The sequence below is a fragment of the Aphidius gifuensis genome, linkage group LG4 (assembly GCF_014905175.1).
Source record: "Aphidius gifuensis isolate YNYX2018 linkage group LG4, ASM1490517v1, whole genome shotgun sequence".
NCBI lineage: Eukaryota > Metazoa > Arthropoda > Insecta > Hymenoptera > Braconidae > Aphidius > Aphidius gifuensis.
The window spans coordinates 13,936,176-14,038,042 of NC_057791.1; the positions used below are offsets into that span (position 1 = coordinate 13,936,176).

Sequence of the window (101,867 nt, forward strand, 5' to 3'; positions counted from 1 at the left end):
CACCAAGTAACTGGATGAGCCTAGAACACGAAATACGAATTTTCGTTGAATTGTTTTTATTTCCTATTGAGAAGCACTAGATCTTTCAAAGGAGCTACTTTTGAGCCTAATACAAAGTCTCTATTGTCGATTTTACGATCATTCTGTGTATCGAAAATACGTTAGTGCAGTTGTTTGACAGATGTGAGATTTTCTCTAATTCTTGACAAATAATGTTTTAAAAAATATGTTATAATAGTACCAAAGAGAAACTTGAGTTTATGGTTTTATTTGTTACGTGATTTTTACTCAAAAAATCTATGCATGAGTTGACCATGTGTGGGAATATTCGAGTTTGTAAAAAGCTATTAAAAAGTACATAAATTAAATCGTTGTTTAAAATATTTTAGAAAAAATATAAACCAAAATTGTTAGTCATATGTTATTTGAAATTGTATGATCTCGTGATCTAGCCATAAAAAACAGAGTAATGTTTAAAACTTATCAACTTATTGTATTTTGTTTAAAAAATAAAAAGAATAAAAATCTGGTCAGTCAGCTCATATTGTTTTTCACATAATCATTATTGTTGTTTGTTTTCATTTGTAAACCATATGCAATGTCATTTTGTAATTTATTCCAAGATAAATAAATAGTAAAAATGTTGTAATTGTTTTCAATGTTCATAGTTACTTGTATTTGTGACGAAATTGTTGTAGTTTTGTTGAGACATGTGTTGCCCTTGAGCTCAGGTAGATTGCAACCCTCAGTCATCTTGAAATTCGGCCAGCCATCTGGATCTTCACACAGCCAAGACGGCCCATGTTGCCATGTTGTTGTTTTGATGTGTATTTCTAGTAGTAGACCTCTTGAAATTAGGTCAGCTGTTTTGTCAAGTGTATGTACATGACACCATTGTGTAGAATTTGTTTTTTCTTGTATTTTGGCAATTCTATTTGCCTTGAATGTTTTCATAACACTTAGCTTCTTTTTTAGCCAGTGTATGACAATTGTAGTGTTTGACCAAAAATATGTGTCATCTATTGTTGTGTGTATTGCTTTAATTGTCGATGTGTAAAGCGAAGCAAATTTTGTCATTTTGTCAAATGTAATTGTTCTACTTGTGTAAACCATTGTGTTTGTGGTAGATTTCCAGTACATATCAAGTGTTTTTCTTGCACTGGAGACATTTAGTTGTGATTGTGCATACTTTTTAGCCTCTGAAAGGCTTTCTAAGAGTCTAGGCTCATTGGATCTCCATTGGTGTATGTTTAACATACCTTGTTGTAATGAAGGAGTTAATTCCTTTGTCTTGATAATACCAGACGTATTATTCTGTAAAATATGTTGATATTTTCTTGTATGTACTAAAAAATTGTCTGAGTATTTCTTCGTCACCAGTATGTATGTACTGGTGTAGTCTAAATCGAAGTGATAATAAAAAAATATCAATTTGTATTGTTGGGCCAACATGTAGTAATTCATTGAGTGAGTGCCCCTTGGAACTTGTGGTTAAGCCGTCGTACACGACTCGTACTTTTGTTGTTTGGCTTTCTTTTTTTATTACCGTATGATGTGGTAAATAAAAACCATCTTCTTGTAGTTGTTCTTTTAGTACTTTAGACCTGTGACTTAGGTATAAGCACTCCTTACTCGTGTTGTATTGCATTTTTAGTTCTGCATTGTAACTTTCTTTTCATCGAATTAAGCCCTGTAATTGCTGTAATTCGTGTCTCTCCAAATTGATCGACAGTTTGTTTAAATGGTAAGGTGACGACAGATCGACCTTCTTTTTTGTTTGTAACATGTTGTAGAAAGTATTCTTCACATGCTTGTTCATCTACGGTGAGATGACTTGTTTGTAATTTGTCTTTAATTTCCCCGAATTTAGGTAAATTAAATTGTGTGTCTGATGTCAGGTGACAAGACACTTGCTTCGTGGATTTGTTTGTAGGTGCACTACCTCCGATGACCCATCCTAATTTTGTCTTTTGTAAAAATAAATCAGGGCCACCGTTCTTGGATAGATCTATCTGCCCTCGAGAGAACAGAGACATTGTAACACCTGCCCCTAATAAAATATCGACTGGTGCAGGCTTATGAAAATTAGGATCTGCTAATTTCATTGTTGTAGGAATATTAATATTCTTTTTGTTAATTTCTTGGTCAGGAACATTTTCAGATATCTGTGGAAACGTGAGAAATTTAAGTGTTCTTTCATATTTTGTGTTACATGATTGTATTGTAGTAGTTACAACATGCTTTGAGACTGTTGATGCTGTATTCAACGCGCCTATTGATATTAAACATTTATTTTCTAATTTTAATTTGTTTGCCATACCTTCTGTCATAAAATTAGCAGTTGAACATGTATCAAGTAGACATTGACTTAATATTTTTTTCTCCGTCTGTATTGAGTACGTTGATCAATGCTGAGACGACTAAGACACTTGTTGTTGAGTTGACGACAAGTGCTACAACGTCCTGTAGGTATGCTGCTATATTTGTAGTCAAAGTTGTTTGTTTACATCTGTTTCTGGAACAGATGTTGTGTTAACAGGTCAGACTCAGGGGTCGTTGGCTGATGCAACAGTATATGGTGCCTCTTCGCGGGTGGCACCCTGTAGACTTGCAGTCTGTGACCCCGTGACCTTTTACAAGGCAATTTATACACAGTGAGGCCTTTCTTACGGAATTGTATATTTCTTCATAATTTTGTGATTTGAAAATATCACATTTGTAAATTGTATGATTGTCAGAGCATATTGGACAAGGACGGGATGTAGTCGTTGCCAATGATACTCCACCCTTTTAACAGGTTTTTTTCACTCTTTGTCACTTCACTTTGTTTTTCTTCATGTACACTAAAATCTGCACAATTAGCACGTTGTTCTAAAAAATTTAATAAGTCAGTGTATTTTGGTATTTCACGGGAATTAATTGTTACTTCCCATTGCCAAATTGTATTTTGATTAATTTTTGATAAAATTAAATCAGTCAATGGAATGTCTCATGCATGTACAGGAACCTTGAGATTTTGTAATGCTTTTGTATGTTGTCTAAATGTATCAACTAGTTCACCAAAACCAACTGGTGTATCCTTTTTTAAATGAGGATAGTCTCGTAATGTTGTCCAGTGTCGACGAGTGATCTAAAGCTGGTCCTGGAGTGTGGATAACTGACTCTGGATAAATTTTCCGGAGTATTTATATGAATTGGGACCTAGGGACGCTTTGTTTTTGGGGAGAGGAAAGCGTCGTTTTCGTGTGCAAAAGAGGGTACACTAGGTCCCATGGGTCGTAGGTCGTAAATTTTACATTTTATTACTTTTCTGAGTGTTCGTCGTTTCTATTTTTTCAAGATATCCCTTTTTTTTATATTTCCTTTCAGTCTGTCTTATATTTCTTTTTATTATTTCAGTCTGTCGTTTTTTTGTGTTATCGTCTAAGGGTCTGACTCTACTTTTATTGCTTTTCTTAGAATTTTAACTTTTCTCTAATTTCTATGCACTATCTGTATATTTTTTTATTATGTACTTTTTTTATTTCAGTCATGTGTCTCGTCTCTAGTTTTATGGTTTTTCTTGGAATATCTTTCTATGTCTAATGCGTTTTAGGTTTTTATTGCTTTACAGTTTTTTATATTTATATTATTTAGTTATTTTAATCTTTTATTGGCCTCATTCTATTCTTATCTAATTTAAATATTGCTGCATCCTGTTGGATGTAACACCCCCACCCTTGAGAATCGAGCTAGGGAGTGTAGTGAACACAGTGAGATTTTGTATTTGTACGTCATTGTCTTATGTTACTAATTCTTAATTCTAACAAACGTTATGTTTTGATACAATTGAAATCTTATAATCTAGTTCCTGAGAGAAAAAAAAAAATTTTTATTTTGTCAAGGTTCTAGTCCTTGTTTTAATCAAAAGAAAAGAAAATTATTTGAGTCAAAATTATTGTTTCTGCTTCTTGAAGAGAGAAGTTTCTTTCTAAAAGTAAAATTATCTTTTGATTGGTTCTTGAAGAAGAAGTCTTTGTTCTAGAAGAAAATATTATTCTAAAATGAAATTATTATTTTGTTACTTCTTGAAGAAGTTTTATTCTAAAAGAAATTATTATTTTAAAACAAAATTATTATTTTTATTACTTCTTGAAGAGAAGTTCTTGTTCTAAAGAAAAATGTCTTAAATTAAAATTATTATTTTAACTACTTTGTTGTATTCAGTTGGTTCTGTTTGTTTTAACTTATCTTTAGCTAATATATTATTGGTGATTCACATGGATGGTTGAGGTAGTAGAACGCTTTCGCTGCTGCTGCTCGTTTCGCTTCGGCCTTGTTTTTGCCTTTCCCTTCGAAGTACCGTGTCCATGATGTGGGAAGTGTGTATTCTACTCTTATTATGAACTCTGGTTCGTGATCCGTGCCTATCTTTCCTATCATTTCGTATGTCGGTCGTACTTCATGTTTCGTTAGTTGTTCTTGTAGTGCTGATATTGGGTTTTTGCTTGTCTCTTGTATATATTCCCTTATCTTTTCTTCTCTGTCCTTTTCTAGTTGCTCGTATGTTTCTCTGTCTCCTCGGAATGATGCAGTTTCTGAAATATTTGACTCGTCATCCGGGCCATAGTATAAGGTTGGACTTGGTGTCCAGCATGGGCTGTATGGTGGATAGTCTATGTGTCCTTCTTCTGTGGATTCTCGGTCTTCCTCGTCAGTTAAATCAATCATTATTGGTTCTAAGGATTGCTCTGTGCTGCTGCTGTAGGGTTGTTTATTCTCGATGTATTGTTTATTTCTGCTTTTCTTGTCCCAAATTTCGGTTGTTGTGTCCGCCTTTTCGGTTTCTGTCTGCTCCGTTATGACTCGGAATGCATTGATTCTTTGCCTTAACTCGTTCTCTAGCTCGACTCTGCACGTTCTCTGTGCCTCTTCTTTACTTCTTTTTGTTCTTTTTACTAGGATACCTCCGAGTGACAATGTACCGGTTAAGTGTGGAAGAGCAACTCATCATACTTCATAACACCAAGAACACACATATTAGTAAAAGAAGCAGAGCGAGTCCCATGTAACTTGCCACTACCACAAATGTTCTTTTACAACAACGCATGGTACAAGATGGCACCAAAACCAACACCATCATATACACCACAAAACTTGAAACCGATGACAAAAGAAACATGGAACTACATTGGACCACACGATTTAGCCGAAACAGGGATATATACAAAGGAAGACCTAAACAAGATGAGGGAAAGAATAATGTTCCCGATCGAAAAAGCAGTAATTCTAGACGACATGGCAGCGAAAGCAGCAGAAAGGAGTATAGCCACGTACACAATCCAGGTAGGTTTTTGAAAAAAAAACCAGAAACTTAGAAAAAATAACGAAGTTCCCCCGCCGGGAATCGAACCCGGGTCTTTTGCTTTCCGGGCAAACGCCTTGACCACTAGACCACAGGGCTTCTTATTTTTTCTAAGTTTCATCAAGTTAACTCCGACGTCCTTCTATGCGTCAATTCATTTTTTGAGTTTTATTGTATCTATGCGTCAATTCATTTTTTGAGTTTATCCTGAGTATAGCCACGTACACAGACTAGGACTTGTGGAAAATCAAAACACAACGAACACAACACCAAGAGGAGGCTATCTTGGTTGAACAAAATCAACACAGCCAACACATCCTGCCGACGACAGACCTTCCCTATCCCACATAATATCAAGAAATAAATACACTTTGAAGTCTCTCACTGAAAACCGTTCAGAAAGGGACATCAAAGGAGATAATTTCCACTAGAAACAATATTTAATTTTACTTTTAGAAAAATTTTAAAGGACAGAGAAGAAAAGATAAGGGAATATATACAAGAGACAAGCAAAAACCCGATATCAGCACTACAAGAACAACTAACGAAACATGAAACACGACCGACGTATGAAATGATAGATAAGATAGGTACAGAACACAAACCAGAGTTCATAATGAGAGTAGAATACACACTTTCTACACAATGGACACGGTGCTTCAGCGGAAGAGGCAAAAACAAGGCCGAAGCGAAACGAGCAGCAGCAGCGAAAGCGTTTTTCTACCTCAACAATCCATGTGAATCGGAAATAATATACTAGCTAAAGATAAGTTAAAACAGACAGAACCAACTGAATACAACAAAGTAGTTAAAATAATAATTTTAATTTAAGACATTTTTCTTTAGAACAAGAACTTCTCTTCAAGAAGTAATAAAAATAATAATTTTGTTTTAAAATAATAATTTCTTTTTAGAATAAAAACTTCTCTTCAAGAAGTAACAAAATAATAATTTCATTTTAGAATAATATTTTCTTCTAGAACAAAGACTTCTCTTCAAGAACCAATCAAAAGATAATTTTACTTTAGAAAGAAACTTCTCTTCAAGAAGCAGAAACAATAATTTTGACTCAAATAATTTTCTTTTCTTTTGATTAAAACAAGGACTAGAACCTTGACAAAATAAAAATTTTTTTTTTTCTCTCAGGAACTAGATTATAAGATTTCAATTGTATCAAAACATAACGTTTGTTAGAATTAAGAATTAGTAACATAAGACAATGACGTACAAATACAAAATCTCACTGTGTTCACTACACTCCCTAGCTCGATTCTCAAGGGTGGGGGTGTTACATCCAACAGGATGCAGCAATATTTAAATTAGATAAGAATAGAATGAGGCCAATAAAAGATTAAAATAACTAAATAATATAAATATAAAAAACTGTAAAGCAATAAAAACCTAAAACGCATTAGACATAGAAAGATATTCCAAGAAAAACCATAAAACTAGAGACGAGACACATGACTGAAATAAAAAAAGTACATAATAAAAAAATATACAGATAGTGCATAGAAATTAGAGAAAAGTTAAAATTCTAAGAAAAGCAATAAAAGTAGAGTCAGACCCTTAGACGATAACACAAAAAAACGACAGACTGAAATAATAAAAAGAAATATAAGACAGACTGAAAGGAAATATAAAAAAAAGGGATATCTTGAAAAAATAGAAACGACGAACACTCAGAAAAGTAATAAAATGTAAAATTTACGACCTACGACCCATGGGACCTAGTGTACCCTCTTTTGCACACGAAAACGACGCTTTCCTCTCCCCAAAAACAAAGTGTCCCTAGGTCCCAATTCATATAAATACTCCGGAAAATCTATCCAGAGTCAGTTATCCACACTCCAGGACCAGCTTTAGATCACTCGTCGACACTGGACAACATTACGAGACTATCCTCATTTAAAAAAGGATACACCAGTTGGACTTGGTGAACTAGTTGATACATTTAGACAACATACAAAAGCATTACAAAATCTCAAGGTTCCTGTACATGCATGAGACATTCCATTGACTGATTTAATTTTATCAAAAATTAATCAAAATACAATTTGGCAATGGGAAGTAACAATTAATTCCCGTGAAATACCAAAATACACTGACTTATTAAATTTTTTAGAACAACGTGCTAATTGTGCAGATTTTAGTGTACATGAAGAAAAACAAAGTGAAGTGACAAAGAGTGAAAAAACTCAAGTTAAAAAGGGTGGAGTATCATTGGCAACGACTACATCCCGTCCTTGTCCAATATGCTCTGACAATCATACAATTTACAAATGTGATATTTTCAAATCACAAAATTATGAAGAAATATACAATTCCGTAAGAAAGGCCTCACTGTGTATAAATTGCCTTGTAAAAGGTCACGGGGTCACAGACTGCAAGTCTACAGGGTGTCACACTCGCGAAAAGAGGCACCATACACTGTTGCATCAGCCAACGACCCCTGAGTCTGACCAAGCCAACACAACATCTGTTCCAGAAACAGATGTAAACAAACAACTTTGACTACAACATAGCAGCATACCTACAGGACGTGCTGTAGCACTTGTCGTCAACTCAACAACAAGTGTCTTAGTCGTCTCAGCATTGATCAACGTACTCAATACAGACGGAGAAAAAAATATTAAGTCAATGTCTACTTGATACATGTTCAACTGCTAATTTTATGACAGAAGGTATGGCAAACAAATTAAAATTAGAAAAAGGTAAATGTTTAATATCAATAGGCGCGTTGAATACAGCATCAACAGTCTCAAAGCATGTTGTAACTACTACAATACAATCATGTAACACAAAATATGAAAGAACACTTAAATTTCTCACGGTTCCACGGATATCTGAAAATGTTCCTGACCAAAAAATTAACAAAAAGAATATTAATATTCCTACAACAATGAAATTAGCAGATCCTAATTTTCATAAGCCTGCAAGTCGATATTTTATTAGGGGCAGGTGTTACAATGTCTCTGTTCTCTCGAGGGCAGATAGATCTATCCAAGAACGGTGGCCCTGATTTATTTTTACAAAAGACAAAATTAGGATGGGTCATCGGAGGTAGTGCACCTACAAACAAATCCACGAAGCAAGTGTCTTGTCACCTGACATCAGACACACAATTTAATTTACCTAAACTCGGGGAAATTAAAGACAAATTACAAACAAGTCATCTCACCGTAGATGAACAAGCATGTGAAGAATACTTTCTACAACATGTTACAAACAAAAAAGAAGGTCGATCTGTCATCACCTTACCATTTAAACAAACTGTCGATCAATTTGGAGAGACACGAATTACAGCAATTACAGGGCTTAATTCGATGAAAAGAAAGTTACAAAACAATGCAGAACTAAAAATGCAATACAACACAGTACTTCAAGAGTGCTTATACCTAAGTCACAGGTCTAAAGTACTAAAAGAACAACTACAAGAAGATGGTTTTTATTTACCACATCATACGGTAATAAAAAAAGAAAGCCAAACAACAAAAGTACGAGTCGTGTACGACGGCTTAACCACAAGTTCCAAGGGGCACTCACTCAATGAATTACTACATGTTGGCCCAACAATACAAATTGATATTTTTTTATTATCACTTCGATTTAGACTACACCAGTACATACATACTGGTGACATTGAGAAATTACTCAGACAATTTTTAGTACATTTACAAGAAAGAAAATATCAACATATTTTACAGAATAATACGTCTGGTATTATCAAGACAAAGGAATTAACTCCTTCATTACAACAAGGTATGTTAAACATACACCAATGGAGATCCAATGAGCCTAGACTCTTAGAAAGCCTTTCAGAGGCTAAAAAGTATGCACAATCACAACTAAATGTCTCCAGTGCAAGAAAAACACTTGATATGTACTGGAAATCTACCACAAACACAATGGTTTACACAAGTAGAACAATTACATTTGACAAAATGACAAAATTTGCTTCGCTTTACACATCGACAATTAAAGCAATACACACAACAATAGATGACACATATTTTTGGTCAAACACTACAATTGTCATACACTGGCTAAAAAAGAAGCTAAGTGTTATGAAAACATTCAAGGCAAATAGAATTGCCAAAATACAAGAAAAAACAAATTCTACACAATGGTGTCATGTACATACACTTGACAAAACAGCTGACCTAATTTCAAGAGGTCTACTACTAGAAATACACATCAAAACAACAACATGGCAACATGGGCCGTCTTGGCTGTGTGAAGATCCAGATGGCTGGCCGAATTTCAAGATGACTGAGGGTTGCAATCTACCTGAGCTCAAGGTCAACACATGTCTCAACAAAACTACAACAATTTCGTCACAAATACAAGTAACTATTAACATTGAAAACAATTACAACATTTTTACTATTTATTTATCTTGGAATAAATTACAAAATGACATTGCATATGGTTTACAAATGAAAACAAACAACAATAATGATTATGTGAAAAACAATATGAGCTGACTGACCAGATTTTTATTCTTTTTATTTTTTAAACAAAATACAATAAGTTGATAAGTTTTAAACATTACTCTGTTTTTTATGGCTAGATCACGAGATCATACAATTTCAAATAACATATGACTAACAATTTTGGTTTATATTTTTTCTAAAATATTTTAAACAACGATTTAATTTATGTACTTTTTAATAGCTTTTTACAAACTCGAATATTCCCACACATGGTCAACTCATGCATAGATTTTTTGAGTAAAAATCACGTAACAAATAAAACCATAAACTCAAGTTTCTCTTTGGTACTATTATATATTTTTAAAACATTATTTGTCAAGAATTAGAAAATCTCACATCTGTCAAACAACTGCACTAACAATTTTCGATACAGAATGATCGTAAAATCGACAATAGAGACTTTGTATTAGGCTCAAAAGTAGCTCCTTTGAAAGATCTAGTGCTTCTCAATAGGAAATAAAAACAATTCAACGAAAATTCGTATTTCGTGTTCTAGGCTCATCCAGTTACTTGGTGTTTCATTTCGAACAAATCACTTGATGCATATATGAGTGTTGCAGCAAAAGTTGAGGATTTGTTTGAGCAGGCTATTGTTGTAAATACAACATGGAATACAGAAATGCAAGAAGCATTCAGAAGAAACTTTGCTGAAGTCAGAGGAACATTTTACTCATATACAAAGGTAAAATTTGATTTTAGTTTGATTTTGTAGCTCGTGTTCACATAAAATTAATAATTGTTAAAAATTTTTTTTAGACAATATGTGACAAGTTTATTGAAGCCAAAATTGATGAAGATGATGAAAATATTATTATCATTTCAAAATTAGTTTCTCTGGCATTTTTACCACCAGTGGAAATGAACAGACATTTTTATGAAATTGTTGAACGGATGGCTTACGATGATCGTGTTATCTTTTGGCCATTCAGTATGAATTCAGTCTGTTGGAGCAGGGTTGAGTGTTGATGTAAACGGTGTTGGGAATAATTTCATAGACGTTCAACAAAATTTATCAAGACTATATTATAATAGTTTTCAAAGAATCGAAAATATTACTTTAATGAATCATTTGAAAATTATTACTAAAGCAACCGATTGCGTTCTTGGATATATTGACGTAGACAGATTTCGTCCACCTTCAGAATGGTCACTATTAATGGCATCAAACATTCATTTGCCAACGATTCATCGAATTTATGAATCTGTTCAAAGATGATATTTCTTGGCTTGAAGCTTTACGCTCTTTCAGCTTTCAATTGAATATGTACATTCGAAATATTTTGGTGTTCCATGATCCAAATCCTATTGGATATCGCATTGTTGATGAAATTTATGGACCACGTCTGATGAACAGAGATGAAATTATTTACATTGATGATGATGAATTATTACAACAAGAAAATTTTAATGTTCGTCGTCCACGAGGAAATCCAGCAAGACGTGGAATTCAAAACGATGTGGTTCCAAATAGAGAAAGGGTTGCTGCTAATGATATTTATGATCCAAATTACATTGCTGCTGTCATACGTCAAGGACCTTTTATTGATATTAACAATGGTGCTAACAATGTTCTTCAAGGTGATGCTGGTGATCGTGGACCAGATGATGGTGATCAAGATATCATTCAAGAAGCACCTATCATTGATAACAACAACAATGCTAACGTTGAAAATCAATTAAATGTTGAAGCTGGTGCTAATAATGTTCCTGGTGACCATGAAACGGATCATGATGTCGAAATTGTTCACGAAGCACCTATCATTAATAACGACAACAACGCTGCTATTGGAATTCGGGGTGAGGTTATTACGCACCCGGCCAATACTAAAAACCTTATAGAATTTAATAATGGTGCCCGAGTGACGTTTTGGTACCAATATGGTGGACCGCGCCCCTCTACCATTTCTGGCTCTGAGACAATCTAACAGGCTACGATCACGGTAGTTTCAAGAGATAGTCTTGGCTGTGTAACAATGGCTGAAGATTAGCTAGATTACCATCAAGCAAACCATTACAACCAAACGAAGACTTACCTACATACAATAAATTTTAATTTTAAATATTTTTATCTATATTCAATAAAAACAAAGCGTAGAGCCAGTGTAAGTGCTTGTGAAATAAATCAACACTCGACTCACCACTGTCTTAACTACGATCAACAATCAATTACAATCAATCTCCCAGTATGGAAGCGCAATTTATCATATTTCTTAACACCTAGAACATATACATTAGTAAAAGAAGCAGAACGAGGTCCATGTAACTCGCCATTGCCACAAATGTTTTAGTATAACAACGCATGGTACAAAATGGCGTCAAAGCCAACACTATCATACCCACCACAGAATCTGAGACCAATGGTAAAAGAAACATGGAGTTATATTGGACCACATGACTTAGCAGAGACAGGAATATACACGAAAGAAGATTTAAATAAAATGAGAGAAAGAATAATGTTCCCAATTGAGAAAGCAGTAATCCTAGATGATATGCAAAGCAGCAAACAGAAACACAGCAAGTCACGAGAGAACATTCTTAAATATATTTGGAAAGATGAATTGAACAATTGGTAGACAACTTCTGGATGAAAAATGGTCGCAATTCACATTATTCAAACATCAGCGCCGGTAATAGGGATAATACAAGTTATCAAAATGGTAGCAGACACAATTTACATGGATATACTAAAAAAATTTATGGATGGTCGATACACATGATAGCAACTATGGGACAGCATGGCCACAGAATACACGAGCAAAAAGAACACAGAAGACATACAGAACAGACACTAAAAGAATTAGAAGAAAACGAAGATGAAGAGACAGTAGAACTACAACCCCAAATCTACCCAACCGTACCACCACATCCAGAATACAGCCACATACACAGACTTGGACACGTTGAAAACCAAAACGCAACAAACACAACACCAAGAGGAGGCTATCTTGGTTAAACAAAAATAACACGACCAACATTCCCACTGACGACAAACCCTTCCCATCCTGGATATACTATCGAATAAATAAATACACTTTGACGTTTCTCACTGAAACTCGTCCAGGAAGGAACATCAAAGGAGATAACTCTTACTAGAAGCAATATTTAATTTTACTTTTCGGAAAATTTAAAAAAACACACACACACACACACACACACACACACACACACACACACACACACACATACATACATACACATAATTACACAAAAAAAAAAAAAATATATAAGCTACGAAGAAGACTCAGTGAAGTACGAGATGAAGATAGAAGAGAGCTACGAGCCAACAATAGACAACCAAATAACTGGAATTATGTCGCTCAGAGGCATTCTAGTACGAAACACAAAGAAAAACAGAGAAGAAGCACAAAGAACATGCAGAGTAGAACTGGAAAACGAGTTGAGACAGAGAATCAACGCCTTCCGAGTCATAACAGAACAGAAAGAAAGCGGAAAAGCAGATACAACAACCGAGATATGGGACGGAAAGAGCAGAGTAGAGATGACGAGAAACAACCAACACACCGAGAAGAAGCGGAACGAGAAACAACTCGACAACAACAACACAACACAGACGCTAGAACCAACGGTGATCGACTTGAACGACGAAGAAGACCAACGCATGGACTCGTCATACAGCCCATACTGAAGCAAAAAGAACAGCGGCAGAAAAAGCGTTCTACTACCTCAATCGCCGAGGCAAATACGAAACATTAGACTAATTGAAGTTAAGTTAAAGAAAACAAAAAGACAACCTTTTACACACAAGATAAAAACTTCTCTTCAAGTAATTTAAGATAATAACTTCGATAATATTTTCCTTTAAAATAAAAACTTCTCTTCAAGAAGTCTAGGATAACAATTTTGATTCATATAACATTCTCTTTTATAATGAAAACTTCTCTTTAAGAAGTTTAGGATAATAATTTTGATTTATATTACATTTTCTTTTAGAATGAAAACTTCTCTTCAAGAAGTTTAGGATAATAATTTTGATTTTTATAACATTTTCTTTCAGAATGAAAACTTCTCTTCAAGAAGTTTAAGATAATAATTTTGATTTCAGAAATCATTGTAATCGAATCAACCAACTTAAGTCATTTAATATTGTAACATTTAATATTGTATTGTTTAATATTGTAAAAAACACACCTTTTTTCAAACTTCTTTTTCAGAAGTTAAGAAAATTACATTTATAAAGTTTTACTTGTATTAAAACATAATTTTTGTTAGAAATAGCTAGATGAAATATAATAATAATCATTATAATAAGTGGGAATTAATCGCTAAAATGACGTCAGCTATGATTTTTACGATACCACTACAGTAATATATGCTGCGGATTTCTCTCCGTGTAAAATTAAGTCACAGCATATTCTAACTGTGTTCGCTACACTTCCCAGCTTGATTCTTAAGGGTGGGTGTGTTACATCCAGCAAGATACATGGACATAATATACATAGAGAAGAGAAACACGAAAAAGAGACAGGCAGAAACCCTGCAGTCTCGAAGCTACAAGAGTTCTGGGTAAAACATCAAGAGTAACCGCTGTTCAAAGAAATAAAAAGATCTAGCCCGTCCGACAAACCGTGCTCCACTATCATGGTAACATTAAAGTTCGGAGGCCACATACAACCGATGCAGCGAAGAAGGCTCTAATCAACATCAAGCAAATACAAAAGAAGAAAGCCACAAGAATCAACAGCTATTAATAATTTAGAAAGTAGGTAGGATAGTTTGAAATGGGTACTGTAGAATAGAATAAAAACTTAACCTTCTGCTCAAGAAGTTAAGGACAGTTTTCTTTTATTTTTCTTTTAGTATAAGCATAAATTTTTTTTTATATAGAATTATAATTAGTAACATAAGTCAACATATAACCACCATACTTGAGATTTGAAGAGAAGTAGACAATTTTATTTTTTTTTTTTTAGACTTAAACGCAATAGTATTCTTATTATCTAGTAGAATTTCTTCAGAGTAAAACACAAATATTTCTTATAATAATTAAAATTAATAATGTTAAGCAAAACGCAATCTCACTGTATTCGTTGCACTTCCCAGTTCATTTCTTAAGGGTGAGGGTGCTACATCCAGCAGGATGCATATGTGCCATTAGAATAACGATAGTAAAACAAGATAAGAATTAAGAGTTACGAAAGACAGAATGACATTAGACAGAAAGCAATACACAAAAAGACAGAACATTAGATTTCTCACACATTTCTCCGGAAAGCAATAAAATTATACTCAGACCCCAAAAATACGACAGATGATAATAAAGAAAAACGACAGATAGACGCGACAGTAAAGCATTGAAATAATATGGAATTTAGGGAAACACTTTGAGCACTTCGAGACACAAGATCGACAGGAAGCTTGAAAAAAGAAAGATTTACTTCTTCTTGACACTCTAAACAGCGAATTAAATAGTAAAAAAAGAACTTAGAATATTTTTTGACTTAGACTTAATTAAGTAATTGTCTTAGAAAATTTCAATTCAAGTAATTCAATCAAATATTCCAAGTTTAAAACTTCTGGATTTTATAAGTAATTAATTATATTATTTTATTATCCAATTACTAAATTCAATAATAATTTAATCGTACAAATATTTTATCTATTTGATAAAATATCTATTTACAAGTCAATCTCAATTATCGATTAAAATTACGGCGAAAATAAGTGTGTGAAATTAGTGATTCAACAATCCACGAAATCAACACTACTTCGATCAACCAAAACTTCATTGTAAATCTTCAACCTACATCAACCAAGCGAACGACTAGAGAACAAATTATCAATTGAGAAAAATTTGTAATCAAGAGAAATCATCAATTTCAAGTAACTTAAACTTTGGAACAATTACACATTTCAATTACACATTAACAATTACACCACGACTCTTCATAGAGGTTTAACTGGAAAATTAGAGAGAATTTCTTCCTCTTTTCTTTTCTATTTTCTTAATATTAAAGTTCAATAAAACATTAATTTTAGAATGACTTTTATGAAGTAGAATAAGATTTAACCTTTTTCTCAAGAAAATTTAAGAGAGAGACAATTTTCTTTTAATACTTTAGACATAAATCATAATAGGATAATAAGCGCAATTTTTTTATATAGAATCAAGATTAATAACATAAGTAACATAATATGTAATCTCATTGTATTCGTTAAGATAGACATTTTATAAGATAAGTAAATGAGTAAGATAGGTAAACGATAGGAATTTAAAATAAAGAAAGACAGAAAAACAAAAAGACAAGACGACTGACACATAACAAACTTTAGATGAAAAGCAATAAAATTCAGAAAACCCATGAGAAAATTAAACAGCAGATGCTTCAACAACTTCCACAAAAAGTAATAAAAATTATACATCGACTCAAAAACGACTGACGTTAACCAGAAAAAATGACAGAAAGACGGGACGCAAAAAGTAATAAAAGAAAATCAAACTTAGAGAAACAAGTAACATTTATAGTGCAATTCAAAGTCTAATTATAAATTAAAAATTTGAAGTTCAAGTGCGTGAACAAGAAAATTAACACTCTGTACATCAGCACTAGTTCCAATCAACAACGATTAAACTGTAACAACATTAAACAAAAGTAAATCAACTGTGCGATTGGAAGAACCATTAATCATTATCTATAAAAATCAATCGTAACAAGAATCAACAACTGTAATGCAGTTTAAATTATTGTAATATTATTATAAGACAAACGACATTCACGACGCCACTTGACGTATTTATAAACTCAACATCATTACCTTACCTTATTTTCCCATCATACCCAACGAGCATAAATTTGCATAAAATAAAGTCTGTAACTCATAATAGCATACAAAAACCACAGTTAGCTAGCGAAAAGTAGCAAAGTAAGAAAAAACATTAATTCGATAAAAACACAACAAGTTTAGAATTAAGAAACACAAATAATAAAAGGTATTTTAGTATTAATAATTTTTCATCAAAATGTAATTAGTTTAAGTTTAAAGTAAATAAAAAAAAACAAAAAAAAAAAAAAGAAAAACAGTCAATAAAAAAGAATTTTTTTGAATTATTAATATTCTACATTCCTCTCTTTCACCTTCTCTATCACGCCTCCGATCCTTTACCAGCAGTCCCACCCCCTCCCCCAGTTGCCATTCACTCCGTTTCGATTGAGTCACATCTTGGTAGGGCCTTCAGTATGAAATCCAAAAAACTGTCGAATTACATATTGCTAGTGTTTGTACTCTTCTCAGTTCTCTTCAGTTCTTTCTATAATCTTCAATATTTATAGCATACTATTGCCAGATAGCCTCATGCTTAAAATATAGATATACATATATCAATTCTGAGCATGAGGCTATCTGGCTAAACATACAAAATTTTAAATATAAACTAAAATCATAATAAATCATTTAAAAAATCCAGTTCAAAGTCGTTTAGTATTTAATGCAATAATAACAATAATAAATTAATATTTTTTGAATCCAGCTTTTTGTTTATGCAGTTAACTGAGCTAGATGCTTTTTATTGTCTATCCTTGTAGTTTTCTCAGCTGTAGATGTTTCTCTAATTATTGACTATAAGTAAAAAAGTATATAGTTTTTTCGTATCTAGATGTCGTGAAATTATATAATTATATAATCATATAAGATAATATGTATTTATTTATTTACCATAATACTTTCCAAGACTCTTGAAAGTGCATGAAAGCCCACTTGGACATACTTCTCCGATTTTTCTCCACCTTTTTTCCAACTCTTTACGGAAACGTCCTGTGGCGGAGAAACGATTCCGTGAGATTACGACTTTGACATCTTGACTCACAACACGTTTAACTGAATGCGCGTGATATTGACAACAATGAAGACCAAGTTTTGAATTAAAAAAAATAATTGAAACCATATAACAAGAATCATTAACTATCAGTACAACATGGAACAGCTAAAACGTTATTATAAATAATACAATAAAACAACGAAAAAAAAATTAAATATATATCTATTATATTTCACAGCGTTATTAGCGACAATACAGAATTTTACAGTAAGTTTAAGGCAAAAAAATATTTATATAAAGGGTTAATACATCAATTGTATTAGAAAAAATATTATAAAAACAAACAGCTGCATATTTTTTTTTTTTTTGTCATATAAAAGAGTTGGAATTATGTCTTTTTTAATATTTTTATTAATCAAGTCTTTCGATCGACTTTTTTAATTTATTTATTCAACTATATTAATCATTTTTTTTTTTTTATTCAACTATTTTAATAAACTTAATTTAAGTTTTTCAAAATTTTCAATGTTAACACAATGTTACATAATAAAAGCAAAAGAAACAAAAATCATATTATTTGTGCTATGTGAATGTAAAATCTAAATTTGATTTTTTTTTTTTTTAACTATTTATAACGAGTTGTTTATTTTATTTTCTTTTACTTTTTACCAGCAGTTATGAGAATTTTTTAATTTCATAATTTTTAACAACCAGTAAAATTTTGTCACTTGAATTGTATCTTTATTTTTTTAATTATTATATTTACTCCATTGTTTTTTTTTTTTTCTTGTGACAAGAGAAAACGACCAATAAATATTTACAATATATTCTCCTGTCAACGTGTAATTTTTAACATTTTCATATCCTTTTTTTAATTAAATTGAGCATCTGCTCAATCATTATAACTTTTTCATTTCGAAAAAATAAAAACACAAGTGGGAAATAAAAATGGATTACAATATGCTGGTTGCACATCAAAGAAATAATTAATTCAAAGTAAAAAATATTACATTATTTTTTTATTATCTATAAACACTCATATATACTATAAACTCCTGGAAATTTCAGGATTATCAATCGTATTATTCTTTTTGTTTTATTTCATCTAATCATTAGTTTTTGTTTATAAAAAAAAAAACAATCGATAACCTATTTTGACAAAATTATATAAGTTTAATCTGTTTTTTTTTTCCTTCCTTGTTTGTCAATTATTATTTAACATATTAAAGTTTTATTCAACAATAAAAATTAGAAAAAAAAAATATGAATCTATCAAAACATTGAGTGACTACCCGAATTCAAATAATTGATGTTATATTATTTTTTACCCCGAACCGGTAGTACTTTTTGAATTGACAGATAAATAACATTTTTTAATTATTTTTATATATTTTTCTTTTTAACTAGATTATACTTCAATCGAGCTTCAAGTGAGTCGTTTTCTCACTTATTTATTAATCGTATTTATAGATTTCCTATCGTTTTTTTTGTTTCATTTTTTATTGTTAAGAGTTTTTTTATTTTTTATTATGAACTAATTAAATGGCATCCAAATTTTATATATGCAAAATTCAATTGCATATTTTAATAAAACTTCTTATGTCCAAGCATTTGTTATTAATTGTTAAATTATTTATTTATTATTTTTATGAACACGTCTCTTAATATTCGACCTTTATTAATTGTTAAAAAACAATTTATTTATTTAGTTTGTTTTTTTTTTTTTCATATTTTTTGATTTTTTTAGAAATACTTATATAAAGCAATGCTACGCAGTAACATTTAACCTTATTAGGATTATTTTATTTCTAATATTAATTAAATTATAAGAAAAAAAAAATTGACTTAAGTATGACTGATTTATTCTGATAATATAATTGTAACATAAATTATCTCTTATGTTATATCAGCATTTTTTTAATTGTTATTCTTTTTTTTTTTATTTTTCTATAAATTATAGAAAATTCTTTTCAACATTGAAAAGATTTTTTCTTTTTTATTTTTACATGTTTTAATAGTCTTTGAATTAGTTATTTTAGGTTTTTAATTTAATTAATTTTTTTAATTTTTATCTAAGTTAGTTTTATTGGAGATTTATGACTCAAATTAAAGTCTAAAAGGCGCTCTGTGTTCAATTGGAGTTGGTTTTCCTTTTCTTGCTGAGAATGATGAATTTGCAACTGATGTGTCAGAAGCTCCTGATGGTTTTCTCGTTAATTTTGTGCCTGATGGTAGTGGTGTTGCTGAACCACTGGACGGTGTTCTTGTTCTAGAGAATAAAGTCAAAAAAGCATTATTCAAGAACTATAATAAGTTTTTTTTATTATCAACAAAATACAACACAAACATAGAAAGTTTAAAGATAAAAAAAAATTAAACACAAGTGGAGAACAATGCTAGTTACCTAGCATGATTTGTAGGTGGTATGGTGTTAGTTGCTGAACTGGTACAAACCGAGCTGCCCCTAAGCATCATACAATTTTAGTACATTTCAAAGTAGAAAAAAAATATACTATGATCATCTCACTCACACAAAAATCACATGATTAAATATCCTGAACAAAATCATTCGTGTAAGAAATAATACTTGCTCAACATTTTGCAGTTTTGTATATTTTATTATGTCTACTATATGTCTATCAAACTCTAATTACACACAGTTCTACAGTAGTGTACATCGTACACTGTTTTCTTAAAAGCTGTACTCTAATTTCTACAGTCTTGTCTTTACAGTAACTACTATTTCGAAACCGAATACGGTGTTTTTATAAATCACCGAAATTTACCCTTTAACTTTTCAATCATCATGTTACTAAGCTTGTATAATTTCAATTAAAAACACTCGATGTTTTTGTTACTACAGGATACATGCAACAAGTTATTTTTATTTGTGGGGATATTATTTTAAAAGATTATCTAATTCCGAAGTAACTTGACTAAAAATTTGTATTCAGAGTATTTAATCATGTTTATTTTTTTGATTATCACTTTAAATAAATTACAAGAATTTAGTTTTATTGAAAATTGTTTTACATGCAAAATCACACACACAAACAAACAAAAATTGAAAAATAAATATGAAAGAGGATGCAAGAGCATACCCAGTGGAATCAGTTGAAATTGTTGAGTGGTTACTTTGTGTGGAATGAGTTGAAAAATTACTTGTTGTTGATTGAGGGGATTTAATGTCCAGTCCAACATAAACAGGTATCCGGGAACGACTTAATCCATAATTCCATTGAAAATTAATTTATTAGAAAGAAAGAGAAAGAAACCCATGTGTTAGTTAATATCATATCAGAAAAAATTAGTTGTAGTATTAATAAAATTTGTTATTTTTTATTTTTATTAATAGCATTCCAACCCTTTTTTATTATTAGTTCATAGATTAATTTTTTCATTTATTATATTATTCCAAAATAATATTATTTTGGTTTTTTTTTTTATTTTTTAGTTTTATTTACCTATTTGGTGTCCCGACACCTGACAGAGTAGGAATGCTCGATGTTCTAAACATCATACCAATCCTAAAAAATGTTATGTCTCTATTTATTACATTTCAATAACAGCATTATTATTTTTTATAATTTTTATTAATTTTTTTCAAAGAAGCTTTTATATTTAATTTTATAATTTTTATATACATTGAAAAAAAAAATAAATATTCACTTTTTTTTTTTCTTTTTAAAAATGTTAATTTTTAAATTTACATTGTATTTAAATTAAAAAAAAAAAGAAACTACTTATTAATTTTATGCAGTTAAAAATAGAAAAAATCTCAAAAATAATGCTTATTAGTTAATGTTTTCTGGCAGAAAAAAAAATTTGCAATTATTATTGTTATTTAGGGCAATGTGTAATGATAAAAGCTCACCTTGTTGGAGCCCCACCAGCAGGACTGATAAGACCAGTTGGTGTTCGAGGTCGTGATGTTGATGAGCCATTAACTGGTGTTCCTATTTTTCGACCGGAAACACTATTATGTCGACTCGATGTTGGTGTATTACCAGTAGTTCCCACAGTTCGTCGTGGAATTCGACTTGGAGTGCCTGATTCATCTGATAAAACAAACATTATTATTAACCAAATTGTATTTTCAATTGAATATCTATTTAAGAAAATTCAAGTGGTACTTGAAAAAAAAAAAAAACAGGAATCTCTCGTAATATTATTTACGCACGTCGACTCATTAATCTCATAAATAGTAAATCAGATTATCTTGATAATTTTACCTCTATATTTATAGTTTATTCAATAATAATTACATAAAAATAATGTTAACTTTTAATAAATTTATTTGCAGTTTACCTGTACTGTCTAATGATTGAGTTGATCCATATCGGCTTGGTGGCTTACTACCTTGTCTCGATGCCGGTCTACTGGTTGGTCTACTTGCTGGTCGTGAAGCTGGTCTTGATGCTGGTCTACTTGATGGACGACTACCACCTAGACAAAATTATAAATATTTATTTATGTAATTTTAAATGCAATATTTATTTCATCTAATTTTAAAGATTGTTTTTTGTTCATTTACCTGGAGTCATGCCGCTTCTATATGGTGTGCTAGTTTTTCTTGTTGATAATCTGAATGAACTTTCATTATCACTGAGGCTATCAGGTGTTCCAACACTCAATGATGATCTTGATGCTCGTGTATGTGTATGTGTCATTGGTTGACTTCTTATACTTTTTTCACGTACCTAAATAAATTTTCAATAAAAAAAATTTTAAAAACACAAATTCATCAAATAAATTATAAGTCAATTTCGATTTTTGACTATAATTATTTAATTACATTACTACGAGGATTTTTTTTTATTCTGAAATTGTGTTTAATTAATATAATGTGTGTATATTTTTTTAAAAAACTATTTATCATGCATTATTTCTATATACGTACCTATAATTTTGAATAGTGAATAAATTACTCTCACGTAATAATTTAATTATGATAAATTTATACATTACTAATTAAAATATTAATTGTATATTTTTAATCATGATAATTATGTATATTATAATAAATTTATCATAATTAAATATTTGAATGATTTATCTAGGGAATGCATGCAAACTTACCAGGTGTAGTTGGGAAAGATAAAGTAGCTTATAGCAATTCAAAGTATCTCCAATCAATGCAACTATCTTAGCGTCAATAGAGGAAATTTAATCATAATGATCTACCGATAAATATCCTTAAATGTATCGAGCTTTCATAACTTTATCATTAGAATAAAAATACATTAAAAGAATTTCAATCTCAATACATTTTAAATTGTTTTATGTATTAAATTACAACCAAGATAATCATGCTTTTAATTTATCAAAAACTGGAGTAAATATCTAGGCGTATTAGAGAATAAATGAAATAATAATCACACAGTTCAAGGAAAGAAAAAAAAAGAAAACAATAATTAAAAATCAAACAAAAAATATAAAATAAAATAAAAATAATTATGATTTTTCATATTAATTTATCGCGATAATTATTTTCTTTTTTCCATTGTAATTTTGATCTATCAACAATCTGAAAATCACACACAAAATTTCAAATGCACCAAACTAAATTCATACAATTTTAACACCACAGGCATTTCAATAATAATAATAGTAAACAAACTGTCAATTCAAAAAAAAAATAAAATAGATAATAGTAAATAAAAATAAATGCAAAGTATAATGTAAAAAAAAATAAGACAAGCTGAGCAAATCAATCAAGAGATAAATATTGTTATTTACCCAGTGATAAGAGGGGGCGTGCATATGAAGAGGATACGAGCACGGAAGTTCCTCCTTTTGCCTCAAACTCTCAAATATCGGCATCAGCTGGTTCATAAACTCCTCCGCTATACCATAAATCAAATTAAATCGTACTAAAATTGTTTTTTTTTTTCTTTCTAATTTTGCAAAAAATTTATCTCTTCATTATTTAAATAAAATAATAAAACCTATGCTGTCCTATCATAATTCATAACATAATTTAACGCTCGGTATTATCGAAAAATAAATTATTTTTTTTACCAATATAATGACGAATAAATAAATAATTAAATGATAAAATATATATTTTAAATAATTAAAATATCACATCTCCTGAGGTTTAAAAAATTTTCTGACGTTTAAAAATGTTGTCTGCCCATTCACACTGTGAAAATTTCGTTGATTTAAAAAAAAAACAAATCCTTCTCCTTATCATCAACTACATCCAAACTACTCCAAAAATAAAATAAAAATAAACAAAATAAATGATAAAAATTAAAAATATAACAAAACCATGATTATCTTAAAATAAAACCAATGAAATTCATTTAAAGAAGACAAAGACAAGCATGCCCATTCACAACACCATTTACCTCATTCACAATAATAAAATAATAATATATAATTAAAATTTTTAAATATAATATAAATAAAAATTCCATGCCCCATCATGCAAGTAGATAAAAATAAATAATATAGAATATTATTTACTCGTGGTTGCATTTCAATTGTTACCTACCAATTTTGTTGAGAGCAAGAGAGTAGCTCTTTTGGACCAATTTAAATGTGCCTGTGATAATTATGTGTTGATGCAAAGTGTGTGCAAGTGTGTGATAATAAATAATACGTGTAAATTAAATTTAAAAAAAAAAAAAAAAAAAAAAACTGTGCATCCCACTATCGTGGAATTAATTTTACAAAACGTGCAAAAGATAAAAAGAATTTTAGCCATAGAAATTATTGAGAATTGTTTTTTTTTTTCCACGAAATTGGGACGTTGATTTTTTTTTTTTTTTTTTTTAATCTTTTATTTGTTAATGTAATGGAGCCTTTTTTTTAGGGTGGTGACATGATATGTTACCTTCATAATTGGACCAGTAGAAGACAACTGTGAGCGTTGAAGTGTCGAATTTGGACTTGGTTTTGATCTGAATGCTGTCATTGTTTGGCTGACACCATCTGCCAATATGAATTGTTCTCGCAGCTCGATATTCGTTCTTCCCTTGGCTATAGTGTATTAGCGTGCACGCAATTAGTTAATAGGGCCCAAAAAAAAATTTTGTATTTTTGTAAAATTATTAAAAATAATAATAAATAAAGTAACATGAAAATTGTATATGGCACAGCAACGATCAGTCGAAAAACAAGTTACAAAGACAAATTAAAAAAAAAATAAATAAATATTTTAAAACAAAAAAAATTCGTGTGTATTTGTAAATTGAAAAAAAAAAAAATGTTAAGTTCAAATCATGCGTGAATATTTTTGGAGTGGTTGAAAATAAAAATGTGTTTTTTTAAAAAAAAAAAAAAAGGGTGACGATGGTGTGTTGTGTAATGAAAAAAAAAAAAAAAACACTGTGATTAGAATAAATAAAATAAATAATAAAAAATAGTGTAAATTTTGTTAAAATACTGTCTTCCAAATAAATATTAAGTTTCACTTGAAAAAGTATATTAAAAAAATTAAATATAATAAAATTTAAACATGAAATTCCAACACCATGCCAAATAATGAAATTGGCTAAATTGAAAATAACTTGTTGAATAATTTCATCAAATTATTAAATTAAACTAATACATAAAATTACCCTTAACCATACAATTAAGAACGATAAATAAATATTTTTGTTATTGTAATAATTTAATAAATTATTTGGTTGAAAAAAAAAAAAATGATTAAAAATTAAAATATATTAATTTGGCTATAACAATAAACGATTAACTTAAAATAACAAAAATGATAATTTAAAATAAATGAAATGAAAATTGCAAATATCATGCGACATCAATGAATGATATCTAAACTCTGTCTGATTAATATATAAATATAATTATTCAATTTGAGTAATATTAATCAACAGAGTGCAGATATTATCACATATATTTATTAATGATCGTGCAATGAGGCCTCACCGAGCGGACACCAACCCTCGTGTTGTTCCGGCTTGTTAGGGTCCGGTATTGGCATTAAAAAAACTTGAGGAATATATTTAGTTTTTAGTTATTTTCCTTTTTTAATTAATACTTTTTTTATCACACAAAGTTTTTTTAAAAAAACATGCACACCACGTTGAATTATTATTGTTATTTTTCTTTTAATTAATATTATTATATAAATGTCCCTGATATGTTAGAATTTTTTATTTTTCATAAATTTCATAAAATTGAAAATATAGAAAAATATTAGTTAATAAACTACTAATCAAGCAAAGCAAAATAGCGAATATATATACCTCTTTTTCACACTATAGATATTATTTCTTTTTTTTTTAATTAATTATTATATTATGAGCAAAATGATTCATTCAATTTTCTTAGTTACCTCAGGAGTTGAGATCATACACACAAAAAAAAAACGTCTAAATTATTAAGACAATTTTTTTTTAAAGAATATTAATTCACATTATTGATTATTCATAATTATTGGATATTAATAAACATTTATAGCACCGTGCATATTAATCACTGTTTATATTATTTAATAATACTAATTTTCATATTTTTTTTTATTAATTAATTATAAAATATTGTTATCGATACGCTTTTGCTATCGCTGTGTTAGCAATGCGTGAAATGAATATGATAATTTATGAAGTGTTATTTAAAATAATTCATTTTTTTTAAGTTAAATAAATTATAAATGAATATGATAAATTATAAATTAATTACAATTAAATTATAATTAATTTGCCTGATTAAAAGGGGGAAAAAAATACTTGATTATCTATGAGTTTTTAATTATTTACAAAATGGCACATTATTAATAATTTCCCTAAGCTTTTTTTTTGTATTATTTATTAATAATTTATATATTTTAATAATTGGATAATTTAAAAATAGAAACTTACCGCGACAAGGATCATTTTTAACAAGGAATTCATCAAGTGCAACCCAGCCACCTCCAACACGAACCATCACTGTTGATCTGAGTATACGAACAAGTCGTAATTTTTGACTATCACCGAACTGAAAATTTTATAAAAATAAATTAATCATTTTATTTTTAAAAATATTATTAGATAATTATTGTTTTTAAAACATACCCTGTATTTTCCTTCACCAACTTGGAATACACGGAATTTTTGTCGACAAGTACAAAGCATAACAAGTCGTTTAACTTCATCATGAATTTTATCAGTATCATGATATGTTTTACGTTCTTCCCAATCAGGTCTAAGTGCAGCGATAAATTCTTTCCAATCAATAAGACCTTCACCATGACGATCGAATAAATCAGCAACAGCATTCATTTCAAGTCTTGATGTATCAAATTTAGTATTCATAATTCCTTGAATAAAATCTTCTCTTGGTATCAAACCATCATTATTTTTATCCATTTTTCTAAACAAATCAGTTAATCTTGATTTTTTATGATTCATAAATTTGAGGAAACGTTTACGCCATTCTTCCCAGCTAAAGTTCTTTACACGATCAAGTTCATCAATGTAATTTAATTTATCTTGAAGACGACGTTGACGTTCCCATGCCATCATCCAAACATTGCGCCAACGATCCCATAATAATTTAACACGTGGATTACGGAATTCTGGTTCGACTCCCTTACTGCTTTAGTTATAAATAATATTTGAAAAAAAAAAAACACAAAATTTAATATTTAACATGGAAATCATAGCATAATAAAATAAAAAATAATTAAAAAGGAGGAGAATTCACTTGCAGCATATATCAAGCCAAAAAGATAAAACAAATTTTTTTTTTTTTTTTTTCATAAAATATGCAGACTAATCCAAAACCTTTGTTGTTAATCACTTGGCTTATATGATAATTTAGCAATTTCATTTATTTATTTATTGTTGTAAATAAAGGGTAAATAAAATAAAAATAAAAAAATAGTAAATTAGGATAACGAACCTTCCTTTGGGTGGGAAACGAGGACCAATATGTGGCATTGATGGATCTGGTGTTCTCTCACGACCTGGACTGGCTCGGCTAAACAAGAACATGCGTCAAATCACTCATAACACTCTCTACTAAATATCATTTTGTTTGTTTATTTGTATTTTTTTTTTAAATTAATTGCATAGAGCAATTAAACTGTTGTCAAAATGCAATTTAATAGATTTTTATTGTACTTAATTTTAGAAATTCATTATAAATAATCAGTATGATAAAATTAATATTGATAAATTTAATAACAACGATAAAATGAATTTAATGAAAAAAAATAAATAAAATTGATTAATTAAATTATGAGAATAGAGTATCGGACAACATGATAATGTTTTTTTAAAAATAAAAAAAAATGTATTTGTCATACCTTCCACGTCGGGATTGTAGAAGATCTCGACTGCCCTTGAAGCTAAACAATCACAAAAAGCAAAACAAAAATATGAATGATATGGAAACATAAACATCATGAAAATATATGAATGATTTTTTTTTTTTATATTAAACTAAAAAAAAAGAAAAAAAAAATTGAATTTTTGAATGAGAAAAATTGATAAAAATGAGGTGAAATTTATTCAAGACAAATAGAAAAACACACACAAACCTTTGTTTGCGAAGAGGTTGTTCATCATGATCACTGTCTTGATAGAGACCATCCTTACTGTTCATTTAGACAATGAATAATAATATGCAACATGCAACAACGAACACAATTGAGTTACAACACAAAAAAACACAATAAAATGATAGAAATTGAAAGATGAAAAAATAAAATGATAAACACAAATAAATGGCAAGCAGTACAAACAAGATGAAAGCTCATAAATTATTTTATATAAAAAAAAAATAAATAAAAAATGATAATGATCATAATAAAATAAATAAAATAATAGAATAGTTGATTGAGAATGAAAGAAAAAGAAGAAAAAATTTTTTAAAAATACTTACACTTGATTGAGACTTGGTTTTGATCTTGACATTTTTCTGGTGTCTTTAATTGGTTTAATTTGTCTTGCTTTACAAACACTGTCTACCTCAACTTGTCGTCGACTAGTATTTTCCATAAATTCTCGATGATCAGCAATTAATATTTCCAATGTTGGTCTATCATCTGGTAATGATTCAGATTCAAGAGTTATCAAAGTATTAGTTAAACCTTCAAGCCAAGCTAAAAGTTCTTCTAATAAATTATCAAGATCTTGAAGTCCCTGCATATGACTTTCTAATCTTTGATTTCGTTGATGTGCCCATGTTGCAACTTCATCCCATCTTGATTGTATAATTGTTATCCAATGTTTAATAACAGCAGCACCATCTGGATGTGCTTTACCAAGAATAACATGTGCAAGTTCTAATGTACGATCTTTTTCAATTTCTTTTTGTTTTAATTCACGTAAGAATTTTTCATGTTCAATTAATTGATTTCTACTTTCTTGTTCATCTTCTGGTAATTGTCCAGCAAATCTGAGTTTCATTTCAGCATCGCTGAGCCATTCAAGAAGTACATGAACAGATTTATGAAGACGTTCAGCATCTTTTAATGCTTCATCAAGACGTATTGATTTATTTGATGATAAATGATTAACAGTATTCCATAACGTATTAACTTCTGATAATTGTGAACGTATTGTTGATGCATCTTCAATTGTTGCTTTTGATTCAAGTTCACGACCAGTACGTGTTACTGATTCCATTTGTGTTGCACGTGAATCTAAATCTTTTTCAAATGTTTTATGTTGATCAACAAGATTCATAACAGTATCAAGATCACCATGTAATGGTCCAGTATTTGATAAATGTTTTTCAGTTTTTTGTAACCAATCTAATAATGCTTGTATTGCATCTTTAAATTGTCCAGAAAATAATAATGCTTCTTCAAGTTTTCTTTGTCTATCAACACTTTTACTACAAACAGATGTCCATTTATTTTTTAATTCACTTAATAATTCTTTTAATGCTGGTTCATCTGTTTTTGGTGCTTTATCTTTAAGTATTTTACCAGATTTCATTGTATTATCATATGTACTTTGTTTAACACCAAGTGATTTTTGTATTTCACGATGTTTATGTAAACGTGATTTAATTTTTTCTGGATCATTACCACCAACACCCTCAGCTGACATATCATCAAGTGTTTTTTCAGTTTCATCTAACCAATTCATAAGTACTGACCATGAATCATGGAATTCACGTGCTTCTTTATAGCCATGATCAAGTGCTCTTGTACGATCAGCTGATTTTGATACAACTCTTTCCCATCTATGTTGTACACTTACTAATAAATTTTTAATAAGTATAACATCTTGTTTTTGTGAAAAATATTTTAACTGTGTTCCTTTTTTATCGAGATTTAAATTTGTTTCACGATGTACACTAACATCTTTTTGGAATATTTTATGTTCTTCAATTTGTCCAAGTATTGTTTCCATAACACGTGATACTGGTTTTAAATTTGATAATGTTTTTTCAGCATTTGTTAACCAATTAACAAATGCTTGTAATGCATCATGAAATTCAGTTGCTTCTCTCAATGCAATTTCTAATTTAATTTTTTTATCACTTGCACGTGCAATAACACTGTCCCATCTTTGTTTTAATGTTTTAAGATTATGTGCCAATGTATTACCAGTTGTTGCATTTGCACGTTTTAAATATTCTTGTCCTTGTTGTAATACAGTTTCAACTTTTGGACGATTCATTTCAACTTCATTATAAATTTCCATAAATCTTTCTAATTGTTCTGATGCTGTTTCTGGTAAACCACCAACTGGTCTTGATGCAACAATCATATTATCTACATCAGCAAGCCATGATAATAAATCTTGTATTTCAGCAGTAAATGATTGTGCTTCACGTAATGCATCTTCAAGTTCACGTTGACGATCAGCAGCTCTTTGTAATAAATCACGCCAACGATGATTTAATGTACCAAGTTTATCAGCTGTTGTTGAAGCCTCAGCAGTACCTTTACCATCTTCAATTAATTGTCTTCCTGCATCATTCAATGTATCAACACTTGTTTGATGTGCTTGAATATCATTTACAGTTACTTTTAGTTTTGCCAATTCAATTTCAATGAGTTGTGGATTACCAGCAACTGGTTTAAGCTCATCAAGTGTTCTATCTGTATTATTAATCCATACAAGTAATTCATCAAGAGCATGCTGAAATTGTCCAAGACGAAGAAGTGCATTTTCAAGAAGGCGTTGACGTTCAACAACACCACGAAGAAGTCCATCCCAACGACGGTTTACTGCACTAAGTGGCTCTTTTATTGCTGATGCTTGTTCAGATGATGTTCTTTCTGTTAATTCTGCAGCTTGTCTATATTTTAGATAAAAAAAAACATTGTGTTAGATTGCTTTGAATTGAGTAAGAATAAAAGCACTCTATTAAATTCGATATTTACTGATGGATTTTCTGTAAGTGGGAATTTTGGAAAACAAATTTACCATTTAAATAAAAAAAAAATTAAAAAACCAATTAATATTATTATGTCAATATAACAACAAATTAAAAATAGCAATTAATTTTTTTTAAATTGTTTTATAAATTAAATAACTTCTGCAACTCGAAATAATAATGAAAAAATACTCAAAAAACGTTTTTAAATAACAAAAATAATTTTGCATTATAAAAAAAAAATATTTAAGCCATGCGCTCTAACTACTGCAACATTTTGACTTGCCTTGTCAGAGTCCTATTTGATCGGGTACCGAGGGACAAGAAAAAAAAAATATTAAATATTATCGTGGGCAATTTTTTTGTTTTTTTTTGTTTTTTTCTAAAAAATTTAATTAAAAATTAAAGTTAAAAAATAAAAAGAAAACAAGTTATATACCTGTTTAATGCTTCAACTTGAACCATGTAAGGATCAACTTCAGCTTTAAAATCAGCAAGATCACGAATTTGTTTTTTCACTTCAGCAATATCACTACCAAGTGGTCCCATTGTTGAAAATTTATCTTCAGCTTCTTTGAGGAATTCAATAAGTTTTTGTAATGTATCATGGAAGTCCATAGCTTTTTCCATTGCATCAATTAAATTTTCTTCACGTCTTGCATATAAAGCAGTTATATTGTCCCATGCTTGATCAAGATCTTCAATATGTTTACGTACTTCTGGTTTATCTGGTTCACCACAAAGTCCCATAAGTTCATGTCCAGAAGCACGTACTTGTTCAACATCTGGTTTTGTTTGATCAATTTCTTGACGTATTTCTTGTAATGCAACTTGTTGTTGTTGTATTGCTGTTGGTTGAACAGCTGGTGGTGCTTGTCCTGCAAGTGCATCTTGTAATTCTCTTAATGTTGACATAACACCATTTAATTCTGACCAGAATTTTTCAGCAACTGATAATGTATCATCCAATGTATTGCTACGATCAGTTGTTGCTTTTTGTACATCAGCCCATAATTTATTAAGTTTTTCTAATTTACGTTTAATATCTTTAACTGCTGGATCTTGACGATTACCAGCTTTATTAATAACATCATCAGCAGCTTTTTTAACAGCAGCATATGCTTCATTACGTTGTGCAAGATCATCAGCAAGTGCTGCATTTTCTTCCATTTGATCACGTAAACGTGGTGGATGTGCTGATATTGGTTCTGAGCTATTAACTTGATCAGCAGTTGATGATAATGCACGTAACATACCCTCTAATTTATCAGAAAATTGTGATGATTCTTGTAATGCTTGTTCAAGTGTTTGTTGACGTGCACGTAATTCAGCACCGAGAAGACGCGGAACGAGAAACAACCCGACAACAACAACACAACACAGACGCTAGAGCCAACAGTGATCGACTTGAACGACGAAGAAGACCAACGCATGGACTCGTCATACAGCCCATACTGAAGCAAAAAGAGCAGCGGCAGAAAAAGCGTTCTACTACCTCAATCGCCGAGGCAAATATGAAACATTAGACTAATTGAAGTTAAGTTAAAGAAAACAAAAAGACAACCTTTTACACACAAGATAAAAACTTCTCTTCAAGTTCACGAAGATGTTCAGCCAATGGTAGTGCTTGTTCTAATGCACCTAATCTATCTGATGATAATGTAGATACAATTTCCATTGTTTCACGTAAATCTTCCATTTTATCTCTTATTGTTGCTGTATCTTCATGTTGTGTATTTTCACGTATAACTTTTTTAGCTGTTGATATAACATCACGTACACGACCTTTTTGACTTGATATATCATCATTTAATGCTTTATGTTCTTTAAGTTGTACACGTATTATTTCTGGTTCACTACTTGGTGGTTCAGCTTCACGTAATTGATTATCAACTTCTCTAAACCAATCTAATAAATCATCAATATCACCAATAACTTCAAGTGATCTTTGTTTACTTAATTGTATTCTTTCAGCTTTACGTTGTATTTGTTCAGCAATTGCATCAAAACGACGATTATCACGTGTTACAAGACCTTCAATTGTTGATGAACCTTCACCAGGTGATATTTGACATAATTGTGGTCCAACAGTATTTATTTTATCAAGAATTGGACGATATTCTGATATTTCCATTTCTAAACGTATTATTTCTTCTTCACGTGGTTCAGCTGATTGTAATGCACTTTCAGCACCTTGCATCCAATCCATTAATCTATTATGATTGTCATGAAATTGTTGAACAAGTGGTAATGCTTCTTGTGCATGTTTTAATAAATCTGAACCACGTGTTACAAGATCATTAAATCTACGTTGTAATGAATCAAGTTTATCTTTTAATTGTAATGCTTCATCACTTGATATATGTTTCATTAATTCTAAACCTGAATCAGTTGTACTATCAATTTCTGTTTGACGTGATGATACTTCTTCTGTTAAATCAGCAAGATCTTCCATTTGTTGAAGTAATTTTTCTGTATGTACAGCAAGTATACGATATTTTGATAAACGTTTTTCCATATTTTCCATCCATGCTTGAAGATCTTGATATGTTAAAACAAGATGACGTAAACCTTGTCTTGATCTTTGTAATAAATTACCAAGTAATTCTGAACGTTCAACAAGTGAACCATAACGATCAGCAACATCTTGAAGTTTATCTGCTAATAATAAAGCTTCATCTTCACCAACTAAACTCATTAATTTACTAGCAACATCAGTAAGTTCACTGAAATATGGTTTTTTTGATAATATATCCTCATGAAGTTCATCATGTTCAGTAACACGTTGTTGAATTTTTTCTTCATCTGTTGGTACAAGTTCCATATCTTTAACTTTTTTTTCTGTTTTATCAAGCCAGCTTGCTAATGGCATTAATTTTTCTTGAAATTCTTTAGCAACTGTCATTGCTTGTTCAAGTGCATCCATACGTTCAGCAGCACCTTCAGTTAAACATTCAAATCTATCAATTAAATCTTTTAATTGTTTTTCAATACCTTTACGTTCTTTTGGATCAGCACCAGCAGCAACTTCTTGTCCCATTGTATATAATGATGACATTGAATTTTGACGATCTGATAACATTTTCTTTAAAAATTTTTGTTCTTGTAATTGTGCTTTAACAACTTTATAATCAGATGATGGTGATTTTTGATTAGCAACCATTTCTTCAGTATCTGATAGCCATTTTTCAAGACCATCAAGTGCTTCTTGAAATTTGCCTGATTGTAATAAACCATAATCAAGACGACGTAAACGTTCATTCAAACGATCTTTTAAATCATTCCATTTTTCATTCATTTTGTCAAGATCTTTTTCAATTCCACTTGTATTAACATCTCTACCAGCACTTTGTACAAGTCCCTGACCAAGAATATTACAATCATCAACAGCATGTGATATTGGCTCAATTCTACTGGCTTTTAATGATCTAAAATCTTCTTGTTGTGCTTTTATTGAATCAACTTCTGATCCAACTGCTTTAAATTTACGTACTTGTTCATTAACATCAGTAATATCATCAAGAATATCAGCATGCATATGATAAAATTCTTGTAATTTATTAAGTGCAATTGAAAGTTCATCTTCACGATTACGTGAACGTTCATCAAGTTTACCTAATTGTCGTTTTAAACCATCAACTTGATCACGTGTTGCAACAGCATCAGCAGCAAAACCACTGTCAACTAAATTTTCACATGAATTAACAAGATCAGTTACTTCATCACATGCACGATTTATTTTATTTATTAGCTTTGTACATTCTTCAATTTGTGAACGTACTGTTTTAATATCACGTCCAGGTGCTTTCATAGCATCAAGTTCATTTTCAAGTGTTGAAAGATCATAAATAAGTGTTTTAATATGATCATTAAATTGTGCAACTGCTGTTGCTGCACTTTGTAAATTATTACAACGATCATCAAGTTTACCAACTAAATCATTTATACGATCAGTTAAATTTTCAATTTCATCTTGAAGATGAGTTGCATCAGCACCTTGTTCACGTGCATTATTAACAAGATCATTTGCTTGTTGTTTAACTGATTGTAATGGTTTTTTCAATGATAAAGTTTCTTCTCTTAAATTTTTAATTCTATCAAGAAGTTTTGGATCTTTTGATGCACCTCCAAGAGCATCATGTGAAGCAAGTTTATCTTCACATCTTTGTAAACCATGCTGTAAATCTCTTAAATTTTCATTAAAATCAGAAAGATGACGTGCAGTATCCTCAAGTGATTGAGTACGTGCTAATAAATCATTATTTAATTTATCCCATCTTGTTTTCATTGCACTTAATTCATTTTTAACAACTTCTTTATCAATGTCACATGCGCTGAGGAATGTTTCACCAAGTGATTTATTATTTTCAAATTCACCAGATCTTTTCCATACTTCATTTCTGAATGATGATAATTCTTTTAATTGTTTTTCAATATCTTTACGTTTAAATGATGCTGGTTTTAAACTTTCAAGTTTATCCTCAGCTTGACGTAACCATGGTAAAAATAAATCTTGTGCACGATAATATTTTTTACAATGTTCAGCACAAGTTTGTAATTTAGTATGTCTATCAAGTGTATCTTTCTTTAAACGATCCCATTGTGATTGCATTTTATCTAAATCACGTTGTAATCCACGATTTTCAGTTTTTTGTGAACGTGATAATATATCTCTACCTTTATTTAAAAGCATTATAACTTCATGTTCTTTACTCATTACATTACGATAAATTGGCTCATGATGATCAAGCTGTTGTTGTAGAATTTCTCTATCAGCTGATACTAATAATTTTTCTGACATATTACCAAGTTCATCAGAAAGCCAACCAAGTGTTTTACTACATGATGCTTCAAATTGTCGTCCATCACGTAAACTTCCTTCAATTTCAGCTTTTCGATGATCTAATTTTTTTTGTAAATTATTATATAATTTTCCAACTGCTGAAAGTTTACCCTGTATTTCAGATCTTGATGCAGCATCACTCAATACATCACATAATTGAGCACCAGCTGCTTCAGCATCAGCTAATAGTGGTCTTTGTCCTTCTAATTGACGTTCAAGATTTTCAATTTTACGGAGTTGTTCTTCTGGATCTTTATCAAGTGGTAAATCATCCAAATTATCTGATATTCCTTGTAATGCATCACGTAAACGATTAAGACTTGCATCAAATTCACGACTAGTATCAACTGCATCACCAAGACTTTGTGCACGTTCATCAAGACGTGATACTTGATCAGACCATCTTTGTAATATATTATTTAATTTTGTTTTTATTTTTTGTCCATCAATTGAATCAGCTGGTAAACGAACAAGTACACTATCGCCAACTTGTACTAAATGATCAAGTTGTGGTTTTTGAGTTCTAAATTCTTCACGTAATACTTGTACTTGTTGTACTTGACTTGCAACCATTCTTGGATCAGATGAAATTGGACCAAGTGCACCCAACATTCTTTCTTTTGCACCAAGCCAAGAATTAATACTTTCATAACCATCATGAAATTCTTTAATATCTTCTAAAAATTTAACACGATCTTTACATTTATCAGATATTGATTTCCATCTTGATGCAACATCCTCAAGTTCATCACCAAGTCTATCAGCACCATCAGCATCTTTTTTACGTTTAACAATATCACGTACTTGAGTTTTTGTACTGTCAAGAAGTGATTGTTTTTCATACATTTCTTCAACAATTATTTTTATTAATTTAACAGTTTTATCTGCTTCTTCTTTTGTTGCTGGAATAGCATCTTTTGGCAATTGTCGTTCAATCTAAGTAAACAAACATAAAAAATATATATAAAAATCGGGGAAAAAAAAACCTCATCATTATATAAGAATTATTAGTATTTATTACCTTGTCTAAAAATTGTGATAGTGTTTTTAGATTTTCTTGTAATTTTCTCACTTCTTCTTTGACAATATCAAGTTCTGTTTGACGATCAGTAATACGAACACCTAGTAAACCATATCGATTATTTATTTCTGATAATTGTTGTTGTACAGGTGATAATTCCTCAAGATGAAAACCATCCTGGCTTGATCTACGGCTACTGAATCCACTGCTACCACCTGGAGATACCGGACTTTGAACAGCGTACGACTTAGTTGGGGAAGGTGAACGACCGTCTTGTGACATTCGGCGGACTACATAAATAATTTAAAAATAAAAATAATAAATTAACTACTAAACTAATGATAAATGTGCAATGTAAATAAAAAATTGAAAATAAAAAAAAACATGTTATGTATTGATGAGAAAATAAAATAAAAATATCTTATAATTTTTCTAATAGCCAGAGGAATTTAGGAATTTATGTGGAAAAAAAATTATATAGGTATATATTTGTACATACGTGGACTAGTTATGTTATTTCTTTTTGTTGGACTGGTACTTCCACGACGTCTTGGTGGACTTTCTCCACGTTCTTTCATTAAACTATCATAAACAATTCCCAAATCATTAACTTTATCAATGGTATTACCATAATCACGATATTCTTTTTGAATTGGTTTTAACTCATCAGCTTGTATTTTTAATTTATCAAGATCAATGGCAACTGGTTGTAATCTTAATACACGATTTTCTGTACGATTTAACCAATCTAATACTTGATCACGTAATTTTTCATATGCAATTAATTGTTCAGCACGTGATTTACTTAATCTTTGTTTTTCATCTAAAAGATTATTTAAATCTCTCCATTGTGTTTCAATGGCTTTTATTTTATCTCTAATTGGACCAGCATCTGTTATATCTTTTTTACCAACTAAATTTTTACCATTACGTATAAGATCTTCATAATTACCAGTTTGATCTTCACGTTTATCAATTAATTGTGACATTTTTGTTTCATATTCAGATGCATTTAATTTATTTAATTCACGTGAATCTAATAATTCCATAATATGTGAATACCAATTATCAAATTTAGATGTTTCAATGATAAATTCATGTAGTAATTGTAATATTTCATCTAAAAATTCACCACGACGTAATGATTTATCCATTAATTTTTCATATCTACTTTTGACATCTTTTAATTTACTTTCAATACGTTTAGCAACTCTTGCATTACTTGAATTTATTAAAAGATCTTGTGCACTTGTTGTTATTGTTTCAAGACTTGGTCTATGACTATCTAAATCTGATTGTAACATACGTTGTTCTCTTTGTTGTTCTTCAAGACGATCTTTATGAAGACTTGCTGGTCGTTGCATATTTTTAAATTGACTTTCAACATTATTTAACCATGTTATTAAACCATCCAATGCATCTTGAACACCTTGACTTTGTACTAATGCTGTATCAAGTTCTTGACATTTTTCAGCAAGTGCAATTAATAACTGACGATATTTATCTTCAAGTTCTTTAACTGGTTCTTCAAGTTGATTTGTTTCATTTGGTGTTAATTGTCCATCTAATGATCTTAATAATGCTTCAACACTTGATTTAGCATTATCAATAAGACGTGCATTTGCTAAAAATTCATTATTCAATGATTTTGCTTTACTCAATTGTTCTTCAACAAGTTTTGGCTCAGCAGCAATTGGCTCAGCAATAATTCTATGTACTCTTGGTTCAACTTCTTTAAGCCATAAACGTGCTTTTTCCAAAGAATCATTGTAATCCCGTTGTCTACCACCAACACCTGATAATCTATCTGATAAATTAGTTGCACGTGATAATAAATCTTTATATTGTGCTGTGACAATTGTCACTTCATTTCTAACTGGTGAATCTTGACTTGCTGTTGGTTCTTTATGTGGTAAACGTGCTGGTAAAGTTGTACGGAAATCATTTAATACCTGTAAATATTCACGACTTTCATCGACAAATTTTTGTGCTGCCATTGTTATAAAACGTAAATCAGCTTGATGAGCAATAACATCACTTATAAAATCACGAGTTGTATCTGTACTTGAATTTAATTTATTTAAATCAGATAATGAACGTTCTTTTTCTTCAAGAATTCTTCTTGATTTATCAAGCCAATTTGAAAATGATATTATTTCATTTTTAAATTTCGATAATTCATCACGTGCACCACCAAGACGTTTTAAAAGACGATCAGTACGATCAGATGCACGATCATAACGATTTTTTAATGATCTACTATTTTTTTCTAAGCTTGAAACTTCATCACTTGACAATACATCACTTCCTGTTATAACAACTTGACGTACTTGATCTAAACACGATGACACTGGACGATTATGTGATTCAATATCTTCTTTAATTTGCTGTAAAATTTATAATAAAATAATTATTATTTTAAATATAAATACAAAATAATATCAACTAATTAAATAACTCAATTATCGAAGCTTACTTTCATAACATTTATTTGATTTCTAAGATCTTCAATATCTTCTTGAACAACATCTTGAGCAGCAAGATTATCCTCAACACCAGATATCCATTGAAGTAACTTGGTTAGAGATTCGTCACACAGCTTGTATTTTTCTTGAACTGCTTGCTACAATTGTCGATAAAAAAAAAAACAAAGAAAAAGAAAACAATAAAATTTATTAATATCAACGTCAATGCAAATTAAAATGAGTGTTAGTGTTAAATTAAATGAAACCGTCGTCTCACCAACGCCGGTATAATACTTTTTTTTAATAATAAATATTTTGTATTGCTCGTTTTTAAATTAAATAAAAAACGATAATCATGAGCCTATGGTATATTCCATACATGCAAACACAAACATACACAAACATAACATACATTAAAATAAATTAAAATTTAAACAAAATCAAGTAATAAAAAACAGTATTTTTTTTTTCTTTTTGAAAGTTTTAACTTATCTGCAAGATCATAATTTTTGACGTATGTGTACGTTTTTTCTTTTATCATCATAATTAAAAGCGAAAACATAATTATTATGCAGCAGTAAGTTAATGTCTAGCCAAGTAACTTTGGCAAGATAATACAAATAAATTAAAACTCCCAATAAACAAACAAATAAAAATATAAATAGTAAAAAAAATGATGTTGATGATTTAATGACAAGATAAATATGATATTTTTAAATAATAAAAGAAATTAAAATATCATCATCATAGTTTAAAAAAATAACGATTAAAACACCTGTAAAAAACAAATAAACAAAATAGTTTTAAAAAAAATTAAGTAAACACTATTAATAGCAAAAAAAACATGAAAAAAAAAAAAATATTCAAATAACACTCATATTAACATAAAAATAAAAATTATCTTCTCAAGGATTGCTAATTAATAACAGGCTCATAAAATAGTTTGAAAAAAATTGAAATAAATTTTTTTTTTTTTTTATGATAATTTGACCAATGAAAATTGAATTTGATTATTTATGTTTATGACTAACTTGGCCTTCAGTATTATTATCTCAATCCTCAACAAGTAATTTTTTTAAAATTAATATTTATATACTATTAATAAAAGGAAAAAAAAAAAGAAAATAAAAATTTGATTAATCTTGAAATAGAATAAAGAAAAAAAAAATAAAACAATTTTGAAACAATGAATAATAATAATTTAATCTTAATATATAAAAGGCCGAATTAGTGATGCTGATGCGATAAAACGATATCTATTGATCACTGAATAAAATGATATCGGTTTTAAGCGATTTTTCATATATTGTTTTGTTGTTATGGTACATGAAAGTATGATGCACCAGTTGGTTTTTTTTTTGTTTTCTTTGTCAATTAACCAACTACCCACATGTAAACAAAATTAAATAAACAATTTTTTTTTTCGTTATGTTAGTATATCATGTGACTGATGATAGAGTCTCAATATTCCCATTGTTAAAAATGATTAAAAGCAGTAATATAGAAATAATATTTTATACAATAAATAAACATATATGAAAAAAAAAGCTAACATTCAATTATTTCATCAAAATAATTTTTAAGAATATTGTTGATTATATTATTATAAAAAAATGAATAAAAATGGTCGAACGACATTCAATTAAAACGAATATTTTCATCGTCAATAAATCCATGCAAAGCAAGCTCCGCAATGGATCAAATGAAATAAATTAGCGACAAAATAAAACAACCCTTTTTTGCTATTGTATAAGGGTAAATATGATAATAAAAAAAAACATAAAATTTTGAAGCAAAAAAAATTGTATAACCTTAACCAAAATGGTATACAACAAAAATAAGCAAATTGTATTTTGTATTTTTTGTATTTTTTTTTTTTGTTTTAAAAAGATGATGACAATATATTTTGGGACTTACCCTCGCTTCGGCTGCGAGTATATAACCTCTATCCAGGGCCTTAATGAAGTCAAGATATTTGTCATCTGGATCATTGAGTAATTTACCAGCAACTGGATCAATGATATTATGATTAATTGCTTCAAGTAAACTGCTTATATTACCAGTTAAAGGATCTTTAATAATAGTCGTTGAGGGATCAACTAAACCTGATTCTAATACATCATTTAGAGTTAATAATTTTCTATCCAATATTGTTGTTACAATAAATGGATCATTAAAACCACCAGTTATTGGATTATAAATACCAAATTCAATTGTTTCAATAAATGTTAATCCATATTTTTGTGTTATTAATAAACCATTATTAATGGCTTTTGATAATGTATATAACTTTGATGTTTCAGTATCTAAAACATTACCTTTTTCACCATCCATTATACCTTTTCTAAATGCTTCATGTAATTTAACTAATTTTTTATTTTTAATATCTTTTATAAGTGCTGAATCAGGATCAATAATACCATAATTAACAGCATCTTTTAAATTTATATTTTCATTTGTTAATGGATCAGTTAAAATTGCTGTATCAATATTTAAGTTACCATTTTCAATAGCAATTTCAAAGCTCAATGGTTTATTTAAATATATATTTATATCTTCAAATTTAATACATTGTTGTATTATTTTACCTGTTTGTGGTTCAATAATACCTCTTTTTTTTGTATCAATAATATTATCATCAATGATGCTATTTAATATTACAAATATACCAGTTCTTGGATCTTTTATAAATGATGTTTTTGGATTAATTAATTCATATTGAATTGCTTCTTCAATACTACACTCTCTGATACTTTTATTATTTTTAATAATTGGTGTTAATTGTAATTCAAAATTAGTTTTTTTGTCATTTTTTAAACTCAATGGTTTATCAATATTAACAAGTAAACCTCTTTCTAATGCAATATCAATATTATAAGCACGTTTTGTTTTACAATCAAGTACACGACATTTTTCAACATTAATTGTACCATCATTAATACCATCTTGTATTGATTTAATATGTCCAGTTGTTGCATCTTTTAATGCAGTTGTATCAGGATCAAGAAGACCAGAATTAAATGATTCAACAATATTATAATATTCATTTGTCATTGGATCAATAAATTTACCACAATCACTACGATAAAGACCTGTTTTTGTAGCTTCTTCAATTGATAATGGCAATGAAGAAGGAACAATAAAACCTTTTTCTTTAGCTTCATATAAATTAATAATATTATTTGTTTCAATATCTTTATATGTACCATTTGTATCATCAATAATACCAATATTAATTGCATCAGATAATAATATATAATTATTAGTTTTTGTATTTTTAATAATTGAAATAAGTGGATTAATCATTTCTACATTACATGCATCAGTTAATGTTAATTTTTTATTTGTTGATGGATGAATAAATTGTCCTGATGTAATATCATACATGCCCATATTAATTGCATCATACAAACTAAAACCAAGACTTTCAATATCAATTATTAAACCTAATTGTAATGCCATTGATAATGGAATAAAACAATGTGCACCAGGTTCTTTAAACATACCCGATCGTCTATCAATAATACCAGCTCGACATGTTTCAGCTAGTGATAATAATATTTCACCTCTTTTATCCCAATAACATATTAATTTTGGGCTTATAATACATATACGCATTGCTTCATGTAATGTTATTGATCTACCAGAACTTGGATCAATAATTTTACCACTTTTATCATCATATAAACCTTGATGTATTGCACGTTGAATTGATATTGCTGCTTTATTATCAATAATTAAACCAATTTCATATGCTTGATTAAATGTTATTTCTGTATTATTATTTTTATTATTAATATCTTTAACTTTACCAGTTTTACCATCAATAATACCAATTTTAATTGCTTCAACTAATGATATTTTTTTACTATAACCAATAGTTGAATTTTTAACTGTTACTGAATCAGCATCAATAATATTACGTTCAATTGCTTGTAATAATGTTAAATATGATCCAGTTTTTGGATCTAAAAATAAACTTGTTTTTTTATCAAATATACCTTTTAATAATGCTTCACTAAAACTCATTGGTCTTCTTGCTTCTAATAATACACCCTCTTCAAATGCTTCTTGAAAATCAATTGATTGTCCTTTTTCAGTTATTATTTTACCAGTTTTTGGATTAATAATTTTTTCTTTAATTGCATTATTAAATGTCATTAAATCACCTTTTGAATTTTTAACAACTGCTGATGTTGGATCAATAACACCTTCTTTAATAGCACGATCAGTTGGTAACCATTCACGTGTTTCAAGACTTGTAAAATGACCACTTTTTGGATCATAAAAACCTTTAAATACAGCATCAGGTAATGATATTTTACGTTTTGCTGGTACAACAAGACCACGATCCATTGCATCAATCAATGATAATGCTGTACCAGTTGATGGATCTAATGCTGTACCATTATTTGAATCAATAAGACCAAATTTAATAGCATCTGATAATGTTATAACTTCACCAGTACGTGGATCTTTTATTGATGGACTATCATGACGTATTAAACCTTTTATAATTGCTTTATCAAGTGTTAATCTTTCACCATCAATGACAAATGTACCTGTTGATGAATTATAACTTTGATGAGCAAGTGCTTCTTGTAATGTCCATGGTTTTAATATACTCAATATATAACCTTTTTCTAATGCAATATCTAATGTCATTGTATGAGGAAATAATAATAAACCATTATGTAAATCAATTAAATTAATTTTTTCAGCTTCTTTTAATGATATTACTTTATCATTTTTTTCATTTTTAATTTTTATTGTTTTACCATCAACAAAACCAATTGATAATGCATTTTTAACTGTCATATCATCACCATTTATTGGATTTAATATTAAACCAGTTTTTGGTGAATAATAACCTTGTATTATAACATCAATTAATGAAGGTAAAAATGTTGTTGTTATTATTAATTTTTTTTCAAGTGCAATATCAAGTGGCAATAATTCACCACTTTTACTATCATGAAATTTGCCATTTTCATTTATTATTATATTTGCTGTAAGTGCATCATCAAGTGATAAATATGTACCTGATTTTGTATCTTGACATTCTGTTATAAATGCATCAATTAAACCACGATGTACACCTTCTTCAATACTAATCATTTGTTTTGACCATGGATCTTTTATTTTACCAGTTTCAATATTATAATAACCTTTATTTATAATTGCTTCAAGTGATATTGGTTTACGTAAACTTGGTAATATTAAACCATCATTAAAAGCATCTTCCATGTTAATTTCATTTTTTGTTTCAATATTAATAATAACACCACGATTTAAATCAATAATTCCAGTATCAATAGCTTCACATAATGGAATAATTTCATCATTTATTGGATTTCTAATACTAACTGAATCAGCATCAATTAATCCACTTTTAATTGAATCAACAAATGTCAATATTTTATCTGTATTTTGATCGACAAATTCACCATTTGTTGGATTACAAATTCCAATTTCAACTGCTTCTTGTAGTGTATATATTAAATTAACATCTTCTTCATCATCAGCTAAATTTCTTTGTACAATAAAATCAAGTTTTACTGCTTCTAAAAATGGTATTTTTTTACCACTTTTTGGATCAACCATATAGCCAAGATTTCTATCAACTAATGGACGATTAATTGCTTCACGAAGTGTAACATATTCATCATTTTTATTTGTTAAATCTTTAACCCATACATTATCAGGATCAAATATTTCATATGACAATACTAAATCATGAAAACCAATTGTATTATCAGTATATGGATTTAAAAATTTTTCTGTATTAATATTGTAAACACCTTGTTCAGCAAGATATTCAGCAGTTAAATTACGATTAATATCAATTTGAAATCTTGTTTGTTGTTCAAGAATTTTTATACTATTTTTATTTAAAACAATAATTAAATCATTACCAGATATTTCATTATTATCAAGTGCATCTTGTACATTTGATGATAATTCTACATTATCATCAATAAGCATTTTACATGTACTTGGTTCAATTAAATTTGAATTTATTGCTTCATCAATTGTTGTTTCAATTGGATATACTATTTTTTCATTATTAATTTTTGTATTCACGGATTTTTGTATATTTTCAGTAATTTGATTAATTGGACTGGCTTCTCTGACTGGTGACATTGTTGGTTTTCTATCAAATACTTTTTTATTTTTAATTGAATCAACAATAACTTTACCAGCAATAACTGGTGCAGCAACAACAGCTAAAAGTCCTAATTTTGCTGCATCAGACAAAGACATTGAACTGCCATTATCATTTTTAATTTTTCCAGTTTTTGGATTTAATAATCCTTGTTCAATTGCTTGTTTTGTTGTTATTGGTGCTGATGTTTTAACATCATAAACAACTGAATCTGGCTCAATTAAACCAGCATCAATAGCCTCAATTAAATCATAAGATTTATTTGTATTTGGATCAAGAAATTTTTCTGTTTTTTCATCATAAATTTGATCAACTGCTTCAAGTACTGTCATACTATTTTTATTGTTAATTATATTTGTTTTTTCTGATGATTTAATTGTACTTGATGTATCAAGAATACCATCTTCAATTGCTTTTGATATAGTCATAATATCACCTGTATTTGGATCAGTAAATGTACCAGCATTCATATCAATAAATCCTTTTTCAACAGCATCACTAAATAAAATTTTAATATCTCTTGTTGTAAATTGTTCTTTTGTTTCAGATTCATCTTTAACAATTCCTTGTTTTTGTGCATCTTCCATTGTTATTATTTCACCAGTTTTTATATTTTCAACTTGATTTGCATTTATTAAACTATAACCTGGTAATAATTGTACTGTTTTTGTTGTAATTGTATGATATGATGTTATTGTTTCAGTAACAGCAGTCATTTGATTATCAATATTTGGCTTATCTGTTAATATTAATAATCCACTTTCAAATGCTTCTGTTATTGGAATTTTTTTATGAGTTATTGGATCAATAAATGTTGCAGTATTTGTATCAATAAGATTAGCCTCAATGGCTTTTGTTACTTCAATTGTATCAGGTGCTGTTGGATAAGGTTGTGACATTAAAAAATTATTTTTAATTGCTTCATCAAGATCAATTTGTTGTCCTGTTAATGGATGAATAATTTGTTTATTTGGTGTATCAATTAAACCACGTTTTAAAGCAACTGAAAATGTCATACCAACTGGTGGTAATGACAATGGATTTTTACTGTCAATTGTATCATCAAATATATTTTCTTCTGTTGCTTCAACAAGATTTAAATTACCTTTTGATGTTTGTACAATTGATTTATCTGCATCAATAATATCATTTTTAACAGCATAATCAATTGTTATAATTTCTGATGTATCACTTATTATTTTTGATTGTGGATCAACAATTTCACAAACAATTGCCTGATTTAATGATAAAAGTTCACCAGTATCTGGATGTACAATTTTACCATCACGATCTAAAAGACCTTGATTATAAAGACCAGGAACTGAAAGACTCTTTGCAAGTGGTACAATAATATTTGAACTATCTGGATCAATAATTTTACGATCCAAAGCTTCTTCAATTGTAATAATGTCACCAGTTTGTGGATCAATAATTTTTCCTTTATTTAAATCCATATTTTTTGTTACTTCATTATTTTTAACAATTGATGATAATATATCAGCTGTTTCTTCATCCATTAAGCCACTATCAACAGCTTCTTTTGGTGTGACAATTTTTTTTCTCATTTTTTGTAATATTATTGGTTTTCCTTCTTGCTCAGGACTATGAAGCAATGAACTTGCTTTACCAATTGTTACTTTATATTTTGGCTCAGTTGTAACACGTTCACGAGTTTTATCAGCAGCACTAACTGTTTTTATATCACTCATTTCATCATCATTATCAAATGATAATTTTTTAGATTGACAAAAATTTACTGTAACACTTGGTTCACTTTTTATTATTGTTTTAGTAATTTTTTCATTTAAAATTTCTTCATCATCATCAATAGATTTTTCTTTATTTATATTTTTTGAATTTTCATCAATAAATACAGTTGAAGTATTAATTTCCGAATGACTCATGGGTTTGTCATTTGATTTAACAAGATTATTTTCAATTTTTTGAGGTTTTTCATCACTATTTTTAGAATCTTTTTTCATAACTTTTTGTACAGCATCAACAGCCACAGCAGCAGCAATTAATGGACTACCAATAACTGCAATTAATCCAAATTTAGCTGCATCTTTAAGTGAAATTTTACTTCCAGTATCATCAACATAAACACCTGTTTTTGGATTTAATATTTGACAATCAATTGCATGTTTTAGTGTTATTTCACTACCAGTTTGTGGATCTTTTACAATAACTGCTTCTGGTTTTAATATTCCTTCATCAAGAGCTTTTAATATATTTGATGATTTACCACTTTCAGTTGAAATAACCAATGCAGTTTCAGGATCATATATAATACCTGGTGTAACTTGTACAGGATCTAAAATAACTTGCTCACTAGATACCGTATTATTATTTTTTGATAAATTATCAATATCCATACTTTCATGATGATCATTAGAATCAAAATTATTAGTTTCAATTAATTTTTCATTATCAATATCCATATTTAATTCTTTTAAAATAACTAAACCTTTATCAATTGCTTGTTTCATTGTTATTTTATAAGGATGTGTATAATGTCCAGTTGAATCTAATATATCTTTTTCTAAACCTCTTAATAATGAAATTTTTCTACCATTATTTGGATCAATAACTAAAGCTGAAAATGGATTAATAATTTCAAGTTTAACACATTCTTCAAATGATACAAGTCTATCAGTACCAGGAATTATAAATAAACCACTTATTGGATCAAATATATTTTTATTAATTGCATCATAAAGCATCCAACCATCTGATGGAATGTCTGATGATAAATTATTTTCATTATCAATAAATTTTTCACATATTTCAGATATATTATTTGATGTATCATCATTAAAATTAAGAACAACAGTACTAATGTGTTTATCAATTTTATGATTATTATTTTTCATTGGTGATGGTGTTCTTGAATCATTTGAAGATACATCGGGAGAAGAAGATATTGAAATACTACTTATACTGGCACCATTATTGTTATTGTTAATGTTATTATTATAACTACTATTATTAACTATATTATTATTATCATTGTTATTACTATTATTATTACGAATTGGCGAATGAATTTCATGACTGATTACTGTTGTTTTAGTACCAACAGCACGAGGAGGTGATGCTGATCTTTTTGGCAGTATTTTATCAATATTATTAATATTATCAATATCATCAATATCATCATTAACCCTAGCATAAAGTGTACTTTCAAAAATCATTTGTTTTGATGGAGAATCACGAGTTATCTTTGGAAATGATTGTAATTCATTATTAATATCATCAGGATTGCTAATCAATCCTTGGCTAATTGCATTATTAATTGATAATTTATCACCATTTTTTGGATTAATATATTCATTTGTTAATTCATTAATTAATCCATGATTTAATGCATCATTGTATGTCATTTCATAATCTCTAGTTACAGTCTCACCTGTTTCAGTCACAGTAATATAACGTTTTATTGTCTTTGTTACAGTTTGTGTTGTTACAGTTATATTAAGAAGACTTGCTAATAACGCAGCACCATCAGGTGTTATTAAACCACGTTTTATTGCATCTTCTAATGGTACAATTTTTTTATTACGTGGATCAAGTAATTGTCCTGTTTTTGGATCTAATAATTCATATAATACTGATTCAATAACATTTAATTCACGATTATTATCAGTAACACCAATACCACGATTTAACATTTCCATAACTTCTGGACGAACATAATCATTTATAATTTTATCATTAAATTTTATTGTTTTACCAGTTTTAACATCAATAACATATGAACCACCAGATATTGGACTAATTAAACCTTTTAAAATTGCTGTATTTAAACTAATATAATCACCAGTTATTGGATCTTTAAAACCATCAATATCAAATATTGATTTTTGTGCTGTTGATGTTATTAAACCACGATCAACAGCTTCTGGTATTGTTAATTCTTGATTTTTTTCATTATCACGATAATGTCCATTTGTTGTTATAATACCAATTGTTAAAGCATCAGAGAGTGTTAATAATTCACCATTTTTTGTATCTGTTATTGATTTAATATTATTATCATCTAAAATACCAATGCTTGTTGCTTCAAGTATACTTAATTTTTTTTTATGTGATGGACTTGTTATTTTTCCAGTATCATCAATTAAATCATAATCAACACAATCTTTTAATGTCATTGGTTTTATAATTAATTGACGTCTTTTAGCTTCTTTAAAATTTAATTTTTCCATTGTTAATTCATTTATATAACGACCATTTTTTGGATTTATAATTGATTTTTTAATAGCATCATTTATTGTAATTTTATTATCATTTTTTAAATCAACAATTTCACGTATATCAGAATCAATAATACCATGTAATATAGCATCATCAATATTATAATAATTACCAGTATTTCTATCAATAATAAAACCTCTTTCATCAACTAAATTTTGTGATATTGCATCAGCTAATGATAATGCACCACGTTTAATTTTAACTGTTGTATTAATACGAGTAATATAACCACGTTTATATGCATCTTCAATTGTTATTTTTTCATTATTATCAATTATAAATTGACCACTTTCAGGATCAAGTAAACCACGTTTAATCGCATCGACAACACTAACACCTGAAGATATACACGTTACCTTAACACGATCATCACCACGTTCAGCATCATATAATTCACGTTGTATTGCTTCAATAAGTGATAAACGTCTACCATTTTCAATAACACCACATGGACCAAGTAAATTATTTGCAAGTTCAGTATCAATTAATTTTAATTTAATTGCTTCTTCAATACTAACTGTATTTTTACCATCAATTGATGTTATTATTTTACCATTTCTAACATCAAGTATACGTAAACTAATTGCTTCACCAACAGTTAATATTTTACCACTTATTGGATGTACAATACCACGTGATTCAATAATATTATTTGTATTAATATTATCAGAACAATGTGTACGTTTTAGACTTTTAATTTCACTAAATTGTACACTACTTTTTGTTGTTGTTGATGATGATGTTATTGAATTTTTTTGTTGATAATTATTAATACCATCTGTTATTGTTATTCCATTATTATCACCATTTATTGATTGTATTAAATCATTATGATTATTTTCATGGGGACGTTTAAGAGGTGATGATTCACGTGATGATACAACTTGTTGATATTCACTTGATTTTGTTGATTCATGATGTTCCGATGAGTACCTGCATCAAGGTGGAATAATGTTTTTTTCGTTTCGTTTTTTTTTTTAAAGAACACACACGCAAACAGCTAGGATTGTTTTTTTTTTTTTTTTGGTGGGTATTACTTACTGCGATTGGGTGTAGTGAGTAGTTGTTGAGCTGTATCGTTCTTCGTTGGTTGTACTTTCATAGATGTTAAACTCGGTACGAAATGTACGAAGTGGTCGTTGCTCTTGTAGAGCACGCTGAAACAGCAACGACAGAAGATACGTTACTGTTAACATTTTCTATTTTCTTTTCATTGTCCAACAATTTAATTCTGTTTTATTTTATTTCTTCTTTCATTATTATTGTCAAAAAAAATAATAAATCGATTGATTTTGTTTTTTTAAATTTAATTAACTAGATAAATAAATATTCAATTGTTTAACGAATTTTCAAAGTATTAAAGGTACAAATTAACTATGAGAAAATGAACCTTGAACTGTTTTAATAAATAAATGGTTCTATTATATCGTTTGTATCATTGCCAATAAATTTAATTGTGTATGTGTGTATGTATCACAGAGTTTACAAGTGTCTTGATCTCAATGTATGATTAAAAAATTAAATCTGACGTGATTTAATTAATTCAGTAACACACTTAAAATAATATTACTTAAATTAAAACCACGCAGAATATTATCTGACATAAAATTAATAAATTTTGAAATATTAAAAAAAAATAAACTACTTGTAATGTGAATGAGCGCGAGATTAAGACTGAAGAATCTTCTGCACAGTAATATTTCAATAAATTTATAAATAAAAATTAATGAAAAAAATATACTTTTTTGTGTTGATAAATTATAAATAGAATAGTATAGATAGTAATAGTTAATGTTTAAAAATAAATATTTCCAAGTGCAAATGAGTTCAAGATCAGGCTCTCGAATAATTTGATTTTTTGTTTTTCAATTTTTATTTTTAGTCTGTGTCAGTTTGTCAGTCTTTGAACATTTAAAAAATAGAATAAAACAGTGTGTAATTCATTTGTTTATGTTGAAGAAAATATTGACAATATATTTAAATAATTTTTGATTAAGGATGACATCATGCGATGACTACTTACAATATGCAAGCAGTTTTATTTTTTTTATAAATAGTTGCATAACAACAACTTGTAGGAATGAGCTATTTAAAACTTATTTGCATATATTTGAGCAAAAACTAAAATCTAATAAAACAGGTAAATACTCAAATGAGATATTTTTAAATTAATTTTAAATATCAGATATATTACAAATTGAATATAAGAAAAAAAAAAATAACACAAAATTTAATTGGCATTGTCATTGACATTTTTGGTAATTTATTTCTACTTTGCAAATTTATGCTGACCTCGAGACACGATTGATTGTCCGGAATAAAATCAAAACATAAAAAAAATTTAAAAAATAATCAATAATTTTAAACTTGTTATTATATTTAAAATATAAAACATTCTTTTTGAGTCAAATGAAGGTCAAGAACCGCTGATAAGACTGTAGTTACACGTGGTTTATTTCTGCAATTGATATGCAACAAGGAAAAAAAAAAAAAAAAACACTACGTTGAGCACGAATCATCGAAAATTTATATATTTTCTTTTCAACTAGATATAGTCTTAATGACTCACTTTCTTTTAAAGCTTGTATTATTACTTATTGATAAAAAATAAAAATATTAAATAATGAGTAAAAAAAAAAAAAACAGGAATTTATAACTCTTATCAATTTGATAATAATAAAAAAATATTATATAAATAATTTACCTGACGAATAACACGTCGTTCCGGCAACATTGCAGTAAATTTTTTCACTCATTTACTCAATGTTTTGATTAACCAAAATACTCAACTTAAAAGTTGTACATAAATATCAATTTTTTAAATTAAAAATTTGCCACGTTAACTGTATTTCAATAAAAAACTTCTATCAAATAATATAATAATAATTTTTGAATATATAAGATATGATCCAATGACAAATCTTTGTATGAGCATAATCTCAATATTTTAATTTTTTTTATCAAACGTTCACAATGTGTGTGAGTGTGCCAATAAATGAAATAAGTAAAATTGAAAAAAATAATAACCGTGGTCAAGGAGACAATTTAAAAAACGCCTCAAGCATTCAATTAAATAATAATTTATAAAATTTAAAAATTTAAAAAAATGGTGTTGACGATACAAAGTCGCTCGAGAGACTGAAGTTAAATTATTGATCGCGTGATCAACACGACTTTTCGAAAGATACTTGGGAAAAAAAAAAAAAGTTTAAAACATTTATTTAACTTCTTAATGAAACTAAAAATATTATAACACATATCATAAAGTAGACTACCCAAAAAAAAAAATATATATGCTTCAAGATCTTATCATTAGAAAAAATAAATTAAAAAAAAAAAACCTCTATGATAATAACATCGAGGGGATTTCCATGCCAATCGATACGTCATTTTTAACGATATATTAATTGATACACGAGATTAGAAATTATAAATAGCACAACAGCAGCAAAAAAGTTTGATATTTTATTTTTATTATTTTTAATTAAAAAATTATGCGAAAGTAGATTTGTTTTTGTACTATATTGAGTGATAAAATCAATGGGCAAATTTACTGGATCTGACATCAGAGAGAACTTGAACATTAACTTGTCCATGAATATTTATTTATGAAATGAGGTTGATAAAAATAATAAATAAAATAAAAAAAAAAACAAAGTCTGCAACCCACACAAATTTTTAATGTATGACTGAAACAAAGTGGATACCAATAGACATGTTTTCTATTTGCTCTAAAAATGCCTTGAGCAATGAGAATAAATATCATTTTATTGATAAGCATTGTTCATAACACACATAACTCTCATCATATCTAATACATATTATTATTAAAGTTCGAGTTGGATAGAAAGTTCTACGACTTATTTTTTTTTATAATCATTAATTATATTTAATAATATGCGTAGTATATTTTTGATGAATTTTTTAAGTATAAATTTTTTTTTATTTATTTCTTTTTTCACTAATGACAGGTGTTTTATTTAAAGAATAATAATATAAATGACACACTTTAACAGCGTGATCATTTGAATAATTCTTGAAGATATTAGCGAAAATAGAAAAAAAAAAAAAATATAATAATTATTATTCAATTGAAAAATAAAAAAATGAATAATAATAAAAAAAAAAAAAACGTCAGCCAGACCGTTAAAAGATATTACGTCATGACAAGTTTAGAAATTCAACGTGATGTCATTCATGTTGTATTGCCATTTCAATGGCATTGAGGAGATTCAACTGTTTACGTAAAAAATTTTCCTAATTTATAGTAAAAATAAAATTTTCAAATAATCATAATGAATATGAATTTTTTTTTGTCGATTTATATTTACATTTTTTTTTGCTTTTTCTACTTGATTCAAGGCTAGGAATGATTCACTCGTAAAATATTTGGACATGACTTAAATTTGATTTTAAATTAATTGAAATTATGGAATTTTTTTTGCAATTAAAATCTAAGATTATATATGAAATCATGGAATCTTTGAAATTAGTCATTTTGTCTTCTTGTAAATCTCTGATGGACTACAAGGTCTTGAAAAGCTTAATGAACAATTGATCAATTTTAATTTTTAATTTTTTGTCCACCTGGAATCCGAGAGTAAATCATTCCTCAGCCTGGAGCCTTGTACCACCCACTTAAAATAAATTTATATTATTTTTTTTTTAGATTATACTAATATCAAATATATACAAATACAATTTTAAGAACCCCGAAAAGATACTTTGAACCTCAACAATGACTATGTGCAAATTTACAAACCACTTTTTGTGTTATAAAAAAAAAGTGGATGAACGAAAGATGCTTAAAATCATGATGGTAGTAGTTAACACTTAATAACTACATAGAAGTGAAATAGCATGTGATAAAATATTATATTTCCAAGAGAATAATTATTGTTAACGAGGAGCTTAACTAAAAACCACTACATTTTTACCCGGTTTATATTATGTATATACATATAAACTAAACTAATTTGTGTATGCTGGAAATTAAAAATTGTAGTGTAAACATTTTTTACATGATATAATAAATACATGCCATTATTCAGCATTGTCAATAAAACTTATTGTAAAACATAAATAGTAACTAAAATATCATAATAATAAAAATTTAGAATAGAGAAAAACATAGTAAAACAATTTTTAAAATATTTATATATTATATAAGAATAAATAAAACTTACTTGGAGTTCTAAATCATCTGGATATTGTTGTACACGTTCACGACATAGATTGACTAGTGTTGAATATTTCTTGTTGAGATTATCAAGATCATGGGCAACGTTGTCAACAGTTGTTATTGATTCTCTACGTTGACGTTTAATTGATGCATCCAATGATGGACAAATCTCTTCAAGTTGTTCCTTGAATGCCCTCAGTCTCTGCTCGTATATCTATAGTCCGGTTAGTCCAGTTATTGTTAGTACAATTAGAATTTTAAATATATATTTACAAAAATATCTACAGTTTTTTTTTTCTTTGCCAATTTAACTACATGAATCAGATGAAATTGAATTTAAAAAAAAAAAAAAAACATCAATAAAATTGCTTTCATGAAAATCAGTGTGGTAAAAATGGAGTTAATTAATTTAATGAGTTATATTTTTAATTTTGAAAATTTCATGATAAGTTCTGTTATAATTTACATAAATTTCTTTTTTTAATAGAACAAGAGTTTTTTTTTTTATTCTACCACGCTGAATTTTATTTTCTTTATAAATGATATGATTTTTTCTATTTAGTTTTAAAAGAATTTTTAAAATGTAAAGCTATAATGATAAACCATTTATTCCATCACCTCACCCAAGCACCATTCGATCATGCTACTCATTTTTAATTTCTATGTAATTTATTTTAGATTTTTTTTTTTACTATATAATAGTGATAAATGTTAAAGACATAAGCATAAGTTATTAGACAGAAAAGTAATATTTAAAAATAGAAAAATAAAACGAACCTATTTTTGATGAGTATAAAAAAAAAAAATAAATATAAATAAACATATACATAATAATTATTAATAGAAAAAAAAAAAAAAAAATTAATAAATATAAAATCATAATTGTAGAGTAGAAAATCGCATGACCATTTTTGTAGAAGTCGATACGTATATTGCAACGATTACATATTTCAATCGTTGTATTTGCTGAAAGGAAGGCGGCATTTAAAGAATAATTTACCAATGACGATGATAAAAAAAAATAATAAATGATACATGAATGAATATGTACAGTGTAAAACTACTTAATAAACAAATCTAAATAATTATAATAAATCTAGCATTCACGCAACAATACATTCATTTCCATAGGCTTATAGGCTATTTAAATATTGCTGGCAAAATAAAATATATATGTATAATTGATAATGACAATTTAATTATTTTTACCTTGCCCTCACGAATAAGTCTGCCACCAGTGACATTCACGGCTTCCATTGCTGGTACACGATCACAAACACGATTCAACAGGTTCTTGAAAAAAAAAAAAATATATATATATAAATTAATTAATTAATAAATTAAATGTCATGTTTATATTTATAGAAAATAATTTTTTTTTCTTACCTTTGTTGCTTCTAATTCAAGTGTCATATTTTGTACTGGTGATACAGTTTCAAGTTTATTAAAACTTTCATCAACGAAATCAACTTCACACTGATATGAATTATGATATTTTTGTGATAATGTATATGCTGTTTCAGCACTTCTCAAACGATCAGCTAATTGTCCACATATATTTGTCCATCTTGCATTTAAACGATTAACTTCAGCATCAAGACGATCCATATCACCATGTGGACCACGATGTTGTGGTCTTGATTTTTCAACTAATTTTCTAGCATTATGTGCATCATCATTTAATTGATCAATTGATACTTGTTGTTGTCCAATAGCATTTTGTAATATCATTAAATCTTCTAATATAATTTGTAAACTTTTAACATCTGCTGGTAATTCTGTATATGATGCAAGTTTAATTTCAAATTCTGATATTGCTGATGTATTTTCTTCAAGACCAGATAATACAATTTCAATACATTTTAATCTTTCAATATATAAACTACTGAGATTCCATATATGATTCCATTTACTCATAACATTATCAAGTTTATTTCTCATTGCTGGTGTTTTTAATGTTATACTACGGAATATTGATTGTACTTGTTCATAATCACTAACAAGTTCTTTTAATTTATCTTCAAAATCTTTATGTTCAAGTACTAAATGTTCAAGACTATCAAGATCTCTTGGTAATGGTGATGCAATACGTACATTTAATATTCTTTCAGCTTCATCAAGTGATTGTTGTAATGCTGATACTTGATCATTAAATATACGTCCAGCATTTTTAGATTCTTCTTCGGCACGTGCACGTTTTTCAAAATCATCAAATAAACGATTAACATCATCAATTTCACGTTTTAATCTACGTAATTGTGGATCTGCTGGATCACCTTCAGATAATAATTTTTTAGCATCTTCATTTAATGCTTTTCTAATTGCTGTACGTTGATCTTGTCCCATTGCTAAAAATTGTGGTAAATCCCAACCTTTAACAACTTTAATTGTTGCAAATATCATATTTTGACGTAAACGTAATTGTTTACGTTGCCAAAGACCAATTGAACGATCATATTGACGACGTAATCTTTCACAACTGTCAATTGCATCTTTATCTGGTGGTTGTAATGAAAAACAAACACCAGGTACTGGTGATTCAATACCTTGTGAATTTTTAACACGCCATTTAACACGTCCAGAATTATCATATAGTGTACATTGTTCATTTTTTTCAATTGATATATTAACTTGTTTATATTCACATATACATGTTACTTGTAATGGTCTTGTAACTGGTTGTCTTCTTTGTTTCATTGGTACAATTAATTTTGATTGTTCAACAAGACGTTGTACATTATCACTATAACTATTAAATTCTTCACGTAATTCTTGCATACCTTTCAATAAACGTTCACCCTCATCAAGTGAAAAATCTGATTGTGAATATATTGTATTTAATATTTCATCACGTTTTATTATCCATTGTTCTGATTGTTGTATTTCTTTGAAAAATTGTTGACTTTCAGTTGCATGACGTAAATGTACTTCAAGACAAAGTGTTAATTGTAATAACCATGCCCATTGACTTTGCATTGCTGACATATATGCTTCAATTGTTTTTGCACCAGGATGATGTTGAAGTACCAATGCACCACCACGTTCTTGTACTGCTGAGAATTGAAACTCACGTTTTTCCAAATCACTCATGAGTGTCTATAAAATTAAAAAGAAAAGAAATTAAAAATATATCTTTATTAATCTTATAATCTTAATTTGAGCAAAGAAAATTGTTATAAAAATTTTAAACTATTTTACAAATGTAAATTTAAGAAAAAATTGTGCTCAAAACTTTTTCAATATATTTTTTACCTCAACTCCTGAACCATAAGTTTGCTTGAAACAACAACAACAACAGTTTTTTTTATTTATTTAAAAAAAAAAAAGAAGAAAAATCTTGAAATGTCAATATGTCAATACATACTAGTAAAATATTTAAATTAGTATGATAAATATAAAATAAATAAATAAATATAAATTGTCTTACCTCATAGTACTGCTCAATACTTTGAACATTAAGATTCTTGTCACTCCAATCACGTGTTACTTCAGTATCTTCTTTAGTATTGAGCCAAACAAGTTCTCCAGTTGCTGATTGAATAAAATCATGTAATGTATCAAGATCAGATAAACGTTTATTTGATATTGTCAATAATTCAGAATAAATTTTTTGTAATGTAGTAAGATGTTGACTATAAAGTTGTAATTCTTCACCATGAAAATTATTTTTAGCACTAATACATTTATCAATTTTACTATGAAATTGATCAATATTTTTATGTTCACGTTGATGTATATCATATTCATTTTTAACACTTGGTAAATCAGATCCATAATCACCATCTTGTAATTGTTTAATTTTATTTTTACACCAATCAATGCAATCATGTAAATTACGAAAATGTGGATTTGTATCAACTAAACGTGTTTCATGCACAGTTGTACGATGTTTTGTGACAACACGTTCTTCAACGGGAAATGATACTGCTGAAAGTGGTATTTCAAGACGATTGTGCAAAAGTGAACGCAATGCAACCCAACGATGATGTAATTTTTGTACACTAAAAACATATAAATAATTGAAATTTGAATCTTTTATTTATTGTTTCACTTCAATTAATTAATTTATACCATATAGATATACTTATCAAATTACAAAATAAAAATAAAAAACAAATATTTACCGTTTGTGTAATTCAGCAGCTTGACTGTATTTACCCTCAGTAAGTGTATGAACATCTGTAAATATATTTTGTATTGAAATTTCTGTATTTCTAATGTCCTGTTCAAGTAAATCAACAGTATGTTTAGCTTCAAGTGGATGAAGACGATCAAGACGACGTGCTTCATCTTCAACACGTCTTTCAAGTTCTTCAAGACGATTATCTGTTGATTTCATTTCACGATGTACCTTTTCAGCAAGTCTTTGTAAACGTTCCAAACTGAAAATACAATATTAATAATTATTTATCTTTTATATTCAATTAAATGTTAATTTAAATGATTTTTATTTTACCGTTTTATTTCATCAAGTACTGCTTGTTCTCTTTCTTGATGTAACATCATAAGACGATTCCAATTTTTATCAATAATTTCATATTGTAATTCTTGTTCAATATCAACTTCACCCATTGATTCAAAATATTTTTGTAAATCACGATATATATGAGCAAGACGTTGTTTATCACGATATCTAGCAGGTACTTCTTCATTTTTGAATTTTGAATTATCAGATGCAAGTTTTTTCATTTCAATAAGAGTTGGTGGAAATGCACGTTCTTGCATTATAACAATTTTTTCACGTATCCAAAGATGTAATGATGTTGCAAGTTCACAATATTCAGTTGAACGACGTTGTGCATCTGCATCATAGAGTGGATGAATTGGTGGTGGTTGTGGAAATACATCGTAGAGTGATGATATATACGTTATCAATGATTTCTCGTCCGGTTCGGGGGTATCGACATCTGTAACAACAATAATTATTATTAAAATTTACTTTAATTATATTTAATATCAGTAGAAAATTATTTTTAAATTATTCATTAACTTTTTAATGACATTATAAAATATTATTTTTATAGGTAACACGATGATATAATGGGCAGGTGCAATTATACATTAAGTCACGGTATGTAGGTACAGACGGAAGTGGGTGTCTTGAGTACCGTGACCAAAAAGAAATGTGTGTGCCACATAGATGGATGAATGAGCCATTGAAATATCCAACTAATATCATGTTTTTTCTTTTATCTTGGTTTAAAAATAAAAGGGAAAAAAAAAACCATAAGATTTCATTTAAAATTATTCGTTAAAAAGTTTAAAAATTTTTAGTATTTTAAATTAATAAATAAAAAGAATAAATAGTAATTGAGTTGATTGTTGAAATAATAATTCATTGTCGTAAAAATAAAAATGTAAATTAAGGTTGAGTATTAAAAGAAAAAAAAAAAAAACAAAATATAAATAATAAATGATAATATCTGATTTTTATTATTGGAATATTTTCTTGTGAATGGTTATGAAGAAGGTATTGTTGTCGTATTATAACTTGACTCTTTTAACCTTCTCCGATTCTGGCTCGTGGTACCGAGACAAGATCAAACGATTAAAGAACCCTGACCGGTGTTGTTTACCTCGAGGGTTTTATATTAAAAATAAAAAAAAAATCATCAATTCAGAAAGTAAGTTGAGTTTTAAGGTACCACACGACTGAGTATCATGGTCGAAATATCCTGAGGACAAATATTTCAAAACCAAATGATTTCAACGAATAATGTCTCAAGAAAAAAATGAAAATATCCTGTGGGGCGTATTGGCATCAAAACATTAGGTCATTTTAATTAAAATTAATCATTATAAAAATTATACACGCATGGTAACATATAAACATAATGATTTAATGACAATTTCAAATGTGTCCAAAATTATGACAACAGTATATATACGATAAATAAATAAATATTGCAATATTTAACAATTTATTTATTTATTTTTTAAATTTACTCTTATCATATATCTTGGATACATTCAAAATTAATTTATTTAAAAATAAATAAATTAATCATCGTATTGTAATGACTCAATGTTATTATTTTTTCAAATTTAATTTTGTCAATATTTAAGTTTTAAATATTGTATGAAATGTTTATTTTTTTTTATTTAATTTTTTTAATTTATTATTATATATTATTAATAAGATAATTATTATATATCTTTGATGAATCCGTTATTTATTTATTTTATACTCTCGAGTCGATATTATTGTTGTAGGATATTTCTTAGGCAAATTATTTTATTATTTAAAATATTTATACAGTACCTTCGGGGTCGAGAAGCCTTGTAACGCCATATTCTCTCTCTGCGACATAAAAAACTTGATGAAGACGTTCACGTGCTTGATAAGAACGAGCACTTCTCCAATCAATTAAATCTGGACGATTACGATGTAATATTGCACTAAATGCAAGTCCATCTCTCCATGAGCCAGTAAAATCTGATACACGGACACCAGGATAACGTGATGTTGTTCGTCTTGCCCATTGCAATAATGCCTCGCGTGCTGTTACATTTGGTTCCTGTCCAACTACTATATCTGATATCTAGAATTTTAATAAATACAAATTTTAAAACTTGATCATTTACCAAAATAAAAAAATAAAGAGAAAAAAAAATAAATTAATAAAAAAATTAATATATAAATTAATATTAATAAATTAATATTTTATTTGTTTAAATAAAAAATAAATAAAACAAATTCAATTGATAAATAAATAAGCAAATTAAGCATTGACATTGTTAAAATTTATAATAAAAATATAAAATAATAATTCGCCTTTCGATCAAATTAAATAATATTATTTTTTTTAAATAAAAAATATAATATATTGTTTATCTATATTGATCTAAATTTAAAATGATTTCTTTTATGATATTTCATGCAGTGTAAAATAAGGAAATCAAGACAACATCATCACCAGGAAGCAACTTGCAAATTAAATGATAGATCATTTAACCTGACCTATCACGATCATTTGTACTATTATTCTTCATAAAAATAAAAACTAAGGAACAAGAATAAATATACATAAATTTACTTAACAATTGTTTAGAGAGTTGTATATAAATAAATAATATTTAAATACTTAAAAGAAATTATTTCATAAATATATATTTTTTTAACTGTTAGATTATTGTTTTATTTAAAAAAAAAAAAATAGTAAAAACGTATATATTTGTATTTATTTTAAATAAAAATTTCATTCATCTAACGGTTTTGTTTTATTATTGATCAAAGAAGGTTGTATATATTGCTCTAAGGTTTGTTTTGTAGAAAAATAAAAAAAATAAAAAATTAAAATCAGCGTGCAATCTCATTTCCGTCTTGTGGATTGACATAATAGCTCATAATTATTTTATTATTTTTTTTATTTTTATCCTACCATCCTACAATAATGCTCAAAGAATTTGTAATCATATAATTTTTTTATTTTTATTTTTTATTCAACTTAATTTGCAATAAAACTTGGAGTACAATTCATTCATTGTTATTTATTTTTATCGTCATTACCATATTTTTTTTTCAACACTAATGACACGGGTCTATTTAAAAAAAAATACACAATTAAAAAATACAATTTTATTATTTTTAAAATCGAAAAAAAAAAAACAATTTAAATAAGTTATTTTATTTATTTTTTATCAAGTCATAATACGATGATAACAGATAAAAAAATAATAACAAATAGTTAAAATAAAACACATCTATTAATTAAATATAATTGAAATAAATATTATTATTAATTATTGAGTAAATTGTTTGACATTTGCAATATAATATTTACTATTAAAAATAATAAATAAATTAATCAGAGTGTCATATGAAAAAGTAGGACAACAAATCATTTTGTTGATGATGATTAACTTGAACAAATGTCATCATTATAATTACATTGAATCAACGACAGTTTAAGATCACTTGAATGTCAATCTACATGTCAGTGTTTAAAGAAAGTGGCCGCACAAAGTGACCCATAATAATGTTGATTGAAAAAATAATTTTTAAAGAATAATAAATAATCTACAGAAAAGAGTTTCACCATACGGATTTTATGGTTGGGCCATGGAACGTTATGATCGTTCATTTGTCTCCTTATGGGGCAAGATTGTCAGGTAACAACACTGCCATAAGAGTCTCTTTATGAGCTCATGACGTCAAGGTATGTATGTGGCAATAAAAAAATATAAGAGAAATATACATTAAACGAGTAAGTGAGTGGATGAGTACCACACCAATTTCAACCAAGCAATTTTATTACACCTAAATAAATTCACATGCCAAAAAAAAATCATAATAATAAATAAATAAAATGAAAGTAATATATATGATATCGATCAAGCAAGATTAATAATACTACATCAAGAAATAAAAAAAAAATAAATTATTTTAATAATAAAAAAAAAAAAATTATATGAATTTATATCTTAATCTTCATGTTGAATTATTTTTAATATACTTTTTTTAAAAAAAACTTATTTATCTTTCAAGGAAAATAAAAATTAATTAAGGAAAAGAAATAAAAAAAAAAATGTAAGTTAAGTTATGGTATTTAATTACAAAAGTGGGTTAATTGGCGTAGAAGATGATTTAATTAGGTTAACCACAAGTATCAATGTTTAATGAAAAAGATATTTTAAAAAATTGACAACTCGTTTGAAGAGTGCGATTCACCCGATTAAATTACGGATAATTTATCAACGAAAATCATCGTTTAAATATTTAAAAAAAATAAAAATAAAACGTTATTAAATAATCAATTAATGTTGATATAATAATGAATGAGTCATGAATTAATTTGATACAAGAGAAATTTGAAAATGTATTATGAAAATAAAACGAGGGCCTTGTGATAAAATAAAAAAAAAAAAAAATGAGTGGGATGATATTGAGAGGTAATAACTGAGTAAATTTGACATTGATATAAAAAAAAAAAAAAATTGATCGAGTGTGTGGGTGGCGGTTTGATAATACCCACGTAAGTTTACAATTGTTTTTCTATTTTTTAAAAATTAAAATAAGTTATTTAAAATAGATCTGATAGTTTCTGTGCATAGTAAAAATATAAGAATGAAAACAATTGTATCACCTTGTCCTGAATGCGTGTAAATTAATTGTGATGTTATTGAAAAATAAATAAAAACATTAAAACAAATGGTAATAAAAAATGTATTTATAAAGATGATACTGAATAAATGATAATATCAATGAAAACATCACTCGTTTACAACATAATCGAGTAAGTGTATTTATAATCACACATAAAGTGAGTCTTGATCTTGTGGGTATAGAAAGTGTGCTCATGGAATCAGAGAACCAAACAACCAACATATAAATATTTTTTATTTATGTTTAAATGAATAAAAAGTAAAATTTTCTTATTAAAAAATCAAAAAAAAAGTGTGTGTGGTAAAACAGAAATAGGATATTTATTTTTTCATTAAAATATTTAATATATCCAATTGCTTTTAATACTCAATATATACCATCATCAAAAGCTTTCGCTCAAGTGAAAATGAATATATGGAAAAAAATAAAAAAACTGGTTTTTTATTCAACTTTTATATAAAATTCATTTTCATTTTTATCTATTTCTATATTCTAAATTGAATAAATTTTTGTTAATTTATTAAAAAAATTATTGATTTCATATATTTTTTTGTAAAATTGAAATCTTACCCTAACACTTTTTGTTTTTGGTGAACTTTGAGTTGAACCCTGAACAACTTTACTGTATTGTTCAGCTTGAATGGATTTTATTTGTCCATCTTCAGCAACACTTTTTTCTTCACCACGTGTTAATGTTGTTGTTTTTCTAACAATTCGCGTAACAATTCTTCGAGTACCATTTTCACCGCTTTTCGAGGTCTTTGTCGATTCAATCGACGAGCCTATTTTCAATAATTTTAATTCATTGATGAATTCAAAGAAAGAAAAAAAAATAAAAATTTAGTCAATGAATATCCAAATGACCTTTACTATAATTCATTCATTACATATTTATTTTTAAATTTTACGATAAATCATAATACATACGAGATCCAGACAAATTATAATTCATTATAATTGATTTAAAAAAAAAAAAAAAAAATCTTTATATTATTATAAAGAGAGGGAGGAAAAAAGGGACATAAAAAATTTAAACAAATGCTAATTGGGTTGTCAATCAATATCAGTGACAAGAAAGACAAACTCATTCCTTCTACTTAATATTTATCATTTCTGTGTCTGACCATATAAAGACGTGTGTCGCGTGGGCAAGATCAAGGTCGAACACGAAATCATCAGCTGTTTCCTATTTTGTCACAGAAAATATAATGAATTTTATAAATTAAAAATTACTGATCTATTTAAATTTGTTATTTATTTTTTTATTTTTCATAATTTGAATTAAATAATGGACATGACAATTTATATTTTTCGCAAATTGACGTTTCAAGTTGATCTAGAATATCCTTTATCATGAAAAACATAGTGATTTATTTTATTTTTTTCTTAATTAGATTATTTATTTAATTTTTTTAATTTGAATTTTAGGAAGGTCGTTTTATTTGTAAAATCATTGCTTAAGTTTGACTTGTTTTCTAATGACTAAAAATTACTAAAACTAGTTGGAATTTTTTTTAAATTAAAATCTTAGATCATGAGGAGTCATACGAAATCATAAGGAGTCATGAAATCTTTTATTTGAATGTGAAGTTTATTTAAATTTAAATAAAAATTCTAAAATATTTTTCGAAATGTCATTAAAATCATGAAATCATTTGAGATTGTTTTTGACTTGAAATGATTTATAATTTAAAGCCTTTTTTTTTCAATATTAAAAGCTGAGTAAATATTTTTTCGAAATTTTATTTTGCTTGGATCTCGCTGTTATGACTGTAGTTCAAAGTAAAAATCATTTGGATATTTATTTTCAAATTTAATTTTTCACCTAGAACTTCGGTTGATAGTCGACGTTTTGTATAAATTGCTTGCAAATCCGTTCCGCTAGGATTTGAAGCCGCAACATTGTCACGGTCGTCTTCCTCTCGAGTTCCCTGAACGAATAATCGTCCGCTCTTACTAAATCGGTACATAGACATTTTGTATATTTTTTTCTCCACTTATGTATTTTTTTTATTTAATTTTATTTATCTTCTTGTATTTATTTTTAATCATCGAATAATTTAGAAAAAAAAAAAATTTATTTTGATTATTTAATATTTAAAAACGAAAACTTTTATATTTTTTTCTCAACGATTGTTATACATGTGCGCGACACTGTTGTGTACATTTTAGATAACACAGTTGATAAAAATTAAAAAAAAAAACCACTTATGGATTATCATCAATTCCAACTTATCAGAAACACTTTGAATAATGCACCAAAAATCAAACAAAAAAACGTATCACATAATTTTTAATAAAAAATTATTAAGCACCAATATTTTTGTAAAAGAATAAAAAAAAAAAAATTCGTATACAAGAGTCGTTTAAAATGTCGATAATAACACTGAAATTAATTATCCATCACTTTGTTGGTATATTATTTTTAATTAATAAAAAAAACTCCAACTTCATCATTGAGTGATGAAAACACCCAGTGGTGTAACACCTTTTCACACAACAATTGAATGAAATAACCAATTTCAAATTATATTTTTATTCGTTTATAAAAAAAAAACAACAATCCAGTATTTAAAAAAAATATAATAATGAAGAGAACCGATGCGCAACACGGAAAAATCAAAACTCGTTGTAAATTGTGTTATTCATCGAGTTTTTATGGAGAAAAAATTAAATATATTATTTTTATATTTGGAGGTGTTCCGGGAGAAATATTAACTTCATGGTTATATTGTTACCACCACTTCCATCACCACCTCCATCATCATCCTACCACGCAGAATGACGTCAAATAATCATATGAATAATTATTAATAAAAATAAAAACAATATGATAAATTAAAAAAAAAAAATTTCATAATTAAAAAAAAATAATATAAAATTGAATGAATTATTTAGTTTACTATAATAATTTCTAAGTATAAGAAAAAAAAAATTTTTTTAATATTTCAATTGTTAAATTTAGTAATTAATATTATTTCGAAATAATATAAAATTTCTACAGGTATTTCGATTGAACGCGAGTCGAGGAGGCACACGCGCAACTTCCCAGGGCCCGGCATTCACTGACTGTCGCTCAGGGGCTTCCCCACCTGCGCCACCAAGCGGCGACCGGTGGCGAGTCTATCTCTCTCATCTTCAAGTACAACAAGAGTATGTAATAAATGCATGAATGTGTGTGGGGGGCTTCTGATGGCTTAGGTAAGCTTGGAGTAGGGTAACAAAATACCGTGCACACAGGTGAGACACATTTATCCCTACTATTTTTAATCATTTTTTTTTTTTTGTTATCATCATTATTTTTTTATACATGTATGTATTTTTTTTTTCTTGCCTATATAGGTATGTACTTATGCTACTCACATACACGAGACTCTTCTCCAGACTCTAAAGTCTCTTTGCCTCCTTCTTTTCCTCCTCCTTATGTTTTTTTTTTTTTTAAATTATTATTTTTTTTTCGTATTATTATTACTTATTCTCTCATCGCAAAATGCTCATGCACATATACATCACACCTTTTTTTTTCTTCTTCTTATTATTTATTTATATATTTTTTAAATAATGTTTTATTTATTTATTGTTATTATGTATTTCTATACAGTCGGTGATTTTTAAACGTGGGCGCGACGTAACAAGAATTTTTGAATCACCGATTTCTCGTCCTTCCTGGCCTTTTTCCTTTTTTGTATTATTCCACAATGCCAACACACACGATTTCCATGCAATCTGATTCAATTCAATCGCGACGAGTTGACTTTAAATAAATAAATATTATATATTTTTTTTATTTTTATCTAAAATAGCCGTATTGTTTTTATTATTGTGGTTGATTTCATTTCAGGCCAACGCAAAAACATGATGATGATGATGACGGTTATTATTTTTGTGGGTGGAAAGTTGAGGTGTTCTTAGTGTGATGGTCAATTTGATCATCGTTAATGTGCTTGACAAAATAAATAAATGAATAAAAATTCCAGACAGATGATAAAATAATGATGTATAAAATTTAATGGGATTTACTGTGTCATCCTACTGTTTGTTTGTTTATTTTTTTTTTATTTAAAAATATTTTTATATTGTTGTTGTTGTTGTTGTTGCTGTTGCATTTACGGAATGATGTTCATGTGCGTTAATTTATATTCACGCCTGATCGTTAAATAATTTATGGTGTTTACATCGGCATATTACTGTAATGAACGGCAAATTGCTGAGTGATGGTTTCACGACTTGTCTGATCGAACATTTCTCTTTCCAATTTTAGCGGTTTGCTTTATTACCATTATTTATTTTTATATATATAAATTTATTTTATAGTCATTTTTCTCATTTTGATTATGCAAAGGATAAAAAAATCTTGGTAATTGTTTTCGATGTTATTTTTTACTGTTGTTTACTGGAACTGTGACATGTGCTTCCGGTCAAAAGTATATATATAAAAAGTAAAAAATATATATTAATTTAATATCTATTTTTTTTACTGTTGACAGTTTTTTTTTTTAATGTTTTCTAGAAGAATATAAATTGCTTTGAACTGAATTCAATGAAATAAATAGTTTTGAGTGCGTTAACGCGTATTTACGTTTGTCGTCGATGCGTCTTCGTCATCATTTATACCTGATACGGTCGGAGTATTTTTTTATTTTTCTGTTTTTTCTGTCCTTCTATCTAAAAACATATAAAATTACGTAATGGCCTGGTTCTTTATATTCTTCAACATTTTAACACGTCGTTTTTATATATATATACCTTTACTTTCCAACTACGACGTTCTGACTTAATTTTTACATTTATATAAAATTTAATCATAATTTTCTCACGAAAGCAGAGTTGTTCAAGTTCCCATTGAAAAATTATTTCAACTGTATTATCAGTCAAATTTTTAGGTGGAAAATTAAACTTGATGGTAAATAGCCAAATGATTTTAACTTTGAATTACAATAATAACATCAAAGATCTTAACAGAATAAAATTTCGAAAAGTGATTTAGTCGGATTCTAATTGGAAAAAAAAAATTCGAATTAAAATTGATTGAACAATTATTTTCAATTGATTTCAAGTCAAAAAAAATTTCAAATGATTTCAATAATTTCAATGGTTGCAAATGATTTTATGGATTTTTAAAAAATCTTTGAAATAATTGATTTCAAGTCTCCTAGAAAATTTAAAATAGTTTAGTATTTTTATTTAAATTTAAATGAATTTTAAATAATAATCAGACATTGAAATAGTTTTCTTATTTTATCATAGATAATAGTGTCATTTTTAAAAGAAATGTTTCAGCTATATAATGGTTGATAAAATCGTTGAGAAATATTGCTTCTGTTCATTCGACTGTCCAAGACATTGTATATAGTCAGTCAGAGATGTACGAGAAGATAAAATTACTCATTACAAAGATTCCATGATGTCATATGATCTCAGTTGAGGTTTTCATTTAAAAAAAAATCCACAATTTCATTCATATTTTTAGTAACTTCAGTCAAGGGGGACCAAAGATTTGAATCAATTGATGAACTAACTTCTTTCTCTTCCATGAAAAAAATTTAAATAATCATAAAGAAAAATGGTGAAATGAAAAAAATAAAATTAAAACATGTGTTTTTATTTAGGGTAATTAAGTGTTACTAATTAAAATAAGTGCCAGAGCATCGAATATGAGAATAAAAAAACTTATGAAGAATGCAAGTAGACAAGATTGTTGAAATGGATACCAGTGTACTCTTTTTTTTATTTTACACCGACTTCCGTTTTGATATTTATTTTTAAAATAAAACTTATATATCCAATTTCTATAAAAGCTTTCTTCTTTTCATCATTTTTTGAAATAACAAATATAATATTCATAAGACAGTAATGAAATTTGTGTTAAAAACATCAAAAACATATTTGTATTTTTTTCTCTATAATAAAATCACAGTTTGCAAACATGTAAGACTTCATAAGATTGTTTTATTGGCTGAACAACTGAGGAACAATTCAATACATGTATAGTTGTTTCAATCAATAAGAAAAGCCTATTTGAAAATAACTGGAAAAATTACATGGAAAAAACCAAAGAATATTTTAAAAATCTTTCTTGAAAAATAAAAAAATTTTTTTCATTGAAAAATCTTTCGTATAGTTAGTATAAAAAGAAGTTCAATGTCACGATATTTTTCATATGACCCAGATGCTTTAAAAAAAAAAAAAAAAATTACAATTGTAAAATGCAAATGCTGAGATTTTCTATTTTTTTTTTATTTAAATACAAAGTGAGTTACTAAATTAGCTGCCGGAAATGTAAGAAGAGTCTCAAAGATTTTCTTATTCTCTCGTGAATTGTTGTTGGTGTCTCTCAAAGAACAAAATATATTTAAAAAATAAAAATCTGGCGTTGATAGTCGGTACCGTTATAGCCCAGGCACGGTATATTTATGTATGTCTGGATAACGAGGATCCTGGGGGCTTCATCGTCAGCCCAGAAGATGATATGAAATACGATAAAGACAGATAATGCGGTATTACTTGCTTCAAGCAACACACTAAACACTTTTATCAAAAAAATATGACTTTATTGTGCAAAAAAAAATATGAAAAAAAATATACACACATCTTTCGAAATACAAATGTAATAATAAAATTAAAAAAAAATTAGTAAACAACAAATTAACTGGTATTAAAATGTATTTAAAAAAAAGAAAAGTAGAATAAATATAAAAAAAAAAAAATAGTTTCTATTCTTTACGGGTATTCACCTGTGTAATGAAATAAAAAAACCGTTCGATTGATCGGCCTGAGGCTAATCAAGTTAACTTCTTTACTATTATGTAAGAATTATATTACGGGAAATCAAAAATGACAGACATGAGTGTTGGAAGAAAAAAAAAAGAGAAAAAATATTGAATAAATAATTTTTTTCTCAAATAAACAACATGACCTTGAACCTGTAAGATATATTTTCCATTAAAATTTATCTCACAGGCTGAGCAAGGATCATCTTGCATAAAACAAGTTTTTTTTATTTATTTTTTTTCGTTGAAATTTACTATAAAAACATTATTATTTTGATGGAAAATAACTGATGTGAATATATTTAGATTATCAATATTGAAAATATATAATATTGTTGGATAGAAAATAATGATCATGATTTAATATGCAACAACACCCACCCATATTTGTGTGACACCAGAAAAAAAAAAAAAACCTACGCAAAATATTTTATACTTTGATTTAAAAAAAAAAATAAGAGACAAACATCCAAAAAAGGTTTGATCAAGTAAAATTAAAATTTTTATATACTTTTAATTGTAAACACTGCAATTAATAGCCGATATAATTTAATATTTAATAATTCAACATGTCAAAATATATATTTATGTTCATAACAAGTTAAATAAATATAAGTTTTTTTTTTTTCGCGTTATTTTACAAACTCCATAATGTTTTTTCGGGACAAATAAAATTACGAAATTCTTTGGGAGTCTCGCGTTACTTTGACAAATAAGGCAGGTATAAGTCGATTGCAAAATTTTTTTTATTCATTAGGGTTGTACATTGAAAAGTCCGTGTGATCAGTAAGTACAACACACACACTTTAATGCCACACTACCTTGACCGATAAAGGGAATATGAAAAAAAAAAAAAAATATAAATAAAAAATAAAAACAAGTTTTGTCGCACGTCTGATTCACATTTAGGCTTTTCCTTAACTTGTTTTAAAAAAAAAAAATTATTTATTTTGTTGTTTTGGTTTATTTTTTTTATACTTTTTAAAAAATATTTTATTTTTCAAATCCATTTTCGGGATGTTTTATTTTTCAATTCAATGGAACAAACAAAATGATGGCAATAAATGAATCAATTCGTACGAGCTGCACGTACAACGTGAAATTTCTATACTGTCTTTAAAAATATATAGTCCTACGTGTTCAGGGAATTTTTTTGGCATACAAGTTAAAAATTTTTTAAAATTATACGAGCATCATACTTAAGGAATAATAAATATTATTAGGACATCATTAACAAGAATATAAAAAAATATATATTTAAATAAAAAACAACATCTAATTTTACGTAAATATTTTTTTTTATTTAGTTTTTAAATGACTAGGGTTTGTTTAATCAACTTTAATTGATTGAACAATAATGAAAAAATTAACTGGTACTTAAAGCATACATTATTACTTGTTTGTTTTTTTTTTTAATTTATAATATTCAATTTGTGATTTGCGTGCAGTGCTTAGAGGTGGCGACAGCTCAAACGAAAGCAAAAAAATAAAAAAAACTTTTTTTAAATACAACGTCGATACTGTAGGCAACTTTTTGTTTAACCATTGATAAATAAACTAACTGAATCAACAATTTTTGTATTGTTTTTTAGTTGAATTCAAATAAAAAATAATTTAAAATATATAATGAAACATTGCTCTAGCAGAAAAAAAAAATAATGTTTTTTTATTTTTCGGACACTATAATGAGATTTTGGGAAGAAAAAATAAAACTTACCTTTCTTCGCCATCTCTGTGCAGTGTGAAATAAAAAAAAAAAAACAAATTGATACTTTTAATATAAAACCGATTAAACAAATGTGTAATATGTTTTAATGTGATCAATGTTTCATAATTTTTTTTTAAAAGAAAGATATACCTCTAATAAATAGACCGTTAATATTTATTGCAGTTGAAAAATTTGCAATCAATTAAAATGAATGAAGTTGTTAAAAAGTTGAGATGAAAAAAAAAAATTTATGCTCATGAATGAAGAGACTTTGAAGAAAGACAAGTGCTTTATAAGCATATATTTTTTTCTTTTTCTAATAAAAACACAGAGTTAGTAAAAGAGATGCAGTATAAAATTGCGATGAAATTATTTGATAAATAGAAATTCAGCGGGACGAGGCAGTCATCTTGAACGAAATGATGGCTATCTTTATTACACAGTGACATGATGCGAACACTGCTTGCCTCTGTGTCTCAGCATAACACAGTGCAGTTACTGAACCTTTTTTTTTTTTTTTAAATTATATCTCGTATGCATTTTTTTACTCGTCATGTTAAAGTGATGGTACATCATGTCTTTCAACGGGAGAATTCAAGAAAAAAGAAAAAAAAATGAATTATAATAATTCGTATATAAAATGATTATTTTTATTATTTTTTCAATGTCATAAAAAGAGCCGAAAAAGAAAAAATACCATATTTTTTGACCACAGAGAGTAAATTAAGAAGAAGATTTATTTCAAGTTGTTTCTTCAACAATTTAAGGGTTTCTTAAATTGGTCGTCACTCCATAACAGGTTGAAAAAAGTTTTTTAAAAAATTTGGATTAATGGATAAAGATGCTGAAGAATTTTCGGCTAAATATCATGTTTAAAATATCCTGAATACATAGTTTCCGGTCAAATTATTCTAGAATATGATATTTGGGTGAATAAATAATAATGTCCTAGCTAAGAAAAAAAATCATCCTGTAGCGCGTATGAGCATCAAAAACATGAGGTATTTTTTTAATTAAAATTAATCATTATAAAAATTATACACGCATGGTAACATATAAACATAATGATTTAATGACAATTTCAAATGTGTCCAAAATTATGATAACAGTATATAGACGATCAATAAATAAATATTGCAATATTTAACAATTTATTTATTTATTTTTTAAATTTACTCTTATCATATATCTTGGATACATTCAAAATTAATTTATTTAAAAATAAATAAATTAATCATCGTATTGTAATGACTCAATGTTATTATTTTTTCAAATTTAATTTTGTCAATATTTAAGTTTTAAATATTGTATGAAATGTTTATTTTTTTTTTATTTAATTTTTTTAATTTATTATTATATATTATTAATAAGATAATTATTATATATCTTTGATGAATCTATTATTTTTGTTTGTTTTACTTTTTAGTTGAAATAACTGTTGTAGAATGTTTTCAGGATATTGTGACCAAGATATTTAGTCAAGTAATCTCTTCAGTGAGTCATAAATAAAAAGACTCGATGCAATTGATTTTTTTTTTCAAAATTTTCACAAGTGTTTAATTAAACTACCCTGCATATAACGCTCTTTTACAATCGGTGCAAAAATACCCAACAATGGTAATCTAAAATTCCTCAAATATTTTTTTCAACACCCCACACCCTTCTCTCATAATTTTATATCATCTTATCTTTGATAAAAAAAATTATTTTCTTCCAACATTATTGTTATTACATTTTATTATTGCTTATCAGTCAATAATGATCTACTGCAGTGTGCTGGAATCAATGCAGAAGCAAGTAACAAAGCGTGTGAAAAATAATCTGATCGAAAGGCGAAACGTATCTGATATGAAATCTAATACCAACCGATTTTATCTCTTTAATATGTTTTTTATTTTTTTATCCATCACTATTTCTACTTTATTGTAATTCTTGTTTGTTTTAATTTTAATTTTTGTTTAAAGATTATTACTAAAGCCAGAAATCAAGATTAAATAATATTTTTGACTTACCTGGAAGTGGAGAATAATTGTCCATATCAATCCAAGTGTTAACTTTGGATTACCATCAACGATATCTTCAGCTCTAATATTGACAAGTTTTATATTTTTATAACGTAAAAAATCCAATGCCATCTGTACATTTTGTAGCATGTGAAAACGCATTCGACCTCTTTCCCGTGGCTGTAAACAAAAATAAAGAAAATATATAATATACATATAATGATAATAATTAAATCAATAAAAAATTAAATAAATGAAAAATATAATAAATCTTCAAATCGGTTAATTATACTGCAAAAATAAAAAAAAGTAAAAAAATATTTTTATTTTTTAGCTGGCAGTTGATTTGCGGCAAAGATATTGAAAGAAGAAGAAAAATATTCTCGGCATTCGTCCAATTAAATTCACAATATCGTGGATAATCAGTATGCACATGGGCAACTTAACTGATAACAATCATGTGTATGTATACACTGTACATGTTGTATATTTGGCAATGACTTAAATATCGATTGTATAAATTTTATGCAAGTTTGATTATTCAGAAAATTTAATTGTCAGTTGTTTTTGCCCTAATTTTATTACAAATCAGTTTTCATAATATATGTCAAATTTAAATTAACTTTTCATGATGTTACGTGTTGGTTGTATATCAATTAATATGTCAAATTAATTTTTTAAAAATTTATAAAATAATTACTTTTTGTTTTGATTTTTTTAATTTTACCAGATTTTTTACTGTGTTATGTAATTATTATTCAATTCAGAAAAAAAAAATAAAAAACTAAATTATTCATTTAATGTTAAATAGTCAATAAAAAAAATAATAAATCAAAATTTATCTTGAAATTTATTATCATTTTATGAAAAATACCGACACTTGTAAATTATTCAGAATTAACATGAACAAGTTTAGACAATGATTAGCTTTTTTTAATCTCGCAAATTAATAACATCTTGTTTTAATGTTTTTTTTTTATTCTAGACTATTAATAAATATGTTGAAATATACATTAAAAAAATAACCAATTGCATACATAACCTAATTTGTAGTTTTTATTTCTTTAAATTTATTTTTAATCTTTTTTATTTCATCATTTTGTTGGTGAAAAATTGGCTATCAGAAAATCGTCTATAATAAATTACCGGGTTGGTTAAAAAGTGACAATAATTTTAATTAAAAACATCAATAAAATTTAAGAAATTTCCGCTTATTAAATCTGCGGTATTCTAATTTACGTACCTTAAATCATTCGTATAACTTCAACAATAATTATTTCATAAACTTCAAGTAAGATTATCTTTGAATTTAAAAATCATATATATATATAATTATTACATAAACTCAACAACTCAAGAACTGAACATAACAGTGTTATATTTGAATGTTATACGAGCTACCTTAAATCTAGTTCAAGTTCAGCTGCAGTTACCATGAAGCTACTATAAAGTTCTAGGTATTATCTTTCAAACTATGCGTCACGTGGAATTTATCAGACATTTTTTGCCGCGTTGTGAGTTTCACATTGTTTCTATGTATACAACGATTAATATTCAATTACATCAGCATATATATTGACAGAGATATAAATAATTGCAAAGAAAAATAATTATCAATGAAATTAAATCGGATACTTTGATCCTAAAGTTCTCAGAAATTCAGTAGATATAAACAGTGTTGAACCGAGTTAATTTACTGTCAATTTATCTCTTAGGTATACACATATATATTAATAAAAATATATAAAAAATAAAATATCCTTTTTTGCCCATCCTCCTGCTGATTAAGGATGACTGATTGCGACCTGAATGATCATGCAAATAATTACTCAGCTAACAGGTTAAAGAGTACCGCGATCAATGGATTTGTCTATATGCTAGCTTTTTATTAAATTGTAAAATATAAAAAATTAAAACTTACAAGATGCTCGCCAGAGAGAACTTCCAACAGAGATATGAGATTGTGCCCGTCCCGCAGGTCTTCGAACAAGTCTCCAACATGTCTGCTTGCCTGTAAATAAAATTATTAAACTCTCATTAATTTATTGTAAATATATATTTATTTATTTTTCAAACACATTAACTTTGTGCAATATTAAAAATTACATAAGAAATTAAATTATATACATTGAATGTATTAATCAGCAGCTCAATACCTATTTGCAAAAAAAAAATGTAACGTAAAATTTGAAGCAAAAAAAAGTAATATAATTACATACAATTAATAAAAATTATTATAAAATTTTAATGAAAATATTTTTCAATAAATGGATTGTCAAATAATTAATAAAAAAATTTGAAAAAATAAATTTTAAACCTTCGAGTCACATGCCATTCTCATTTTGTCACATTTAATTTCTTAAAATTTTTTTGCCATTCCACGCAACAGATCATAATAATTAATTAGCAATCAACGAAATTTATAAATGCAAAGAATAAATAAAAAAAAATCAAGGTTCGATGGGGATATCACATGGCTATAATTTTTGTACATAAAAAATTAATGGCAACAGATGGGAAAAAAAAAAAAAAAATTTAATATAATAATAATTCTAATTAATAACCATGATAAATTATTAATTTATTTTTCATCATCTACATTGCAAAGATTTTTTCTTAAATTAAAAAAAAAATTTATATAAATTAAATTAAAAATTACGAAACAATAAATAAAAATCATTACTATAATAAATAATGACATAACATTCGAAAAAAAAAATTATATTTAAATGTAAAGTGTGATGACATAATGCTAAAAAAATTTACAACAAATGCAGAAAAAAGGTGAGAAAATAATAACAACAACTAACGATTCGAAACAAACCACAAACAAATAAAACTAACACACAAGAAGAACAAACTTACAGCTGGAGAACAGCACGGTTGATTATTGACGATAACACACACATGTAAACACGTGTAGGTCTGTAAATAAAAGTTATTATATGATAATAAAAATGACACATTCAATGATAAACAATAAATACAAGTTATTGACAAATAACATTGTTCAAATGAATCTGTAAATTTATCTTGAATCGTAAATTTATATGAAAAAAAAAAAAAAGAAAATATGTGTTAATTAATTAGTAATTAATTTTAATCATACCTTGACGTATTTCCAATGCTGATTGTAAGCATAAAAAATTAACAATAATTAATTAAATTAATGGTTAGTCAAGTTATTTATTAATTAGTATAAAGGATTATAAAAATTAATGGAAATTTATATATTGTGTTTCAGGTTTTTGGCGATAAATATTTCAACATTGACATTTTTATCAAGACAGGCATGATAATATTTATTGAAATTTATTTTTATTTATTTATAAATATACGTTGCCATTGGTAATGGATTTATTTACTCTATAACTAAAAAATAAATGAAAGAAACGAATAAAAGAAATAAAATATCAGAAGAAAATAAAATCTGTTAGAATGATGAAAGCTAGTGGAAATTTGTCACGTTAAATTTTATTTTTTAAACTATAATTTGTGTGGCAAAATTATGTAGTGCATAGTTGCAAAATCTGGCTTTCTCTATATTGGTGTTAAATAAACAAACTAATGATATGAATCAATTTTGAAAAAATAAAAAATATATGTGATTAATAAAATCAAACTCGTTAAAAGTACACCCCAAATAGTAATATTATTTTTATTTTATTTTGCGTGATTAGGCTGTATTTAACAATCTCATTAACTTGAAAATAAAAAAAAGGAATTTTTATATTTATAAATGAAACTATTGGTTACATATACGTAACATCATAAACCAGAGTGAAAACGAGGTAGACATCCAGAATTAAATGGAGAAGTAAAATTCTTCAAATATCCAATTCGGTAATTTTCAATTTATTTTTATGTATCTGCATTCCGTAAATTCAATTGACAACAATAATATATATCACAGCTTTCTGTGTCTTGCAATATTTGTGCAAATGAATTTATTATTGAGAATAAAATAAAAATAAAAAAAGTGTAATAAAATGTTACTGTATCTTCATTTAACTAAAATTACCAGCGACATCAATGAGACAACATAATTCCGATAAAATAAAAAATATAAATAAATTAATAAATAAACAATAAATAATTTTTTTCAGTTATTTGATAATTGACATTAAATGGTAAAAATGAAAATAAATAATTCATAATATAAAAAAGAATAAAATATTTTAATAACACAATTATTGTTACGTGATTTGAAAAAAAATTCATGGAAAAAGTGTTTAATTAATTATCAATAAATTTGAATTAAACACAGATATGGAAGAAAATTATTTGAAAAATTTATAGCAATTGCTCAACTTTGTCCATTTTTTTGAATTTTTTTTGACCAATTAAAACATTATTTACACCATCGAGAGCGGCAGTAGCTGTCTTTGAAATTGTGAATTTCTCAATTCAAGTTTAATTGAAAACTCGTTTAGGATAAATTCACTATGATCATGTTCCTAATATGAAACACAAATATTAACATTCATGAAGAATCCAAATTTAATTCATGCTGCATTAAACGGGGCTCAGTTATTTTTTATTAGAGGTGAGGATTCTTGGTTTGTCAAAAAAAAAAAAAATGAATGAAAAATTCAAAACAGATAATTAGACCATACGTTAGCAGATAAACATTTTTGACTAATTTTTTTTGCCCAGGCTTGTTCAGAATGTGAACTTAAATGTGCGTGATAAATTTCGGAAATTAATTTTCCAAAAGAACAATCAAGAATCAACAATTGAACTGAAAAAATATCTACACGAAAAAGACAATTATCAGCTAGTATTTTCCAATTTTTTGTTGTTATTTTTGAAGATCGTTGTCCGAAGTTTAGTCAAACTTCCAACTAACGTTTAAGAGAAAATATTAGATGGAAATTGATCTTATTTTTGGAAATATAATAAATAATTATTGAGCAAGTATAAAAAAGAAAACAAACCTCACCTAAAATTTGTCAGTTTTTATGAATTTTAAAATCCCATTAAATTATTATTCAAATATATATTAATATGAAAAAAATTCAAAATTATACAATATATAATATTTTTTTCCTTTCTCTGTATTATTCAACAAATTGTGAAATTCAATGACTGGTAAAATCAACTAAAAGAAAGACAGTGCACCCACTTGTCGTTGTAAATTGCGAAATACAATTGTAAAAGGTATAAATAAATATATATATTAAATAATGAATGAATAAAAGAGTTGTGGAGGGTCCAGATAAAGGCAGGGCAAAAGTTAAAAATTTGTGGGCGATCGTAAAGTCAATGTATATAAGGTGTCCGAATAAGGTCAGAGACTCAGGAAAAGGCAGCAAATGTTGCGCGGTGGTTTTATACTGTGTGTGTGGGCGATTTGAAATATCACAGTTGTCGGTGGTGTGTATGTGTCAAACGTTTGTTGGTTATTTGAAAAAAAAAATAAAGAGACACCATGGTAGACCATGATGATAGAAAAAAAAAAAGTATAAATTAACAAAAAAAAAAAAATAAATTTCAAAAAAAAATTTAATGACAAATTTAAATCACGAAATAAAAATAATAAATAAATCATATAATGAGTTTACAATGCAAAAACAAAAAAAACTTTAGCAAAAAAACTTTAGCAACTTTATAACGGATTACATGAAGGCAAAAACTTGTTAAAGACAAAGAAAATAACGATTGTTCCCATGGCCTTGTTTTCCGCACGTTTCAGAATCCGTTTTAGTAAATTAATGAGCTTCTTCCTCAGCTACAATGTATATCTTATCCTAACAAAACACCTATGTAATCACATACATAAAAAAATATTTATTTCTTGATTTTTAGTTTTTTTTTTTTAATGGAACATGTGTTCATCGATAAAAAAAACTTAGCAGAAAATTGATCTTTGATTAACTTGACTTGCATTGATTCAGGATAGATGGTATGATTCTTCAAGATTAAACACACAGTTAGAACAAAAAAATTAATTAATTTCATTAATTAATGATCTATTAAAATTAAAACTTCTTTGCTTTTTTTTCTGTGTTAATTTGTAGTCAGTTTGACTAAAATAAATATTAAAGTTTTAGTTAAAAATTTTGGTCAAATAGTTAATTTAACATTTATGTTTTTTATTTTAACTGTGTATCTTTTTGCAATGTTTTTTTTTTTAAATATTTCCTATTATAAAAAGAGCAGTTGTCATCGATAGTTGTAAAAGAGAGATAAATAGGTTATGTGTAAGTGTGTTACATTATCTTTTTTTAAAAAAAAAATAAAAAAAGGTTTCTAGTGTTTGAGGCAAATATTTCCTGGCGTAGACCAAGTGCGTAGTTCACATGGTCTATACTAGATTATATTTGCCCCAAACACCAGAAAACACGCATATTGAAAGAAACACTCAGGCTCTTTTTAAAGAGTTAATATCTGATATAAAAATTGTTGGGAATTGAACCCATAGCTACAAGCACTGTAGGCAGGGCTCTTGACGACTTAACCATCTGCTCACTTGATTGACGATGAAAAATAATCAAACTCTATTACTGATTTGAAAAAAAATTCAATTTAAATTTAAATTATTAATATGATGTCATTAGTAATGAGTAATGACTCATTACATTAACTAAAAAACAAAGCATGTATTAAAATATATTTCAATTTTTTTTCTAATTTTTTTTTTAATTATAAATAATTATCAATTAAAAAAAATAAAATATTTTTGTTATAAATTAATTTTTAAAATTAATATTTTCGGTATTTTAAAACAAAGAAAAAAATAATAATTTAAATTAAATATTAATTTTTTTTGATAGCCAAATAAATCAAAGTTATTAATTTTTTTTGAATTGTATTTTTCTGCAGTTTTATTCACTCGTATGCTTAAAAAATATAGATATACACTGGAGGAAAAAGCAAATGACTGTAAATGATTCATTCCAAGGAAACTAAGTGGATATTTTAATTTTATATTTATGCAAACACAAGTTTGCCAGTTTGTGTGTTCACCCTCAAGATGAGGGCCACATCGTGCGGCTCACTTTTGTGTCCATAAGCCAAACAGGATGGCGCTACGTCAAGTAAACGGCACAAAAAAAAAAAACAGCAAAATTGTATATATTATGTATATATGGAATGGAATGTATAAAGAAACGGTGCCGATAAAGACTCGTTTTAGCGTGAACAATGTGTTGGCACAGCCTCCGGAGTTGTGTGTATCCACACTTCTTGTCTTTTCTCATTTTATTTATTTTTTTTTTACAGCCTTGGCCATTAATATTACCAAAACAAAGTTACCATATTAAAAATAAATATATTTGACAATATAACAATAAATATATATAAATATTGTTTATAAAAAATTTACATGCTATAAAAAATATTTTAAAAATATGACAAAAAATGAAATATCATTAAAAAATCATCATAATTAACTACTTTTAAAATGCAAGAAAAAAAAATTGTCGACCGATATTTTTTTTTGCAAAAGAATATATTATATTTAGCCGGATGTTGAAAAAAAAAATTAGGACTACTTTTTTTTATTTATAAAGCATAAATAACTTTTTTTTAAAAAGATCAATTAGTACATTGAGCGAAATTTGGCTAATGGAAAAGAGCCATAATCGGTGGATGTTAAGTGGCGCCCAAGGATTTTGAAAAAAAAATAAATAAATAAATAAATAAATCCATCAAAAGGTCGAAGAAGTTATTATAATATATATAGATATATATTTATTAATTTTTTCTGGTGTATGATTAATCTACTTGTTTGGACAAAATGATTTTATGAATTTATCAATGAAAGTTGATTGGCCGTATTAGCATAATGTTATAACTAGTTCGCCCACATGATAAAAAGTCAATATAACGCAATCACATGAAAATTATTTAGAAAATATAATAACTCTATAGGTTGCACCAAGTATGTTGACATTAAATATTTAAATAACACAACAAAACAAGACACAAAAATAATAAAGGCTCTTGTCGAAGAATAATCATAGTAAAAGATGCAATCTATTTGGCCAACTTAAAACTGTAACAATGAAATGATAAATTGATCGACAAATAAATGATATATATTGGTGCAATAAAAGGATAATAATAAAGAAAAAAAAAAAAAAGAAAGGTAATGATTTGATGAACTGATAAAATAAAAAGAAAAGGGGAAAGAAGAAATAAATTTTACAAATAATATAGATGGAAAAGAAATTTAAAAAATTAAAGGTAATAAAAAAAGAATAAAGAATGTGAGAAAAAAAAAATGAGGAGTTTTTTTAGGTGTTTCTAAAATTTTAAAATTGTAAATTGATTGAAAAAAATTTTCTGATGATTATAAATTAGTAGACGAATATTAAAACTAACCAAGGCTTTGTAGTGATCAGTTGAAAGTTGGTCGATGGAGTTATCGCTAATTGCAAAATAACCTGAAGTCGAGATGTAAATTCATGAGGGAATAGATTGGAAAGCTGGAACTCTTCGTAATAAACTTGTTGCAAAAAATTATTTCGTTATACGAATGAATAAAATTACAAAAAGTTCAATCGTTAAAATCATGAGAATATAACACACGTGTGGAGAATAGTTATATATTCAACTATTTATTGTCATTTGACAAGTATAAGTAGTAATAAAAAAAAATTTACTTTCTATCTATTTATATTTTTTGTGACATTTTATTCTTTGTAAAGCGAAGCCAATTGCCACACCTATGCGGATATATATCAATTTTGTCAAATCACTGTGTGTTTTATATATACAAAGCGTTGATTATTAACTAAAGTTTTAAGTGAAAACTGACTGTTGGTGATATATATCCAAATGATTTCAACTTTGAATTACAATAATAACAACAAGATCCAAACAGAATAAAATTCTAAAAAGTGATTTAGTCGGATTCTAATTGGAAAAAAAAATTTCAAATTAAAATTGATTGAACAATTAATTTCAATTGATTTCAAGTCAAAAAAAATCTCAAATGATTTCAATAGTTTCAATGGTTGCAAATGATTTTATGGATTTTTAAAAAATCTTTGAAATAATTGATTTCAAGTCTCGTAGAAAATTCAAAATAGTTTAGTATTTTTATTTAAATTTAAATGAATTTTAAATAATAATTGGACATTGAAAAAGTTTTCTTATTTTATCATAGATAACAACGTCATTTTTGAAAAATGTTTCAGCTATATAATGGTTGATAAAATCGTTGAGAAATATTGCTTCTGCTCATTCAACTGCAAGACATTGTAGTCCGACTTTAATTTTAAGAAAAATTCTATATGATAATTTCTACTATTTGAAAGAAATCAAAAATCAAATTTGAGTCAAAATGCGTTTGTTGGTTATTTCGATTGAGCCGGTTTCAACAGTTAAGTGGTAGCAGTAACAATTTAACTGAACGTTAATACATATACAGTAAAATTATACAAATAAATCAAAAATATTGCAAAAAAAAAAAAAAAACTAATAATCCTAGAGCGACGTAATAAACGGTTGCGTGAACGGAAAATCCTAAAGGTGGTATTATATGACCTCGTGTAAATTCATGTATGCATAAAACGATAGAAGAGTCTGATACCGTCGATAAAACCGGTCGTCGCCTTTGGGTGTTATCTTCGTGTTCCGTGGGAAGTTTTACGTCAAGAAAATTTATAATAAAAATTATAAAAGTTTACACCTCAGCACGATTAGACATAAATGTTTTTTTTTTTCGTCACGTATTAAAGAATATTTAACAGTTTTAATTCAACTCATTGTATATGATTATGAGTCCCCTTCAGGCTACAGTTTAAAATTGAAAATAAATTGAAAATATATTTTTTATTTAAATGACAAATGAATTGAAAATTATAAACATCTGTTTAAAGTGTTTAGAAAATAATAAACTAGTTATTACAAAAAAATTATAAGCAAAATTAAATGTTGCAAAAATATTGTGGGATTCATCATCACGATATCATTCAGCCAAGCTGCAAGTTTTTGTTGTCGTGGTCAATTTCACGCTACAAGTACGTTTTGCACACATTTATTCTATATATCTTGTATAAACATATGTATATCTTTTGCACACTCGTACTCGTATAATTTGTAAATCGATGCCACAAAGATTAATGCCAAGACCACGCCTTGATAAGTAGTAAGGGGCTGTATTGACCCCAGGGGGGCTAAAGCTTGTCTCTAATCGTATTAAAACAACCACCCAAGTACGCACCCTACGGCGATTAAAATATAAAAATAAATAAATATTTTAAAATAATAAAAAAACTAAATAAATATATAATTCAACATATCAGTTAGAAAGTCCAATAGTAAAGCGAGTTATTTGTAAAATTATTATCAAGACTGAATATACAGAGTGTTCGTAGCATGTGTCATGCATGTCTGTTTTTTTTTTTTTTTTTTCTTCTTCCGCAGTAATATTATCATTTTATTTTTAAAGTAAATTTTATTGCCGGAAGTGCCAAGGTTCTAGTTATCATTTGCGTCAAGCAACTCATTATATCAGCATCTCTAGGGCATTAGGATTGAGTCTCATTTTTCAAGTTAAATTATTGATAAACAACAGTTGTTGTCTCGAATATAAAATTGTGTCAAATACGTACTTGTAAAAATACTTTTATTTTTACCTGGTGCTTTAAAAAGATTGCGCGCATTTAAATGTTGACGTCACTGAGGGAAACAACAAATTTCAGCGAAAAAAAATGAATACCTTGAAGATGGCATGGCAAGTATCATCTTTGACTTGTAACTAAAGTCATTATCTTTGTTTTAATTAATATGCAATGTATACTGTTTCAAATTATATACATATATATTTTGTTTTTGTCAGCATGAAACAAAGAAGTTTTTAATAACGACAGGAGTCAGGACTCTGCACAAAGCCCATCAATTTCGTTGCAGATGGCGCTTGTGACGCACACTAAAAACGGCGGAAGAATTTAAATTTTTCCATCGAAACAGATATATTCAAAAAAATTTTAAGTGCACTTTTTATGTGTAGGTGATAAGTCGTGTGAATGGTGTAGCTCTTGACACCAGGAAGACGATGATTCATATGTCATCTCAGACTCGTGTCTTTGAGTCATCGATGCGTGTTTTCGCGGCAAGAGCTACTTCCTCCACACTTGTACAAAAATTACTAACACGATAATAAAATAAATGCAATAAAAAATAAATAAAAATAATGACATTAAATTACCTATAAAAAAAAAACCAATGACAAAAGAATCATAAAATTATTCTCAGCGATATATTTATGACTAAAGTTTTGTATGGAATTTTTTAATTTTAATAACAGATTTTATTTTTAGATTTTTTTGATTATATTATTATTTAAAAAATAACTATTAGTAATTATTTACTTTTGAGACAGTAACATAATAAAATAAACTGAACATAAAATTTTCCTTTCAACCATTTGTTAATTAGATTAATTAAAATTGAAATATAATTATTAAGAAATTTTATATTTTCATATGAAATTGTAAAAAAAAAAAATAAAAGTTTTAAAGGTGGTAATGATTTCACCAGGATATCGCCCACTCTTGTCATATGTGTTAATGTATTTTATGTTTTTCCAGCATATACATAACAACAGTCACAATTTGATCCGACAAAATACCATCTATAGGCAGAGTGTTTCTTCAAATAATCAACCTACAAGCCAAACAGCATACGTCAGATTTAATTCGAACAGATTTCTCATGTATATATATACCAATCATCATAATCTTAGAACTTGTGCAATTTAAAATTCGTCATTCTATATTATTTTACTAGATCTATACACTAGATTATAAATCAACAAAGTTGATAAAAATACGATCCTCATTATTCACCTTCAATTTACAATGTAAAAAAAAAAACTTGCTGCAATGAATAAAAAAAACCCACAATTTGTCATTGATTTATTAGCGATAAAATCACTCTGTCGATTTGAAAGAAAAATAAAAAAAACATAGATAGCCAATTTAACTGGATCAGATTGATATCTGATCCAATGTACTCTGATCAAGTTGTTAATTAACTCGGGATTCGCAAGACCTTTAAGACCAACAACAATACAAAACACTGACCTCGACAAGAAATAAAAAAAAATTTCAAGTATCATGCAATAAAAGAACACGATCGATAAAAATTTAAAATTGCAATTAAACTTGAAAAAAGATATTAATCTTAACCAGATAATTAATCATAAAATAAAATTATAAAAAATTTAAAATAAATAATATTAATTATACCGACAATATTTATAAAAAAATAAAAGACTTGAATAAAAATATTTTTAAACATTAAATCACTCGATATAAAAATTCCCATAAATATCAAAATTGATGTAATCAATATAAATCAATCAAATTGATGATCTTAAGTTGTCAATGTATATCTCGTTATTCATGAATTTTACTCGATAGAGTATGAAAAATTTACGAGGAGAAAAATAAAATGAGCGAAATAATAATACAGTCATGCATATAAAAATAAATATATATCTTTATTTTAGAATTTTGTATCTTTTTTTTTATCTATAAGTTAGTTTCATAAATAAATCATGGAGTATATCAATTTATTCACATTATAAATAGACAGTTGTTTTTTAAAACAGCCGCTCCTATCGTCAATTTTCATGACACTGCATTTTTTAATTTTTTAAAAAGAATAAATTGCGGTTTTTTGAGCCTATTAAAAATGAATTTTTTTAACACAACTGTGAGAAACTAATGGTTTATCAATTATTTATATGAAAGTTTAGAAAATAAAGAGCTTAGAAAATTCCAAAAATTATTTTCAAAAAAAAAAAAAAGAATTCGTTAATTAATAAAATTAAAAATTATGTCAATTTACCTTTTTTAAGTGTTTGTTCACCCATTTTGTAAAAGTTTTCTTTTGAATGGCATCTCGTTCATCTGAAAAACAAAATAAATTTAAAAATTAGAAAAAAAAAATCAATTTATCTACGTAAATTAAAATTAAATTCATAATAATAATCAATTGAATTTTATAGAGTGTAAAGTGATTTATATAAATATTGAGAGAAATAAATTTCACTTGTCCTTATTTCAAGACACAAATTATCTTCTAATGTAAAAGAAAAGACATTGTTCTTGTATTAATTTTTCGAAAATAAAGAAAATGAAAAAAAATAAACAAATGACGACTAGACAACTACTACCTGCTTTCAAATAGCAATACAATATATTTTATATGGTTATTAGAAAGTTAATATAATGATTGTGTTGAGCAGTGACCAAATAAATAAGACAGTTTAAGATTAAATATTTTAACTAGACAAGTCTGATGATCAATCTCAATGTGACTTGTTGGGGTCAAAATACTCGACCCTCTTGTTTCATATATATATTGCAAACTTTCAAGTGCACACACATATTTAACATGTACATATATCTTAATATTATTATAATCATCAATTGTACTGGTCATGGTACGCCCACATTTTTTTTTGCAGCTGTTAAAATGACCGTGAGAAGTTTAATTCAGTCAAGTGCATTTGGATTAATCAATTTTTTTAATTAATTAGAATATGTGACAATCAATTTTTTTTTCTTTTTTAAATACTTTAAACAAACTTTGTCCATCAATTTGAATGTAATACTGTAAATTTTACAGCTAGCCTTCCTACTGGTTACAACTTTGACTTTGAAATATTTGCATTTATTTATCTTTTTTTCTAGACAAGTTTTCGGGTCAAAGTTCGTCGTTCAAGATACACCATCATCATCTCTTATATTTTTTTTTTATTGTTCATTTATTCGATGGGATTTAAAAAGAACCGATAACGAAGCATGATAGACCAGTGTGTTATTTGAGCCTTTACAATGATTCTTCTTCTTCGCTTTGCTAATTTATTGTTGTTATTATTTTTCAAAATTTTATTAACTGTATATAGAAGGACATAAATATCTTCAAAAATATATTGTCTGATATAGCAGAATATATAAAATAACAAAAATATATTATTTATAAAAATGTAAAAATAATTATATACAAGGTTTTTTTTTTTTGCCCGATAGCCAAAAAATCATTAGTTACATGATCATGTCACGATTCACAGTAACATATAATACGTTAAGTTGAAAGTAAATTAACTGAAAAAAAAATAAAATGACATGGCGTGGGATTTTTAAAAAAGAAATATAAAAATTATATTTAAAAGAAAAAATTATTTGAATTGAATAAGTAGAAATTCGTTTAAAATTTATAAATAAAAAAAAATATATATATAATTTTGCTATTTAGTTTTGTTGAAATGAATATTTTACCGTTATCATTGATTTTCAGTGTTGATATTGTTTTCATTTACACCTTTAACATTGTGGAATTGCGAGTCACAGGGCAAAACTCTGCGGGACACCTACACACAACAACTACCCACTTATAATTCTCATCAAATATAAAATAAAAAATATTTCAACTTCTTGTTTGCTTTCTTGTGCCCTAGAGAATGAGTTCTTAAGTAAACTTATCTAGTTGTACTGACTTTACATTCCTTATGTGACTATTTATTATAGAGAAATAGGATATATATATTATTTTTTTCATCAACCCTATACAGGTAGATATATATACAGGTAACAAACAACTCTAGAAAATGCAGAATATAAATAACGTGTAAGTCGTACATGTCATGTATAAAAGAAAAAAAAATTAGTAAGTATAAATGGGCGAATATATATATTTGATTGAAAAATAATAATATTTATCTAAACATGTTACTGTGAAGTGAGAAAATAAATATTAAATACAAATTATAATTTAAAATAAATTAAAAAGATTAAAAAAATTTTAATTATAATTGGTTCTTGTTTTTAATCGGAATAAAGAATGAATAAACTGACTTACAAAATATATTTTGACATATGAAAATTAGTTTTATTAATATCAATTAGATAAATAAAATTCTGACTAATTTTTTATTTGATAAAATAAAAATAAAAAGAAATCATTGCAAGTTTCTTAGTACGAGTAATAATATAATTGTTTCATGGAACAATATTTCATGTAATATTTGATATGACACTAGTAATAAATTAATCATTATTTAAATAAATTTCTCTTCAATCTTCATAAAACTTATAAATTAATAATTTTTTTTTTCTTTTATTTATGATTATAATTATTAAATGTTTTTCATAACACTATTTTCATGATTTCAGTAACAGCTGATGTACTCATATACTTGAATATAGTATTTATAAAAAAATAAAATCTCATTGAAATAAATTAATTAATATTCATCAAAATATTTAATTAATTATTCAAAATAATTTATTAAAATTATTACTTTTTTTTGTATAAATTTTTTTATATAAAAATTAATATACAAAAAAAAAAACACAAATTAATCTTATTTTATTATTTAATAAATTAATATAATTAATCATTAATTAATTCATATTATTAATTGTTTTATATTTATCTAATAAATTAGTTGTGTCGATAGATTTTTTAAAGATTGCTGAATTATTTAAAATTATTTGCAATCTTTGAGTCCCTTGGCTCAAATTTTTCTTTCAACAAATTAAGCTATAAAAATTTCTGTAATGAAATTAAATATAAAATAAATAACATGACTTGAATTGACCGTAATACAACAGCAATATGTCAGTGACATGTTTTATTATATATACATATATCTTTCTTCAGTTCTAACAATGATTCTGTGTATATATTTTATTATATCCTTGACTATATCAATTGAGTATGCGGGTGATTACTAGGCTCTAGTATAAACCATGTTCACATTGAGTTATATTGCTTCTCCTCACTTTTATCCCTCTTTAGAAAAATAAAAATAGAATATATAAAAAATATACCCATACTATTGAAGTCATTGAAAAATATATACGTGTGTCCCACAATGTTTCTCCACGTCTGATCTTCTATCATAATAGCCCACCCTGTGTTTCTCCCTTTAATATAATTTTTTTTTTTTTTATCATCCATTAACTCGATGCTCAATTTCTTATAAACCGTTAATATATCTTCCCCGACGTTTCACGCCTCGATTTTCATGTAATAAAAGGAGCATTCATATATGGGTGGTTTTGGCAAACCTCAAAATTTAAACTCGTAAATCAAATGAATAATAATTTTCAAAGAAAATAAATAAATAATCAAACCTCTTTATCTCTAAATTATCATGTTAATCTTAATCTTCATTTGGGTCATTTTTTTAAATATATTTTTGATCAAAATATAATTTTTAAATTTAAATTTTCAATAAATTATTACATCAATGAAAAAATTCATATTCATCCATTTGCAAATCACGTATAGTATTACGTAATTTAATTTGTGACTTGTAGGGAAAAAATATCAATTTACATGTGCAATTTTATACATATATTTATTTTTTTTTATATCCAACAATAAATTATTATTATATGCTTCATAGAGTTCAGTATTTTCATTCAGAAATACGCTTGATTGATCTTAAAACTATTTCAACATAAATTAAATCTTTATGAATACATTGTTAATAGATTTATGCAAATAAAGATCATTTTTTTTATTAAATAAGTATCAATTTTATTTAATTATTATTCTTGGTAAAAAAATTTCAATATCCACTTATCTAATTATCTAAAAGTCATAAAAATTTTAATGATTATAACAAGTAGAAAAACAGTAAAAAAAAATTATTTTTCAATTAATTTATTAGTTCATTTATTCATTTTTTTTGCATTTAATAATTTCTGGGTAAACACTGTGACAATATAATAATAATTATAGTATTAATATGTGCAACAAGGTCTAAAAAGAAATGTATTACAAATGTAACAATTTTATGATGGAAAAAGTATGAGAACGTAACAGAGTAATCACGAGGTCATACACAAGACTACATGACTTTTTTTATTTTTGTTTGTCGGTTGTTATTTGTGATGTAGTAAGAATATTTATGTCATTCAAGTGACAAATTTACCTTATAAGATATTGTTTTTATATAATTTTTTTAGTTGTATACTTAAAAATAAATTTATGTGTTATTTAAAAAAACACATATGAATTTTTATAAAATAAAATATATATATTCAGAAACGATTAGTTACAATTTTTTTATAATAAATCGTTATTATCTTGAGACATTTACAAATGATGACGATCATGATAATGATGATGCAACGGATGTTGCACTGTATAGTTGGCTGATGACCAAACTCATTTATTTTTATTTGCGCCTCTTGATGAGGTTGACAGGTAGTGAAAATGTTACTAACAAATGCATATCTATTTTGCAACGACAAAATATGTTTTTTATTTATTTTTTTTTTAATTTTCTTTATTATGTACATGTATAGAGAATAAATAATAATAATAAAAATATATATTTAAATAAAAAAGTCAAGCGTTTAAAATTAGGTTTTAATAGACTTTATAAATATATAAATAATAAGAGATAATTTGAACGCTTGATTGATTTGACTGATGATCGAAAAACATCAAAAGTATTTGTGAGTATTTACACGCACCTGTAAATAGGCATAATAATTATTTCACCCACATAGGTACTTATTGCATGTAACATATTTTAAGTGTTATATATATACGACAAATGAATTTGTGCATAATGCACTTTGCGTGACGTCACGTGTAAATAATTTTCCGGAAAATTAGCAGGTATGAAGAAAGATATGAGCAGGTGTTGTGTGTGTGTTTACGACTTGAGACCTTGTCATATTTAAAAAATATATATACACACAATACAACGTATATAAACTTTTAAATATTATAAAAATTTTTATTATATACAGTTATTAATAATAATTGATAGAAAAGACCTATGGTTAATTATTAATTACATGATTGAATATCCTAAGCAAAAATATTCACGTAAAAAATATATCCAAAAAAAAAAAAAGGATTTGGAAATCCACAACAATAATATCGACTAGAAAGTAAAAAATAAATAACAGATTCATCAAAGATATATAATAATTATCTTATTAATAATATATAATAATAAATTAAAAAAATTAAATAAAAAAAAATAAACATTTCATACAATATTTGAAACTTAAATATTGACGAAATTAAATTTGAAAAAATAATAACATTGAGTCATTACAATACGATGATTAATTAATTTATTTTTAAATAAATTAATTTTGAATGTATCCAAGATATATGATAAGAGTAAATTTAAAAAACAAATAAATAAATTGTTAAATATTGAAATATTTATTTGTTTATCGTATATACATACATCGTGTATACTGTTGTCATAATTTTTGACACATTTGAAATTTTCATTAAATCATTATGTTTATATGTTACTATGCGTGTATAATTTTTATAATGATTAATTTTAATTAAAAATACTTAGTGTAAATATACTCTATACAGGATATTTTTTTTTCGTTTGGATATTATCGATTTACTTCATGATGTTATTTAACCATGATATACCATAGTTAATAAAATATAAATTTTTCAATGATAAGATTTAAAAAATTATTTTTAAACATATAAAATTAAAAAATCATATTTTAAATTACTAGAAAGTATCTTATTAAGATAAAAAAAAAAAAAAATACATATAGTTTTATTTATTTTATGTGGCATAAAACACTATTAGTGTTAAATGAAAAAAAAATTATCTCCACACTTTGATGATATTTTAATTCTAAATATTCAAGTTCATTAAATATGTTAATAAGATGACACAGGATAAATTTCACACTGATGCTATGCATGCATAATTGCTCGTTAAAAATAAAAAATAAAAAATAATAATAAAAATGTTTTTGTAAATTGAAACAAGGAACTTAACACTGGCATGAGGTTTTAAGATTGTGATCAACCGATCAGAAATAAAATGACTGTAGCTAATATACATTCGTTTGATCATGGGACAAATACACAAATAATTAGTAATCAAACTCAATCAACAAATATATGTCACGTAATTGATTAATAAATTGTTTTAATTTAAAATAAAAATTCTTTTAATTATCGTTGCATCATTTATAAAAAAAATAAAAAATAAAAAAATGTATTTATATTGTATACTGCAAGTTGTTTTATTTCTCGTATAAATTAATTTTTTTTTTAAATAAATATTGAGAGTATTTTAAATAAAAACAACAGTAAAATAATTGTTTGAAAATAAATGTTACATAAAAAAATTATTTATCTAGTTAAACAAAGATTACAATGAAGTGATTATTACAAGACCTATTTTCAAACAAATGTATATCTTCAAGGCTACAAAAAAGGGATCGGTTACTTAATGTTCACAATTTTAACAAACCGCTTAAAAATATTTTATCTAAAAATAATATAAATTTATCTTGAAATAATCTAATTACAATTATTATTTTATAAACTACTTAAAAAAAAAAAACGAAATATAATTTGTATTTTGTTATAATCAAACTAGAAAACAAAAAGGGAAGTTACTATTTTTATTTTAATTTCTCTAACCACATGCCAGGGTAATAATAAAAAATTTAAAAAACACACAAAAGAAATAAAAAAAAAAAAGAGTTAATTAAAAAATGAAATAAAATAAAAAACAAATCAAACTAAAAGCAAAAATTCATTTTATAAATAAATTTTGTTTTAAGGATTTAATTATAAAAAAATTTTTAAAAACAACAAAAATAATTAAAATTTGAGCATGTTTATTTATTGAGCATCCACCAAGTGTGAAACTTACCATGTGATTCAATGAACTTGGCCCAGCATCCCCAATAACCAAATGAACTACTTGTTCTTGTTTTGGTATCAATATTATTCATTATATTATCATCAACAATTGTAGCATCATTTGTCATTGTTGAATTATCATTCTGACCTTTAAATTTAGTTAGTGATTCTTCATATCCATGTTGTGAACGTTGTTCACGTTGATGTTCAGCAACAGTGTCAGCTGGATCAAAGCCAAGACGTTCTTTGTAATACGCCTGAGTTGACATCCTGTATATATTTTTTTATAATATTCTAATTTACGATTTTTTTTTCTGTTACGTTTTCGTAATTTCACTGCTTATCAGATGAATACAAACACAAAAAAACTTTCCAAAACTATCCAAGTCAATATCATTCACTTTTTAAAAACACTTTTATCTTTTTTTTTTTTTATTCCAGTTTAAACTGATTCACTCCAAGTTCATTAGATTTTTCGTTACATTTTTTCGTTCGAATTAATAGTTTTTTTTTAATTAACATTTTCGTTTTATTGATTTTTTTTTTTTGCTATTCGTTTTTCGGGTTAAACTGTCATCTGTAATGATTTCGTTTAAGAAATTATTTTTCATTAATTTTTCTAACTGTTAAAAATTAATTCTAATTTTATTTGTTATTTGTAATTTTGTAAAAAAAAAAAAGAGCAATTTGGTTAATTAAATAGAAATTTTGTTATTTAATTTGTGATTGATGAAAATTATATCCAATTTTTGTATCATAATTATAAGTTTTGAATTTTTTGATTATTGTATCTTCTACTGAATTTATTTATTTTCATTTAATGAATGAATCTACATTAATCATAAATTATGACTCATAATAATTATCATAATCATTGCCTTGGTTTTATCATTTTATAAAATTTATTTTATTGTCAACACGTCAATATCCTTTCACCTTTTTTTTAAAAAAAAAAACTTGTGCAAAAAAAAAAAATAATAATCCAATCACTCATGTAGAAAATATAATAAATAAAATGATAAAAAAAAAAAAGAATAAATAAATAAATAAACAATCAAGAATATATATTATAGATATTGAAGATATTTTTTTTTTAATTAATCGTCATATTCGGAATGTTATTTAAAAAAAAAATATTATTTCATTGATAATGAATAATTAACGAGACATTGAAAGTAATTTATGTGTAATAAAATATTCAATTGAAGTTGTTTTTTTTTTTAAAATAGTATTAAATTGATGAAAAAAAACAAGTAATGTGTTAGTGAACAAATTGATTAAATATAAAAGAAAAGAAAAAAAAAAAATTGATAGTCAACCTCAGGATATGTTGACTGACTGACTGACTAACCAACTGACTAACTGACTGACTAAAAAGACAACATGACAAACAGACAAGTTTGTATGTGATGCCGGTAACGCGCATGGACAAACTGGAAGGCAAAACGACTGTAAAGCAATACGAATGTTACTTTAACCAAGACCAGAAGAACTTAAAAGTCGAACCCCGCATATATGGTAATACCTTATTGCCTGAGTGTGGGTGCTTGAGTTCCCCTGTAACTAACAAATTCACCAATCACATTTGCGCACACACCCAGTTTAAACCAATCAAAATTAACCAATAACTTTAATAATATTAATTTAACTGGTTTTTTTAAAACATTTTGTTATTAGTATTGCCTCAATGATTACAGCAATTATTTTATTTTTCACCTAACACAATTATTCAAGAATGAAAATAAAATATCCTGATTTATTTATCATTCATCAAAATGACATGTCAGCAAAATAAAATAAACAAAAGTTTAATTCATTCAATACATTATTAAACTCTTGAGTGATATGTATCCTCCACTTTTGACCTAATACTCAAATAAACATTTTGTAATTGATATATACAGCCCACACATTTAGTTAGTGATTGAAGATTTTTATTTTCAGAGTCAATAAATCATCATTTTTTTTTTTGTTAGAATTTGAATGTGTCAAGTGTCATCACATTCTTGAAGTAAAAGTTTTTCTTCATCAACACACAACGAACTTGACATACATACATGAAAATAATGTGACTCAATATCCGCATCAAGATCTTTTACAATGATAATACCAAAAGAAGATATTATTCTTATAACTTATACAAGTGAGTCATACTAAATCCATAGATTATGTATGAATGAAAAAATAAAACTGAATGAAAATAGATTTAAATTGAAATTTTTAAAAACTCGTCAGTGTTGAATCAATACTTTGAATTTAATAAATAAAAGGAAATAAATGTTTATTGAATTTATTTATTTTTCATGTAATATTCAATAGTTACCGGAAGCCAATAAATAATAACAGCAATTTAACATGGGGACAACGGGGACGTGCAAAGATGTCGTAATTGTTTAATTTTTTTTTTTTTTATTTTTCACATTTATACAGGCGTGGCAAGATGTATTTATTTTTATTATTTTTTTTTCGGTTAATTAACAAAAGAAAAAGTTTAACCATGCACGAAACGCATGCGTTTTAAATTTAAATTAGTAATTTTTTTATGTTTTTTTATTGGTGATCATTTACATGATTTTTTTTTTTTTCGATCATTTAAATTAGTTATGAAAAGAAAGAGAAGATCTTTGAAGAAGTACTGTTGAAGATCATATTTATATTTATATGAATATGGTATGTGTCCAAGGTTGTGCATACCCGACTGATAATCGCCAAAAGAATTCGAAAACGAGGTGTACCTAACGGTACTTGGCCAAAGGCAAAATACCGATTATTTATTTTTTTTTTTTTCAGACATTTATACTTGGTGTCTATCCTCAGGGTAAATATCCAATATCAAGGATACTTTGTCAATGGGTTTGTTAATTTTATTTGATGATCATTAGATTGTATCATTTTTTTGTAAATGTATTTTTTCAAATAAATTTAAAATGATTTTTAAAAAAGTTGTTAATACGATAATGCTTGTTGAGACAAGAAACTAAATTTAATTATCAATAAAACTTTTTAATATTCTTAAAAGCTTATTCAAAGTAAATTCTTATTTTTTTTCTAAGAGAGACGAGTCAGTCGTAAATTCTTTAGTCTACCCTGAGTGAAAATCGATGAAACTAAAAGAGTTGAAAATAGTCTTTAAAGTCAGTTGAAATTATAGAATTTTTTTTGAAATTAAAATCTCAACTGAGATCATATGAAATCATAGAATCTTTGAAATGATTAATTTTATTTTCTTGTAAATCTCAGCTGACTGACTACAATGTCCAAGTCGAATGAACCGAAGTAATATTTTTAAACGATTTTTTTAACCATTATGTAGCTGAACATCTTTCAAAAATGACACTGTTATCTATGATAAAATAAGAAAACTATTTCAATGTCCAATTATTATTTAAAATTCATTTAAATTTAAATAAAAATACTAAACTATTTTGAATTTTCTACGAGACTTGAAATCAATTATTTCAAAGATTTTTTCAAAATCCATAAAATCATTTGCAACCATTGAAATTATTGAAATTATTTGAGATTTTTTTCGACTTGAAATCAATTGAAATTAATTGTTCACTCAATTTCAATTTGAAATTCTTTTTCCAATTAGAATCCGACTAAATCACTTTTCGGAATTTTATTCTGTTAAGATCATTGATGTTATTATTGTAATTCAAAGTTAAAATCATTTGGATATTTATCATCAAGTCTTATTTCTTCCCTCAAATATTGACTGATAGTTAAATTATATTCATGAAACTAATATTAATTTGAAAATTTTTATCAAAGTATCTCGATGTAAAAACACACTTAATGTCAAATAACAAAAAAAAATAAAAAATAATGGAATTTTTAAAACTTAAAAATTGATGGCAAATAAAATAGCAAACGTTAAAAACATCTCAGTCTATGTATAGATTATGTGTAAAATAAAATTAAGCATCAAGTCTACAATGAATATATATACATATTCGTATGTTTTAAAATCCAACTCTTTCTCTCTACAACTGTCCTCGCGCGTGGTGTATACATTCAGTTGATCCAAAATTAGCCTATGAAAAAAAAAAAAAAAAAAAAAATAGACAACGACAAAAGTTAGTTAGACTCATGGCGATAATATTGGGTAGCAACTTAAGAACAGAAGTCGAATAATAATGCTAGTGTTTGTATATAGTGGAAAAGTGGATGACCTCCAACAAGATTATCTTCTTACATTTTCTATATACTGGACAGTTTTGCAAATTGTGCCTACAGTGAATGGCTAAAACGACTCTTAACTCACGACTTTATGTCGCCTTTTTTAATACTTTTATTTATTTTTTTTTTCTCCTTCATTCCTCCTCTTTTTTTTTTTTCTTAATTCCATAAAAAATTAAATCTAAAATAAAAAACTAAAAAATATATTCAATCAACAGTTTAGAGTAGCACAAAATATTTTTATAGATAAAAAAAATTTAAAAAAAAAACAATTTTGCCCACGTGTACAAACCTTGCCTACTTCTACATGTTTGTCTTTTATTTTTTAAATTTTTATTTCATTCCCTTCTCTTACTTATTCTCTCAACAAATGTACATATATAATATTTTTGCTTCCTTTTGCTTCCTGTCACGTATATGCACACGTGTAGACAGTCCAAAGCAATGACTATTTTCTACAAACTCGAATTGGCCAAAGTACTACAAGCTCCAAAACAAGCATTAAAAACCTTTTTTTTTTTTTTTTAACTATTTCAACTGTATATAAAATAGTTCCTCTTATTTATTTTATGCCCCTTTTATTATACAAAGTATTATAATCAAAAAAACAATTCAGACATTAAATTGACTTTGACAATAGCCTGATATTTCTTTATGTATTTATATATACATACATTTTATAAATGTAATTACATGTATAAATTATTCATGGAAATAATATTATCAAAATGATTCAAGTTGGTATTGCAAGCAATGAAAATTTATATATAAAAGGGGATGAGAAAGAGAGAGAGAATTATTCGCTTCTTTTGAGATGAGGGAGGGAACACAAGATGAGAGCTTTTTTTTAAGTATATATAGTTAGCAACAAGGAGCAGAAAAACAGCATTCTTTCGCGACTGCATATAACGGATTCAAATGTACAGGGCGTCTTTTATTTATTATTATTATTATTATCATCATTTGTTTATTTATATATATATTTTTTTAAACTTTCTCTGTCTTTTTTATTATTTATTTCAGAATAAAAATAAATATGTAGAATTAATAATAAAAATAATAAGAACAATAATGATGATGATAAATTAGTATATATTTTAAGATGCAAAAGTACATCTTAAATGTGAAGTCAATGCCATCATCATCATCATCATCATCATCACACACAGAGGAAGCAAAGACATCATGACCTGCCTCAAACACAGCATGTGGAATGCCTTCGACGCCTATCTATTTCGATCGACCAATGTTTTATTATTTTTGTTTTTTTATTTAAGCTAAATTTTACACGGAAAAACAATAAAAAAAAAAGATAGAAAGTAAAATCAATGAGCAGCAAAAGCTACTAATAGCTCAATTGAAATATAATTTATTTTTAGATTTTATCTAAATTTATTTATGAGAGGTAAATGTACCCCATCAAAAAATAAATAAATAAAAAATTTAACTGGTGTGAAAAGTAATAAATAAATTATTACTTGTTAAAAAAAAATTGCCAATAAATGTGATGGTGATAATGGTGATGAGTGTGTATGACAACAACAATACATGTTATTAAAAAGAGAAAAGAAAAAGTATAAAAATAAGGGATATAATAAAGAAAAAAAAAAAATATTAAGACTAATGCGTTTGAAGATGACCGGAGAACATGTCGATCGATCCATAAATGGCAAGATGAAAAAGGTATACGTGGGAGCCGTCCTTATGTCCATCCCGTTTTGTGTGTGACAACCAGGAGTTTGCCCACGAACTCAAACGAGTCTGGGCTTTCTTGGCATTAAATATATATTGAGAAATATAATAATAATAATATGACGACTGATGTGAAGCACACGTGAAGAACCATTACACATATAATAAACATGCAAAGAAAATAAAAAAAATTATAGAGAAAAAAAGAGAGAGGAATAAAAGAAGAGGCAAGTTCGCCCACACGAGTATGTTATGCCAGGCCCTTCTTGCATGCTTCTTATGAAAGTGACGAGCATGTACTGATCCCTACTGTTGATAAACATTAACACAAATTCCAGGGCGTGTTACAAGATCATGAAAAAATTAGTCCTCAAGGCAATTTAATTTAATATTATGTCCTTGAACTTGTATTATTTATCATATGGAAAATTTTTTAATTTATTGATAGATATTTTATTCATAGATATTGATTTGAAAAGAAAAAAATTGATAAAGGTAGGATCAATTTGATGATTGAATCCTGTGTTTATAGATTAATATTGTTCACTTATTTTTTTTTTGCATTTGGTAGGTTAAAATACGGATTTATTTTTCAAGTAAATTTCGAAAATTAATCTTTGAAATTAACACATGAGGATCAACAATTAATAGGACAATTTTTTTACTTTGACAGTTTGATATTTTCGATTTTAATTGTTGATTTTTTGGCGTTTTTTTTTTTTTGGAGATAGATTTTCAAAATTATTACATAAATGAGCCTTGCATTCGAACTAATCCTATATTCGAAAAAAAAAAACAATGTTGATCCAACAATCAGTTTTTTATTTTCAAGTTGCAAAGTAAATACAAAAATTACTAATTATTTTTGTTAAAGAAAATTAAAAGCTAATTCATTAACAAATGAGAAACATATGGTTTTTTTTTTGTGTTTTTTAAGAGTTTCAAAGTGCCTGAAACTTTATACTCTGACTCATAAAATATACTAAAAATTAATTGATAATCAAGTGATAATAACAAATCGATACGGTGCATCAGCACATGTATGTCTATATTTGAACCACAACAATTACTCTTGGGTTTTTTTTATTTATTTATTTTCAGTTATCATTGGAGCTTAATCACGTGGAACGTAGAACGTTCTACTTTCATTCTTGACAGTTGGCGAAACACGCAGAGGTGTGCGATAAGATACAGGAATTTTTTTTTCAACCAAATGAAGATAAAAAATAAAAATCAACTGACAAACTGATTGCAAGAAGTGCTGTTCTTTTAAATTGATACAACATTTTTCGTATGATATAGTATATTGATTTTTTTTTTTTACTTGTTTAAAAGATTTTTTTTTTTTGTTTGACAAGATGTAAAAAAAAAATGTAGGTGTCAAGTGTATACTGATGCTGACGAGTGACGAGATGAAATTGAAAGTAGTAATTTCACTTAATCGAAATGTTAAAAATGTTGAATAACGTATTGACAAGTTACATGAATGTTTTTTTTTTTTTTTGTAGTATTATTTTTACGATTAAATGTAGTCTAGCTCAAGTCACTTAGTTGCTAAACTAAAAAAAAAACCAGTGCTAAGACGCCACCAAAATCGCAATACATAAAAATGAGAAACTTGCATACTTGATTTTTTTTTTTCCATATATTTACGTAATTTAATTTCATTATAAATAAGAACTAAATGTATATAACTTTCTTCTCTTCATAATAATTATTCAGATTATTTGTATATCAAGTTTTTTGACTCAAATTTTTATCATCAACTAAGAATTTGCGTCAGAGAATTTCTTTTTTTTTTTTGCAAAAAATTATTTTAATTATAAGTTTTTCAATTTAATATAAATACAAACATTTTAAATAGACTATTATTTAATTAATAATTATTAAATGATCAATCAATGTTGAAAGTATAAATAACAATTAGTTACTT

At 26.9% G+C, this 101,867-nt stretch overlaps 1 protein-coding gene across 1 annotated transcript; it reads right to left on the bottom strand.

Moving 5' to 3' along the window:
• Positions 1–18,488: 18,488 nt before the first annotated feature.
• LOC122853880 (dystonin) lies at positions 18,489–94,632 on the bottom strand. The gene is made up of 33 exons (XM_044154288.1): positions 94,071–94,632; positions 87,233–87,294; positions 77,291–77,350; positions 76,347–76,436; positions 74,435–74,605; positions 61,101–61,380; positions 59,295–59,745; positions 58,963–59,220; positions 58,266–58,839; positions 56,225–57,934; positions 56,048–56,131; positions 54,843–55,052; positions 50,698–50,813; positions 50,013–50,589; positions 39,245–39,391; positions 37,268–39,155; positions 36,769–37,058; positions 32,478–36,683; positions 31,344–32,290; positions 28,451–30,826; positions 28,107–28,163; positions 27,873–27,914; positions 27,467–27,544; positions 26,638–27,160; positions 26,443–26,560; positions 24,456–24,601; positions 22,149–22,314; positions 21,923–22,060; positions 21,489–21,672; positions 21,079–21,141; positions 20,716–20,835; positions 20,019–20,078; positions 18,489–19,883 (listed from the first exon to the last, which is right to left on the bottom strand). Exons 1-33 carry the CDS (start codon positions 94,327–94,329, stop codon positions 19,721–19,723), a joined length of 16,614 nt encoding a protein of 5,537 aa, XP_044010223.1. The 5' UTR covers positions 94,330–94,632; the 3' UTR covers positions 18,489–19,720.
• Positions 94,633–101,867: the final 7,235 nt, after the last annotated feature.

What these genes read in the sequence shown, in the direction of transcription:
- LOC122853880 (XM_044154288.1), bottom strand. Translation starts at nt 94,329, where the DNA reads ATGTCAACTCAGGCGTATTACAAAGAACGTCTTGGCTTTGATCCAGCT. An exon ending in AAATAACATAACTAGTCCAC is followed by an intron (nt 37,059 to 37,267) that starts GTATGTACAAAT and finishes TTATTTATGTAG; the next exon opens with TCCGCCGAATGTCACAAGAC. An exon ending in AAACCAAGTCTCAATCAAGT is followed by an intron (nt 28,164 to 28,450) that starts GTAAGTATTTTT and finishes CTAAATGAACAG; the next exon opens with TAAGGATGGTCTCTATCAAG.